Source organism: Talpa europaea (assembly GCF_964194135.1).
Source record: "Talpa europaea genome assembly, chromosome: 12".
Classification (NCBI taxonomy): Eukaryota; Metazoa; Chordata; class Mammalia; order Eulipotyphla; family Talpidae; genus Talpa; species Talpa europaea.
In genome coordinates, this window is record NC_140079.1 from 9,169,091 (window position 1) to 9,293,525 (window position 124,435).

At 52.7% G+C, this 124,435-nt stretch overlaps 9 protein-coding genes and 1 pseudogene across 21 annotated transcripts; 7 read left to right on the forward strand and 3 right to left on the reverse strand.

The window, feature by feature from the left end:
- Positions 1-7,287: 7,287 nt before the first annotated feature.
- CREB3L3 (cAMP responsive element binding protein 3 like 3) lies at positions 7,288-17,603 on the forward strand (the record flags this gene model as incomplete). The annotated part of the gene is made up of 10 exons (XM_084249228.1): positions 7,288-7,314; positions 7,824-7,952; positions 8,349-8,634; positions 9,442-9,554; positions 12,001-12,138; positions 12,950-13,056; positions 15,573-15,641; positions 16,745-16,829; positions 17,052-17,148; positions 17,275-17,603. 10 exons carry the CDS (start codon positions 7,288-7,290, stop codon positions 17,601-17,603), a joined length of 1,380 nt encoding a protein of 459 aa, XP_084105354.1.
- A 1,693-nt stretch (positions 17,604-19,296) lies between these two features.
- SIRT6 (sirtuin 6) lies at positions 19,297-29,133 on the reverse strand. Of its 3 annotated transcripts, XM_084251082.1 has the most exons (8): positions 28,898-29,133; positions 26,547-26,674; positions 23,969-24,151; positions 22,211-22,270; positions 20,709-20,804; positions 20,544-20,624; positions 19,776-19,899; positions 19,297-19,688 (listed from the first exon to the last, which is right to left on the reverse strand). In XM_084251082.1, the coding sequence occupies exons 1-8, from the start codon at positions 29,120-29,122 to the stop codon at positions 19,347-19,349; spliced, it is 1,239 nt and encodes a 412-aa protein (XP_084107208.1). In that variant the 5' UTR covers positions 29,123-29,133; the 3' UTR covers positions 19,297-19,346. The 3 variants fall into 3 exon arrangements, with proteins under 3 accessions (XP_084107208.1, XP_084107210.1, XP_084107209.1); XM_084251084.1 differs by lacking the exon at positions 23,969-24,151; XM_084251083.1 differs by lacking the exon at positions 20,544-20,624.
- Positions 29,134-32,644: 3,511 nt separating this feature from the next.
- Positions 32,645-53,401, forward strand: ANKRD24 (ankyrin repeat domain 24; the record flags this gene model as incomplete). Of its 7 annotated transcripts, none has more annotated exons than XM_084251080.1 (21): positions 32,645-32,686; positions 38,029-38,115; positions 38,224-38,354; positions 38,432-38,520; positions 39,679-39,743; positions 40,299-40,356; positions 41,945-42,015; positions 42,192-42,298; positions 42,493-42,680; positions 43,147-43,175; positions 43,806-43,886; positions 44,023-44,130; positions 45,308-45,352; positions 45,440-45,538; positions 46,374-46,446; positions 46,676-46,794; positions 46,923-48,473; positions 50,994-51,161; positions 52,581-52,706; positions 52,924-52,989; positions 53,187-53,401. In XM_084251080.1, the coding sequence occupies 21 exons, from the start codon at positions 32,651-32,653 to the stop codon at positions 53,262-53,264; spliced, it is 3,375 nt and encodes a 1,124-aa protein (XP_084107206.1). In that variant the 3' UTR covers positions 53,265-53,401. The 7 variants fall into 7 exon arrangements, with proteins under 7 accessions (XP_084107206.1, XP_084107202.1, XP_084107205.1 ...); XM_084251076.1 differs by having other exon boundaries at positions 32,651-32,686; positions 40,299-40,360; positions 41,898-42,015; XM_084251075.1 differs by lacking the exon at positions 32,645-32,686 and adding an exon at positions 37,222-37,260 and having other exon boundaries at positions 37,951-38,115.
- A 1,175-nt stretch (positions 53,402-54,576) lies between these two features.
- Positions 54,577-60,227, forward strand: EBI3 (Epstein-Barr virus induced 3; the record flags this gene model as incomplete). Of its 2 annotated transcripts, none has more annotated exons than XM_084251247.1 (5): positions 54,577-54,643; positions 55,270-55,396; positions 57,049-57,227; positions 58,903-59,060; positions 59,948-60,227. In XM_084251247.1, the coding sequence occupies 5 exons, from the start codon at positions 54,577-54,579 to the stop codon at positions 60,098-60,100; spliced, it is 684 nt and encodes a 227-aa protein (XP_084107373.1). In that variant the 3' UTR covers positions 60,101-60,227. The 2 variants fall into 2 exon arrangements, with proteins under 2 accessions (XP_084107373.1, XP_084107374.1); XM_084251248.1 differs by having other exon boundaries at positions 55,273-55,396.
- Positions 60,228-60,415: 188 nt separating this feature from the next.
- On the forward strand, positions 60,416-60,770 carry LOC311182588 (large ribosomal subunit protein eL34-like; annotated as a pseudogene). The gene has a single exon. The product of its transcript is annotated as a large ribosomal subunit protein eL34-like (transcript).
- Positions 60,771-62,913: 2,143 nt separating this feature from the next.
- Positions 62,914-77,163, forward strand: YJU2 (YJU2 splicing factor homolog; the record flags this gene model as incomplete). Its single annotated transcript, XM_084248814.1, has 8 exons — positions 62,914-62,937; positions 64,279-64,379; positions 65,933-66,077; positions 68,045-68,179; positions 70,424-70,605; positions 72,205-72,328; positions 75,851-75,995; positions 77,051-77,163. The coding sequence occupies 8 exons, from the start codon at positions 62,914-62,916 to the stop codon at positions 77,161-77,163; spliced, it is 969 nt and encodes a 322-aa protein (XP_084104940.1).
- A 7,558-nt stretch (positions 77,164-84,721) lies between these two features.
- Positions 84,722-90,767, forward strand: SHD (Src homology 2 domain containing transforming protein D; the record flags this gene model as incomplete). The annotated part of the gene is made up of 6 exons (XM_084250294.1): positions 84,722-85,018; positions 86,372-86,477; positions 86,556-86,744; positions 88,230-88,353; positions 89,471-89,590; positions 90,581-90,767. 6 exons carry the CDS (start codon positions 84,722-84,724, stop codon positions 90,765-90,767), a joined length of 1,023 nt encoding a protein of 340 aa, XP_084106420.1.
- A 1,133-nt stretch (positions 90,768-91,900) lies between these two features.
- Positions 91,901-98,836, reverse strand: TMIGD2 (transmembrane and immunoglobulin domain containing 2; the record flags this gene model as incomplete). Its single annotated transcript, XM_084248634.1, has 4 exons — positions 91,901-92,163; positions 92,470-92,613; positions 96,804-97,163; positions 98,806-98,836. The coding sequence occupies 4 exons, from the start codon at positions 98,834-98,836 to the stop codon at positions 91,901-91,903; spliced, it is 798 nt and encodes a 265-aa protein (XP_084104760.1).
- A 1,468-nt stretch (positions 98,837-100,304) lies between these two features.
- On the forward strand, positions 100,305-109,835 carry FSD1 (fibronectin type III and SPRY domain containing 1; the record flags this gene model as incomplete). 3 transcript variants are annotated; one of them, XM_084249051.1, is made up of 13 exons in its annotated part: positions 100,305-100,319; positions 101,179-101,274; positions 101,452-101,583; positions 102,285-102,386; positions 103,434-103,456; positions 103,655-103,776; positions 104,262-104,471; positions 106,239-106,337; positions 107,087-107,237; positions 107,592-107,671; positions 108,920-109,171; positions 109,545-109,633; positions 109,725-109,835. In XM_084249051.1, the coding sequence occupies 13 exons, from the start codon at positions 100,305-100,307 to the stop codon at positions 109,833-109,835; spliced, it is 1,482 nt and encodes a 493-aa protein (XP_084105177.1). The 3 variants fall into 3 exon arrangements, with proteins under 3 accessions (XP_084105177.1, XP_084105176.1, XP_084105178.1); XM_084249050.1 differs by lacking the exon at positions 103,434-103,456 and having other exon boundaries at positions 102,285-102,390; positions 103,630-103,776; XM_084249052.1 differs by lacking the exon at positions 106,239-106,337.
- A 462-nt stretch (positions 109,836-110,297) lies between these two features.
- STAP2 (signal transducing adaptor family member 2) lies at positions 110,298-117,859 on the reverse strand (the record flags this gene model as incomplete). The annotated part of the gene is given in 14 exon segments (XM_084248635.1): positions 110,298-110,386; positions 110,644-110,707; positions 110,751-110,771; positions 110,774-110,883; positions 110,977-111,150; positions 112,066-112,140; positions 112,266-112,368; positions 112,458-112,527; positions 113,120-113,254; positions 113,637-113,737; positions 114,534-114,590; positions 115,774-115,896; positions 116,033-116,104; positions 117,758-117,859. Coding segments are annotated over 14 exon segments (1,296 nt in total).
- Between the last annotated feature and the right edge of the window lie 6,576 nt (positions 117,860-124,435).

Here is a 124,435-nt window from a genome sequence, read left to right on the forward strand (position 1 = left end):
TTTATAAATTTATAGTTAGGAACATAAATTCATGTACCCAAGTTGTTCACATATACTTAAAACGTGTCCATTAGCTGAATCAAGCATCAACTTTTAAATTTAAATTACTAAAAGTGAAATAAGTTTTAAAATCCATTTCTTCGGTCACTTTATACTTCCATTGTTTCACAAACACATGTGCTTGTGACTTCATATTGGGCCGAATAGGTATAATCTATTAAACCTGTGGATTACAGAAAACTCTTTCTGAAAAGGTCCAGATAGCAAATATTTTTGGCTTTGTGAGCCATGGGGTCTTTGTTGCACTGCCTCAACTCTGCTGGTGTAGCATGAAAGGAGCCATAGGCATTACATAGAAAAATGAGTGTGTCTATGTGCCAATAAAACTTTATTTACAAAAATAAGCAGAGGGCCAGATTGGCCTGCAGGTTGTAGTTTATGGATCCGACACAAAATTACAATTGTATTTCTATATGTTTGTTTGTTTCTTATACAAACATTGATTGGGAGGCTACCATGTATCAGGTACTGGGATCCCATTCACAGTAGATCTTGTCAAGATCATTGTCCCTATTTTGCAGATAAATCCTGGCTCTCTGTAGGGTAAATGATTGTCAGGCTTTTCTGCCCTCCCACCATTAGGATTGATGATGGATCCCTGTGGTCCTGATGGCGGGCACCTGGAGTAGGGTGTGGGCATACGTAGGTGGGATTCAGCTGAGCTGAGAAGGGCTTGTAAGGGCAGTGTCGTGAAATGGAAGCACCAGAAAGAAAACAAGAGAGAGAAGAGAATGGAATCAGCAGGAAGTGAACCAAGAGAAAGAGTAGCAGTGAGGGGGGCAGCAGAGAAGCAGAGACAGCAGGGACCTCACGAGAGAATGCCAGAGAGCCCAGAAAGAGTGAAGATTCTCCAGGGGCTGGGAGGCCTGCCAGCCTCCCCACATCCCTCCACCCGCCCCGCACCCCTGCCTGCTGTGTACCTGACAAAATCCCAATAAAAGCCTGAAAAAGCCACTGAGGGCTCCAGGACTCTCCCTTCCCCGTCTTCTCAGATCATTGAAAACCTGCACTGAGCCCTTCCTGCCACTATAATCTCCCCACCCCACAGCCCTCCTCTAAGTACCTGGACCAATGTTGATTCAGGTAAGGAGCACAAGATATTTTTGTCGAATGAGATCATTAGTGAATATTCATATTCCCCAAAGCATATCTCTCTGCCTGGCACAGAATAGATATTTAATAATAATAAATATTTGTTGAATGAAAGCACCCCATGATTAAAAAAAAATAATGTGTCAGATGGTAAATGTCTATGAAGAGGCATAAAGCAGAACAGGGATGGAGATAGGCAGGGGGATATGGGGATTGCAATTAAAGTTGCACCTGTCTCCCCCAAATATACAGCACATTCCATCCAAGGTCTTGGGTGCAAATTTAAGCAGGGTGCCATAAAAACTCGATCTCCTTCCTCCTTGCCTCCCTTCCTCTTTCTCTCCTTTTATTTTTCCCATTTTAAAAGGACAAGTTTATTAGGCCCCAGGTGGGCAGGGAGCTGACTGCTTTGCAAAGGGAAAGGTTTGTGAAAAGAAACACCTGCTTGTTGCAGGTGGGCAGAGCTGCGGCTTCCTGTCCTTTCTTTTGTTCTCCTGACCTCCCTCTTTCCCTCCTTCCTCCCCTCCTTCCGTCCCATAATACACAGACACACGGTCCAGCAGCAGAATGCCTAATGACAATTCTATCAACTATAGATCCCGTGTAAATGAGGTGGGGATCCCCAGTAGGCTGTGCCATATTACCTGGTATTAGGCTGCATTAGGCTATACTATCTGGGCTCGCATGATTACACTCTATGGCAAAGACAAAGTCGTTTAAGAACTCAGTGGTTTTGTTTTTTTTTAAGATTTATTTATTCATTTATACAAGCACTGGGTACAGTCAGAAGTGCAGGAGGGTGAGAGAATTCACCAGAGCCAGAGCGGGGACCAGAACAGGCAGACTGACGAAGTACACTGCTGGGGGGAGCAGTGGACGCGGCAGGAGAGGTCTCTGCGCCATGTGGGACCCTTGCCGGGCGGCCAGGGATCGAACCGGCATTGCAGAAGCTGTGGGCAGCTTCTCAGCCCAGCGCTCAACCGCTACACCACCAGGGGAGGCCCTAAGAACTCAGTTTTCACAGTGTGTCTCGGAGTTTAGTGATGCAGGGCCATGCACTCACATAACCGCCACCAAAAATAAAACATGGTTGGGCCTTCCTGGTGGCATTGGGGTTAATTCTCAGCACTATCACAATCACCTCTGACCTGAGTTCAATCCCTGGCCAGGGAGCTGACCCACATATGGCACAGCAGACCTCTTCTGTCTTCCCGCTGCACCTCTCAGCGGTGTGTTTCAGTAAATCCGCCTGCTCTGCTCCCCACTCTGTCTCTGGTGAATCCTCTCACCCCCCACCTCTGGCCTGCACCCAGATTCTTCTATGCATAAATAAATAAATAAATCTTAAAAAAAAAAACATAGCATATTTTCACTATCTTAGAGAGTTCCTTCATGTCCCTTTTCACCCACTTGTCCATTCTATGCCAACCATTTTCTATCACCAAAGAAGACTTTCTCCTTTTCTCTGGGCTTCTATAAGGAATCATACACTGTATTCTTGTGACTGATTCCTTTTAGCACAATGTGTTTGAGATTCTGCAGTATATTGCATGCATTTGTAATTTATTCCTTTTAATGGGTGAGTAATGTTTCATTGTATGTTTATTCTGGTTTGTTACTCCATTCTCCTGCTGTTGGATGTTAGAGTTGTTGCCAGTTTGCAAACTCCTAGAGACATTCATGTGTAAGTCTTTCTGTGAACGTTTGCATTTCTCTTAAGTAAGTACCCAGAAGTGATATTGCTAAATCATATGTTAAAAGCATGTTTTCTTTTTCTTCTAGGTATTTTTTTTAAGATTTATTTTATTTTTATGCATACAAGAGTTGGGCTACAGGCCAGAGGTGTGTGGGGGCGGGGGCGGTGAGAGGATTCACCAGAGACAGAGCGGGGAACAGAACAGGCAGATTGATTGAAATACACTGCTGAGGGGAGCAGCGGGTGAGTCAGGAGAGGTCTGCTGCGCTATGTGGGCTGCTCCCTGGCAGGGGATCAAACTCGTGCTGCAGTGACTGCGGTTAGCTTCATAGGTTGTGTCTTAACCGCTTGCACCACCAGGTAGGCCCTCTTCTAGGTATTTTTTAAATTAAATTAATTTATTTTCTTATATCACCACAGTCCCTTGTGCTCTCCCCCCCTCACACCCACCCCAAAACACTAAATTTTATAAAAGTGTGCCCAGTTTCCCAAAATTTCCCAAAGTGAAATGGGTTGGACCATCTTGGTACCCACCAATAGTGGGTGAGTCCAGTTACCCCACATCTTATACCAACCTCTCATGTTATCTGTGATTTTTTGTTTTTAAATCATTCCAGTGAGGGATCTTCAGATGTTTTCATATGGCAGAGATGGTTCAGAATAAATCAAGTAAAAATTAAAAACAAAACTGAGTTGTGAACACAATTATGTTGGGCAAAGACTACAAATGCTATCTCCTCCAAGAGCTTTACAGAGTCCGGTAAAGGCTCTGATAAGTCCTGCAAAGCCATTGGTTAACACAGTGTTCCCTAATCTTGTGCGACTATAGCTTCCGTTGTGGGTTATATCTCACACTTAAACACATTGGTGGAATCTATTCCGAGTCTATTCTGAATAGGGCTCTTGGACCCAATTTCCAATGTGGTGTGTGAGTGTGGGGGAGGGTTTATGCATGCACTTAACAGTTCTCCAGACACAAATTGGCTACTAAAATTTGACTCCATTCAGCTCAATTCTGACACTTTTGACCCAGAGAAAGCCTCAGAGTCCACAGGCTAAGGGTTCAGTCTCCCCAGACTGCTCTGCATTGCAGGTGCCAGTCACCGCCTGTCACCTGGGCTTTTGACCAACTGGCTACAAATCAGAGATTCCCAGGATGCTCTCCTCAGGTTTGATTAATTTTCTAGAGCATCTCACAGAGCTCCAAAAACCCATTTACTCACCAAATCACCAACTTATCAACACAAAGGATACTATTTAGGAACAACCAATTGGAAGAGGCGCATAGAGCAAGGTATGGGGAAGGGACACAGAGCCTCACGCCCTCTCCACAGGCCTTCTCCCCCAACCTCTACGTGCTCACCCGCCCTGCTGCTCTCCGAAGTCCCCTCCTTTGGGGCTTATCCTAGCCAGAAGTCAGGAGGGTGAGACTAGAAGTCCCCTCCTTTTAATCACATGGTTTGTCTCCATCCTTAGGTGTTTCCCAGAGGTGTTCATTCACAGGAACACCTTTACCACTCTCAATGCTTAGGAAATTCCAAGGGTTTTTGGGAGTTGTGAGCCTGGAACTGTGAGTTAAGAACAAATATACATGCATTTTTTATAAATTACATCATTGCAGATTTCAGCTTAGCATCGCAGTGAAGTATGTAGTTGTGTTCCATAAATGAGATAGTATGTCAAGTCCTCCCAACCCTCAAATGCTTGTCTTCATCTTACTTGTTCACAAATACCTAAAATCTCTTCACTGGTGTGTACAAAAGGCTTTGAAAGCCCGTAATTCTAAAGCAAAAATTTTTAGGTACAAATATCCTTGGAGGGAGGGAGGGAGGCCAAGGGCTCTTGAGCTCCTTGAAGGTGGAATGAGTAATACCAGATCCTTTCTTCCGGCAGGTTTGATAAGAGGAGGAGAAAGAGTCCTAGCTTAAGGCCACTAGGGTTATGGAAAGTCATAAATGAGGGGGGGAGGAGGCAGACAGAGAGGTCCAGAAGTCAAACCTCACCTATTTTATATACCCACCGTGACTGCGCTGGAAAAGTGCCTTCACAGCAAAGGGTGAATAAATATTGTGACTGGGATCGCTAAAGCCAAGCCAAACCAAACACCTTAGAAATCCAACACAGAGGATTTAAAAGGAAAGAAGATCCAAGGCCAAGGTCAAGATCACAATCACAGCAACTGAGGAGACATTGCTGTAGCTTCCCCAGCACAGCCCTGGGGGCATTTGGGGCTGGGTTGCTCTCTGTGGAGGGCCCTTCTGGCCATAGTGGTGCTGGGTAGCATCTCTGGCCCCCACCCACTTGATCCCAGAACCCCTCACCCCCCAGTTGCAACAACCAGTCTCCAGGCATCATTTAGTGTCCCCTAGGAGCAACTGCTTTGCTATAAGTTATTATGGCACATAGTAGGCCCTCTTTAAATTTCCTTTTTTTTTTATAGGATGGTACTTGACTTTTTTTTTTTTTTAGAGACAGGTTTATTTATTTATTTGTTTGTTTGTTTGTTTGTTTTTTGTTTATACAAGCACTGGGTACAGTCAGAAGCGCAGGAGGGTAAGAGAATTCACCAGAGCCAGAGCGGGGAGCAGAGCAGGCAGAAGGACCGAAGTACACTGCTGAGGGAAGCAGCGGGTGGCAGGAGAGGTCTGCGCGCCATGTGGGACCCTCCTCCAGTGGCCGGGGAGCAGCCGGGGATCAAACCGGCGCTGCAGAGACCGCGGGCAGCTTCGCAACCCAGTGCTCAACCGCTGCGCCACCGGGGAGGCCCCCCTCTTTAAATTTCTGTTGCATGAATGAATCATGATAGGTCCATTGAGAAATAGACATCAGGGTGTGAATTTCATGAGAGCAAGGAGAGTGTGTTGTAGTTATGCTGAAAACCTGGTATCTAGGATCATGCCCAGAATACAAAAGGCATCCGTTCATTAGGCTCCTGGTAGCCTCCTGCTATATTTAATATAAAGCAGCTCCTTGCCACAGAACACATGGTCCCGCACTATCTCCCCTGCTTCCTTCCCTGCACTGACTACCTCCTCCCCCTCAATCACTTGGCTCCTGCTACAAGGATCTCTTTACTGTTCCTCAACATGCTGGCACGGCCCTGCCCCAGGACCTTTGCACATGCTGTTTCTTTTTCTTTCTTTTTTGTTTAAGATTTTAAAAATTTATTTATACAAGAAATGGGGTACAGGTCAGAGTCACAGGAGGGTGAGAGAATTCGCCAGAGACAGAGTGGGGAGCGGAACAGGCAGACGGACCAAAGACACTGTTGAGGGGAGCAGCAGGCGAGGCCGGAGAGGTCTGCCGCACCATGTGGGTTGCTCCCTGGCCAGTTGGGAATCAAACCCACACTGCCGAGGCTGCCGAGGACAGCTTCACAGCACAGTGCTCAACCCACTGTACCACCAGGGAAATCCCTGCACATGCTGTTTCTTCATTCTCCCTACGAGTGCCGCTTTCTCATCATTCTGAAAGGGGCCTTCTCCAGCACTTTGCCATGGTCACATTTAGTTTCTGAGTAGCACCTATTTACCCATTTACTCGTTTGTTTATGCATTTACAAACTAGTGTGTTCACAGACTGGTCCTGGTGTCTAACACAGCGCCTGGCACGTAGGAGACACTCATTACTAAGAGTTAACTGAGCATCTATTGTATAATAGTCGCCTTTTCTAGATACTGGGGACCTGTCAAAGAACAAAAGTGACTATCCTAGCCCCATGGTGCTCACATTTAGGGTAAGGACCAGAGGAATGAAGGAAAACAATAAACAAGTAGATACACAAATATCAAAAGTGAAGACAATGGGGGGGGGGTGGCAGGGAGGGGATTCCCGGCAGAGTCACAGCAAGTGCAAAGGCCCCGAGATAGGAACAAGTTGGGCTCAATAAACATTTTTTGAATAAATGAACGATAAAAGATTCTAGAACAAACTGATTTTGAGGATTCCATCATGGGGAACGGGAGGATGGCAGGATCTCGGGGTGGAGGGAGCCACTTCAGGGGGCTGGGCCTCTTGGTTTTGGCCTGTCTTAGGAATGAACAAGACCCAGGCTGGGGACCTGGACTCTGCTGGAACCCGACGTCCGTCCGGGGACTCAGCAGAGAAACAGTCCCCAAAAGTAGGGCAGAGGTCATGGCAGAGCTGAGGCACCCCAGACTTTGCCCTTTGCCCCTGTGGCTAGAAAAGCACAAAACATCAGATAACGGTCTTCCCGCCCCTCCCCCAGCCTGCCTGGCCGTCACTGGCCCTCACACCTGTCTGTCTCCCCAGCCCTCCAGTCAGCACCTGGGGCGGGCCTGGGAGCTCCCTGGGACTATTTCAGCATCTTTTGGGGGTGCTGACAGAACCACAGAGACGTTCCTGGAGCCTGGTGGTGGGGTGAGCCTGCGGTTTAGAGCAGACACAGAAAGTAGCTGAAGGCAGAGCTGCGTGGGCTCATGAATGGGGATTTGGCAGCTGGAAAGGTGAGTCCGCTCGGGTCCGTGGCGGGGGTCCATGGGGGGCGCTGGCCAGGAACCCGGCCCCAACTCCCCGAGTTGGAAGCAACCCCCACTCCCATTGTGCAGACGGGAAGACTGAGGCCCAGAGAGACTGTGTGATGACGCTGGACTTCCACTCCTGCTGTTCCCGTCTTTCTTCTCGGTTCCCCACCAGCCTCCCCACCTGCTGTCCCCCGGGCTGGGCCTTGGGCAGGGGCCTCTCTTGAATACATGGGAGGGCTGGTTAGCCTCTCAGGAATCCACCTGGCTGGTCGCCCCTACATGTGCATCTGTCTGGCACTTTGAAAGAAATTATTTCTCCTGCCGCAAGAGCCTGTGCCAGCCCTGAATCACGGTTTTGGAGGAGGTTCGGGAGGGGCAGCCTGAACCTGCCCTGGGGCTGAGCAGGGCTTGAACTTGAATGGAGACCCCAGGACAGATGGGTGGGAGGAAGAGCGGCCTGTGATTCTCATGTCTGCTCCCTCCCCTCCCAGATGGCTTCCTCCCTCTGTCCCGAGGGCCCCATGGACAGCCTGGAGCTGCTGGACCTTCTGTTCGACCGGCAGGATGGCATCCTGAGGCACGTGGAGCTGGGCGAGGACTGGGGCTGTGCTGAGGACCAGGTGAGGACCTGCCTGCCCCCCCCCTTGGCAGCTGCTCAGGCCCAGCCCCAAGAACATTCACTCTCGGTGCTTGATTTTAGCAAAACACAATTTTGTGTTGAACCTTTCAAGGACTCCAAGGGGTGGGCAGCTTCTGCGAGGTGGAGGAAGCCGGGGGAGGGTTGGTGACTTGCCTGGGGCCAAGCAGCCCTTTGGAGTCAAGTCCACACACAAACTCAGGGCTCTGCTGGGACACTGTTAGACGGTGCTCCCACGCCACGGGGCTGTGTCCACACCCTAGCAACTCCTTACAGAAAGGCCGGCAAGGCCCAGAGTGGAGCAGCGGCTTACTCATGGCCACACAGCAATCCTGAGCAAGACATAGACCCTAGCACACCCTCCCCCTCCACCCCGCAGGCCCTGCCAGGCCCAGACGCTGATGATTTCCTCGACTCCATTCTGGGCTCTGCAGACTCGCTGCCCAGCTCTCCCCGCTGGTCTCCCGCAGCCAGTGACAGTGGCATCTCTGAGGACCTGCCCTCTGACCCCCAGGACACCCCTCCACGCAGTGGACCGGCTGCCACCCCAGTTGATCACCATGCCTCAGAGCCTTGCCCCTCCTACAGTCCTGGGACCTCCTGCCCTGCCAGGACCCCTGGGCCAGGGGCCCAAGCGCTCGAGGCCTCCGTGGCCATAGATCTAGGTGAGTTCTGAGCCTCTGCGCCCTTCCTTTGCCTTGCCCCTGAGAGCGGTGCCGTCATGGGCCCACTTTCCAGATGCTGAAACTGAGTCCCCATCAGGTTTAATAGGATTTCATGAAGTCAGAGCTGGGATGCGCCCCTGGCAGGCTGACTCAGGCACCAGGCATCACGCTTCCCCTTATCTTTGTACCTCACCTGCCTGAGTGATACAAAGAAGTAGCCTCCTTGGGCCCCAGGGTGCCCCTCCTGTTCTGGAAACTGGCCTCACTCAAGAACACCCCCAGCAGGGTGTCCTTTGCCCCTTGAGACTTACAATGAGGCGTGAGCTCTTATGAGTCCCTTTGGAGAGTTGATAAAGCAGCTTAGAGATACCTGGGCACTTACTCAAGGTCACACAGCTCTACTCCTTTGGGATTAGAACTAAAGCCTGTTCTCACAAGGACTTTGCCTGTGGTGAAGCAGGCACCAGGTGAGGGGGAACCAGAGGTGAATTAGACCTGGGGCTTGCTTCTTCTCCAGGGGAAATAGGCCCTTTGGCTGCAAACATCTAACCTACAATGCTGGGCAATGATAGTTGGCAGTCGATCGCTTGACAATGCCCTGATAAATTTGGGTTCCCACCTTAGAGCAGAGTCATTAGCCAGGGATGCCCTTTCAATCCTGGCCTAAGGGTTCCAAGCTATGCCCCAAGTCCTAAGCATATTGGTGTCAATCCTGGGAGCCTTGCTGAAGGGGGTAGGCAGAAGCTGGGATCTCAGGGCATCCCACCCACCACTTTCCCTGTCTTCATCCCCATCTGCCCTGATCAGAAATGTGGAGACCAGGCCTGTACCCAGAGGAGCAAACCCAGCTACCAAACTCACCCCCAGGCTGCAACCTCACAGTGAAAGATCTCCTCCTCTCTGGCAGCTGCGGAGACCTGGTGAGCAGTGCCCCCCATACCGCGGTATCAGATCTGGGAGGGCCACAGGGGTTCGCAGAGCCCTAACCTCTCCATTTCAGACACTGGAAAATGGAGTCACAGATAGGGCCTTGGATCTGACCCTGGTCACACCCAGAAAAAGTCGGTGGCTTTCTGCCCTGTGTTCTCTGTCACTTCGACTTACGTGCTTTCTACTGTGGTATTAAAAAACAAAAACAAAAACAAAAAAAAACCGCTAAAACTTACTAAGCATCTACTATGGGTCAGGAACTCTTCAAAGTGCTTTAAATGTATCCATCAGCATCCCTGAAGATTGAGGCTCTTATTATCTTAATTTTATATACAAGGAAATAGACACGGAGAGGTTTAGTAATTTACCCTAAGCCACCAGCTGCTGCAGGTTGAATCCCTGGGCTGGCCTGCTGGCCCTGTTGTGCCCATTGCATATCAACTGAGGGCCATGGATTCTGCCAAGAGCTTCGCACACCCGTAAACCAGGCCGGACAATCCAATCAGTGCCTCCGTTTTGCAGATGAGAAAGGCCACCAAAGTCACACAGAGGTTAAGCCACCAAAGTCACACAGCAAGCAGGTGGTTCAGTTAGGATTTGAACTTCTGTTTGCCCAACACTGAAAGTCCTCCTGAAAATCTCTAGGTAAGAACCAGACTGCTGGGCCTCCCTGGTGGCGCAGTGGTTGAGCGCTGGGTTGCGAAGCTACCCGCTGCCTCTGCAGCGCCGGTTCGATCCCCGGCTGCTCCCCGGCCACCGAAGGAGGGTCCCACAGGGCGCGCAGACCTCTCCTGCCGCCCGCTGCTCCCCTCAGCAGTGTACCTCAGTCCTTCTGCCTGCTCTGCTCCCCGCTCTGGCTCTGGTGAATTCTCTCACCCTCCCGCACTTCTGACTGTACCCAGTGCATGTATAAACAAAACAAACAAACAAATAAATAAATAAAGCATGCCTCTATTAAAAAAAAAAAAAAGAGAGAGAGACATAAAAAAATAAATTAAAAAAAAAGAACCAGACTGCTCCTCTTGACTTGAGAGTCTTGCAGTGAGCACCCACTGTGTGCTCAACCTCTGGTGATCCTATAGTCAAGACAGGAAAGCTGACAGCTCCTGAAAGTGTGCCAGTGGGAGAAACAGGCAGGGAGGTGGGTAAGGGAGGTCCAGGAAGGCTTCTTGGAGGAGGTAGAACTTCAGCAGGCCTTGAAGGATAGAAAAGAAGGATTACGTTGGAAAAGCTAACTGGAGTTTGCAAAAGCATGTTTAATACCATTTAAAACCAAGCGTTAAAAATGAAATTTGCTCTTTGGGGCAACAACCTGGGGATGCAGGAGAGCTTATTTCCATTGTGTGAATGAATATACTTGGGCCCAGGCGGGACTGGCTCTGTGTCCCATTGGAAAGGGCAGAGGAGCACTCTTGGGCAAGCCACATGCAGCAGGATTCCAGCTCGCTATGGGAAACTGCCCTCAGCAGAGGTCCCAGCAAATGTCACGTGTATTCTCAGCAAGGATCCTCCATGGACAGGATTGAGAAAGGACTTGAATACTCTTTTTTTTTTTTTTTTTGTGGCACCCTCACTGGCAGCTGGGGAACGAACTGGTGCTGCAGCAGCTGCGGGCAGCCTCGCAGCCCAGCGCTCAACCGCTGTGCCACCGGGGAGGCCTGGGACTTGAACACTCTTTATGCAAGATTCTTTCATTTTTAAAAAATGCTTAGCTTTCATAATTTAAATTTAATTAAATATTTCGAATAAGCAAGTGCATTCAGACAATCCTAGGTCCAAAAGCACAATCAGATGTATTGGGAGAAATTCCCACTCTCCCCAGATCTCAGATACCCAGCTCCCCCCACAGATTCTAATGTTGCCTTCTGAAGAGCTTCCTTCTGATTTTTATAAGTTTAACATTAGAAAGTAGAACACCATACATAACACTGTTTTGTCCCCCCCTTTTAAAAAAAGTGTTGGTTTAGCACAGCAATTGCACCATACTATAGATGGAAGAGCCCATCCCTTTTCAGAGCTGTATACCACTCTATGCATGAATGGGTCGTGCCTTATTTAACCTGTTACCTATTTGTGGGATACTCTCATGCTTCCAATACTTTGCTGTTGTAGACAGCGTAGTTATGAGTGTTCAGAGCCTAGAACAGTGCCTGACATGTAGTGGATGCTCAGTAAGTCGCTGACAGATGATTATTTGTCAAACAAATGAAAAGCTTGTATGCACATCACTTTGCATGAGTGTGAGGGATCTGTGGAATCCCCAGAAGTGGAATCACTGGGTCAAGAGGCTTTGCACGGGTGCTTTTGAGCCTGAGTGCCAGTGAGGACTCTGCAGTGGATGGATTGATGGTTTCTTAAATTGAATGCCTCTTTGACTTCCCAGAGGCTGTCTGTTGTGTCTTTGCCCCCAATGCATTTTCCCTGGTTTTTCCTTAGCAGCCGCATCACCCCACAGCCCCTCACCTGTTGCGACCTGGGATCGGGCAGAGTCAGGAACTGGTGTTGACAGAGGATGAGAAGAAGCTGCTGGCCAAAGAAGGCATCATGCTGCCCACCCAGCTGCCCCTCACCAAGGCGAGTCAGTGGGACCCCTACCCCTGGATCTCACCCCCTTTCCTGTGCTACACACCCATGAGTCTCACCTTGAGGCCTGCCACACTAGAATGTTAGGATGTGTCAGCTACCAGACCCAGAAAAGTCATCCTAAAAGCCAACATGGTGGGCAGTGCTTGCCAACCAGGAACCAAGGATGGATTTGGGGCTGGCAAGACACGGTTTTGGCTCTGCGAGCTTCCTTCTGCCTTAGCTCCTGTAGGCCAGAGCTCATAAAATACGTGACCTGAAGTCCAGGTGTATCCTGCAGACCTGTTTGATTGTACCATACCACATTTCATAAATGTTTGAATTGGCAGCTGACATTTTCCCTACCTGGTGTTATCTAAGACTCTGTAACTGCGTAGCCTGCTCCCACACTCCCACACCTTCCACACAGGCAACGATCAGTAACTGAGTAGCTGGTGTGGGCTCCCAGCCCATTTCACCCAATATCAGTACCTGAGCGTGTCAGAAGAGTCCTGATCCCGGCTGGCCCAGGGAAAGGTGCTGGTCGCATAGACAGTGAGAAGGGGGTGCAATTGTACCAGCGCACAGTCTGGTCACCAGTTACTAGCTGGGACTGGAAGCTGGGAAGACCATCAGGACCCAGGATTCTCCTACAGAATTTAGGGAGGAGAGAAGAGCTGCTCTTCTAGTCATCAGGAAACTGTCCCCAAACCCTTGAGCCTGGGGTAACTCACTTGGGATGAGAATGGGAGGAAGTTCTTGGGTCTGGACCGCAGAGTGGATCCTCCAGACTGACTCAGCCTCTTCCCCATTTTACTCCCAGTATGAGGAGCGAGTGCTGAAAAAAATCCGCCGGAAAATCCGGAACAAACAGTCTGCCCAAGAGAGTCGGAAAAAGAAGAAGGAATATATTGATGGCCTAGAAACTCGGTAAGACTGGGGACCCTGGCCAACACACTGAGGGTGGAAACTGAGGCCCAGAAGGAGGAGTGTAAGGTGGCTGTGTTCAGGTTTATAGGGCCTGGTAAAATCAGAGTTGCTTTCCCTCGCTGGGAGAGACCGTGTTTCATGTGCATTGCGAGAATGGAGATAGGCCTGCAGTTGGCACAGAGCAAGGCTTTAGTGTCCTTTTATCCCTTGCACGATGTGGTGCCAAGAAAGCAGGAGGTATTATCCGTCTTGTTGAAGATAGAATACTTACTTCCCTGGTCTGAGCATCCCTGGTCCTCAGAGTGGTCATCCTTCCTTGGATTGGGGAGAACAGATGGCGCTCATTCTTGGAAGAACTTCCTCAACTTAAAAACTGTGCACCCCATTTCAGCCAGTTACCTCTTTTATCTCATTGAGGAAATGGGGGTGGGGATAGCTCCATTTTATTTTGTAACAGACGCATAAAGTGAGCTTGGGATGAGCTCCCTGCTTAAAACAAGAGTGACTTTACTGAACATTATAGGTCTATGTGACTTTTCTATTTCTTCCTGAGTCAGTGTTGGGATGTCATAGCTTCCAGGGAAGTCATCCATTTCAAATTTATTGACATCAAATTGTTCTTTTCTCTCTCTCTTTTTAAAAGATTTATTTATTTATGCACACAAGAGCTAGGGTTCAGGCCAGAGGTGTGTGTGGGGGGTGGTGAGAGGATTCACCAGAGACAGAGTGGGGAGCAGAACAGGCAGACTGACTGAAATACACTGCTGAGGGGAGCAGCAGGCAAGACAGAGAGGTCTGCTGCACCATGTGGTTATCTCCCTGGCCGGGGATTGAACTTGTGCTGTAGTGGCTGAAGATAGCTTCATGGCTTGCCTCTTAACCCCTTGTGCCATCAGGGAGGTCTGACATGAAATTGTTCTTAATTCTCCACTATTATTTCTAATCTCTGTGCTGTCTAGTTATTTAATAGCTCTTGCTTTCTCTCTTCTTTATCTTGACCAGTTTCACCAGTTTGTTTATTAATCTTTTCAGAGGATGAAGTACTGGTTTTTCCTCCCACCTGATTGTATTTTTGTTTTCTAGTTTTTTTTTTTTAAAGATTTATTTATTTATTTATACAAGCACTGGGTACAGTCAGAAGCACGGGAGGGTGAGAGGATTCACCAGAGCCAGAGCAGGGAGCAGAACAGGCAGACTGACGAAGTACACTGCTGAGGGGAGCAACGGGGAGACAGGAGAGGTCTGCGCGCCATGTGGGACCCTCGCCCAGCGGCTGGGGATCAAACCGGTGCTGCAGAGGCTGCAGGCAGCTTCGCAACCCAGCGCTCAACCTCTGCATCACCGGGGAGGCCCTGTTTTCTAGTTCTTTCAGCTAGAAAGATATTTATTACATCTGCTCTTGCTGCTTTATTTTTCAGGGAGATTCTTCTCTGCCTCGTCCTCCTCCTTCTCCCTACCTCCATCTTCCTTGTCTTTTTATTTTTTGCTAATTTGAAAATGTGTCTGCTCAGGTTGCTGAATATTGTTAAGACTATCCATTTACCTTTTAGCACTGCTTTAGCTTCATCTCACACATTTTGTTTTGTATTATTGTCATTGTCATGTAGTTTACATTTATAGAAGAGCCTTTCTGTGGTGGTGGTGGGGAGTCTGTTCTCCCCCCTGGTTGAGATATTCTTGATTTCTCTTCTGGAAAAGGAACCCTAGATTCTCATTTTCCTTCCAGGAGAACAAAGTATGTAATTGCATCTGCCGTCCAATATGGCAGGTCTATGGCAGGTCTAAGAGTCCTCAGGTCTCAAGATGGGGATTTATCCAAAAGTTCCCTATAAAACCTCTGCCCCCACATTTGCATGTCTCATGATCCACACACCTCTGCTTTGGGGGTGGAGATGTACCCAACTCATGCTCATCCTCATCCCCTGTTTTGAGTATTTCAACTCCGCATCTGAGTGATCTGGCCCAAAAAAATACATTCATGGATGGATGTGGATGGGAAATGTAGAATCCCCCAGCCTGGACCCCAGAACCCAGGAGGAAATGATCACCATGGTTTTATTCTTCACTGGCAATCTGCTAAGCCCCATGCCAACTTTATTTCATATAATTCTCCCTCTCACTCTATGAGCTAGTTAATTATCTCCATTTTACAGATGAGGGGGTTGAGTAAGAAAGTAAGGTCACAGGCAAGTTGAGGATTACAACTCAGGTCTCCTTGAATCCTGATCGCCCTGCTATGCCATATTCTGAAAGCAACACTGCCTGAATTTGGTCTTCCCCTCCCGACCCTGTGGGCTCAGAATTGAATGAAGCCACCCACATCAATGCAGAGTTGGGAATGAGGATCAGGCTTCTTGGGTCCGAATCCTGGCCATCACAGACTTGCCAAGTGACTGGCTGAGTGGCTTCCTTCTCTGGCCTGAGGTTCCTTGCCTGTAAAGTGGGACCTCACAGGGAGACATCACTTGGATGGTGACAGGCATGTTCTGAATTTCACTCTGGCATTGTCCCTGCAGAATGTCAGCCTGTACTGCTCAGAACCAGGAACTTCAGAGAAAGGTCTTACAGCTTGAGAAGCAGAACCTGTGAGTCTTGGTCTAACTGGGGCAGAGAAGGGGGGGTAGTTCCCAGAGTCTCTTTCAGGATGATGGACATGGGTGGGGACCACTTGTCTGATGGCAGGAGAGAGCAGTGGTTAAAGGCTCCATATAAAAATGAAGCAAGTGGCATGGAGGAGGGAATTTGTATTTGGGATCTTGAAGGATGTTTAAGAGTTCACTAGGGAAAAACTGCTCCCAGTGGAAGAAATGGTACATACAATGGCTAAAGGTTAGGGGCGCAGCATATTGGATAACTACAGGTGATTCTATCCAAGGGGTGTGTCATTTAATATTTGTTTAGCATCTACTCTGCACCAGGCATCATTCTTGGCACTATGACCACAACATGGAAGAAAACAGACACAGTCCCTCCACTTAAAGAACTCATGGTCCAGTAGGAGACATACTCAAGACAAAAATATACAAAAGATTATTCAAATAATGATAGCCACAGTAAAGTAAAGCAGAGTAAAGGTCCTGGGGGGGGCACCTATGAGACATGATGGATGAGAAAGAACCAGCTACAAAATGAGCTGGAGGAACACTGTCCTTGGCACAGAAGAAACAGCCAGTGCAAAGGTCCTGAGACAGCAATGCTTGTGTGTTGAAGGACAGGACAGCAAGGAGAACAATTTAGCTGGAGCAGAGTTATCCAAAGGGGAAGAAGAAGGTGCCAAGGGCAGGGGGGAATAGGGGCGGGACATGCAAGGACTTGTGGGCCACAGGGGAAACTTAGGTTTTTCACTCTAAAGGGATGAGAGCCTTGGGAGGGCTGGGAGAAGTGAATCTGCAATCGAAAGAACCCTTGGGCTGCTGCATGGAGCTTGAAACCTAGGGGGGCAGCAGGGGCTGGGCTGACCTCCAGGAGCCATGATGGTGACTGGATGTGGGAGAGGAGTGGCAAAGAAGTGGGTGGGGTGTTCTATGATTTATTGACTCAAAGAGAGAGGATCTGAGACTTTTGAGAGCAGCAGAGTCTTCAGAGGTGAAATTCAGACATCAACCAGGTTGGGGGGGTCCCTAGATATGAATGGGGAGCCAGATCCAGGTCCTGTATGGCTCAGCAAAGTCTGCTTGCTCCTTCCAAGGTCCCTCTTGGAGCAGTTGAAGAAGCTGCAGGCCATTGTGGTACAGTCCACCAACAAGTCGGCCCAAACGGGCACCTGCATAGCTGTAAGTCCTGGCCCCAATTCTGCTGGCCCCAATTGTCCATAAGGTGGTTCCCAGGCCTTGGCAGAAGGACTGCAGCGGGGAGGTGAGAGGAGTAGGAGCCCGGTCCTGAGCCCCAGCTCACGCCCCAGTCAGTCTTCTGGGTGTCAGTTTCCCTGCCCATGAGATGAGCAAGCTTGCAGGGGAGGGAGTGGGATGGGGTGACCCCACCCCCATCTCTGCCAGGTTCTGCTGCTCTCCTTCGCCCTCATCGTCCTCCCCTCCATCAGCCCCTTCACCCCCAACAAAGAGGAGAGCCCCGGAGATTTCGCACCTGTGCGAGGTAAGTGGGCTCCCACTTCAATCCCCTGGGACAAGCCCCCATACCGTGCCTCTGAGGCTGTGGGCTAGGGAAGAAGGGATACCAGCCCTTTACTCCAGCCCTCATGGCCTCCAAACCCTTGCTCAGTTTTCTCCAGAACTTTGCACAACGACGCTGCATCCCGTGTGGCCCCCGACATCACGCCAGGCTCCGAAGCTCCAGGACCCCAGCTCAAGACTGGCACACCCCAAGAAGACCCTCCAGGAAGCCCTGGGGCAGACTGGGAATCCCAAGACGTGCAAGCTATGGACAACTCGACAGAGGAACTGGACAACTCGACCCTGGCCCAGGGCAACATGATGGAGTTGGACTGGGCCTCCCTGCTGGACTGGGCCACCTTGCTGGACTGGGCCTTGCCTAAACCAGTATTCAGCCCAGGGCTTTTGGGTCTGGAGGCAGCAGGGGAGGAGTTGTGAGCACGACCCAGACATGCCCCAGGCCCCTCTGCCCAGGGCCACTTCAGTGCGCACTCAGTGGACAACAGGTGTGGGGACTGGAGGCAAGGTGGAGATGCAGTGGACACGCCAGGATGGCCATGCACAAATTCACAGATACTCTCCCGGGACCCAGACACCTGCAGAAACTGATGCTCAAAAGCAAGGCCACAATGCCTTAAGAAATACACTGACCCAGCCGGCGGAGACAGGCAGGTGCATGCAGACTGAGCCACAGACCCAAGCAAACACACTGGCACAGCATGCCTCACCAGCTCCCTGCCCGGGACGCCTCCCTGCCCAGTCGGTCGCACTGGGAAGAGGAAGCAGCTAAGGCCGCAGGGATCCTGGCTCCAGAGAATGAGCTGGGTTCTGAATTCGGGGTGGCCACGGCCCATGGCGATTCCCTTTTCTAAAACTGCTGTTAATCCTTAATAAAATATTGTTGACAGAACACAGCTGGCACAGAGGCATTGGGATGGGGCTGAAGTGGGGTCTAGGGGCTCCAGATCTCGAGTAGGGGCTAGGCCAGTCTGGGATAGGGGAGTGAGGTGGGGGGACCCCAGAACGCACTCTACCAGCCGCCTCTGGAGCTGTGGCCGGCGAGCGGCCAGGCGCACCTTCAGCACCTCGGAGAGCGGCGGTGCCGCTAAGGGCGCGCCCGGAGCGCGTGGTCTGAAAGCTCTGGGGGCGCTCCAGGATCTCTATAAGAGTGTTTTCAAAGGGGTCGGCGCAACCTTCCACCTTGCTTATTTTACCGATCGAGAAACTGAAGGGCCGGTAGCGAAATGACCAGCCCAAGGTCACAAGCGCGGAGGAATGAGCCGGGCCGAGCCAGCGCCATCTCCTCAACGAGTAGTTCTGCCCCTCTCTCTCCTCCCCACCCCCAGCCCCCACCGTGCGCAGGCCCTCAGGGAGCAGCAATCGCGCCTTAAAGATGTGTCCAGTCTCCTCGAGGAGCTCACAGGCTACTAGAGGAAGGCAAATATTTTTAAAAATCACACATACAAGTTTATAATTACAAACTAAGGGCTCAAGGACCTCCAGCTTCAGCATCACCCTCATTCACAACAGGCGGGGGTTGCACAGAAATTTCCACTGTGCTGGCCTCACGTTCCTGTCCTCAGGGCCCAGGATCTGGGTAGTGTAAATTAAACACAGACTCATATGCAAGTTCTTTTATTGCATTGAAGACTTTGTGAAGTCTGGAGGATGCCAGGTGGGCCCACCCAGTTCTCCTTCCAGCCCCAAAGGCAGTGAGTGCGGCCTCCATACTGTCCCAGCCTGAGTTTGTCCCCCAAAGAGTGATTCTGCCTCCTTCCCTTCCTTGAGGGGCTGTGAAGTGTCTTGGGGAGGCAGGAGTTGAGGAGTGTGAGAGCCCAAGGGGCAGAGGAGGGTAATATCCCCATTAGCCTGGAAACCAGGGCCCGGCAAGGCATATTTCCCCAGAGCATCCTGAGTCAGGGGCTGAGGCATGGGGCAGCGCAGGTGCCTGGGGTGTCAGCTCCAAGGTCATGGTCCAAGGTGTGGGGAGCAGTGGGTGCTCTTTCCCAGGTACCCACCAGAAGCCCTTAAAGCCAAAGAGAGATGCAAAGGCAAAACCGCCCCAGGACATGGAACTCTGAATTGTACCCCTCAAAGGGGAGAAACAAGTAACAAAGTGTTTGTTAGAAAACAAAACCGTGGTTTCTACAAAAAAGCTCCACCCTCCCCTGAGTCCCCTGGTCAGCTGGGAATCACCTCTGCCTTCACCCTTTTGGGGGGCCTGTGGGGGACAGGACTGTCCAGCTGCTCCCTTTTGGGGCTAGTAGGCCCTGACCCGTTGTGCTGCGTGCAAGGCTCGGCTTTGGGCTCCTGCTTGGGACTGGCGGGCGCAGGGCTGCTGGGATGGGCAGGTGCCTCCTCCTTGGGCTCCAGCTTGGGGGCAGGCGGGCGGGGCAGAGGCGGCAATGCCTTCTCCAGCACGCGGGGGCCATCCCACGCAGGAATCTCCAGGCCCAGGTGTTTCATGAGCCGGGTCATGACCTCGTCTACATAGCCGTGGATGCGCAGGTCTGCGTGGCGGTCCTACGGAAGACGGGAAGAGCTAGTGGAGGCCAGGGTCTTGTGGGGGTTCGGGACCGGGGAATGTCAGGGGCAGGCTCCCGCACATACGTGTTTGGTGGGCTGAAGGTTGACGATGACCAGGCGGCCTCCTCTGCGCTTGGTGGCCAATGGCAGGTTCCCGCTGGGCCGGATTTGCAGGGAGGTGCCCAAAGTGATTGACAGGTCTGCGTTCCTGGGGTCAGGAGAAGGGGTTACCCTGAGCCCCTCCTTGAAGGCCTCTGCAGCCTTCTCCTGCCCAAGAGGCTGATGGGGATGCTGACATCTCCCTCAACCCCATAGCCTCAGCCCCCCTCGGGTGCCAAGACACCAGCGCAGTGACCTGTGCTCATACTACACCCATCTCTGCTCTCAAAGGCCTATGCTTCCCAAGCCAGTCCCCAATGTCCCTGAATCCTGCCCTTGCCATTAGTCTTCTGCCTGAGCCACCGCCCTACCCTGTTGATATGGGCAGAAGCTTTGATAGCTGGGCTCCTTGAACCCCAGTTCAGTTATTTCTCATCTAAGTAACACTGGACGGAGAGGTCACCTTGCCAAAGCCTGTATTCTTGCCCATAAAATGGGCCAGAAGCAGCAGCCACCTCAGGCTATGGGAAGGCCTGGAGTATGTGAAAGCCAGGGTCAGGTGTGTGGGAAGGCTCAGGACATAAAAGCTGCCATGATCTGGGGGAAACAGGCCCAAAGAGGGTGCTGGACCCCTCCTCCAGAAAGTCTTCCCTGACTCTACCTCTGGGCTGGAGTCCCCTGCCTAGTGCTGGAGCTGGCTGTGTTTTCACTGTTCTCCCTCAGCCCCACCCTGGGCTCGTATGGGGATCAGACCTGCTGGCCTCATCTGCGAGAGTAAGGTCCCGATCAGGCAGGGCGTCTTCCCAATCCAGGATGGTGTCTCTCAGCTCCCCCCTGCCATGGTGAAGGTGGGGTGGAAGAGTCAGTGTGGACACACAGCAACCATCCCCCTGCAGGGAACTGGGAGGGGTCACTCACCTGCAGGCCCGCAGCCCTCTTGCTTTGGCCACTGTGCAGAGCCGGCCAGTGGCTTTGAGGCCCATGCTGCCCACGACGGTGTCCCGGACATACTGCCTGTGTGGGGGAAGAGACGGTGGGTCGGTGCGGTCATTCCACGGCCTGCCTCTTTAGCCCCAGATTTTCTCCCAGGGAGCAGGGAGGGAATGTGAGCATGAGGAAACAGCTGGCCTGGCTGCTTCACAATGTCAGCAGCATGGAAATAAGAGGTCAGAAAGTGTTGTAGATTGAGACAAAAGACATGACGATGGCATGCAAAGCATGACCCTGGGCCAGGAGAGCACCAGTGGCGGTGGGCGCACTGGGGATGGAATCACATTGCCCAACTTTAATGTCTGCACTTTGGCTGTGGGAGAGAACAGCGCGGCTCCTTGTAGTTTAGAGGCAGAGGGGGAGGCAGTCTGTCACTTTGCTTTCCAACAGGCAGGGAATACTAGTAACAGAGACAGAAGGAAAAACACACTGTGGCAAATTTGTCACAATTATCTAACCAGCCCGGGAGGGGACCAGCAAACCCTGGGGCCCGGGATTAAACCCAGCTTCTGTACAGAAAGTTGTGCTGGCACACCCGCTCCCAGGTGTGCTCCTGGCCAGACACGGGCAGAGCCAGCAGTCACGACGGTCATGCCTGCCCACGAAGCTGGGAATATCTATCTGGCCCTTGAGAGAAAAAGTCATTACTTCTTGGTTTAGGTGAACCATTGGAAAATTCTCGTGAGTTTTCTATAGGTTTGAAATTTTTCCCAAAAATTCTGGAGAAAAGTTTTTAAAGTGGGGGCCCCACGTGTGGTGTGATCGCAGAGCGTCCTCCTGCAGGGAGGTGTCCCCCAAGGAACCCACTCCTGTGAGGCTGCTTACCCAGCAGGGGGAGACAGCCACAGCCTACCTGCTCCAGGAGGGGCTCTGGTTCAGCTTCCCCAAAATGGGGTCACACTCTACAGCCAAAAAGGTATGTTGGGGTCCTAACTCCCAAGACCTCACAATGTGACCTATTTGGAAGCAGGCTCTTTGCAGATGTGATGAGTTCAGATGAGGTCATGCTGGGGAAGGATGACCCTTAATCCACATGGCCCTGGTGCCTATAAGAGGGGACACAGGGGCACATAACAATGGACAGAGAGGCAGGAGTGAGGTGTCTATGGCCACGGGTGTTGGAAGCCACCAGAAGGTGGAAGAGGCAGGGTAGGATTGTGGGTTTCAGAGCGAGCACTCCCTTCGTGCAACACCTTCCTTTCTAGATTCTGGCTTCCAGACTATCAGACGGCTGCTGTACATCACTGAGTTTGCTACAGCGGCCACCGGAAACAAATATACCACCACAGAAGGAAGACAACCCCCCCTTCCAAGTCTCATCCCATCCCGCAAGTCTCTGGGAATACCAGGTTCAACTCACAAGGCCCTTCTGCAGAGCCTAATCTGGGGAATGATGCCATAGGGGGCCCCCACTGCCACACGGCACTCACGTTTTACACTTGGCACATTCTTCTACAAACATGTTTCCGTGGAGCTCCGCCAGCTTGTCCCTGTGGAAGAAGAAGGAAGAGCCTTGGTAGGCAGTGGGATCCCCGAATCCCCAGGCTTCAGGTTGTCTCCTCCAGGAAACCCCCCAATCCCTTATCTGCAAGCCCCAAGGGCTCCCTTTCTCCAGCTCCTCCAGCTCTGACTCCACCATCCACAAGCTGTGCAACCCTGAGCAGATAGCCCAACATCTCTGAACCCCCGAGGCTGACCCCACCTTCACATGTGGGCAGTGTATTCACAAACTCCATCCACGAATGTGTGAGAACCTCCCAATGAGGTCAGCTCCAAAGGACAGAAAGTCTTGTTTCCAGTTTGCAAGGAGGACTTAGGCATTGGGTGGCCCTGACATATGGACTTTAGAGGCAGAAGAACATGGGATCAACTCCTAGCACTGTTGTTTTTCAGCTATGTGACCCTGGGCAGGTCACTTAACCTCCCTGTGCCTCAGCCTCAATCTATAAAATGGGACAATGTCCAACCCTAGACTTGTTTTGGGGGAACAACAACCAAGCCGGATGGCTCTGCTCCTTGGCTCCCTTCATGTCCCTGTTCCAATATGCAGCCTCTCAGACTTCCCAGTTCAAACTCCCCACTCACCTATCTCTCCCCAATAATCCCTCCCAGCTCCAAGAAGTCAAAAGGTTGCTTTGCCTCCCTTCCAATCTGCCTACACACCCCATGCCACCTCGTTATCCAGCTGTGTGTGGAAACAAACGTCCCTGGATTTCTTACCTCCAAGGCCATGGAAATGTATTAGCTATAAAGTGAGAGAACGTTTTCTTTCATTTCTAGAAATGTCTACACAGGTCATAAGAGTCAGGTCTGTAGCTGTCTGAGTGAATTCCTCTGACCAGAAAGGCCACAGCCCAGACCAGGGCCCCCATAAGCCCAGCGGTGGACACTGGAGTGCTGTTTTCTCAGGTATTTACGTTGAAAGGCATGAAGCTGCAGGACTTGGCAGCATCTCCAGGTTGTAAGAGCTACCTGACTCCGGGAGAAAATTCATTTCTATGGCAAAGGGCTAGCTAGAGTCAGGAGTCAGGCCTACTTCGGCAGGGCAGGGGACAGCTGCCTTTACAAACAGAGACAAGTCCTCTCCCTCACCCCTCCTCGCCTGTGGAGCGTCCGGCCACTCATATAAACCAGTGAATGTGCTGTTATCTCCCATGCCCAGGCAAGGCTCAGGCAAGGTGGGGTAAGGAAGGGCAGAACCCTTAATGCTAAGGACTCAGTCTCTCTACCCAGATGTCATGGTCACAGGCAGTATAAAAGTAATAAAGACAGATATTAAAACCCAACTGCAAATTCTAGATGCTGGCCACCACTCCCAGCCCTCAACCCCTGGCCAGGCCCCAGGGGAGGGAGCTTTTGTAGCCACTTCTGGCTGAGCTGCAATGCCAAGAGATGGACTAGGCTCAGATGGCGCCATGCACCAGAGAACAGAGATCTAGACAGTTCAGGGTGGGGATGCCCATGGTCCAGGAAAGGAGAGGCCAGTTCCGGAGAGGTGCCCAGGAGGTGCTGAAGGTGACAGCGTGGGTTTACGAAGGACTGAACGCTCTCCCTGGCTGCCTTGCTGAATCATCACATAAGCTTAAAGGAGGGGCTTCCATCAAGACCCATTTTACAGGTGAGGGAACCACGGCCTAGAGAAAGGGGAGGCCTGCCCACGGTCCAGCATGGTGAGAGTCACCTGTTACCTGGGGAAGCCGGAGCGCACGTGCAGCCCATCCACATTCTGGCTGACCAGGAAGCGGAGGAGGCCCACGCGCTCCAGCTGCACCAGCGCCATGTGGGTCTTCGTGGGCTGGGCGCTCTCAAATGTGGTGTCGAACTTGGGGGCCAGGCCCCGCTCCTCCATGGTCCAGACGCCATGAGGGCCCCTGAAGGTGGCAGGGACGGGAGAGAGAGTTTAGGAATTAGGCAATTAGTGCTAGGAGGCGTCAATGTCTAACACTCCTTCCAGCACCGCTGGGGCAGGAATCTTAGTTTAAAGCAAGCATTTTATTTTTATTTTTATTTTTTTTAACTAAAATGCTTGCTTTAAACTGAGATTCCTGCCCCAGTGATGCTGGAAGGAGTGTTAGACATTGACCCCAACAGATGTACCAGGGACAAGATAACCCGCAGGCTGGTAACAAACTGTGGGGGCTGAACATGATGGATACAGGAAAAATCAACTGCGATGGACTGATCTGATGGGGTGCTGGCTTATGACCAGTGGTCTTTGTCTGACTCATCATACAAAAAGCCAGCTAGAAATGAGATGGCAGAACAGTTTCTGCAGTGTGCTGGCCACCATCCCTGGCCCCCAACCACTGGCCAGGGGTTATACCTACTGTTCTCCCAGATCACTGTCCAGCAATCTGAAAAATAAAAGTGCCTATAGATTCAATTCCTGTCTCTGCCTATTGGCTTTCCATAGTGACAGGCAGCACCAGAATCTGGTCTATTTCCAGTATCATCAGGTGGCAGAAAAAACAGACAGAAAATCAGAGACAGAGAGAAAATCAGAGAGAGAGAAAGACAAAGAAAATTGGACACAGAAATAAAAGACAGAGAGAGACAGTAACAGTGACACAAAAAGAACTTAGGGGCCTCTCCGGTGGCGCAGCGGGTTGAGCGCAGCGCTGTGAGGATGTTCGCATCCTCTGCAGCGCAGGTTCAATTCCCGGTTGGCCAGGGAGACACGTGCATGGCATGGCAGACCTCTTCTGTCTCGCCCGCTGCTCCCCTCAGCAGTGTCTTTGGTTCATCTGCCTGTTCTGCTCCCTGCTCTGCTCTGGTGAATTCTCTTACCCTCCCGTGCCTCTGGCCTGTACCCCAGTTCTTGTATAGATAAAATAAATCTTTAAAAAAAAGAACTTAGGAGGGCCTCCCCAGTGGCACAGCGGTTAAGCGCTGGGTTGTGAAGCTGCCCGCGGCCTCTGCGGCGCCGGTTCAATCCCCGGCTGCTCCCCAGCCACAGGAGGAGGGTCCCACATGGCGCGCAGACCTCTCCTGCCGCCCGCTGCTCCCCTCAGCAGTGTACTTCGGTCCTTCTGCCTGCTCTGCTCCCCGCTCTGGCTCTGGTGAATTCTGTCACCCTCCCGCGCTTCTGACTGTACCCAGTGCATGTATAAACGAAACAAACAAACAAACAAACAAACAAACAAACAAACAAATAAATAAAAACATGCCTCTATAAAAAAAAAAAAAGAACTTAGGAGAGACAGAGACAAGCAGAAAGACAGAGAAGAGAGCAAAATGGGGGCAGGGAGGGAGAACACAGGAAGGAAAGGAAGAAGGAAGAATGTGGTACAGGAGGGCAAAAATGATTCAATTAACCAACACTTCACTGCTGCTGCTCTAAGCCTGGTATGGTGCTGGGTGAGAGCAGGGTCCTGCCCCGGCGGAATCCTTGATCGGGAGAGGACACAGGTGACACAGAACCCCCCAGCCCTGTGGGGCTAGAACAGAAAGAAGAACCTGGGGCTGAGGTGGCCTAGTGAGCTGCAAGGGCTATGTGGAGTGTGGGAAGGCTTTCTCGAGAAGGCTGAGCTGCCTCTTGAATTACGAAATGAAAGGGCACGGTGGCTCAGGTAGGAGTGGTAAACAAAGGCCTGGAGGCTAGCAACAGCCCCACAAGTTTGGGGAAATACAAGTGGTCTGTGGGCTATAGGGGGAGCAACAGGAGCTGAGATTGGGGAGATGACCCAGGATTGGCTGAGAAAGCACTTCAATTTCCCGCCAGAAATGCTTGGAACTCTTCTGCATGGCAATGGGAAGCCCTGGCAGATTATGGGGGTGCTGTGGAGGGGGGTCTGCACTCCTGCTGTGAGAGTCCAAGCTGGGCCCTGAGCAGCCATGGAGAGAACACATATGTGCCAGGCCTGCTCTGGAGCAGGGATGCAAACAGCACTGAGGGGGCCACCAGTTTGAGACCCCAGCAACGAGCCTCTGATCTAACACAGGTTGCCCAAAGCAGAGGGGAGCTTAGACATTATTTGGTCTCACACCCTCATTTACAGGTGAAGAAACTGAGGTCCAGAGTTAAGCCGTTTACCTAATAAAAAATATTTGTCAGTGAATGTGGAAGAAATAGCCCTTGATAATGATTCTCCCCATTTTCTATGGTAATAGTAGAACCCCAATATTCATTTAGCCATACACAGTGAGCCCAGTCAAAAGACTTTCCCAGCAGCCCTTGTAGCTAAGTCACGTGACCAGGTTCTAACCAATGGGGTATGCCAGGAATGTTGGGTTTGACCCTAAGAGACATTCCCAGTGCTCACAGACCTGAAGTCCGGAATGCCCGAGGCAGTACTGATGCCGGCACCAGTGTGGAACACCACGTTGGAGGACTGCCACACCAGTTGTGCCAGGTCCCACACCTTCCGCTCCAACTCCTCTGGGGGGTCGAAGATCTATGGGGAAATAGAGCAGAAGGGAGGGGTCAAAATGTGTCCCACAGTGGCAAGGCAACTAACCAGAGTGACCTGCCTCCGCCTTGCCCAGGGGTAGAGAAGGGACTGGAAAAAGCAGCTAGTGCCTCCTCTGCCTATAACCCTCCAGGGCTCCCACGCCCTTGAGGTAAAAGCCCAAGACCTCCCAGTGGCCAGCTTGGCCCTGCACAACCTGCTCCTAGTCCCCCCTCGTTCTGCTCCAGCCACGTGCTGTTCCTGCAACACGCCAGGTGTGGTCCTGCCTCACGGGCTTTGCCATGGCCATTCTAGCTCCCCACTTGACTCCCTTCCTCACCTCACTTTGGTCTTGGCTTAAAAGATATCTCACTTGCATACTCTTGGTGGCATTATTTACAATAGCTAAAACAAGGCAGCAACCCAAATGTCTACTGATGGATGAATGGAGAAACACAGTGTGGCCCGTGCATACACTGGAATATCATTCAGTCATAAAAAAGGACGAAAACTCTGACTCAGGCTACAGCATGGATGAACCTCAAAGACATGATATTCAGTGAAATAAGTCGGGCACAAAAGAACAAACACAATGTGATTCCAACTCACAGGAGGCCCCTAGAGAGTCAAATCCATACAGACAGGAAATAGATGGTGGGTGTCAGGGGCTGCTGGGGCATGGAGAGGTCATGTTTAACGGGGACAGAGTTTCTGTTTGGGAAGATGCGAAAGTTCTGGAGATGGATGGTGGGGATGGTTGCACAACATCATGAGTAGTTTTAAAACCATTGAACTTAAGATGGTAACTTTATATTATGCAGATTTTACCGTGATAAAAGAAAATTAAGAAAAAGTCAGTTCACTGATGCATCCTGGGTCGCCTTTGTTTCAATGCAGCTCCCAGATCTCCTTATTCCTCCGATTTTTCTCCCTAGCAATTACCGCCATCTGTCTTCTTATATTTATTTGCTATTTGCCTGTCTCCCTGCTAGAAGGAGGGAAATGTCTACTGTCTTTTTTCCTGCATGGCCCCAGAACCTGGAAAGTGCCTACCACAGTTTCTGGGGGCAGGAGAAATGTTTTTCAGGCAGGAGAATCCAATGGATCTTCAGGTGGGATTCACCCATCTGAGAGTTGATTAACAAGCCGTTGTGGGTTAGGGCAAGCCTCCCCCTGTAACTGAGGCAAATGATGTTAAATTGCCTTTAGACCCCAAAGCACAAAAGAAAAAAAAATCTGAACTTTTCTGAGACTAGCTTTTGCAGACACAGCAAAGCCTGGAGGATCACTGCCTAACCTTGAACTGAGCTCCAAAGTCAGGAGGAGTTGACAGACAAAAATGCAGAGGAGAAGGGCTACCCAGAAGGGAGGGATCCACAACAGAAATTCAAAACTCCAGTGATCTGAAGAAAAGTTTCCTTGTGTTTTTTCATGTCTGAACTCTCATGGAACTGGCCAAAGAACTTCAGCCAAGCCCACATTTCTTTGCCCCTAACACTCTCTTTAACCAATAAAATTTAACTCCTTTGTTCTCAACCCCCTTCCCTAAACCTATATGACCTCATACAACCTTGGTGGAGGAGGCAGATTAGTTTAATCTCCAGATTCCTTGCCAATCAATTCACAATAAAGCTTTTTTTTGCTCAAAATCCTACTGTCATAATAAGCAGGATGTCAGGTAGAGAGCCCATGCTCCTTAACACCCCCTGTGTACAGGAGTGAAGAGAAGTGACTACCCCTCCACTCCCCGCCCCAGGGTCTGAGGGTGTTCTTCTGACCCACACTGACATCCATCCAAGCCCCTCCCAGCTCAAAACCCCTCTCCATCCCCTTAGGGTTGTGCTAACTGCCCAGCTTGGCATTTGAGTCCTGTTATGGCTCTGAAAAGCTCTGATGCATCTGCTTTCCAAGTGTGTTTAATCCCACCTCCCCGCCTATGCCTCTGCAGTGCCTTCTGTTTGGAGCTACAAGCCCTGCTCCCTCCTCAGAACTTCAAGAATTCGGCCAGCAGGTCCTCGCCTCAGTCCCAGCAAGGCTGACCTGCAGCTGGGCGTGTCCGCGTCCTGGGGCGCGCAGGGGGCGTCACTTCCCGCCCCCTCCTCATTGGGAAGTCCCTCCCATTGTCTAGCCTCGGTGCCTCATGATATTCCCACAATGCCCCGCTGCAGCCGGGTGCCGCCGGCTCAGCATCCCAGAGGGACGGCCTCGGACACCCCCGGTCGCGCTCACCTCGGGAAGACCGCACTTGCCCTTATCGGCGTAAGGCGACAGCCCCGCTGCGTAATTCACCGACATCCTCGCCGCCCCAACGGGAACAATAAAGTTTCTCTTGTTGAGGCCGCTTCCGCCGGAAATGGGCGGCAATGGGAGGAAGGAGGAGCCGCCTTCCCCTCCCGCGCCTGGCTGCTCGCACGCAAATGCGCATGCGCCGCGTGCCGTCGCCGTGGACGCCATGTTAACTAATGGCAAGAGGAAGCGCCCTCCTTTCTATCCCTTAGCGCGGGGCGGGGCTGGAGGTGGGACAGAAAAGTGGCTGCCGGCTAACCCGGGCGGGGGGGCAGCCCAAATGCGAGTTCTCCAGTCACGTCTGAAATAAGGGGCAGGGCCTCCTTGGTGGCGCAAGGGGTTAAGCACCACACTATGAAGCTGTCCGCAGCCTCTGCAGCACGAGTTCGATCCCCGGCCGGCCAGGGAGAAACCCGCATGGCGCAGCAGACCTCTCCTGTCTCCCCGCTGCGCCCCTCAGCAGTGTACTTGGGTCAATCTGCCTGTTCTGTGCCCCACTCTGTCTCAGGTGAATCCTCTCCCCGTCACTCCTCCCCACACCTCTGGCCTACACCCCAGTTCTTCTATGCGCAAAAAAAAAAAAAATCTTAAAAAAAAAAGTGAGGGGCAGAAACAATCAGCACCCTCATTCTCTTTTTTTACAAATTAGTGATGACACTTCACCTCCACACCCCCAGCCTATACCCCGCACCCTATGAGGACAGAGCCAGAGAGAAGGTACCCAGGCTCCTGCTTCCAGTTCAAGGTTTTTTTTTCCGCTGAACATTTTGAGAAGCATGTAGTTACAACGCAGAGTACCTGTGGTGCGTGTGTGCGTATCCGGGGTGGGGTAATTTGGAGCCTGAGTGGGGAGGGTCTAGAACTCCACTCTAAATTATTTGAACTTTTTTAAAATTTATTTTTATTTTTAAGATTTACTTATTTATGCACACAAGAACTCAGGTACAGGCCAGAGTTGTGGGGGGTGAGAGGATTCACCAGAGAGAGAGTGGGGAGCAAAACAGGCAGATTGACCAAAGCACACTGCTGAGGGGAGCAGCAGGAGAGACAGGAGTGGTCTGCTGCGCCATGTGGGTTGCTCCCTGGCCAGGGATGGAGCTTGTGTTGCAGTGGCTGCAGATAGCTTCATAGGTTGCATCTTAACTCCTTGTGCCACCAGGGAGGCCCCTATTTGAACTTTTTTTAAAGATTTATTTATTTATATAAGAACTGGGGTACAGGCCAGAAGCGCGGGAGGGCAAGAGGATTCACCAGAGACAGAGCGGGGAGCAGAATAGGCAGGCGGACCAAAAACACTGCTGAGGGGAGCAGCAGGCGATACAGGAGAGGTCTGCTGCTCCATGTGGGCCTCTCCCTGGCCGGCTGGGAACTGAACCAACGCTGCAGAGGCTACGGACAGCTTCACAGCACTGCACTCAACCCGCTGAGCCACCAGGGAGGCCCTTATTTGAACATTTTTCAGGTGGATGCTAATTTCTTATAAGCAAAACACATCCAGACTGCACCAAGAAGCTAGAGAAACTCTCAAGGTCATGGGACTGGTTACCCTGAGAACTCATCGAGAAAACACGTGTTGCGCACCTACTATGTGCTAGAAAGATAACTGGAGAACACAGGTGTCACAGTGTGGCTGGTGATGGACACAAACGGGTGATGGGGCAATGGTGATTGGAGTGCAACGAGGGATGCAGAAAGCACCAGGCTGTGAGAATGTTCAGAGGAGGCACCTGACCCCACCTGGGGACATCAGGGAAGGCTTCCTGCAGAAGAGGGTATCATTGCAGCAAAGATCTGAAGAGTAAGTAGGAGTGAAATGGGGAGAATGAGCTTGTTGAACGTGACAGAGGGTACAGAAAGAGTGTTCTGGAGGGAACAGCAAGTGCCACTCTCTCGGGAGCAAAGTGGCTCATTTTAGAAACTGAAATGTGTCCAGTGATGATAGAGAACTATGTCTTCCCACCTGAGAGCCAGTTGGCCAACAGGCAGCCCGACAGCCAGCCTGTCTCCTCCCTCTACTCATCCCCAGCCCCCTGGGGCTGCATCTGCCTAGAGCTGCTCAGAGCTGCTCAGGTGTCGTAACTGAGCTGGCTGAGCGGTCTGTGGCCCAACTGGGAGCTGTAACTGGAGCCAGCAGTGGGCACAGTGGCCTGGGGCTGGAGTCACTGGAACCGTTGGAGGTAGGAGAGGAAGGCGGTGAGGGAGGCCTGGGATGGAGGCTCCCCTTAGGACCTAAGTCTCCTTGCCCCTGAGCCCTGACATGTGGGGAAAAGGAGGGGCCAGTGTGGGTGCCCGCCATGCTAAGGAGCTACCCAGGCACCCTGCCACACACACACACTCGCTCATGCATGCACTTCCCACTTCCCAGCCTTTGGCCCTTTTTTCCTGCAGCTACCCTCCGTATCTTGTCTAGCCATCAGACTCTGCGTATGTATCATCACTTCTTCTAGAAACAGCTCCCAGGATGAGGGCACTGTCCCCTCCCCCAAGCCCACTGATTCCCTCTTGCCCAGGCAACCTGTGGGCTCCTCTCTTGGGTGTCTCTTGTTACGCCTGCTCTGGGTGTGATTGATACAGGTTTAACGAAAAGTGGGGTGGGTGGTAAGTGAAGGGTACACTGATTGGTGGAGCTGTGGATGGATGGATGGTAGATGGGTGGGTGTGTGGGTGTTGGATGGGTGGGTTTGTGGATAGATGGGCAGGTAGATGAATAGGTGGATGGATGGGTGGGCAGGTGGATGGGTGATGGGTGGATGGTGGGAAAAGCATGATGGGAGGGTACATGAGGATCAGTGAGAAGATGAGTTAGGTGGGCAAGTTGGTAGGTGTGAGCCGGTGGTGGATGGACAAGTGCTTGGGCAGGGTGGCGGATGCACAGGTAAGCAAATGGATGGGTAGACAGGTGGGAAGATGACTTGGGGAAATCATGGGCAGGTGGATGGGTGAAGGGCATAACTTCACAGAAATCTCACTCAGACATAGGAAGAAATTCCTAACCACACAGCTGGCAAAACACCCCCTTGAATTATCCCCTGCCTGATCTCCATAGCCACTCAGAACGTGATAGAGGACACAGTGGACAGACATGTGTACACCATGCTTGTGATTGCATGTGTGCAACAGCTTGCAGGCATCACCCCAGACCTCCATTTGCTCCCTGCTGTCACACATGCAGAACCTGGAGTAGGGGATCTTCATGCAAGGATGTCCTCCATTCATTCAAGAAACATGCCTTTGTGTTAAATGTCCTCAACTCTGGGCTTGGCCACCAAGGAGCCCCTAACTGTCCAGGAGGACAGAAGCAGCCATACTTCCTTCTGTGGAACCAGGGCTTAATCTACCTGGGTAACAGGAAATACCAATAAGGCACACTTATTGAGCACCTACTGTTTGCCAGGCCCTATGCTAGAAACCTCACTGAAAATTGATGATGAGTTGGTAAAGAGGGGATTATCTCCCTGATTTTAGGGATGAGGGAAGTGCAATTCAGAGAGGGCAAGTGACTTGCCAAAGGACACACAGCAGTTAGGAGATGCGGTAGGTCTGTGTCCTGCGCTAGGGGCTGGCATGGCCCAGGGAGGAGGAAGTGGTCCATTTGGGGAGAAGAAGGTAGTGACTCTCAGCCCACAGGACTGATGTTTCTCACTCCCTTCTGTTCTCCAGGTTACCTGGGGAGAGCAGAAACTCCAGACACTGGCCATGAAAACTCTCCGGGCACGATTCAAGAAGACAGAGGTGAGTCTGAGCCACTGAGATGCCAGAGGCCGTCCAACATTAGGTCCCTTTCCCCCGGGCACTGGCTGAAGATCCACTGGCTGTTGGACCATTGTCCTTCTCCCCGTGTCAGATTCTTTTGGCAGCTTCATTATGAACCTGCTTAAAACTCTTCCATGGCTCCCCAGGAAGAGCACCCATAGGTTCAAATCTGTGCCCTGAAGCCTCTGTCCACCTTCCCTTCCTTTGCTCTCTAACTGCCCCCTGACCCCTCACTGCTTCCTGTTCAAGCTTTCCAGCCCCTTAGCCTCTGGCCAGGCTGCTCCCTCTACCTGGAACGCCCTGTCCGGGCATTAAAGCCCATCAAGCCCTCTGCATCCTTTCCAGTTTGGCTCCCACACAGCAAATCTCTGGCATCAGCTGCCGAGACCACTTGCTTTTCTGAGAACTTACTTTCTCGGAGGCCTTCATGTGTTGCTTTTGAGTTTTTATTCAGCAAATATTTGTATCAGGTGCTGTTCTAGGCACACAGGAAACAGCAATGAATAGGACAGACATACCCCTATACTCACAGCGTGGACAGCAAAGTAAGGAATGTGGACACCAATAAGATAAATACTTGAAAAGGCAAATTTTGTGCCATGGAGATGAATAAGGCAAAAGAATTGGACTACCCTTGGCAGTGGCAATGGTTGCAATTTTTAAGTAGGTTATTAAGAAAGGGCTCGCCAAGCTGATAATAGTGCAGAGACCAGAAGGGAAAGAGGGGGTCATGTGTACTTTTGCAGGAGTTGCCTTCCAGGTAGAGGGATCAGCTAGTACAAAGGCCCTGAGGTGAGATTGTTAGGGGGAAAAAGGACGGGTTGCTCTATAACAAGATCAAGCTGGCTTCCCTTGCAGCCTCATCTCACACTCTGAACACCCAGAGAGCAATGTTTTGTCTTCCCCACTCCCTCCAGGCACCCCAAGTCCTTGCCAATGTGCAGGCCAGTCCAGGGCACAGATTGTGAGAACCGAAGTAAAGATTCACATTCAGTGTGGGGCGGCCAGCCTTCCTGAGTGCCCCTTTGTGACTGGCCTCCACTTAACAGTCCAAGGAATCCGGGGTTCTGAGAGGTTAACTGACTTCTCCCGGTCACAAAATGAAGTGGCAGTGCCTGTGATTCAAACCCATGCATGCTGACTTCAGAGCCCTTGGTCTCTCCACCACACAATACAGCCTTTCCATGCACAGACAAGACCCAGAGCAATCACAGGGGGCTGCCTGAAGGAGGCAGCACTGGAGTGAAGCCTGGGAGAAAAGGGAAAATTCAGACAAGTGAAGGCACACAGGTTGGGGTGGGGACCAGTGTGGGCAAATTTTTGGAGGCTGACAGGTTGATTCAGGGCCCTAATGGAAGATGAGCAGGTGCTAGGAGTCACTGAAAATCAAAAAGAGGGACGGTGCAACAAGCCTCATTTTAAAGGCAGGCAGCTCCGACTTCAAATCCTTCCTCTGCCCCTACTAGCTGGGTGACTGGGTCTGTTACCACCCAGTTGTCACCTCTGTCAGTCTTTCCAATGTCTTTATTTTTAGTATTTATTCATTTAAACCACCCTTTTCACTTTATTAATACTTCAAATTTCATTTTTAGAAATTTAGTGTTGTCGAGTTTGTATTTATTTCATCTTGTTTTTGTTTTTATTTATTTGTTTTCAAACACTATAGGGAGCTGACCCTGTGTTTTGCAGATGTCAGTTCATTTAAGCCTCCTGTGATATGGGGTTGAACTTTCAGTTACACCCCCACTTTATAGCTGAGGAAAGGAGGCCCAGAGTATTGAAGGGGTTTGCTCTAGCTCTCACAGCTGGGAAATGAGACACCTGCCTTCCTTAGGGCTGTGTCATTAAGAAGAACACAGGGGAGTGCAATGATTGGAGGGGGGAGGGGGGAGGGGGGAGGGAGGGGACCAAGATGGGGGGGGTAGGGAGGGAGGGAGACTGTTCCTATTTCCCCCCCAAGAATTCCCAAGAAGTCAGTTGTTAAATTTCAAAAGCAGAATGACGTTGAAAGCAAATCCATCCAAAAGTGTGTGCAGCTACAAAATAAAAATAAGACACCTAATTTGGGACAAGGGTGTATTTAGTAAGTACATGGCAGACAGTCAAGGTCAAGGGGGGTGAGAGGCGGCAGGTGTGAGGGCCTGGGGCCTGGGGCGTATCAGGTGTCTGGGTGGGCTGAGGCAGTGTTTGCTTCCAACGGGGAGGAGCCCAGGGTGGCAGTGGCAGCAGATGAGAGGCCTCGGGGTGGGGGTGGAGGGAAGCATGCCCTCCACCCTCCCTCGCTTCCCCTGTGCTCCCCATGCCAGCTCACTGTGCCCCCCCACCCTCCTGGCTCCAATTTCTCAGACGGCAGCTGGAGTCGGGTTCAGGCTTTTGTTCAGTTCCCCCAAGGGAAGAAAGCACACCCCATGACCGCAGAGGTCCACTCATTGTCTCTTTGGACCTTTTATTCCCCTATCAGCACACACAGTCCAGCCCCCTGCCCTGCCGCCAGCCTGTCCCGCCGGCTCCTTCCTATTCTTCAATGCCAGCCTTTCCTTCCAGCCCCCTGTCAGGATACTTGTTCTGAGCCTTCTTGGGTTCTCCCTGGCCTCAGTTTTTCATCCATAAGATAGAAGTTAACTGGTGCCCTGGGCCTAGGCTCTGGATTTCCTGCCTTTATTTCAGGTTTTATAAAAGCCTCATGGGTAAGAGATTGGGGTTCTTTTAGATTCATAGACTCCCAGTGCTTTAATACTTCCTGGGATCTCTCTCCTATTTCTATTCTCGAGTCACTGCTATGTCTTACATTCATTCAACACATATGACTGAGGTCCTACTGTGTGCCAGGCTTACTGGCAATCCTGACTTTAGGGACCCACACTCGGAAGGGCCATGTTTGATTTAATGCTCTGTTCTTACTGTCTTGACATCTTTAATAATTTTAACCAGGGCCCCCACATTTTCTTTTTGCACTGGGCCCTAGGGTCTCTAACTGGTTCCGCTGCAGATAGATAAGGCAGTGACCGAGACCGAAGTCCCTGCAAGTAGGGAGACATTAAAGGGGAGAAACCAAGAGGAGACAGAATATTTTCAAACAGGTACATAGTAGGATCTCAGGTGTTGATATGAATGAAGAAGGAAAAACAAGTCCTAGTTAGGGGCTAGAGAGTGACCAGGGGTGGCCAGAGAAGACCCAAAGAGGTGTCTACCAGTGCAGACAGCAGTAATGGAATCAGCCATGTGGACCATTTGGGAGGAGCAGGTGCTCCTGTAGAGGTCACACCAAAGGCAAAGCCTGGAGGTGGGACCAGGCAGCTTGACCAGGCAGGAGGCTGCTGTGGCAGGATGGGTCGGCCCAGTGGGAAGGAGGAGGAGAGTATGAGCTCAGAGATGATAGTGGGACCACTTTGAGCAGGGGTGGGCAAGTTTTTTCTCTAAGGGCCAGACAGTAAATGTTTGTGCTTTGTAGGCCAATTGGTCTCGACTTCACCATTGCGGCTGGTCGTCACTGAGCTCTAGTGCCAGGCACCAGGAGGACAAATGGACTGAAATGATTTAAATTTGTGTAGCTCAGAGCTTGGCCTTGGGAGTGGTTCATTAACTCAGCAAACATTCACCAACTCCCACACTCTTGCCCAGAGGTGACAGGCCCTGGGCCTGGGCGGCCTCAGCCAGGCTGTCCTCTCAAGGGACTCCCAGTCTGAGGTACACAGACCCACCATCCCCTTAAGCCACTCTGTGAGTGATTTAACTGAGCACTTACTATGTCGTTCGAGCCCTGAGTTCAGTATGAGATATGCATGTGGATCCAGCTATGTCTTTCTTGGATAGGTGAACCGCAGCTTAGTAACAACACACTTGCTGTGTGCACCTGCTTACTGCACACTTGCTGTGTGCCAGGCACTGCTTCGCTGCCAGTTATCTCCCTCAGGCCTCCTAGTAACCCTCTGCAGTAGGTACAGTTTGTTATGAAACCCATTTCCTGGAGGAGGAAAGTGAAATGCACATCAGGTAAGTATCTAGGCTGAGTCCCCTAAATACCGAGGACAGAGGAGGCGGTACAGGGGGTGGGCAGGAGTTCCAATTCAGGTTTTTGGAACTGCACAGTCCCACTGGCGGATGAGTGAATAAATGAATGAATGAATGATTGCATGAGTGAGCTACAGCCTGGGTGGCAGGGTGGGCAGTGGAGGGCTCTGTGTATCCAGGGCCCAGGCCCACTCACCCAGGATCCCTCCTGGCCAGATCCACAGAGCGTTGGAGATAGACCCAGCAGGCACCTGGAGGTGGGGGTGTGCTCTTGGCCTCCTCCCAGCGGCAAGTCAGGTCTGGCCAGGGCGGCGCCCCTCCTCCAGGTCCAGGTCCCCATCGGGCACATCCCTCACCCCGTGGGGGAGGGGCCGCGGGGGAGCAGGTGGGGCGCTCCCTGGAGGGGGCGGCGCCGGCGGGGCAGGACCACTTGGTGGCCAGGCTGCCGAGCTCCGGCAGCGCCTGCCCCTCCCTGGGCCCCTCCGGCCGGTGCCCTGGACGCCATGAAGCAGCTGTGCCTGTGCGCCGCCACCTCCTTCGCGGTAGGGCCGGGGGAGGGGGCGCGGGCGGGTGGGCTGGCCCTGCCTCTCCACTCCCGGTGAGAACCAATCCCCCAACCCTGGAAGGAGGCGCTGGGAGGGAGGTGGTGAGGGGGCGGGGTGGGAAACAGAGGTTGCGGGAATGGCTGGGACATTTGGGGAGACAGTTTTGCGAACAGAACAGATGACATTTAGAATTTAGAGGGCATTTGGGGGGACACATTTTATATGGGATCGCTTGGGGGAGATTGTATGTTAAGAATACAGTTTCAGAGACCATTTTGCGGGGTTTAGGGGGAAGACATTTTTGAGACCGATGATGAGGGTCATTTGGGGCTATGATTTTGGAGGACATTCAGGAATTTGGGGGAGACAGTTTGGGATGCAATATAGGCTAAGATTTTGGGTGAAGAACACTGAGGACATTTGGGGGACAACTGGTTTTTTCAGCATAAGGATAAATGGCAGGGAACGGTTCTGAGGGACACTTAAGGAACCCTCTGAAGGTGTCCTGTGGGAAGACTCTGGAAGGTTGTGGAGAAGGACACGGGGCAGCGTGAGTGTCTGGGAGGGCGGGGTTGTCGGGAAGGTGGCTGCTCAGTAAGGGCACGTCCTGGGACAACTTTTGGGAAGGAGGCACTGGGACTGATTGGGGAATGGTTTCGAGGGACATTGCTGGCAGTGGGGCCGCAGACCTGGAGACAGATGCTGGGGGGGCGCAGGCTTGGGGGAAGCTGCCAGAACCCCACCCAGGACCACCTCCCACTGCAGCTGCGGCTCAGCCCCACTGACCTAGGCTCCTGCCCACCCTGCGGCCCCTGCCCCATCCCGAAGCCTGCAGCCAGAGGCAGGCGCCAGGCAAGTGCCCAGGGGTGGGTGGATGGAGAGAGCCCAGAGCCCCTGCTGGGGGAGTGGGGAGGGGGCAGTGGCCACCTGGGCCCACGCTCCTCTGGGTGTGCCCTGCAGAGCCAGGACTGGGGCAAAAGCGATGAGCGGCTGCTGCAGGCTGTGGAGAACAACGACTCGGCACGGGTGGCCGCCCTCATCTCTCGCAAGGGCCTGGTGCCAACGAAGCTGGACCCCGAGGGCAAGTCTGCGTGAGTGCCCACCCCCTGGGGGTGTGATGGCTGAGTGGTGGCCACTCTGTGGCTGACCCCTGATCTCTGACCTCCAGGTTCCACCTGGCAGCCATGAGGGGTGCAGCCAGCTGTCTGGAGGTCATGCTGGCACATGGCACCAACGTCATGAGCACAGATGGGGCAGGTAGTACCCGTGGGACCCTGGGGAGGGAGGACGGGCTAAGACCAGGTGCCCAACCAGACGGTCCAGCCACTCCCTGATTCATAAACTGGGTATCCTGCTTATCAAAGGGGTTCTGTTCAGTGCCCCCGGGGAGGCACTGGGGCATGTCAGGCTGCAGTGCTCAAGGACAGAGACCATGGCTGGCACCAAGCAAGGTGAGTTAATTTGTGGGTGGGAGTAACTGGAAGAAGTTGGCGCAAAGGAGTATCTGATCTTGAAAAGTATCTGATCTTGAGAAGTATATACAGACATGAGAGTAACAAGTAGAGTTTGGGGGAGTAACTGAGGTACAGGAGTAGCTGGGATTTAGAAGTAGCTGAAGCTCTGGGAGTAGCTAGGATAAAGGAGAATCTGGGTGTGTGACTTAACTAGGGACCTGAGGAAATAAATGAGAATTCATGGCCAAAGGGAATAGTCAGAGCTCAGGGGGTAACTAGACATGGGATGACATAGCTTTAGGGCAATAAGCATAGTGCGCAGGGTGGATGCAGTAGTCGGAGGTTCTAGACAGGAATACAGCTGGAACATGGAATAGCAAGGGTATGTGGATTAGCAGGAATACATAAAACAACTGAGGATTCTGAAGGGTAACACTGGAGCTTTGGTGTATAGTCATGCATCACTTGGTGTTTTGCTCAGTGGCGTATATGGCAGTGCATGTATGGACAGTGTATATGATGGGGAGTCCCAGGAGGCTCTACCCTCTGACCTAGGTGTGGAGTCTGCTGTATCCTCTAGTTTGTGCAGTTATACTCTATGACACTTGCACAATGACAAAATCACCTGCTGATGATTTTCTCAAAATGTATTCCTGTTGTTACGTGACACATGACTATAATTGAGCATGTAGAGTAGCTGGGGACAGAGGAGTAGCTGGAGCCGTAGGACTTGAGGGGAGGGTACGTGTGAGGGTAGCTGAGATGAAATTGTCTGTGACACAGATCAGATGGAGAGTCTTTGACCACAGGGAGCAGCACAGTTTTGAAACTCTCTGGACCTTGGGGACTTGCTACAACAGATGCAGGGAAACAAACTCATCACAAATAGTTGACACAGGTCTGGGGAGCAGCCAGAAGCTCCTGGAGTATCTAGAGCCCTAGAAAAATCTCTTCCTTTCAGGTTACAATGCCCTCCACTTGGCCGCCAAGTATGGACACCCAGAGTGCTTGAAGCAACTGCTACAGGTCATTCTCTTGTCTCAGATACTCCTTGAAGCCTAGATAATCCCACCCTTTAACCTCAATACTCCTTTGCTTTGGCTACTCCTGAGTTCCAGCAATTTCCTGAACTCTCAGGTACTCCCTAAATCCTAGATATTCCATGATCCCTTTTACTTCTGAGCCCCAACTACTCCCTGGACAGCCAGATACTCCCCTGACTGTCCAGGTCCTTTCCACAGCCAAGATATATTCCTGTTATCAGATATTTCCTGGGCCCCAGCTTCTCCCCAAATCCCAACTTTCATAGTCAAAGCCATTCTCAGAGCTTACATGTATTCCTCAAACTCCCAGATGCTCCTCGGTTCCCAGCTAGTCCTTCTTTCTTAACAACTTTCACTAAAGCAAAGACAGTTGCTCAGAGTGCTGGTAAGGAGATGGGCTCCATAGAGCAGGTGGTCAGGGTTTGGGGTGAGGCAAGGAACCTGAAATACAGCAGACCCCAAGGAGGGGGCAGTCCTAGAGAAATCAGGCAATGAAGGCTGATGGCACTGCTCCAATGATCTGCCCCTCTGTCCGCAGGCCTCCTGTTTGGTGGACATTGTGGACAGCAGCGGGTGGACAGCCCTGCACCATGCAGGTGGGTGCAGCCCAACCTTGCCCTGCCCACCATGGGCCAGGGAGTGTGAGGCTTGGAGGTTCTTCTGCCAGGGGGCCTTCTCCACGTGAAAACAATGCAGGGGGTAGGGGTGTCATTTCCTTAGAGGAACCCCTAGGAAACCTCAGGAAGGTCAGAGCTCCCAGCAGCTTCAGAATCTACTGCAAACGCCTTCCCTTAGGGAAGAAAAGGGACCCACGCACTTGAGCTAGAAGCCAGTCCAGCCTCTGTCCACTGGCCTGTGAATTTGGAGAATGACCTTCACTATGATTCAAGAAATGTTTGTCCTTTGGGGAACACAGGATAAATTTGGGTTGGCTTTGAGGTTTTTGTTGGTTTAAAATTTTCCTGCAGGGCCTCCCCTGGTGGCGCAGCGGTTGAGCGCTGGGCTGCGAGGCTGCCCGTAGCCTCTGCAGCGCTGGTTCATTCCCTGGCCACTGGCGAGGGTCCCACTAAATAAATAAATACATACATACATACATAAAATTTTCCTGCAGTTGGAGTGTGCTGTCACCTAGTGGCGGTGATGCCTTTGGTCAAACTAAGCGCATTGATTTTTTTTTTTTTTTTTACTCAGTATTTATTGAGCATCTGCTATGTTGAGCATTGGGATTACAGCAGCAAACAAAATCTCATTTCCCCTTGGGCGCACAGCAGGTATCCACATGGGGTCTGTAGATTTCTCTAGCAATACCTTGCACAAAGTCCTTTCCCTCTGGGCTGTGGACATACATGCCACACCATCCCCCACTTCCTTCATTTTACCAAACTGTTTCCCACCCCTGGACCCTCGCATGTGCCATAACCTCCGCATCCCCCTCTTACCTTCAGAGCTCAGAACTCAGATCAAACCTTGAGAAGCTTTCCCAGCCTCAGCTGACATCTGCTTCTTCCAGTAAATATTAACACTTTCTGTGTGAGAGTTTGGCACATAGTAGGTACACAATAAATAATGAAAATCAGTTAAAAGTTCCATCTTAAAAGGGAAGCATGATGAGATGTGAAAAGAGCTTGGGACTAGGAGTTAGCAGACCTGGGTCTCAACTGTGGTTGTTTCTGACTCTACGGGGTCATCATAGGCCTGGCTGGACCTCAGTTACTTCATCTGTGCACTGGGAGTCATAACTGTTACTGATTTTCCAGGGGAGGTGGGAATTTCTTATGAAATAAAGAATAAGAATCAGGGCCTCCCCGGTGGCGCAGCGGTTGAGCGCTGGGTTGCGAAGCTGCCCGCGGCCTCTGTGGCGCCGGTTCAATCCCCGGCTGCTCCCCGGCCACAGGAGGAGGGTCCCACATGGCGCGCAGACCTCTCCTGCCGCCCGCTGCTCCCCTCAGCAGTGTACTTCGGACCTTCTGCCTGCTCTGCCTCCCGCTCTGGCTCTGGTGAATTCTCTCACCCTCCCGCGCTTCTGACTGTACCCAGTGCATGTATAAACAAACAAAACAAACAAACAAATAAATAAAAACATGCCTCTATTAAAAAAAAAAAGAATAAGAATCACACTCAGGCAGAAGGCCCCCAGAAAATGCCTAAGCCCTCCCCCCCGACCCTCTGCTACTCTTTTTCCAGCGGCCGGTGGCTGCATCTCCTGCTCAGAAATCCTCTGCTCCTTCAAGGCACATCTAAATCCTCGAGATCGCGTGAGTCTCTGGGATCTCTTTGGGAAAGACACTGTACGCTGCCACCAAGGGGCAACATTCCAGGCACTCTTTTAAAAGTGTGGAAAGGTTTGGAGTGGAGCTCAGGGGAAGTCATGAAGGTTTCCTCAACTTCTCATGCCTTGTCTCATCCCTTTTCCGAACCTCTCCCACCCCAGTCGGGTACAACACCCCTTATCATAGCAGCTCAGATGTGTCACACAGATCTGTGCCGCCTTCTCCTGCAGCAGGGGGCTGCTGCAAATGACCAGGACTTGCAGGGCAGGTGAGTATTTTTCCTCTAGCCGGTCCATGGTGTGCTGTGACCTTGGGCAAGTCTCTTATGGGGTTGGGGGGAGGGCGGGGCGGGGGTGGGAAGGGATCTAGTTGGTCTTCTTCCCCCACCCCAGTCCCGGGTGTTGAGGAGGGCGTGGGGTTTGAGGATGTCCTCACCACCTCAGTAGCCCCCTCTCCTGGTAGGACGGCCCTGATGCTGGCCTGCGAGAGGGCCAGTCCGGAAACAGTAGAGGTGCTGCTGCAGGGCGGGGCCCAGCCGGGCATCACCGATGCACTGGGCCAGGATGCTGCTCACTATGGTGCCCTAGCTGGGGACAAACTCATCCTACACCTCCTACAGGAGGCGGCCCAGCGCCCCTCACCACCCAGCGGTATGCAAGTCCCACTTCAAGCATTTTCAAGCACCCCTACCTCCTTCTAGGCAGTTTCTTGTCACCCCTTTTTCTCTCTACTGTGGATGCTTTCCAGGTGTCACTATCTGTTGCATTATAGGAGGTTTCATGGCTTCCCTGACCCTATTCAGGACAGTTTCAAGGAGCTCAAGAGCTTTTAGGGGTCCACTCTGCTTCCTTAGGTCACTCTGCTTCAGATCTTTGCCTTTCCCTAAGAAGTGGCACCATCCTGGAGATGCCACTGTCCTCTCCTTTGGAGAGTTTCGACTACCCTTTATCATCATTCTGCTGAAGCGATTGATTCCTCCTTTAAAATTCCTGATTCTCTGGGAGTTGGGAGTTCCCCCCAAAGATCCCTAGGTATCTAATGCCCTTCCTATCACTGAAAATGAGTCCCTAGGACAGAGACCCTGACCCTGCTTCCTTCTCTCTTCTGCCCTCCTAGAGGATGACTCAGGCGAGGCATCATCTCAGGTATGAATCTCTAAGCAGTGAAAGAGCCCCTTTCCCTGTGCACCGACCACCTTACCCGTGCCCCAAGCTTGGTGGGAAGAGAAGGAAGAAATGGACTTGTGCCCCAGGATTATGAATTGGGAGAATCTGTTTGGGAAGAATGGTACCTTCAGGGTATGCTGTCACCAAGTGGCAGCAGCATCCACAACATAATTCCCAGAACTGGGTGAGAACACTAGGGGATATGGGGCCTGGAGTTGTGTGTGTGTGTGGGGGGGGGTGCGGTAGAGAGGTTGCAGTTGCTGAGGGCTGGTTTAGTCAGAGGAAGCAGATTTGGCCTCTTCTCTTTCCCAGTTCCACAGGGAAAAGAAACTTACAGATAATCTGGTTTAGCTGAGGGAAGTACCAAGGCATGGAGAGGGATAGAGAGTAAAGAATAAGATCTGGAATGCTCAGGGAATGTGGCCTCATGCCCTTATATGCAGGCACAATTGAAGACCAGAGAGAGGCAGAGACTTGCTCAGAATCACACAGAAAGCGAGGGCAGAGTTGGGGTTGGTGACTGATAGTAGGCTGCCTGGGTTGTCTGATGGTGGTTTATTTGGGTGGGAGGTGGGTGTGTCCCCCAGTGTCCCCTTCACCCCTCCCCAGAACTCTGTGTCCAGTCATGAAAAGCGAGGAGGTCCCAAGAAGCGGAAGGCACCTCAGCCCCCTGCCAGCACCCCTATGCCGGTGAGAGATGCCCTAGCCATAGGGGGAGTAGTGGGAGGCTCCCAGGCAGAAGGGGGAGGAACCTCTGGTGAAGGCATCAGAGGGGACAATCCATAGACCTCATCTAAAGGCGGGGGTCCCCGGGTGGGGAGAACAGGATGATCGAGATGCCTATGAGGAGATTGTGCGGCTGCGACAAGAGAAGGGCCGCCTGCTGCAGAAGATCCGGGGTCTGGAGCAGCACCAGCAACGAAGGAAGCAGGAGGTGAGGGGCAGGAGAGACAAAGGCCTGGGACTAAGCCTGGGGCAGGATGCACTTCTAGGGAAAGGACGCCCCCACCTCTCCAGACTTTCTTCTCCCTCTCTCTGCCTCGCTCTGCTCCAGTCACACAGGTCTCCTTGCTGCAGCACAGCAGGCATGGTCCTGCCCCAGGACCTTTGCGCAGACTGTGCCTCTGTCTGGAATGCTCTCCTTTCAGATGTCCCTGTGGCAACTTCCTGCACTTCCTTTAGATCTTTGCTCAAAAGATCCCTTGTGAAAGACCCCTCCTTTGCCCATCTTATTTAAAACTGTAACATCTTCCTCCATACTCACTTCCCAGCTCTCTTTATTTTTATTCAAAATGCTTATTGCTATTGGACATAGCATTTTTTTAATTCCTATTCACCCATTGGACTGTAGGCACACAAGGACGGCCATGGCTCACAGTAGATGCCTGATAATTATAAGATAAACAAATAGTTGAGTGAATGAATGAATGAAGTAGTGGCATAAAATAGGCAATCAGTAAAAATGTTTGGGTAGGGGCTCTCTGGTGGCACAAGGGGTTAAGTATCAGCACAATAAAGCTATCCACAGCCACTGCAGCATGAGTTCGATCCCCGGCCAGGGAGCTACCCACATGGTACAGCAGACTTCTGCTGTCTTGCCTGCTGCTCCCCTCAGCAGTGTATTTCAGTGGATCCATCTATTCTGCTCCCCACTCTGTCTCCGGTGAATCCTCTCACCCTGCCCCCCCCACCTCTGGCCTATACCCCAGTTTTTGGATGCATAAATAAAATGCATCTTTATAAAACAATGGGCAGAATGGTACCTGGCACACAGTAGGCACTCAACAAATAGTAATGAAGTATGATATCTGCACACAGTAGGTGCTCAGTAGTAAATGCTTAGTAACATATGAGCAGATAGAACAGTGACTGGCATATAGTAGGTGCTCAATTACTTAGCAATGATTGGGTGAGCAGATCAGTGCCTGGCAAAGAGTAGGTGCTTTGTAATTTCCTGTGGAGCGAGTAAGGGCACAGCGATGCTGGGTGTGCACCTGTGAACGCTACGGAGGGCTGCTAAGCCCAAGTTAAGCAGAGGAGACGTTCCCCCCCCCCCCCCGCCAACTCGCGCACCCAGCCCAGAAACAAGCCCTTTCTCCTCTTCTTATCAGCTGCCAGAGGCAGAGGCCAGCTCCCTCCACAGCCTGGAGAGACAGGTAGGTGGAAGGTGGGGGAAGTGGGAACCCAACTCTCCATTGTTCCCTCCTGGAGGCCAGCTGAGCCTTGTGTTGCCCTCCTCCCAGGTGCAAGAGCTGCAGCAGCTGCTGGCAGAGAAGCAGGAGGAGAAGGAGAGTCTGGGGCGAGAGGTGGAAAGTTTGCAGAGCCGACTCTCTCTGATGGAGGTGGGTGTGCACTGCGAGGAAGTGGGGTACAAGGCTGTGCCTGTGTCATGATGACCATGGTAATACACATGCTTACACACATGCAGACACACACAACAGCAAACATGCCATCATACAGGCAACACATACACATAATGCATTTTTTTTTTGTGGGACCCTCGCCGGTGGCCGGGGATTGAACTGGTGCTGCAGAGGCTGCGGGCAGCCTCGCAACCCAGTGCTCAACCACTGCACCACCAGGGGAGGCCCAACACACACACGTAATGGACACTTCTCAAAACGTACTGTAATACATGTACACGCGGATGGACAACCACGCTCATGTACCTGTAGTCTTATCTGCACATGCAGCAGGTAAATGCCCCTAACCACGCAGCAAACACATCTGTGAATGCAGAATTACACATACACGAACATCACATACACGGGAGAGGCCGCAGTGGTGTGCACACGCTCATCATGCAACCACAGATGCAAGGCCACATAAATATGCACATGTGGTACACACATGCCTGCAGACACTCTGGGTGCCATGTAACCTCGACACTGAAGGCCCAGTGTGAGGGTGCACCCCACCATCTCGGAGCTCTATGCACCCACACTGCATGTGTGACCCACGTGGTTGGGGTCGTGGTTACGCACCGGGGAAGCTGGGAAGCTCCTGGCACATAGTAGGTGCTTAATAAATCCCTGTGGGCCAAGAAAGCCATTCCATTGCCTGTGGGGAGTCAAAAAGACATTCGAACACTTCCATTCACTCCAGATTCTTGGGTGGGGGGGAGCAAAGGGGGGAGGGGTGGGGCCAGGACCCTGAACAGAACCCTGGCCCTCACAGAATGAGCGGGAGAACACCAGCTATGATGTAGCCACCCTGCAGGACGAGGAGGGTGAGCTGCCCGACTTTCCAGGTGAGCCCCACCCACTGCCCTGCCCTCATCCCTCCCCAACCCCCCACCCTCCTTGTCTCAGGGGCCCTGGGAGCTGGGGACTTGACCCACACATATGGACATTGTTGGGGGGGGTTGGCCCATCTTCCCAAGCCTGCCTGTCCTGGGGGCCCTGACTCATGGCTCTAGATCCCCAGTGCTCGTCCCCTGCAGCCTGGGACCCCAAAGACTGACTCTGTATCCCTGCTAGGGGCAGAGGCACTGCACTCCAAGCGACTAAGCCCATCATCCCAGGACCTCTTGGCCTTGCTGCGGGAGCAGGTGGCCACATTGACCAGACAGAACCAGGAACTTATGGAGAAGGTCCAGGTGGGGAAACTGAGGCCCAAAGAGTAGGGCGGGGCAGATCTGAGCATCCCAGTGCTTGTGTGGGAACATTGCTGAGTGTGTGGGCAGGGGAGGTGCATGGCCACCCTTTTGTCCCCCTACCTTCCCAGATCCTAGAGAACTTCGAGAAGGATGAGATGGAGGCAGATGGCTTGGCTGAGGTCATACCTCTGGCCCTTTATGACTCCCTCCGGGCTGAATTTGACCAGCTGCGCAGGGAGCACACAGAGGCCCTGCGGGCACTGGAGCAACAGGAAGCACAGGAGACCCCCAGAGAAGAGGAGACAGCCCTCGGGGAGCACAGTGGCACAGGAGCAAAGACCACCAGAAATGGGACAATGGAAACAGAGCTTGAAGGCACCTCAGCTCCAGAAACCAAAGTTAATGGAGTGGAGACTACCGAAGAGGAGGCCGCAGGGGTGAAAACAACAGAACCTGGGACTTTAGAAGCAGCATCCACAGGGGCTGAGCCCACAGAAACAAAGTCCATGGATGCCGAGTCCACGGAAGCAGAGGGTATTGGAGCTGAGGCCTTGGAAACAAAAGTCAGTGGGGCTGAGGTCACAGAAATGAGAGCCCTCGATCCAGACAGAGGACACCCAGATGCAGAGGCCACGGGAGCAGAGGCCACACACATGAAGGCAGAGGAGCCAGATATGAAGGCCCCTGGAGTGGGCGCTGTGGAAACAGAGCTCACGCGCACAGAGACCGTGAACGTGGAACCCAAGGACACAAAGGCCGTGAGAGAGGAGGCCACAGCCCCTGGCTTCCCCGCTGACCCTGCCCTACACCCTGGTGCAGCCGAGGCCTCGGAAAAGTTGCAGGCAGAACTTGAGACCAGGATCCGTGCCTTGGAGGAGGCGCTCCGGCAGCGGGAGCGGGAGGCAGCTGCTGAGCTGGAAGCAGCCCGTGGCCAGTGCGAGGCTGCGGAGGCCGAGGCTGGCCGGCTGCGGGAGCAAGTGCGCGAGGCCGAGGGCATTGGGGTCAGCAGGGCTTGCGGTGGTGACACAGTCCAACTTCGGGCGGCCCTGGAGCAGGCCCGGGAGGACCTTCGAGCGAGGGACTCCCGCCTCCGAGAGCTGGAGGCCACCTCTGCCTGGCTGGATGAAGCCCGGGCTGGCCGGCTGCTGGCAGAGGAGGAGGCCCGGGGCCTGCGGGCAGAGCTGGCCCAACAGGAAGAGGTAAGGCTGGAGCAGAGCCGGGAGCTGGAGGTTCTACGGGCGCAGCTGGCCGCTGCCATGGCTACAGGGGAACAGCACCGGGTGGCAGCTGCCGAGCTGGGCCAAGCCCGGGATGCAGCTGAGGCCCGAGCGGCTGAGCTGGCCATAGCCTGTGAGGAGGCTCGAAGGGGCCTGGCAGAGCTGCGGGAGGTCTCTGAGGCCCTCCGCCAGTCAACAGTGCCGGCTGCTGAGCACCACCAGCTGCAGGAGGAGGCCCTTGAGCTGCGGGGCCGGGCAGCCAGCCTGGAGCAGGAAGTGGTAGCCACAGGCAAGGAGGCCGCCCGGCTGCGGGCAGAGCTGGAGCGGGAACGTGTGGGCAGCGTGGCCCGCTTGGAGCATGACCGCATCGTCAAAGCACTGCAGGCCGATGTGGCCCGACTAGAGGGGCAGCTGGAGGAGCTGGGACGGCGCCACGAGAAGACCAGCGCTGAGGTCTTTCAGGTGAGAATGACTGGACTCCCACCCAGCACACCCACTTGGTCTGTTTGAACCCTGAAAACATGGGATGTTTTGACCCCATCTTTTTTTTTTTTTTAATGTTAAGTGCTTTTTTGTGATCTGTTCATAAAACCTTTGCATAACTCAAGGTTATAGAGGTAGTTTTTTATGTTTTATTTTTTATTTTAAAGATTTATTTATGCATACAAGAACTAGGGTACAGGCAAGAGGTATAGGGGGTGAGAGGATTCACCAGAGACAGAGTGGGGAACAGAACAGGTTGATCCACTGAAATACACTGCTGAGGGAAGCAGCGGGCGAGACAGGAGAGGTCTGCCGCGCCATATAGGTCAGCTTCCTGGACGGGGACCATGGAATCAAACTCATGCTGCAGTGGCTGGCGATAGCTTGACAATGCTGTCTTTAACTCCTGCGCCACCAGGGAGGCCCCATCTTTTATGTTTTTTTTGGTTGTTGTTAAAGATTTATTTATTTATGCATACAAGAGCTGGGGTACAGGCCAGAGATGTGGGGGGGGACAATTCACCAGAGACAGAGTAGGGAACAAAACAGGCAGACTGATTGAAATACACTGCTGAGGGGAGCAGCAGGCAAGGCAGGAGAGGTCCGCTGCACCATGTGGGTTTCTCTCTGGCCGGCCAGGGTTCGAACTTGTGCTACAGAGGCTGCGGATTGCTTCATAGTACGGTGCTTAACCGCTTGCGCCACCAGGAGGCCCCCATCTTTTATGTTTTAAAGCAATAAAACTTATTGCTTTAGTTTCATATTCACCTCTATGCATCATCTCCAATGTGGCTGTATGGTGTGAGGTAGGATCATTTTTGTAAGTAGTACTTGGACCTTTTGCCTGATGTTTTTTACTAATGTCCATTTTCTCTGGTGGTCAAAATGACCCTGTGGTTTTTTCCAACTGGCTGTCTTGACCTTGGCGTTTAATCTTGTGATCATTTTTGACACTTTAATTCACTCTGCAGGAGAGCATTATGCACAGGGAGTTTTGATCTAATTATTTTAACCTTACCGATTTTGATGCTGAGTTTTCTTTGCTTTTTTAAAGCTCAAGGGATATTTTTTGGTCCCTTATGATGGAACTTTTGACTCCTATCTCTTGTCTTAGGAAAATAACAACAAAAACTGGCAGCTGTTTCAGCAAATCTGAATAAAAAACTATGTTCACAGTCATCAGGAAGGCATTTTCCTCTCAGCTTCTGTTTACTCACCTGTATAATGGAAATAATACCCTGCCTAATCCTGTCATGAAAATTAAATGCTTTAAATGACAGAGCACAGTGACAGTACAATCCATAAATGACAGCCAGATTGTTCTTTTTCCCAAGAACATGTTATTTTAAGTCAGTTAAATCCTAGATCTATTTCCTACAGTTCACAACCTGAGTATGCCCATCTTCATATTTATTTTCTAAATTTTACTTTCCTTGTGATCCTGTCTTTTGGGGATCAATTTTACAAGTTTGATCTTATTCATTGGTTTAGGTTTTTTTTATTATTATTGTTAATGTGTAGTCAATCTGCACTACACATCAGAACATCTAATTATTGTCCATTTTCCCCCTGGAGCTATTTTTTCTGTAAGGACCAATGTATCCTGTCCTTTTGCCCTCCCTGATAAAATTTTTCAAATCTAATGCAGTCTTGATATTTTTGTGAAAATGTAGCCATCAGCTTTTGGACATCTGTTTGCTTTTTATCCAGTTTTTCTGTTTTCCCTACATTTTGTTAGAAATCTACAAACCTTCACACCATTAGCAGATAAAAGAAATCCCTGATGATAATGGTGATACTGTTTTTTCTAATTTATTTATTTATTTATTTATTTTGCATGTAAGAACAGGAGTATAGGCCACAGGTGTGGGGGGTGGTGAGAGGATTCACCAGAGACAGAGTGGGGAGCAGAACAGGCAATTTACTGAAATACACTGCTAAAGGGAACAGCAGGTGAGATAAGAGAGGTCTGCTGTGCCATGCCTGGGTCAGCTCCCTGGCCGGGGCTCGAACTCAGGCCATGGCTATGATAGTGCTGAGATTTAACTCCTAGGCCACCAGTGAGGCCCCTATAATGGCAATAATGTTAATGATAGTAAGTAACAGCAGCAATAATGTCACCAACTCAAATGTAGTACTTCCTGTGTACCAAGCATCATAGGACCAAGCACTATTCCAAAGCATTTTCAAGTATTTACTCATTTTACCCTCACAAGCACCCTGTGAGTTGGGGGCTGCTATTACCCTCATTATTATAAGAGGAGACACTGAGGTTAAGTCACTTGTCTAAGGCAACACAGCTGGTGGGCCAGAGGTGCTTGGCAGGGGTAGAATGTTTATAGTGCCCAGGGGAATCCAGAATTTCCCTGAGTCACACTCCTCAAGTCAAAACAAGCTTGAACATCCTTTGGCCAAGATAGAAGAGTCAGAGGAACTCTATGTTCCAGACATTTTTGGGGTCCAAATGTCTTTAGGATCACACATGGGCTTGGGCCACAGGTGCAGCGGGAGGCACTGTTCATGAAGAGTGAGAGGCACGCGGCTGAGGCCCAGCTGGCCACGGCAGAGCAGCAGCTTCGGGGACTGCGTACCGAGGCAGAGCGGGCACGCCAGGCCCAGAGCCGTGCACAGGAGGCCCTGGACAGGGCCAAGGAGAAAGACAAGAAGGTGTGTTCCTCTTTTTCTATGCTCAGTCAGGCGGCCCCTATTCAACGGAGGTTGGGGTGACCCTAAGAATGGCCCAGCTGAAAGAGTACTGGGGAACCGGCCCACTTTCCAAATGGTTGTCTGAGGTACAGAGAGGCGAAGCCATGTACCCAAGGACAGACAGCCTGCTCTGGTCCAGCCAGGATTCAAACCCAGATTTCCAAGTTCTGTCCTTAAATAATACAAATGACGGTAGCAGCAGACTATGCATCTTGAGTGGGTGTTTTTCACATAGTATTATTTTTAATCATCTTACAACGCTATGAGCCACACAGCATTTATATCCCCACTTTCCAGATTAGCAAACTTAGGCTCCAGGAGGCCAAGTGAGTCACCCAGCATATCACTGGACAGTGGGTGTAACCCACCAATCCCCAGGGGAGTCCCCTAGCTCACTGTATGATGTTGGACAAGTCACTTCATGTCTCGGAATCTCAGTTTCCAACTCTAAAATAAAAATAAAAATAAAAATAATAAAAATAAAAATAAAACTGTGGTAGGGATTATGGTTTATTTGTAGCAGAATTATTTTCTGTTGCTGCTAACATTTGGGGCCAGGTCATTCATTCTCTGTGGGGAGTCGATCCCTCCCTCTCAATGCCAGGCACACACCCAGTCATGACAGCCACAGATGTCTCCAGACATGACCCTTGGGGAAGGAGCAGATTCCTTTTTAGTAGAGAACCTCTGTTCTGTAGTTTAATAAAGCCCAGCATTTGCTGAATGCCTGCTCTAGGCCAGGCCCAGCTTCAACATGACTCTGTTTAGAGTTCTGGTAACCTACAAAGGTCAGAGCCATAATTCTTATTTTACAAACAACCCTAGAACACTGAGCCTTAGATGGGTTCATTTAACCCAAATCTCCAATGGTCAAAGGGTAGGGAGGGATTCAAACCCAGGGCTGTCTGACCCCAGCCCCACCAGGCCAGGCTGCTTCTACCCTCTTATTCCATCAGCCTCCACTTTCCAGAGAATGCCAGAGAGGATGTGACAGCATTGGCCACTTTTACTGTAAAGGGCTAGATGGGCCATATTTTTGGCTCTTGGGGCAGATGTTACTCAACTCTGCCCTTGCGTCAGGAAAGCACCCATGGATGACATGTAAACGAGTGGGCGTGGCGAGGAAGCAAGTACGTTTTAGGCATGCACACAGAAATGTGATTTTGACGTAACTGTCACATGTCACCAAATATTGTTCTTCTTTGACTCCTTTCCCCCCACCCAATTAAGAACATGGCAGCCATTTTTAGCTCACGGACCAGACTTGGCCCACAGACCAGGTGCTGCCTCCACGGGAATGCCTTGCAAGCCTCTCTGAGGAGGCCGCCATCCCCCATTCCTGGCCTTGGTGACCACTGACACCCGTCCTCTCCACCCCAGATCACAGAACTATCTAAGGAAGTCTTTAGCCTTAAAGAGGCCCTGAAGGACCAGCCAGCAGCCCCAGCCCCCCCGGAAGTGGATGCCCTCCGTGGCCAAGTGAAGGCTCTGCAGGAGCAGCTGGAGGTACAACCCCTGCCAGGCTCGGGGCAGGGTGCCAGGAGATGGGCTGGTGGCAGGCATGGCTGGGAAACAGCTCAGTATTTTAGCACATTGTGCGTGACAGCAAAATAGGAGCTCAGGGTGCGAGGGGGACGTTTTGACGTGTCTGGGGGTGGAGGAATTTCCTGTTTTTTTTTTTTTGTTGTTGTTGTTTTCTGAGCACCCCTCCCCCACCCCACAGGAGGCTGCCAGGGACCACAGTGCAGTGGTGGCCTTGTATCGGAGCCACCTCCTCTATGCCATCCAGGTGAGTCACCCCTCCCAACCACCTCTCTGCCCCAGCACGGTCCCCGCCTGGCTTTGGGAACACTACTGCTGGTCTCTGGGTCTCACTCTCCCCATCTGAATGGTGGGGGGCTGGTCATGGGTGAGGGTCATGGCTTCCAGGGTTGGGGAGTGGAATGGAGAAGTTTGGGCAGGAGCGTCCAGGCTTTCTTAACCCAGGGTCAGATGGATGAAGACGTGCAGCGGATTCTGAGCCAGATCTTACAGATGCAAAGACTTCAGGCTCAGGGGCGCTGAACACAGAGCACTGATGTCCTCCTTGGCTCCACCCTCGCTCCTCCCGCCCCACACTGGGGTGTCCAGCAAGCACTCTGACTGTCCACTTGCAGCCTGGGCCCCTTCCTGACTCTCTAGCTGTCTCCACCGGGGATCCCCACTGGTCTATCTAGACCCCACCCTGACCCCGACCCCTATCTCCCCCACTGGAGAACCCAAGTCCCCTACCCCACAGGTTCCACTCCAGGAATAAAAGCTCACAGTGCACAGGACCAAAGCAAGCGTGTGGCATGATTGCTGGGCTCCCACTGCAAGGAAGGAGGTGGCCAGAGCAGGAATTAAGAATTAGGGTGATTGCCAAAATCTCATTCCCTAAAACACAATTTAAAAAGTCAAAACAGACTCTAAAAAATTCACAATGAATAAATTATGTCAGGACAGGATGCGACTTCACGACCCGGCTGGATGGGAGAGTCCCAGCTCTGCCTCCCAGCCTCTGAAACCCCCCGAGGGATTCCTGGCTCTTTCCTTGGGAGGGGAAGGATGGGGAGTCAGTAGGTGCTGCTAACCCCCTCCCCCATGAATGTGGCCTGTCCCCAGGTTTCCTTGAGCTTCCAGAGCAGAAATCACATGGGGGGTGGGGAGTGTGCCTGTCCACTGAGGGGCTGGCAATCCAGGTCTTGTGTTTGCTTCGGGGTCTCTGGTCTGGGTGCAAAGCACAGCCAGCAACAGTGGGGCTGCCTCTATGGTCTTAGAGCAAAGGGCTCTTGCCATGTAGGTGCCTGGGCCCCTCTGCACCCTGGTCTTTATCTCTCTCTCTCTGTCTCTGTCTCTGTTTCTCTGTGTGTGTGTCTTTTGTTTCTGCCTATTTCTCATGGTCTCCCATCTCTGTTTCTCTCTTGTCTCTGTATCTCTGTCTCTGTTTTCCTATCTCTGTATCTGTTTCCATTTCCCTTACCTTTTATCTGTCTCTTTCTCCCCTCCCTGTCCCACTGTCTTCCTTATGTCACCCCTCCGGGGTTTCCCCCTCGCTGTAGCCCGGAAGGAAGGACTGGATGACAGGCCATGCTGGGAAAGGCCTCAGCTTCTCCCTTTTTTGGCTGCCTCTCTCCGCCCCCCTTGGGACCTTCCATACCACGTACCCAGGGGAGGGCCTGGCGGGCTGGAGACACTCAGTCATTGCTAGACTCTCTGTGGCCCCACAGACCAACTGAACCAGATCCAGGGAAGGGGAAGTGGGGGGCCTTAGCAGAGAGCTGGGCGGAACTTGAGTCCCTGCCTGGCCGAGGCGGCTTTGCTGCCTTGGCTCCTGAAAGCAGAGCTCGCCAGAGCCATGGCCCCAGGACTGCTTCTGGCCCTCACCCTCTGGGCCAGCTCCTTGCCCTGCGGTGGGCGAGAAGGTACGTGGGACCGCTGGGGCTTGAGGGGCGTGGGCAGAGGGACACTACCAGGGGACTAGACTTTGTCTGCCATAGAACATTTCGGGTGGGGTGGGAGCGCACTCTCACACTGCCCGCTGGTGGGAGGTGGTCACCATCCCATTGTGCAGATGGGGAAACTGAGACACAGAGAGGATAAGTCCCACCTCAAAGTGACACAGGGAGAGGCAGCTGCCACCTGGAGAGGTTGAGAGATTCGATTTGTGCACGTTAATTTCTTGTGCTTCAAAACAAAACTGGCAGAAAGAGCAAATACAGCAAAGTGTCCTTCCACCAGGATTTCCCACTACCAGGTCTCCTCTGTGACTTCTTAAACCTCAGTTTCCCCATCTGGAAAATGGTCTACTAAAATGGGCTCTTAAAGAGTTAACTATTAAGTCCTTGACTTATAGGGAGGGACAGATGATTCGGTGCCTTCCACTCATGTATTTGTTCATTTCACAGACTTCTGTTGAGCACGTACTGTGTGCCTGGCACTGACTGGCGGGGAGGTGGTGGGGGTAACTGAGCACTCTGTAGGGCTTTGCAATCCCAGGAAAAGTCAGAAGTTCACATTCATGGTCCTCCCTCTCCCTCGGGGGCCCTAGCAGCTCCCACCCAGCCCAGGGTGCGGTGCAGGGCCTCTAGGTACCCGATCGCCGTAGACTGCTCCTGGACCCTGCCACCCGCACCTCCCAATTCCACCAGACCCACGTCCTTCATTGCCACGTACAGGTCAGACAACCTGGAAGGGCTTCCTGGGGATTCTATAACTGAGCTTGACAGCCCTAGATCAGGACCCCTGGAGATTCAGCCAAGCCCCAAATTCAGAACTCTGGAGAGGGTTGTCCAACAGAGGGGCTGCCAGCCACTGGTATCATTCAGAATTGCCTAGAACCCATGTTCAAACATTTTTAAATAGGTGAAATTCATTTTAGTATTTTACTAAAACATTTAAATATTCCAATATTTCTCATTAACATGAAACCATGTTGATATATTTATGTATTTTAAGTTTATCATTAATAATATTTATATAATTGAATACTTAAAGTATTTCAACATGCAGTCAACATTTTAAAAATTAATGAGGTGGGCCTCCCCGGTGGTGCAGCGGTTGAGCGCTGGGTTGCGAAGCTGCCCACGGCCTCTGCGGCGCCGGTTCGATCCCCGGCTGCTCCCCGGCCACCAGAGGAGGGTCCCACATGGCGCGCAGACCTCTCCTGCCGCCCGCTGCTCCCCTCAGCAGTGTACTTCGGTCCTTCTGCCTGCTCTGCTCCCTGCTCTGGCTCTGGTGAATCCTCTCACCTTCCCGCGCTTCTGACTATACCATACCCAGTGCTTGTATAAACAAAACGAACAAACAAACAAATAAATAAATAAAACATGCCTCTATTAAAAAAAATAAATAAATAAAAATTAATGAGGTATTATGCCTTTTTTTTATACTGTCTTTTTTTTTTAAAAGATTTGTTTATTTATGCATATAAGAACTGGGGTGTAAGTCAGAGGTACGGGAGGGTGGAGGATTCACCAGAGAGAGTGGGGAGCAGAACAGGCAGATCCACTGAAACACACTGCTGAGGGGAGCGGTGGGCAAGCCAGGAGAGGTCTGCTGCGCTATGTGGGTTGCTCCCTGGCCATCCAAGGACTGCACTCATGCTGCAGGGCTAGTGATAGCTTGATAGCTCTGTCTTTGACCCCTGCGCCACCTGGGAGGCCCCTCTTTTCATACTGTCTTTAAGATTCCATGTGTTTTTCATGAATATAATACATTTCAATTCAAATGCTAAATTTTCATCAGAAATGCTTGAGCTCTGACTCAGTTTCATGAAATTTATGCTTGGAAAAGGAAATTCACCCACTGAGTTGTTCCAAACAATGTTTCCAGATTTTCTGAAGACTGAAGCTTTACATTTAGTTAGATTAAAACCATTTAAAAATCTCGGTCATGCTGGCCACATGCTGGGGGCTGAATAGCCAGCCACCTCTGGTTCCAAAAAACTGCAGAGTATTTTGAATGCTGTGGAAAGTTCCATGGATGGTGCTGATCTGGAGGTCTCTGAAATCTTGGGGTCTCAGAAATTGAGAAAATCAAATCTTATTTCAGATTCCAAAGTCTGTGATTCCAGACCTTGGAATGTTGGAACTCTAAGGCTGGAATGTCGATGCTCTGGAAGTCTTTAGAATCTGGAACCCTAACACCTCCTGTGGTGGTTGCCCCCACATCATCCAGGACTCTATGATATTGTGGTGGGCGGCTCCCCCAGGGTCACACAGCTGACAGCTAGTGACAGACCATGGGCAGGACCCCTTTCTGCTGCTTCTTGCCTGCTGTCCCCACTCGGGGTCCAGGGCCCTCATAGTTACTTACACTCTGTGTCCAGGCTTGGTGTGGCTGCCCACGGGGAGAGCCAGCCCTGCCTCCAGCCCACACCAGAGGCCACCAGCTGCACCATCCCAGATGTCCAGATGTTTTCCATGGTGCCCTACGTGCTCAACATCACAGCCATCCACCCCTGGGGTGTCAGCAGCAGCTTTGTGTCCATTGTCCCAGAGCATATCAGTGAGTGGGGCAGTGGCAGGGGTGTGGAGGGTGCATAGCTTGCTTCTGTTCCTCCCCTCCTACTATCTCCTTTCTGTCCATCCATCATGGATCCTGTTGGCTCCACCCTTACAGTCAACAAGAACCCACCTACTTCTTCCCCTTCCTGAGTCTGACAGGGCCTGGCCATTATCATTACCCACTTGGACCAGCACACTCACCCTCACCCTTGTCCCAGGCTCCTGTTCTCACCCCCATAGTCCTCCTCAAAACAGCCACTTGAGTCAGGGCCCACCCCTCTGCCCACATCCCTTCAGGGCTTCCCCCTCCACAGGGGTCAAAGCCCAAGTCCTCACCTTGGCCTTTGAGGCCCTGTACAACCTCCTCTGTCCCCTCCTTCTTCTTCCCCCCCTCTCTCCTCCTCACTTGCTCTACTCCAGCCACATGGGCCTCCTTGATGTTCCTCCAATATTCCAGTAGTGTTTCTGCCCCAGGATCTTTGCATGTGCTTTGCCCTTCACTTGGAATTCCCCCAGGTCTCCACATGGTTCATCCCTCAGGATCTTCAGACCTCTACTCAAATGTCACCTCTTTTTTTTTTTTAAAGATTTATTTATGTATACATACAAGAATTTGGGTACAGGCCAGAGGTGTGGGGGTGAGAGGATTCACCAGAGACAGAGTGGGGAACAGAATAGGCAGACTGACTGAAATACACTGCTGAGGGGAGCAGCAGGTGAGTCAGGAGAGATCTGCTGTGCCATGTGGGTAGCTCCCTGGCCAGGGATCAAACTCATGCTGCAGTGGCTGTGGATAGCTTCATAACCCCTTGCACCACCAGGAAGGCCCTTCGATGTCACCTCTTCAGTGAGACTACCCCTGAGCATATTACTAAAAACTGCAAACTATTGTATATTGCTGGTGGAGAGTAAAAATAGTCTGGCTATGCCACAAAGAGTTCAACATATATTTCCATATAATCCATCAATTTTAGCTCTAATAGACTTAAGAGAAATAAAAACTTACACAAAAATTTGTGTACAACAAATGTCCATAAAGCATGATTCACAGTAGTTAAATGGTTGGATGATTTGTTGGTTGGTTGATTGATTGGTTGGATGATTGGTTGGTTGGTTGTTTGGTTGGATGATTGGTTGGATGGATGATTGGTTGGTTGATTGGTTTGGATGGTTGGTTGGTTGGTTGATTACACTGGATGATTGGTTGATTGGTTGGATGGTTGATTGGATGGATGGATGGTTGGTTGGTTGGATGGTTGATGGGATTGATGGATGGATGGTTGGTTGGTTGGTTTGATGGTTGCTTGGTTGGTTGGATGGATGGATGATTGGATGGTTGGTTGGATGGATGATTGGTTGGTTGGTTGGTTGGTTGGATGGATGATTGGTTAGTTGATTGGATGGATGGATGGATGGATGGATGATTGGTTGTTTGGATGGATGATTGGTTGTTTGGATGGATGATTGGTTGTTTGGATGGATGATTGGTTGGTTGGTTGGATGGATGGAGGATTGGTTGGATGATTGGTTGGATGGTTGGTTGGTTGGGTGGGTGGGTGGATGGATGGAGGGTTGGTTGGATGATTGGTTGGATGGTTGGTTGGTTGGGTGGGGGGGTGGGTGGATGAATGATTGGATCTGCTGTGCCCTGACTCTACCTTCTGCTTGTCCATCAGTCAAGCCAGACCCTCCGGTAGGTGTGTACCTGAGGCCCCTCCCTGGGCAGCGGCTGTGGGTACAATGGGAACCCCCCCAGTCCTGGCCCTTCCCAGAGGTCTTCTCACTCAAGTACCGGATCCGCTACAAGCGTCATGGAGCTACCCGATACCGCCAGGTGAGGAGAAGGAAGGGACCAGGGAAAGTCCTGGGTAGAGGGAAGGGCAGGTGCAAAGGTGTTTGGGGCCTCCTACATAAGTTAGGTAGGCCAGCAGTTCTGCTTCCAAGTATCTACACAAAAGGATTGGAAACAGGGACTCAAGCACATCCTTGTCCATGAATATTCATAGCTGTGCTATTCACAGCAGCCAGAAGGTAGAGGCAACCCAGCTATCCACCCACTGGGTGAATGGACACATGGCATGTTCCATTTGTACAACAGAATGTATACGTGGCTATGAAGAGGTTTGAGCCTCTGGCACATGCTATAATGAGGCTGAACCTTGACCATATGAAACTCAGGGAGAGAAGCCAGATGTACACAGTCACACTTGGTGTGAGTCCACTGATGAAAAATGTCCAGTACAGGCAAGAGGGGATTAGTGGGTGCCAGTGTTTAGGGAGGAGGCTCCAGTGTTTGGAATACTTTGGAGCTAGATAGATGTCATATCTGCAAAACATTGTGAATGAACTAAATGCTGCTGAATTGTCCACCTTAGAATGGTTAATTTTATGCCATGTGGATTTCACCGTGATTAAAAGAGTTGGGGTAGAGGGGGCTTCTTGGGGACCCAGGTCCTGATGAGTGAGGGCTCCCGCTGCTGCTGAGGCATCCCTAGGAAGGATTCTTGAGAGCTGGTATTGGGGCCGTGCCCAGAAGTCTGGACAAGTTAGGAGCAAGAAGGCCAAAGATGTGGAGGGAACAGCTGCGCTGCTTAGGAAGGGCAGCTGGGGCTCAGTCGCAGCAGCTGGAGCAGGAAGACTGAGGTTCAGGGCATGCAGTTCTGTGCACTAGGCTCCTCCCAGCCTCTGCCTTCACACTGACCTGGCCCTCTGTGTTCTCAGGTGGGGCCCATTGAAGCCACATCCTTCACCCTCAAGGCTGTGAGGCCCCAAGCCAGGTACTGCATCCAGGTGGCTGCTCAAGACCTCACCAACTATGGGGAATCCAGCGACTGGAGTCTCCCTGCCGCTACCTCGGTGACCCTGGGCAAGTAGTGGTTTCCCAGCTACCTACAAGGTGGGTCCGTGGCCTCCACCAGCCTCTCCCTCATCGTCATCATCGTCATCGTCACCCCCTCAAAGGATGGTACCCAGCTGGCCTGGGTCTGCTGCTGCCAAGTTGCATATCAATCCTGGAACAGTGACTCTTTGAACTGTAGTTTCTCAGTCTGTGAAATGGGGGTGTGCTTCCTCCTTTGACCACAGTGTGGTGCTTTGTAACTGGATGTGAGATACTTTTTTATCATTTAATTAGAAAAGGACGATTGTTCCCTTTTCCTCTTCTGGGGTTGGTGTCTAGAGGTATTCAGAATGGTCCAGTGTTTCACATACCGGTCTGGGCTACCCCACAACACAGTCTCTAGCAGAACTAAGCTGTCCCCAACCCCTGGTGAGCATTGTTTACCTTTATACCAGGAAGGTAGGGAAAGCACCAAAATCTGCACGTGATATGTGCCCAGGCTGACTTTGAGGGGTTCCTGTGTGGGACTTGAAGTTCTTAGGAGGCATCAAAATGAAAAAATACATCAGCTGGGACTGTGGTGGCTCCATGTATGCTAAATGTGTCCATGACAGGGACAGGATCAAACGGGCTTTTCTTATAGAGGAGCAGAAAATCATTATGAAAGTGTTGAAGGCACAAGCACAGAGTCAGAAAGCTAAATAAAAAAAGGAAGCTTTTTTTTTTTAAAGATTTATTTATTCATGCATACAAGAGCTGGGGTATAGGCCAGAGATGCCGGGGGAGGGGTGTTTGTGTGAGAGGATTCACCAGAAACAGAGTGGGGAACAGAACAGGCAGACTGACTGAAGTACACTGCTGAGGGGAGCAGTGGGTGAGACAGGAGAGGTCTGCTGTGCCATGTGGGTTGCTCCCTGGTGGGCTGGAGATCGAACTCGTGCTGCAGAGGCTGCGGATTGCTTCATAGTGCAGTGCTTAACCCCTGTGCCACCAGGGAGGCCCCAAAAGTGAAGCTTTTTTAAGTAACCCCCCCACAAATCAAGGCACACACACAAAAAGCAAAGGATCATTATCATTGGTATCAGGACTCCTCCCTTCCATCAACAGATAAAACCCAAGAGGACTCTAAGGGGAGAGCAGGGCAGGCCACACACACAGTGAGGCCCCACTCCCATGGATGGGGTCGGGGCTGGACCAGAGGAAGAGACCCAGGCTGAGGAGTCAGAATGGGGCTGTTGGGGGGTCCTGCCTTGGATGGGACAGTGGAATCCATTCAGTCCAGCAGTTTGGTTCACCCACCTTCTGATGGCTGCCCAGATGTGAGCCCCACTGTGGGTGGACACAAATGGAACAAGAGTTTGTCTAGGAAAGATTGCTCTGAGAAAGGGGCAAAGCAGGCAGGCCCCGAAGGTCAGAGAAACTCTAAGTGGATTTCAGATCTCTGTTCAAAGGTAACCTCCTCTGAGAAGCCTTCCCTACCTCATCTATGACAGGCAAAATAATGTGCCCCCTCCACCCCAAAGATACCTACAGCCTAATCCCCAGAACCTATGAAGATGGTACATTACATGCAAAGGGGACTTTGCGGGTGTGATTAAGAATCTTGAAGATCCTTCATTTAAAGATTCAGGAGCGTTCATCTAGTGAACACTAGGTGGGTTATCCTAGGTTATCAGGTGGCCACAATATAATCACAAGAGTCCTTACTAGAGGGAGACAGGAAGGTTAGAGGGAGAGGTGGAAGGTGAAGTGACAATGTTAGCAGAAGTCAGAGTGATGCTGGGGTGTGAGCCAAGGAATGTGGCACCTCCAGAGGCAGGAAAAGCAAAGGAAATGAATTTTCCCCTGGGGTCTCCAGATGGAACCAGCCTCAAGAACTACAAAATAATAAAAGTGTGTTAAGACATCTAGTCTGTGGTAATTAGCTATAGCAGAAGTAGGAAACTTGTATACCATTTAAAGCTTTCCAGTGTCACCCAATTTTGTCTTCAGATATTTTACCAGGCCTGAGAAGGGCCCTTTTTGTGTGTTTATTGTCCATCTGTCCCACCAGACACAGTGATCCCCAGAAAGGCAGGAATCTTATGTGTTTCTACCTGATATGTCCCTAGTGACTGAACACATATCTGTCACAGAACAAACAGGTTGAAGAAGAAATGAGGTGGCCAGGCAATGGGGGAACATTTGAGAGCTAGAGGGTGTGTAAGGGGGAGGTGGGTTTGGAGCCTCGTCGTTGTGTCAAACTGTTATAGAGCAACCCCGATATTAAACGGGTTCCTGGCTGTGGGTCCTCGCGCGCTTTGGGACATCCTTTTCCCCCTAACAAAACTTCAGGTGGGGGCTTCCAAGACGCTCCTTTGTAGCGACCCGTGCAGCCCGTGGGACCTGCCATCAACCCCACGTGAATGCTAAGAGCACAGGAACGGCGGGTGGGTTCCCAGAGCCTAGCACACAGGCTAAGCACTCGGCACAGCGCTTTATTTGTTGAATAAATGAATGAATAACAGGGAAAGTCGCGACCAGCAGCCACCTCGTACTGCTACAAAATGTTAAGGCATCGCTGCCGACCTCTAGGGGCGCAGCACCTCCTCGGAACTCCTAGAAACCCAGACGGTTCCCGGAACCTTTGTTGCTCACCACCGAGGTTACAACTCCGGAAGGAAGATAGTAGCATTCGGACCTTGACAGGCGGGATTAGAGCCAATGAAACAGGCAAGACACGCAGCTGCAACCAATAATAGAGGCCGACGGAAGTCACGTAGCGGAAGTGGAAGGGACGGCCGGGGAATTCGGTCAACCCCGAACCTAATCAGTTCTCTCGGGCTTGCGAGAAGAGTAGGAGGTAAAGATGTCGGAACGAAAAGTTTTAAACGTAAGTGTTCTGCGGCTAGGGATTTCTGCCCGGGGCGGGACATCTCGGAGCTCCGGCCGAGGCGGGGTTCCCGTGAGCTACGGACACCTTTTCCTTCTCGACCGGCCTTCCGTTTGGGGCGGGGCCTCCCAAACTCCTCCCAATCACCCTCCGTTGGGGGCGGGACCTTCCTTACGCCAGCCCACATTCAGCTTGCTGGGCGCGGGGCTCGGGCTAGTTACTCACCTTCCCGGAAGGGTTTTCCGAAGAAATTATTTGGTTATTTCCCTTGGGGCGGGCCTTCCTAAAAATACTGGTAGTTCCCCTCTCCCCCCGCCCCAAAGCAGCGACTTCTGGGACGTGTCTGTTAATCCCCGCCCTGCCTGGGGTCGCCAGTCAATACTGTTACTTACTTACAGGACTTGCACTTTCTTAAGCTCTGGTTCTCTGCTCATGGGGAACCGTAACAAGGGCTTCACCGTCTCCTCCCCTCCTTGGAAGGGAAAACCTGCCTGTCCTGGGGGAGGAGGGGGGAGGGACCCACTCGGGGCGCAGGGACCCACTCGGAAGGCAGAATTATGCTTCTGGGAAGGAGAGCTCTGAAATTCTGAGGCCCAGCCCCTCTCACCCCAGGAGGGTGTGTGCCCCTAGAAAGGAACTGACCTCTCGGTCCTGTAAGTGGAGAATATGAAGACCAGGATTCCAAGGTCTTGCCAGGAGCCCGGGGTTCAGAGGTGGAGTTGATGACATTCTCTGCTCAGCGCCCTCATCCTTTAAACATCTGTATTAGGAATCCAGCCCCAGTCTCCTTACATTTCAGTGCAGTGTGCTGGACTTCATGTCTGTGAAACCTCTTCCATCTTGAGGCGCCACCTGGGAGGCATCTACAGGTGTACCTCAGTCCGTTGCAATGAAGGAAATTACATGAATTTGTTGGTTTTCCAGTGATTATTAAAAGTTATGTTTACGCTATATTGTAGTCTGTTAAGTATGCAATAGCATTAAGACTAAAAAGGTACACCTCTTAATTAAACATGATACAGAGACAAAGGGAGCACATCTTTTGGAAAAATGGGGCCGATTGACTTGCTAGGCTCAGGGTTGCCAGAAACCTTCAGTTGTGAAAGCATAATATCTGCAAAGTGCAGCAAAATGAGGTATATCTGTATTTCCATATTTCTGTGTGGTTCTGTGTGCAAGGCGCTGTGCTAAATGCCATGCTCTCAAATCCTTATGGGTGGGTGGGTGGTATCTGTTCTTCAGATGAGGAAACAGTCTTTGAGAGGATAAGTAATAGCCAGAGCGGAGGAATCCAACCTATGTCTCAACACAGTTCCCCTAACATTCCTTTCTTCCCCACAGAAATATTACCCTCCCGACTTTGACCCATCGAAAATCCCCAAACTCAAACTCCCCAAAGACCGGCAGTACGTGGTACGATTGATGGCCCCTTTCAACATGAGGTGAGCATGATCCCCCCCCACCCCTGCCAGCCCAGTCAGGGCAGACAGACCCAGTGTCTGTGTCGGTAGAGAATGATGTCTCATCACCACTGGTCAGCCCAGGTCACTGTTTTTGGTGCACATGTTGACCCAGTGAACCAGTGACCACAGACCTTGCTTCCCTCCTCGTTCAGGATTAATCTTCCTGCCCTCTCAGAGTTCCCAGTGGTGCTGCTTGGGGGTCTTAATTATGTGACGTTTAACACTGGGGACATGTTCTGAGAAAGGCACTATTAGGTGATGTCATTGTTGTGCAGACATCATAGCGTGTAAGGACACTAGCCCCTTGGTGGCACAGCCTGTTGGGACCACTGTCACATGTACAGCCTGTACCCAAGCAAACACTGTTATTCAGCACATGGCTGTATTTGAAACCAGATACACCTGGTAGTAAAAAATACCTTTATTCAGTGACATTCACTACATAGCTACATATTGTTACCTGTTTATTTTCACTCTCTCCTGTATGCCTTAAATTTTTTCATTCAGTAGTCTTTAATTGGGCACCTGCTATTTGCCAGGGCCAAGTGTGTAGTAGGATTGTGGAGAGCAAGGTTGACAAAGTCCCTGACTCCAGGAGTTGACAGTATGATAAGTGGAGATAATACACAATAATCATGCAGTCCTGGGCCTCCCCAGTGGTGTAGCGGGTTGAGCGCAGTGCTGTGAAGCTGTCCACAGCTTCTGCAGCAGGAGTTTGATTCCCAGCCGGCCAGGGAGATACCTGCATAGCACGGCAGACCTCTCCTGTCTCGCCTGCTGCTCCCCTCAGCCGTGTATTTCAGTCAGTCTGCCTATTTTGTTCCCCGCTCTGTCTCTGGTGGATCCTCTCACCCTCCTGCACCTCTGGCCTGTACCCCAGTTCTTGTATAAATAAATAAAAAATCTTTAAAAAAAAATCATGCAGTCCTTCCAGGTGTACTTGGAACAAGTAAATTGGGCAGCGCATAGATGAACTGGGTTGGTGGCAGGGAAGGAGGATGTGGTCAGGGAAATGACACAACAGATGCCAGTGGTTCTGAAGGTCTGAAGGGTGAAGAGTGACATGGGCTATGAGAACTGCAACAGCAGAAGTTCAGAGGTAGGACCAAACTGGGGGTGTTTGCAGGGTAGCCAGGAGGCTGGTGTGCTGGGCCTGGGGAGCACAGGGACTGAGCAGGAGAGCCAGGGGAAGGGTGACAAGAGCTCTGCCTTGCTCCATGTGATCTCTCTGACTTTCCTCTTGGTAGATTCATCCCTTCTGGAGGCCAGATGCCCCAGGAGCACCAGGCTGCCTTCTAGGAGTGTGACCGACCTGTCTCACCTAGTCCGGATGCTTCCCACACTCCAGTTAGATGTTAGAAGAGCATATCAGGTTGGGGAAGTCCATGCACGTGCTGGAACAGGCAGCCCTCGGGTAGGGAGCGCCCCATCTCTGGAGGTGTGCACGTAGCCATGTGCCAGACTGCCAGAGCATCCTACCAGTATGAACCAGAGCGCCAAGATGACTTGAGTCCTTTTGTCCTTCCCCACAGGTGCAAGACGTGTGGAGAATACATCTACAAGGGCAAGAAGTTCAATGCGCGCAAAGAGACTGTGCAGAACGAGGCCTACCTGGGTCTGCCCATCTTCCGCTTCTACATTAAGTGCACACGCTGCCTGGCTGAGATCACCTTCAAGGTAGGTGGAGCCAGGCTGGTTCTTCCTCCCCAGCCCCCATTCATGCTGGGAGGTCCTCGGGGCTCCCCACAGCTCCCCACCCTTATCTTCATGCTGCAGGGAAATCCCATTTCACCTTATTTCCAAGAAACAGACAGAGATTAGGGGGAGATGTTCACGGCAGCATAGAAGTCAGTGTGTCACATAACATTCAGGTCAGTGAGGGCGCATGGTCAGTGGGGTCCCGTAGGCCCCCCTACATGGCTTAGGTGTATAGTAGGCTCTTCATCTGGGTTTGCATCATTACATGCATCCTCAGAACGCATCTCGATGCTAAGCAGCTCATGACTGTATCTATAAAGGAAGAAAGTGGAAGCAACCTAGATGTATAGAAGATTTGCTGAACAAATGATATACTATACCATGGAATATTACATAATCAATAAAAGTCATGTTTGTGCCTTTAATTGTCACCTCAAGGGATGATACTAAGGATTTAGGGAAAGGATGAGGAGAATTTAAAATTTTCTCTTCACATGCTTCTGTAGTGTTTTGAGTATTTTTTTGCCATAAACTTTTTTCCTTTGGTTAAAAAATACAGTTTGAACAATACAAATAGAAAGTACATTTTAAAATTATATACTTTGGCTACTTTTTTAACAGTAGCTTTATTTAGATATATTTCACATACAATAAAATTCACCCTTCAGAGGGTAAAGTTTAATGGCGTTAGTACATTTGCAGGATACTATACTACCACCTCTAATTCCAGAATATTCTCCTCAACCCCCCATTTGCTTCCTCTAAGCCCTGACATCCACTAATCCCCTCCCTGTTTCTGTGGCTGTGCCTGTCCTGGACGTTTCTCCTCAGTGGACTCACACTCCATGGCCTTGTGTGTCTGCTTCTCTCCCTGAGCATCGTGTGTTCAGGGTCCCTCCGTGGTTGCGAGTGTCAGAGCTGCCCCCCTTGTCATGGCCAAGTGATATTCCACAGTATCAATATGCCACGTTGTATTTATCTGCTCATTAACTGATGAACATTCGGGCTATTTGCAGAAAATGCTTATTTTAAAGACTAGGGGAACTATGGCAAAATTTTATAAAATGGCCTTCCTAGTGAAGAATTTCAGGTGATTAAATAACTAGGGTTTCCTCAATAGGTTTATGTGAATGTTGTGAAAACAGAATTCAAACCAGCAGTGCAGGATTAACACTGCACCCTCTCTGTCCATCAGCCCTGAAGCATAGGAAACAAAAACTTGTAATAGTTTCTTATGTGATTTTCAAAAAGCATGTTCTGCATACACATACACACCAGTTCACTCTTCCTCCTTTCCTTTTTAACAAAAACTTATTTAGTAATACGTTTAGATTTACAGAAAAATTGCGGACATGGCATAGGAGGTCCTTCCTGCCCCCAACCACAACCCTTTCTGTGAACATCATACTTTTTCTCAGTGCATCTGTCACAATGAGAAGTCCACATTGGAAGCTTCCAGATGTGATGCAGATCTAGTTTTTCTGCAGATGTCATTTTTCTATTCTGGGGACTAACCCATGATACCATTTTCTATTTCATTATTCCATTTTATCAATACATCTAAACGCATGCTCTATGCATATTCGATATATAACTTATAATTAAGGAAGTAACATGAAGTAAATACAAGGCCTGCATACATACAAGGCAAAAAGCCAACATATGCAAAAGTCTGGAGACTTACTTGCAAACATGGTGGAGGGTAGAAGGTGAGGGGTTACAAGGAGGTAAGTAGAGAAGCCTCTGTAGTCCATACCACAGAGTTGAGTGTTTTTGCAAAAGGGGAGCAGGAAGACTAGAAAGAACCACACTAGCTAAAGCAGTAAGATAAGAAAAAGAAAAGGTATTCGAGGGAGTGAAACATTGAGAGAGAGTGTGTCACAGATTGCAGAAGCCGTCAATAACCAGGGACATAGGAGTTGACATCTGTCCATCCTTCCTTCCAGACAGACCCTGAAAACACAGACTACACCATGGAGCACGGAGCCACACGAAACTTCCAGGCTGAGAAGCTTTTGGAGGAGGAGGAGAAGAGGGTGCAGAAGGAGCGGGAGGATGAGGAGTTGAACAACCCCATGAAGGTGAGCCAGGCGCCCCCGTGTGTGTGTGTCGGGCACATGCATGTGTGTGTGAGGGTGCTGGCAGTGTTGGTGCCCCTTTCCACCTCAGGTCTGTGGGCAGGGGTGAATCAACGGGTGATCAGCAGAACTCTAAGGTATTCCCAGGACCCCTGCCTCCAGGCCCCCCACCCTGCGTAGCCCTAGGAGCTGTGTGTATAAGGATGTGGGACCTGCGATCAGGCTGTTAGAGTAGGTCTCGGCACAGTTGGTCTCACGAAAGGGAGATTACCCTGATGGGCCTGCCCTGTCACTTGAACCCCTTTATCTGGGTCTAAAGTTGGAGACAGGGCATCAGAGATGTGAAGGAGCTGCACAGCACAGTGGCCCACATGCCAGGGAGCAGTGGGCAGCCCCCGGGAGCAGAAAATGGCCCCCAGTCAACAGCCAGCAAGAAAAGGGAGATCTCAGTCCCACAGGCACCAGGAACCTAAATGAGCTCAGAAGAAGATCCTGGTTCTACATGAGACCATAGCCCCTTGATTTCAGCCTGGTGAGTGCTATCCAGCCATGCTGTACCAGACGCTTGACCCACATAAACTCCAAGACAGTGAATCCATACTGCCACTGAGCTGGTGACAAACTGTTAGGCTGCAAGAGAATACTGGGAAGCAGGAAGTTGGACTTCCGGTCACAAGGTGCTTCCTGCAGTCATCTTCCCCAGTTTTCTAAGAAGCTTTCCATGACCAGTAGGGATTAGACTAAATTAGGCCAGTAGGTGTTAAGACTAGGAATATAGATGGAAAAGTTCACTTGAACATTTCCTGGCTACGTGACCTTGAGCAAGGCACTGGGCCTCTCTGTGGAGCATGTTCATCTATAACTGGGTCGGATAACTGTACCCTCCTCATATAATTGTGGTAAGGATTAAATGTTTTAGGACTCAGCCCTTAGTAATCCATAAATGTTAATACTAACATTGTATTCCTTAAATTCATTTTCACCTTCAATTGGGCAATTTTGTTATTTTTCTCAGAAACGATAGGATGTCTGTGTTCCCCCCACCACCACCCCCGTCTCCACCCACTCCCATGGTCATCTGTTTCTGGATCCTCTCACCTCTGCCAATTGTGTTTTCTAAGCAAAGCATGCCGGATCTGGTCCAACTGTTTCAGCCACCACCCAGGCCAGCAGGGAGAGAAATAGGTCTCCAAGGGGGTTTGCTCTGTGCTGTCCATGTGCTCCTCTAGTTACTGCTGCACCCGCCAACAAGGGGCCATGACTCTGGTGTTAGTGAGCTGTTGCTGCATAACAGTTACCCAAAGCTTTGCAGCTTCAACCATTTATTATCATCATTTCTGAGAGTCAGGAATCCCACCTGGACAACTTAGATGGATTGCCTTGACTTGGGGTCTCTCACAAGACTGCAGTCAAGCTGTGGGCTGGGTCTTGTCTCCTCTGAAGGATCAACTGGGACCAGAAGAACCAATACCAGGTGGCTCCCTCATATGGCTATTGATGGGAGGCCTCAGCTCCTCTCCACCTGGCCCCTCCGCAGCAATGCAAGAGCTTCCTCACAACATGGCAGCCAACAGATCACTCCCCGAGTCGAGTGAGCCCAGAGAGAGTAAGGCAGAAGCCACTGTGCCTATTAATGACCTGCTCTTAGCAGTGACAGTGTCATTCCTCATTCTCTTCAGCAGCAAGTCACTAAGCCTGTCCGTCCTCAAGAAGAGGGGATTTAGATTCCACTTCCTAAAGGGAGCAGCATCAAAGAATTTTTGAACGTATTTTCAAATCACTGTGACTTCCACTTTCCAGAAGATTGAAACAAGATTCCACAGTCAGGAAGCAGCCATGTCAGGATTCATGCCAAACTCTGCCTGGCTCCATGTCTCTGAGACCTGGGGTGGTCAGGATCCCCTCTTTGCACCTTGGTTTCCTTTTCTGTAAAATCGGGGTTGTTGCATAGGCCAAATGAGATTGTATGTTTTAATGTCTTAGCCTGAGGCCTGGCACAGAATAGTTGTTTGTCTATTTTAAATCCACTTGGCTGTTTTTACTCAGAGGAGTCAGGATCCACCTGGCCACCTGGCTCTAAAACTGACCAGTCGTGTGGCCTCAGGCAGTCATTTCCCTTCCCCAGACTTCAGTGTTCTGATCTGCGAAATGGATCAGCGGTGGGACTGGACAGGAGGGGATGTCAGGTGGGGAATGTCACAGAGTGAAAGCCCAGCACACTCAGCCCCATGTCATCCTGCCTTCCAGGTGCTGGAGAATCGAACCAAGGACTCCAAGCTAGAGATGGAGGTTCTGGAGAACCTTCAGGAGCTCAAGGACCTGAACCAGCGGCAGGCCCATGTGGACTTTGAGGCCATGCTGCGGCAGCATCGCCTGTCAGAGGAGGAGCGGCAGAAGCAGGAGCAGGAGGAGGACGAGAGGGAGACAGCGTGAGTTGGGTCCTCTGGGGCAGCGGGGCTGAGCTGCCGTGCCGGTGTCGCCTTCTTAGGGTCACCTGCCCTCTCCCATCTCACTTCCCTCCCCCCGTCTCACTTTCTCTGTCATGGCACCTGTGTTGGAGTTCCCACGACTACCCCCAGGTTCAACAGTTGGCAAGGAGGACCCAGAGGTTTTGGTGGGTAGTCATCGTCACAGCTGTGGCTCCTGGAGCAGGAAGATGGAGCGCAAAGAGAGCAGAGGGAAAAGGCACATGGGATGCATTTGGGGAGGTCAGGGGGAAATATCTCACAGGACAAGTTTAATTCCCCACAAATGAGAGGTGCTGGCATGTATGAAGTGTGGTCCCCAAGAGCTCTTGAAGATCCAGCTCCCAGGATGCTCACCAGGATGGTCACGGGTGCCCCTGCCTGGCTTACACCGAGATCCCAAACTGCAGGAGGACAGCCATGACCATGTGCACAGTCCTTTTAGGGCCAGAGAATTCTTATCAGGGGGTCCTGGGGACCCTCCCAAAAGTCAGATTCCAGCCAAGGGGCACCTTGCAAACCAGCGTCTCCAAAGATGCAGCCTCAGGCCTGCTATGTTCATGCTTTTCTAAGGCTGCCTGTCACTTTCTGGAACATTCTCTCTGTCTTTTTTAAAAATTTTTATTTATTTTATTTATTTTTAAATTTTGATTTATTTTGGGCCTCCCTGGTGGCGCAGGGGGTTAAGCACTGCACTATGAAGCAATCTGCAGCATCTGCAGCACGAGTTTGATCCCTAGCTGACCAGGGAGAAACCCACATGGTGCAGCAGACCTCTCCTGTCTCACCTGCTGCTCCCCTCAGCAGTGTGTTTCAGTCAGTCTGCCTGTTCTGTTCCCTGCTCTGCCTCTGGTGAATCCTCTCACACACACACCCTCATCTCTGGCCTGTGTCCCAGCTCTTGTATGCATAAAGAACTAAATCTTTAAAAAAAAAAAAAAAAAAGAAGCTGGAAAAAAAATTTTTTATTTATTTTGCATGGCAGAACTGGAGTGTAGGCCAGAGGAGCGGCGGGCGAGAGGATTCACCAGAGACAGAGTGGAGAGCAGAACAAGTGAATCTACTGAAATACACTTGCTGATTCACCCCTCTCCTGCTTTATAGGAACCTTTCCCTGTTTTAGGAACCTTTTCTTTTGCATCCCTGGGACCTACAACATGATCAAACATAGGTGATCAATTCACCCCTACTCAGTTGACAGACCATTGATACTGAGTGCAACAAGGGGAATCTCTGTTTGCTGAATGCATTCTGGGTGCCTGTGCTATTTGAGATTGGCATGATCATCATCATGGTTTTGGGGACTGAAGTTCAGGGAGGTCCAAGCAGGGCCCCACCAAAGTCACCCAACTAGGGCTCAAATCCAGACAGGCTGGTCCTGCATCCAGGTACTTAACTACTCACTGCCCTCAGGAGATAAAGAACAATTTTCCAAAAAAAAAGAATTTTCATGCCTCCCATCCTCCACCCATTGAGGTCAGGAAAAGGCTTCTGAACCAAGACCCCTAGCCTTAGAGGGGATCCTGGGCACTGATCCCCAACCCCACATTTCACCCATTTCAGGGCCTTGGTGGAAGAAACTAGGAAACGGAGGCTGCTGGAAGACTCTGATTCAGAGGAGGATGCTCCTGCTCCTGCCCCACCCCACTCAGTCCTGCGGCCCAACCCCACTGCTATCCTGGATGAGGTGAGTGGGGCCGCTCACATTTCGTGTGTTCTCAAGTTAAGCAGGGGCAGAGTAAGCTCAGGCCAGGCTTCATTCTTCCTTAAAGAGCCAGACAGTCTGCAAGACTGTGTATACAGCTTGACTGTCATCACAGCACAAAAGCAGCTACAGATCCTATGTAAGTGAGTGGACATGGCCTTGTGCCAATAAAACTTTGTTCTCAAAAGCAGCAAGCCACTAAGTCAGCCCATCCTCAATAAGAGGATTTAGACTCCAGTTAGGTGGGCCTAACTGGTCTGTAGTTTGACAACCCTGCTTCAGCTGCTGAAACAAAGAAATGTAAGAACACAGACTCTCATTTCTCAGTCACATGACAGTCCTGGGGTGACAGCCTGGGACTCCCTGAAGTTCTGCTCCATGTAGTCATTCAGAGATCTAGCTGCTTACGCTGTCTGCTCCTAGAGCATTGATTCCTGCTCCATGATCACAACTAACTTAGACTGTGCTGGGTTCCACCTGGGCAAGTCAGAGGGTGTGTGTAGGAGCACCTGCCAGTGCCCTGAGGCCCAGATGCCTATGTCCCTTCCTCATCCCATTGACTAGGCTCAGTCACATGACTACACTTAGCTGCAAGGGACACTGGGAGCTACATATGCTAACTGGCCCACTGGCAGGAAGGAGAGGAGCGTGTGTGTGTTTGGGGATGGGGGGCGGTGACTAGCATTTTCCATCATAGTGTCTTATCCAAGGTGGTCAAGGCCACTCTGGTCTGTTAAAGAAGGAAGTAAAAGTGGGAAAATGGATATAACACAGACACCCCAGAAACGTTTTACTTCAAAACATGTTAGTTAATCTGTGTTAGTTAAATGCAAGTCCAGCCACTGTACAAGACCCACACTCACAGTGGTCTCAGATGTTCCTTTTCTCTGAAATAATGGTTGCGCCCACAACCCCCAAAACAGGAAAGGAACCCAGGCACCTTCCTTCTCATTGTTCTGCCATCACAAGGATGAGGCCCTCATTGCATAGCATCCAACTGCTGCTTCTGCATCTGCATTCCACCCACTGGGAAGGTTCAGGGGAAGGGCCTATTAGGGATACTCTGCCGGTGGCTGAGCACATGCTTCTGCTCATATCCCATTGGTCAGAACTGAATCATGTGACCACATCCCTCTACAAAGGAGCCTGGGAAATGCAGTCTTTCATAGAGGCCGTGCTGTTCCAGGGGAGAATTCTAACCATTAGAAGTGAGCGCGGGCTTGCAGGTTGTAAACTGCCACCTGTTCGTTTCTGGATATTGAGTCAAACTTTTGCTTTTGGAGGATAAGGTCATACTTTGTTTTATTGTATTTCACTTTATTAACACTTTATAGTTACTGCAGTTTTTACAAATTGAAGGTTTGTGGCAAACCTGCGTCCAGCCAAGTCTGTTGACATCATTTTTCCAACAGCACGTGCTCACTTTGCATCTCTGTGTCAAGTTTTTTAGCAGTTATTTTCAGATATAATACCATCGCACACTTTGTAAACTCCAGTGTAGTGTAAACACAACTTTCACATGCTCTGGGAAACCAAAGAATTTGTGTGACTTGCTTTATTGAGGTACTTGCTTTATTGTGGTGGTTTGGAACCAAACCCACAGTGTCTGTGAGGTGTGCCTGCATGTGCCCTAATAGTCTCTTGCATAAACCACACCCAGAATTCATTGTTTAAAAGTTCCTCTTTTTATTTTTTCTTTTAAGTGGAAGCCATTTTGAAAGCAATCTGACTTTTTATGATTCTCCCCCCAGCTTTTTATAGTTGTCCTGTGTATGTATAACTTGATGGTAGCATTTTTGTTTTGCTTTACAAACTATGCCTTTATCAAGACATTTCAAACCTTCCTCGTAACTCTTACAGAAGTATATCTTTTCACACCTCCCTTTCCCTGATTTAATTCGGTGGTAATGAGTACAGCTAGCATAAGCAGGTTTGGAAGCAAATACACAAGGCTCTTAGTGCTCGGCCTGCCCTGGGAGGCTGCGATCCTATTTGACACAAGGACATGAGTTACCTTGTGTGTCAGTTCAGTGGCGCAGGATGAGAAAACCTTGACTTGCTTTCTTGATCTCTCCGTCATCCCCTCAACCCACCCCCCAACCCTCTGTCTTGCTCACCACTCACTGAACCCCTTGTGCGGCACCATGACCACTGTGTCCTCCTCATCCCCCACATTCACTGCTCCACTGCCTTAGCCTCTCGGATGTGCCAACCTCATTCCCACCTCCAGGCCTTTGCTCACTGTTCTGCCCCCCAGCACCTCCTTGAGTGTCTGTTAATGCCTCTTCCTAGTTCTGGACCAAAGTCACCTCATTAATGAGACCTGGCCTGATGGCCTTATCAGAAGTCACTGTCCCTGCCCCCACCCTGACTTCCTTCTGTTGACTACTTATCAAAATGGACGTTGTCATTATCACAAGCAGGACCTTGAATCACGTTTTGTTCAACATCATTTTATTATAAAGTCAATGAGGAATAAACAGACTGGGCCGACACTGAACACAGCGATGTCATTGTACATCTCACTTAAGGTCACAGCTTCCGAGTACCTGTCACTGATGTTAAGTGAGCGCTTTGGAACTTGCTTGTCCCCCCGCTCCTCCCACAGTGGTCAGCTCCTGAGGGCAGCACGCTGCCTGTCTTCTCCCCCTGCACCGCCAGCCCTCAGCTCGGGCAGCGCTGAGGAGTTTCTTAGTTCAGTAGTTTCCAGTTTCTCTGTGAACATCAAGCAGATGAAAGGGATTCCTTGCGCAGACCTCTCCTGCCGCCCGCTGCTCCCCTCAGCAGTGTACTTCGGTCCTTCTGCCTGCTCTGCTCCCTGCTCTGGCTCTGGTGAATTCTCTCACCCTCCCGTGCTTCTGACTGTACCCAGTCCTTGTATAAATAAATAAATAAATAAATAATAATAAAATCTTTAAAAAAAAAAAAAAAGGCGAGAGGAGGGGCTGCATCCCATTCTGCCTCCTCTCAACTAGTTCCCAGAGCACATCCTCCATATTCCCTCAGCCTCTCACACAAGCTGAGCGATACTGCCTTGTACCAAGAACTGTTTTTGACAAGAACAAGACTGGGACTCACAGTTGGGGAGGCAGTTCCTAGGATGTAGGGGGAACATGCTGCAGTTCTCACCTGAGCTTGACCTGTGGGAAGAAGCCCCCCTGCTGCAGGAGAGGTCTGAACCAGGTGTTGAAGGGTGGTAGGCATTTACTAAGTGAGCAAGAGGAAAATAGGAGGTTCCATGTGGTGGGTAAAGGTGTGGAGGTAAGAAGCTGCACTTTATATGTCGGATGTGTATGATGGAAAATGTGTAGAGGACTCGAGTACCAAGCTTAGGGCGATGGAGGTGGGGTGGGAGGCGCAGAGTTTTGAGCAGGGGGGAGATTAGGTCAGCACCGCAGCGGGAGAATGGGTGGTCAAGGTCCCAGTTTAACAGGGACTAGGAACATGAAGCCAGAGGGGTGGTGGGATCTGCGACCACTCTCCTGTTACCTCATCACCCTGCAGACCCCAAAGGCCAAGAGGAAGGTGGAGAGTTGGGAGCGGAGTGTCGGCACCCTTGGCAGCAGGCCCCAACTGTTGGGCCTGGTCGTGGTGAAGAAAACAGCTCTGCATGGCAACACCCAGCAGAGCCAGGCAGCACCCACCCCAGGTGAGTTCCCAGGGTTCCCTGAAGCTGGGTGCAGTACCGCAGGTGGATGCTGGGTGGCAGCAGTGCCTCAGCTTTGTTTGTTTTTATTTATTTATTTATTTATTTATTTATTTATTTATTTATTTATGCATACAAGCACTGGGGTTAAGGCCAGAGGTGGGGGTTGTGTGTGAGAGGATTCACCAGAGACAGAGTGGGGAGCAGAATAGGCAGGTTGACCGAAGTACACTGCTGAGGGGAGCAGTGGACGAGACCGGAGAGGTCTGCTGCACCCTGTGGGTCAGCTCCCAGGCTAGGGCTCGAACTCATGCCACCACAGTGGCTGTTCATAGCTTGATAGCATTGAGACTTAACCCCTGCACCACCAGGGAGGCCTGACCTCTGCTATTTTGTTGCTGAGTAGCAGATTGAGGGGGATGGGGGGAACGTTGAGGGACTGACAACACCTACCAACCCAGGTGCAGACCCCTCACTCCTCTACATATTTGCTCTGTGGCTGTGGTCAGGGACTTCACCCTGGGCCTACCTTTCCGCCCTGTAAGAACCCACCAGTTAAGCTTCTTGTGTTGACTCCTGAGAGGTGCCTTGTGAGGATCTGCTGTAACCCTGGCCTGCAGTGCGCCTGTTGCACTCGTGAGCCATTGTGACCAGAACAGTTATCACCCTTTTTGTCAGATGAGTCCCAGGCCCAGAGTGCAAAGCCACTTACCCATAGTCATACAGGGGTGCGGTGGGTGGAGCTGGGAGCTTCCCCTCTTAACCACTGTGGTGTTTGGTTTGGTTTCCTTTCGACTTGAAATGGCTTACATTTGGTAGAAATGGGTTGGGTTCCCATAGGTCAGCTTCCATAGGGGTGTTGCTGGGTCAGATGGGCTGTGTGTTTAAGCCTGTGATAGATCCCACCAGGTTCCCTCCAGAAAGACAGGGCTGTCCTGAGCCCTGAGCAAGTAGGGGTGTGCAGCCCCGTTCCCCTGTGTTCGGCTATTATAGGGCCATCAGTGGCAGGCAGGCTGCAGGGTTGAGGTGTGGTGGGCTAACTCTTGCCTTCCTCCTAGGCTCCACGAAGAATGATAAGGTGGCAGACCCTGTTCCCCAGACACCTGGCACCTCCTCCCTAAGCCAGCTGGGTGCATATTCAGACAGTGAAGACAGTAGTGGCAGCAACTGAGCCTCGCCCTCCCCAGGGACTTTGTTTGGGGCAAGGGCCACTTGTGGGGCTCCAGCTGGTGGTTGGGATTCGAGGCCTGGTACAATCAGAGCCACCAAGGACAAATGAAGACTTCAGCCACAGGACTCAGTTTCTCTCCTGTCCCCTCGGGAACCTTGGGGTCCCCGGCTCATGGTGCCCCTCATCTGGCATCATATTCAGGGCTGGGACATCCCTGGAGCAGCTCTGAGCTTGCACAGGCTCGGTCCCCTTCAAGCCTCAGATGTTGCTGTGTCTTGGGCACGTGGAAGAGCCACCCACCAGGTGGGCGCCAGCCTCAACCCTGTGGACCCAGTAGAGGCTCTGCCAGTATCTGAGGAGGGAGCCACAGATTTGTGGCCCTCAGGAACTGTCATATATGCCTGTCATTAGTACGTTTAGTTTGGGGATGCGTCCTTGCACAGCAGTAAAGAGCTCATAGTCACATGACCAATAAATCTGACCCCAGCGCTCATGCTCTCAGGGTTTTCAGATGTCAGCTCTGTTACAGTTGTGTCGCTTAATGGTGGGAACTTGTTCTGAGGAACCAGTGGTCGGGCGATTTCCTTATGGTGTGGTGCCATAGAGTATAATGACACCTGGACTAGGGGGTCCAGCTAGGTGTGACCTCGCGTGCGTCGTCCCTTGTTGCCTACTCGGCAGGTAAGAGATGTGTGATTGTGTGATCCTCTCCAGCTCCGGTATTTTCTAGTTGAAGGCTTTGTGCCCCTTCCAGACTCCACAACCCGCCCATCTCTTCTTTCCCGTTGCGCCAGTGAGTGTTGCCAGCCTCAGCCCTTCTCACATACACGCGCTTCCGTTTGGCATTAGATACCCAGGTTTTGTATTTTTCACTGTCAGAGTTTAGGAGGTGAAAACCTCCTATTTTGGGGATCTGCTTTCTGCGATGATTCCTCTACTTGGGTACCACAGATGAAGAGGCCAACTGGGAACCTGAGAGGGCTTAGACAGATGTGGGGGGCCTCCCACCCTACTCTTTGACCAAGAGGAGAGGACTTCGGGTCCTGACTTGGTAGCCTGACAACAGTGGGCCCAAGTCAGCTCCTACTGCCAGCTGGTGAGGTTGACACCAGGCGCATAGCTCTTCCTGATACAAATTTGACATCGGATTTGTGGCTCAAAACAGGCACAGCAGAAATATTTACACCATGGAAATTGGCAAATACTACAAGTCATTCTCCCCTGCCAAAATGCCAGTTGTTAAACTGTTCACAGCACAGCATAGCTGATTTTCGCAAACTCAGTATCAGGCATTATGCCTGTAATAAGGCCCATTTAGAAACAGTTAGTTAAGATAAATCATCGGCTTAAGCTATGAAAAGAGATCGAGGAGCTTGGGCCCCTCTGTTCCACTTTGGTTGGTTCTTTCAGAATGTTTCCTGATCTTTCCCTGTACTTTTTGCCACATGATGCACCATCTGTTGCTTTTACTGACTTAATGTTATCCCAACTTCATTCTAAAACATGAGTGAGAAAACAGGTCCGTAGGTCAAACCTGCTCCCTAGCCCGTGTTTGTAAATAAAGTTTTATGGCACACCAACATGCTCACAGCTTCCACTCTACAGTGGCAGAGTTGAGTGGCTAGAATGGAGACTATGCCCTGACAGTCAATGCATTTATAGAGGAAGTTTGCTGGCCCCTATCTAAGATACCAAATTCTGCTCCCCACAGGTTCCAGAGGGAAGGTAGCCAAGACATCTTCCCAGTTTCTGGGCTCACCCTGTCCCTGCAGCTTTGCTGGCTGAGGTCATGGGAAGGCAGGTGCCAAGCTCTCTTTTCTCCATGTGACATGGTGGCTGCAGTAAAGGCAGCATCCATTGAATTTGCAGTAATGACAGCCGAGCTTTATGCAGCAGTCACCATTAGCAAGCTCATTTACATTCCCCGGTGCACATTTATTAATCCATTTGCTCACTGCAAAGATATTAATTAAGCACCTATTATATGCCCAGCACCGCTTTAGCCATAGCTGTATCAGTGAAAAAAGACATGTGATTGTTGGGAGATGGGGTGTGGGTAAGGGAGGAAACATTAATATAATGGTAAAATAGAAGCAAATGAAGCAAATGAGGTGGGTAAGACAGTCCTGAGGTTGTGTTAAGCAGGCTTGTTGATACCCTTGACTCCCTGAATGCTCTGCCTCACGGTCTCAGACTGGGGTCTCAGCTGCAGGCCCAGCTGGGGCAGGATTCTCTCCCAAGCTCTCTGTCATGTTATGGACAGAATCCTAGGTTAAAGCTGCCCTCAGTTCCTGGTCTACACGGAGCTCCCCAACAGCTGACTTCTAAGGAGAAGCTGCTAGAAATGGCTTCCTGTCATCATTGTCATGTTCTGCTGGTTGGAAACAAGCCACATATTTAAGGGGAGAGATTCCACATGGGTGTGACCACAGGAGGTTGGGGTTAATGGGGTCACCTGAGGGTCTACCTGCTAGATCCTCTTTGGCAGTGAGCTTTGCAAGGGGGGTGTCACATTGTTAGTGTGTCCACAATAGCTAAGACTATCCAGCACTCAGCAGGGCTCCGTGAATGTTAGTGGCCCTAGTGGGTGTCTCCCCACTACCTACAGCTGAGATTGCAGCCCAGGGGCCCCCTGGTTCTGCCTGCCCTCCGCCACAGGCCCCCCTCTTCCACTGGAATGATCTCTTGAATTCTTGTTGCCCCAGAGACCTTTATGCTTTCTTCTCCCTCCCTCCCCCAGTCCTGGAAGGCCCATTCTCTTGTTGGGGTTCCTAGGGCTGAGCCAGCAGAGGCAGAGTCACACACATTGGGGTCTTCCATGTGCTAATCCTCTGCCACCTCCCCAACATCGCTGCCTCAGATTCTACCCCTCCCAGCCCCCCCCCCCTCCACTGGATACCCTCCCCTCTGCTCTCTGGAGCCTGCCCTTCCCCCATCGTGGCAGACAGTCCTGGTCCCCACGAGCTCCATAGTGGTCTCTGAGAGCTGTCAGGCCTCATCCAGAATCTCTTCCATCAGTTCCCCTGGAGGCTGCCCGACTGCCTGAGCACATTAGAGAGACTTGGGGGGTAGCCCCCCCCCCCCACTAGCGCCTGCCTGGGCCTGGGCTTCACAAAGGAGACACTGGGGCTTCCTAGGCTTTTATCAAGGGCCTCCCTGTGCTGTCTGAGCTCTCTCCCTGCCCCCGCCCTGGGGCACATGCTCCATTACTGCCACATTTTACAGATGTGGGGAGCTCCTTGACTGAGGGTTCAGAGCAAGTGATGGACAAGACCTGGCTTTGAAAAAAGACTTTCAGTCACCACAGTCCAATGCAGCTTCTGCAGACCAGAGGCCTCCAGGGGCTGAGACATGCCTTCCCCATCAGGTTGGGGGCTCATGATGACAGGGCTACACCTCCACCATCAGATTAGGCATGCTTGAAGTCTGGACCATGCCCCCCACATTGTCCTGGGACCCCTGAAGGCTGACTCACGTCTCCGCCATCAGACTGTGAGCCTGGAAGTCAGGGCCGTATCTCCGCCATCAGACTGGGAGCTCCTGCGAGCAAGCATATGTTTCCTCCACCTGGCTGGTACTTTGAAGGCACATCACGCCTCCCCCATCAGATTGGGCTTCCTGGGCTCAAGTCTTCATCAGATGGGAAGGCCCTCAAGTCAAAAGCCTGCCTACCCCACCAGTCTGGAGCCTAGTAAGTAGCTGACCCTATCTCCTCACACTGGGGACTTCTGAGGGCCAGACCATGTCTCTTCCTTCAGACTGTAAATTAGGAAAGGCAGCTTCTAGGAGCTTCCAAGTGCAGAGATTATCTATCCTAATGACTAGGTATTCCTAAGGCCCAAGTCTCCTTCTCCAGATTAGGAGTTTTTTTTTTTTAAGATTGATTTATTTACGCATACAAGAACTGGGGTGTAGGCCAGAGGTGTGGGTGAGAGGATTCACCAGAGACAGAGTGGGGAACAAAACAGGCAGATCTACTGAAACACACTGCTGAGGGGAGCAGCAGATAAGTCAGGAGAGGTCTGCTATGCCATGTGGGTCACCTCCTTGGCTGGCTGGGGTGGCTTCATAGTGTTGCTGGCATCTTAACCCCGTGCCACCAGGGAGGCCCCAGATTAGGACATTTTAGACCCCACCATGGGCCTTCCCAGCTGGTCCCTCTCCTCCTATTCTGGAGCCTTGGAACCCATCCACCCTCCAGTGTTGGGGACCCAGGGGGGCTGCTCCCTGAAGCAAGGATGAGGGGACTGCAGGCACAGTCCCTAGGCAGGAACCATCTTCCCTGAGATCCCCTACACACTAAGCATATATTGAGCACCTACTGTATACCATGTTATAGGTCATCACTCAGCCATGAAAAGGGGGGCAGCTCTGACACTCACTACCACAGGGAGGGACCTTGAACATGTGATGCTCAGGGAGAGAAGCCACATGGTGTGTGCCCACTGATGTGAAATGTCCAGAACAGACACAGCCACAGACAGAGAGTGGGTTTGTGGTGCCAGGGGCTGGAGACTTGAGGAGAATAGGAAGTGACTGTTAATTGGGTACAGGTTTCTTTTTGGGGTAATGGAATGTTTTGTGATTCATGGCAATAGTTACACAATCTTGTGAACATACTAAAAAGCATTAGAATGTCCACTTTCAGTATACATTACCTCTTTAAAAAAGAATGCACCTCAGGGTCCTCCCTGGTGGCGCAAGGGGTTAAGCATCAGCACTATGAAGCAATCCGCAACTAGGGCGCTGACCCACATGGCGCAGCAGACCTCTCCTGGCTTGCCGCTGCTCCCCTCGGCAGTGTATGTCATTCAACCTGGCATCTCAGTACACTGTCAGCAGAGGTGAGCTGTGAGTCTCCTATTTTACAGATGGGAAGAGCCCAGGTCATTACTCAAGTTTAGGGGGCTGAGGCCCCAGAAAAAGCTTCACCAGAAAGGAGCCCTGGAAAACCCCACTCGTTTTGGGGGGGGGAGTCCCCTCAGCCCAGCACCCCCAGCCCGCTCCACCTCCTCACCTTTGTTCTGCAGCCATCAGCCATAGGTCAGAAAGCCAGAACCCAGGGGTGACGTGGCTATTTGAGATCACCCTTTGAGGCATTGGACCCCAAGCCTAGCTCTTCTCACCCACCATCTCTGGCTCCTCCACGCGCCCCCCTCCTCCACTGGGGTGGGGTAGGGAGGACAAACCCCAGAGAAGGAGAAGCCAGCTCAAAAGCGCAGGGAAGTCAAATGCCGTTTGATTCTGCCTCGGGGCCCCTGATTGCTATTCCTGACACACACTGTAATTAGAAGGCCCCTTTCAAATATTTATACCTCAGACGCCGCATATTTATCTGACAGAGAGAGGCCTTGGATTTGATGAGATCTGTCATCAGCTCATCGCTGAGCAGGGAATTGCCTGGCGTCTGACAGAAAACAGGACAATTACCCACCTTGCTCCCTGGCAGACCCCAGGGGTGCTGCCTGGTCTCCAGTTGCCAACCGGAGAGAGGGAGAGGGCGGGGTGGGAGCTGTGCGAATGCGCTAAGGTGGGGAGGACCCAGCTCAACAGGTTCGTGTAGGGCAACGCAGATGGAAGCCCCTGCTTTGCCTTGCCAGCTCTGGTCCTCAGTTTCCCCACCTGGAAAGGGAGCTGACAGCATGAAAGACTCTGGGGGGTTTTGGGCGCCACCCCAAGCCGGGCCACCTCCTGGCATCCAGGCAGAAATAATCTGTCAGGTGGCTGTGAGCAAGTCCCTCCCCATTCTGTGCCTCAGTTTCCCCACCAGTAGAATGACAAGGGTGGGTGATCGCTCACTCCTGCCCACACTTCCTCAGGCGCTGCTGTTCCCGTTAGAAACCGGGGTCCCCACGACAGAATTAGCTCTGATTTCTGTCGGGTCCTTCCTCCCCTCTAAGCCACAAGCACCTGCCTACCCTGGGCAGGGAGAAGGGAATCTGGGGTCCCAGCCTTCCTGACCACCCCCTCTTACTCCAGCCATAAGGGGGAACTGAACAAGCTCCCTATGGGGAAAGAAAAAAATGTGCTTTTGCTGGAATTCGTAGCCCCTTTTTCTTCTCTCACCCCCCCAAACCTAGTAGTGTCTTGGCCCCTCCCCCACAGCTGCCACGGCCAAGAGACAGGCAGGACAGGCGACCCCTCTCCGTTCTGACCCCCCCAGCCACAAAAGGACAGATGCTGCGGCCCCGCAGTCGCTGATAGCATCTCCCCTGCCCGCCAGCTGCCCCAACCCCCAAGCTCCGCACAGCGACGGCCCCCCGGGGGAGGACAGAGAAGGGCCCTCTTGGGGGAGGAGCGGCCACGTCCCTGCCCCTCCCCTTGACCTCTGGAGCCATCTCCGCACCCCCAAACTCCGGCCGGCTTTGCGGTCGGGTGCCCGTTCCGTTTCCATCAACAGTGGTCAGTGGCCACTCGCCCCCCTGCTGGGCAGCCGCTGCCCGCCTGGCGGTCAAGTCCGGCTCCCCCCGCGTCGGTCCCCGCTCCCCGGCGGGGTCCCCCTCCCGGTCCTCTCCCTCCCGACCCCCGGCAAGGTCAACCGGTGCCGGCTCCCTCGCCCGCGTCCGCTCGCTCCCGCCGCCTGGGTCCTCCGGGCGGGTGTCCAGCGGCCGCGGCCCCCCACCCGGCCCCCCGGCGGCGGCTCCCCCCCGCCAGCAGCTGCAGGTCCCCGTCACCTGGAGGGGCGCGCGGGGCGCGGGAGGGCGGGGGCCGCGGGGGGAGGCGGGGAAGGCTCAGCGCGTTGCCGGGGACGCGGCCGCGGCCGGTGGGTGCTGGGGCGCCGCCGGGGCGCCCCCCACCCCCAAAGTGCCTCCTCCCGGGCGCGCGCGGCCGCCGGCGGGTAAAGTCTCTCCGCGGGCGTGAGGGGATTGGAGGAGGTTTTATTTCCCTTTGTGCCGGTGGCTGGGGCCGGCTCGCGGCGGCCCGGCCGGGGCAGCGGGATTGGGGCGCCCCCCGCGCGGAGAAGGGGGCAACAAAGGACGCGCCGGGCCGAGGTTCCCGTCCCCGCGACCCAACTTTGCGCCCGGCGCCCGCGCCCGGGGTGAACCCGCCCGCTGCGCCGAGAACCCGGGCGTCCGGGCTGGGCCAGAGCCGGGGCGTCCCCCGCGGCGCGCTCCCCGAGCCCCCAGCCCAAGGGGGGTCCCGGAGCTGCCCGGGGGCGGCGGCGGGTCGAGTCGCGCGGGGACAGCGCCGCCCGCGAAAACTCCGCGCGCTCTGCGGACGCCCCTCGCCCGGGCCGGGCCGCCCCGCCGCCCGCACCCCCGCACCCCCGACCCCCCGCGCCTCCTCCCGCCTCCGCCCTTCCGGAGCCCGGCCGAGGGGGGCTCCTGCCCCTCCTCCCCTATTCCTCCTTCCTCGGCCCCTCTTCTCTCCCGGAGCCAGCCCCGCGGCTCACCTGAGCTCTCTCCTCCCACCGCGCCCGCCCCTCCCTCCCCGCCCCCCTGGCCTGCTCCTGCCTCCACCTCCTCCTCCCGGGGTACTCCGCCAGGGAAGGGCACCTGGAAGGGGGCATGTGGGGCCGCCTCTGACAGTGGCTAGGTTTGAGGTGACGCGCGCCCAGATGGCCAAGTGGCTCCGAGACTATCTGACCTTTGGCGGGCGGAGGCCCCCTCCGCAGCCCCCCACCCCGGACTACTCGGAGAGCGACATCCTGAGAGCCTACCGGGAGCAGAAGGATCTGGACTTCGAGGACCCCTACGAGGATGCGGTCAGCCGCCTGGAGCAGGACCCTGCGGGCCCCGCGGACTCCAAGGGCCCTGGAGAGGCCAAGTACGACTCTCCTAAGCATCGGCTCATCAAGGTGGAGGCAGCTGACATGGCCCGAGCCAAGGTCTTGCTGGGCAGCCCTGGGGAAGAGGTGCGTGGCTATTATCACGGGACATGGGGTGGCCCCGGGATGCGGGGTGGCGAGGGCAAGGCTGGAGCCTTGGATTTCGGGTGCTTGTTTTATGTGTGTCCCCAGGGGTGAGCCAGGGCACCAGCCAGACACTCCCCAGTTCTGCTTGGCGAGTTTAATGTCTGTCTCTTTGCAATGCACTAGGCTGGCCGCTCCCCATACCTCTCGGATGGCCTCTGCCTTGTGGCCCAGATCCCCCACTCTTGACCCCTCTCCCCAGCTTCCCTTCTTCCTAGCAGCTGGTGAGTCTTTCTATAAGAAATCTGAACACATCTCTCCCCTACCAGGCCCTCAGACATCCCCACCACTGTTCCTTGCCCTTTCTGCTTTAAACATCCCCATTTTACAGAAGTGGAACCTGAGGCTCACAGAAGAAAAGCAACCAGCCCAAGGCCACAGGCTTTGGCTCATTAGAATTTGAACTAAAGATGTGCATGCTCTTCTCAGTATCTTTCCTAGAAGATCAGGGAGTGAACCCCAGGTCCCTAGTCCAGGCAGAGAAGAATTTGCGGTGATGAGACTGTAGGTCAGTGATTGAGATCACAGAGAAAGGTAGGAAGATGCAGGACTCAAGGGTGCAGACAAGCGGGGATCAAAATACGACCTACATGGGGCCTCCCTGGTGGCACGAGGGGTTAAGACGCAACTCTATGAAGCTATCAGCAGCCACTGCAGCATGAATTCCATCCCTGGCCAGGGAGCTACCCACATGGCGCAGCAGACCTCTCCTGACTCACCCACTGCTCCCCTCAGCAGTGTGTTTCAGTCAGTCTGCCTGTTCTGCTCCCCACTCTGTCTCTGGTGAATCCTCTCACCCCCCCCACACACACACCTCTGGCCTGTACCTCAGCTCTTGTATGCATAAATAAATAAATCTTAAAAAAAATATGACCTACTTGCTTATGTACTGTGTGACCCTAAGCAAGTCACTTACCCTCTCTGTGCCTTGGTTGCCTCATCTATAAAAAGGGAATTACGCACTTACTGAGTGTTCGTATCACAATGAAATATTTATACAACATTTAGCATTTAGAATAGTGCTGGAACCTGATCATTATGAAGACGGAAGGAGGGGCCTGGGTCAGGGAGAATCAGAAGGACGTGGAGGGAGAGACAAAGGGAAGGTGGTGTCTGTTCAGCAAGCACTTGTGGGTGGTAGAGAACACCCCCAACCCAAACCCCCAAGTCCCCAAATAGAACTGCTTGAAAGTTATGTGTGGAAAGGCCTAGAGAAGGCAGGCCGAGGGTGTTCCATCGCTCAGAGCTAGGCATGGCCCTTGAGTCCCTGTCCCCTTCCCTTCCTTCTCTCTCCAGTTGGAAGTGGACACTGAGTACTCGGACCCCTTTGATGCTCAGCCTTGTGCACCACCTGCAGATGACAGCTACATGGAGCCCTATGATGCCCAGCGGGTCATGAGTGGTGAGTGGACAGTTCTTGAGGGAAGGGGCTATGGCCCCAGATGGGAATGACAGTTGACCAGTGTTCTTGGCCTCTCAGAACTGCCATGCAGGGTTGTGCAGCTGTATGACACTCCCTATGAGGAGCAGGGCCAAGGGCCAGCAGAGGAAGCTCCTTCAGGGCAGAGGCCTCGGCAGAGTCGGCTGCCCCGGGAGGATGAACGCCCAGCAGATGAATATGATCAGCCCTGGGAGTGGAAGAAAGATCACATCTCCAAGGCATTTGCAGGTGCTTCCCCAGTACAGGTCCTCACCTCTGAATGCCCACATCCCCCAGTCACCTGCCATGTTGGCAGTTTGTTAATTCTCTCTAAAGTGTGAATGACTGATGGTTAGAAATTTCCCAGGAGAATCTGTATCTTCCTTGGAAACCGAAACACTGTTTAGAGTGCAATGAAACCTGCTCATCCTGTAAGTTTAGTGCAGGGATAGGCTTTGGTGTCTGCTAAACCTGGGATTGTGTCACTTATCTGAGCAAGTCATTGAGTTTCTCTGAGTCTCATTTCCCTTACCTGTAAAATGGGAATCTTCAGAGTACTTACCCCACAGGATGCTTGTAAATTGAGTAGTACAATGTGCTCAATTATACATAATTTCTATTTTTTTTAAGATTTATTTATTTATTTATACAAGCACTGGGTATAGTCAGAAGCACGGGAGGGTGAGAGGATTCACCAGAGCCAGAGCGGGTAACAGAACAGGCAGACTGACAAAACACACTGCTGAGGAGAGCAGCGGGCGAGGCAGGAGAGGTCTGCCGGGCCATGTGGGACCCTCGCCGGTGGCCGGGGATCAAGCCGGTGCTGCAGAGGCCGCGGGCAGCTTTGCAGCCCAGCAGTCAACCGCTGCGCCACCAGGGGAGGCCCAATTTCTTTTTTTTAAAAAAGATTTATTTATTTATGCATACAAGAACTGGGGTGTAGGCCAGAGGTACGGGGGTAGGGTAAGAGGATTCACCAGAGGCAGAGTGGGGAACAGAACAGGCAGACTGACTGAAATACGCTGCTGAGGGGAGCAGTGGGCGAGACAGGTGAGGTCTGCTGCGCCATGTGGGTTGCTCCCTGACTGGCCAGGGATTGAACTTGTGGAGGCCCCATACATAATTTCTTAGTAAATTTTCTTGGGTAGCATTTCACAGTAACTGTCATTCGGTGGCGTTAGGGTCAATTCCTGAATCAGAAAGCTTGGACAGGTCTCTGAAACTCAGTTCCCTCTTATGTAAAAGCCATAAGGTCAGCTTCAAGAGGACCTCCCCTGGTGGCGCAGAGGTGAAAGACCCACATGGTACAGCAGACCTCTCCTGTGTCTCCCTCAGCAGTGTATTTCAGTGGATCCGCCTCCTCCACTCCCCACTCTCTCTGGTGAATCCTCTCATTCCCCATACTTCTGGCCTACGCCCCAATTCTTATATGCAAGAATAAATAAATCTTAAAAAAAAAAAAGCCATAGGGTCAGCTTCAAGAAATAAAACACCTTGGACCAAGAAGAGTTGCATGGGCTCACCTTTGCCCTAGAATTTGTATGACTGAGAGGGAAATTGGGGCTTCATGCCTCAGTCTACCCATCTTGCCACCACTCCTGTCCTCTGATTGAGTCATCACTCATGGAGCTGCCCAGCCCTTGCAAGCCACCTGATTTGTTCATGGCTACACCCCCTTTTTCTGAAGGTCTCAGGTAGGTTGCACTTAACCCTCCTCTCATCCCGGCCCTCTAGTGCAGTTTGACAGTCCCGACTGGGAAAGGACCTCAGGCGCAGCCAGGGAGCTCCGGCGACACCCGCCCAGAAGCCCCCAGCCTGCTGAGCGCGTGGACCCCGCGCTGCCCCTGGAGAAACAGCCGTGAGTGTGGAAGCGGAACTGGGGACAGCCCACCTGAGCCCCTCTGGGTCACTTCCCAGCTACAGATTCCTCGGGTTGGGGAGGGGGTGCAGAAGGGGCAAGTGGAACTTTGATTCATTCATTTTTTCAACTAATCGCTGAGCGCCTGCGCGCTGCGGGCCGGACACCTAGGTAGGGGCGAAGCAGAATCAGATGCAGGCTCCCGATTCTGGGTTCAAATTCCTGCTCTGCGCCCCTGGCTGTGTAGCTTTGGACAAGTGACTTAAGTTCTCTGAGTCTCCAGCTCAAAATATTAAAAAGGGGGATTTCCTCCCTTTAGCTGGGTGGGGAGAGCAGAGACAGAAATTGTTCTCACACCCACAAGATTTTTTTTTTTTTTTTTTTGTGGGACCCTCGCTGGCGGCCGGGGAATGAACCGGCGCTGCAGCAGCTGCAGGCAGCCTCCCAGCCCAGCGCTCAACCGCTGCGCCACCAGGGGAGGCCCTGCACAAGATCTTGAGGCGCACAAGCTGGCAGGGTCTGGGTCTGCTCCCTGTCCCTCAGTGAGCCCCCAGAGCCCAGCCTCCTGGGGACCAGGGTGTGTTTATCACCGCCCCAAACCTCTTAGATGGCCTGTACAGAACTGGCTCATTAGCGTGGAAACCCAGCGTGAGACGCTGTTTTCTTTTCAATACAAACAACCGCCAGGCCTCTGGCGCTCTGTGTTTGACACCTTGCGCACGGCCGGCCGCTGAGCCTCCCTTTGATCACGTTATGAAATAGTGAATAAAGCATGGTCCAGGTGAGTGGGGAGACAGGATGCGGTGAATCTCATGAAAGGGATTGAGGTTGGGGGATTAGGGAGGGAGGTCAGGGCACTTGAGGGGGGCTGTGAAAGTTGAGGTGTAGGTGTTGATTTGGAGGGAGAGGCTCCCCCTTGACTTTCCAGGGTAACCATGTCTGCCAGACCTCCAGGCCCCTCTTGAGAAGCCCAAGGCAACTTTTCCTGCTTGTTTCCTCTGTGCTGGTTGTGCTGGCATGCGACCGCGGGGTTTGTGCTGGCATGCGATGCGACCTCGGGCGACCCTGATGTGTTGGAAGGTGGACTCCCCTCCTGAGACCCCTGCCCCCCGCCCAGGTGGTTCCATGGGCCCCTCAGCCGTGCCGATGCCGAGAACATCTTGTCACTCTGCAAGGAAGGCAGCTACCTGGTGAGGCTCAGCGAGACCAGCCCCCAGGACTGTTCCCTGTCCCTCAGGTGAGACCCCAGCCCCCTGGAGAGACAGAGGGTCACAGGTCTGCAGGTGACATGCTTCACAGTTCATTCTGTGGGCGCACGGGTGTGGCTGCAGCAGCCAGCGGGTGGGGTTGCTGGGGTCAGAGCGAGGCTTGCAGGCTTGATAGGCAGGACTTTAGACCAGTGGGCGGGGCTCCTAGGGCGGCCTGGGCTGGCCTGGTTCCAGCATGAGCTGGCTCCCTGCACCTGAGGTCGGCCAGAAAATGGAGTGGAAGCTGTGCAGTAAACCTGGGCCTGAGTAAGAGGGTGAACTAAACGTCCACAGTTGCCCTGACTCCCCTCGTCCGAAACTGAGCTATTTGTGTCTGTCTGGAGCCAGAATCTCGGCGTGGCCCTGTATGCATTTGAGTCTTCTCTGCCTCAGGTTCTAAGTGTGTCTGATCATAAAACATTCTTGAGATTCTGTTAGCATCTGAGTGTGAGACTACGCAAAGGAGGAGGAAGAGGAAGAGGACTTGAAGTTGGAGGCAGATTCAAATCCTGCCTCTGCCACTTGCCAGCCTCAGTTTTCTCTTTGTAATATGAGGCTGTCGCTTCTCGGCCTTTGGGCTAAGATCAGGCGTAACATGAGGCTGATAGTAGCGTACTGGCCAGATGGAAACAAACACAGGCAAGCCGAGAATAGGACCCAGGACACAGGAAGTGCTTCCTTCCTATTAATGATGATGCTAAAATGGTTCCCCACCCGAAATGGAAAGAAAAGAAAAAGACCCCAGATTGAGGGTTCACTAGTGGAGAGCCCAGGATGGGGCGCACAGGGGTTGGGAGTGTTCTGGAGGAGGGACCGGGTGGGACCTCAGCCCTCTGGGGAGACGGAAGACCCCTACCCGGGTGGAACAATCCACCGGTTGGCCCCAAACGTGGCTCCTGGGGGCCATGAGGGGTTGGCCTGAGGGCTGGAGAGTGTGGGTAGTTCCGGGCCGCTTGAGACCCTCTGGTCCCTTCCCTCAGGAGCAGCCAGGGATTTCTGCATCTGAAGTTCACCCGGACTCGAGAAAACCATTTGGTGCTAGGCCAGCACAGTGGCCCCTTCGCCAGCGTGCCCGAGCTGGTCCTCCACTACAGCTCACGCCCGCTGCCCGTGCAGGGCGCCGAGCACCTGGCCCTGCTCTACCCAGTGACCACCCAGATGCCCTGACCAGGAGACTCAGCTCCCTGTCCTGTTGCCCTGTGTGCTGACAGCCCAGTAAACGCTGGAGGTCTTTCCAGTCCTGCGAGAGGCTTGGGTGGAAAGACTTCCTCCCCCTGCCGGGTCCCGGTCGCCATCAGCGCCGCCTTCTCCGACTCTCTCTGCGCTCCCCAATCATGTCTCGAAGCCCACTGCTGGCCAGGAAATAAATAACTTACCGTGTATTTCAAATGTCTTTTCTGGGAGGTAGGTTCCTACGCCAAAGGAAGAAAGGAGACAGATTCTTGGAGAGGGAAGGGTGTCGTGGTCCCCAACAGCTCATTTTGGGGTAGAGCTGAGGTTGGTGCCTGAATTGCACCCACAATTCAGGGAACAAACCTCAGGGCTGGAGACAACAGGGAGAGGGAGGCAGATAAGGCGGGCAGAGAAGAACCAGGAGGCAGTGGACACAGGCAGAAACAAAGATGGAGAAACTGAGGGGGCAGGCTCTTAGGCCCACCCCGCCCCCACGCGCTCCTCTGCCCCATCTGGGCAGGCATCTGAGGCCTGATGCGAGGAAAGGACATCTGTCCCCATGGAAACAGAGGTGGGGGAGGGGAGCCTAGCCCAGCTGGTGTCACTTCAAGGTGACAGTCAGGCAAGAGACCCTGAGGACTGATAAATGCCAGGGGGCCTGGGTCTCCCTCCTGGCTCCTCCCCACCAACCTCCCAGCCCGCCTGGGTGGGCCATACCAGCTGGGGAAGGGATGCTTCCCGCTTGAGGCACTGTTTGGAGGATTGGGGCATCACTTCCCCGCTCACTAGACATGCAAGGACAACAGGGGGGGCTGGTGAATGTCACAGCTCACCACAGTGGACCTCTCCAGCGACCCCTGGAGGCTCTGGACCCCCCAGATGAACCCTCAAATCTCTTTAGCACCCCCAAATCACCACAAAGTCTGACTTTGCTTTTTTCATGAGCTTTTATTGACTGTACTGGGAGCAGGGGCAGGTCCAGGGACTGGGTGAGGACAGTGACCTCGGGGTGAGTGGCTGATCCCCCTGGAATAAGTTACATTTTCACGTGCCCACTGGGAGAGCCTCACTGGATCTCCGGGGATTCCAATTCCTCTTTCCACTTAAAGGAACCTTCTTGCCTCTGGCTACCCATAGGGCCCTGGGTCGGGGGAGATTCTGCCTGCAGGGATGGGGGGTCTGGGCCTGGGCCTGGGGCTGGGGCATGGGCTGGGGGCTGGAGTGCGATTCTGCGGGGGGCTAGGAGGCCGGGGGAAAGAGGTGGAATAGAAGCTCTCAGCCTTCTGGTCCTCCCTGGGGATGTCCAGCTGCTTCCTCCCCTCTGCAGCCCCCACCTCGGTCTTCCGGGCCCGACGCGGCTGGCGAGGCACGTTGCTGTAGAGGGGGTTCTCTGGGAGGGGAGGGGTGAGCAGAACAAGTGGGATAGTCACTTGAGAGCCTGACCTTTCCAGCCCCCCTCTGAGGGCTTTGTCTCTGCTTCTGAAAACGTGATTTAGGGGCCAGTCTTCTCCATCTATTCTCCTGTGTCCTGCCCGCCCCGCACCCCCTCCTTCCTGAGGGGCAGGTATCGGGTGAGGGACGCGTCCCACCCGCGTCACCCGACTGCAGATCCCGCCTCCGCCGCAAGGGGGCGCGCTCGCCAGCGGCCAGGGCGCCCGCGGGGACCCCCCCTCTGTGTGGCTGCGGGGGTGGTTACCTGCCTCCCGGTGCCCGCGGCGGCGGATCCAGATCCCCGCGCCCAGCGCGATCGCTGTCAGGACCACCAACACGCACCCCGCCAGCAGCGCGGGGTGCATTCCTGGAGGAGGTGCTGAAGTGGACGTTTTGACTGTGATTAGGTCTGGAAGAGAGACACTAGGGCAGGTTCACCTGGGAAACTGGAGGTTTGGTTCGGGTGCAGGAGCTGGCCATCTGCAGAGAATCTATGTTTGGGGGCAGGGGGTTACTCACCTTCGGGTCCCAAGCTCCTGCATCCTCCAGGGTGAGGGTTCCCCCTCCCATGAGGGAACTCAGGGTCTCCGCCCCCACCACACACTGAGTTTGGGTAGGTGTTCCCTCTGAACCTGCTTCCTTTTCTGAAAAGTGAGCTTTTTATTTTGCTGGGCTTTTGTGAACTCCCATCTGTATTTTTTTCATCATGAGCTCCAGCATCCTCAGCATGAGGCCTACTGTAGGGTAAAGAAAATGTCAGGCTTTTCTGCCCTCCCGCCATCAGGATAGATGATGGATCCCTGCGGTCCTGAATGCATGCCTGATGGCGGGCACCTGGAGTGGGGTGTGGGCAGAGGTAGATGGGATTCACTTGGGCTAAGACTGGGCTTTTAAGGGCGGCGTCATGGGGACGCCAGTAGCAGCAGCAGAAGCTGAAGAGAAGCCAAGATCACGGGAGAGCCCAGATAGAGTGAGGATTTGCTGGGGGCTGGGAGGCCTGCCAGCCTCCCAGTACCCCCAGCACCCCTGCCTGCCACGTACCCGCTGAACCCCAATAAAAACCTGCAAAAAACCACTGAGGACTCTGACTGCTCCTTTACCCGGTCTGCATGGGATCAGAAAACCTGCACTGTGTCCATTGCTGCCTTTACACCTACCGTCCCTGTCATGAGCCCAACACCCGCATAATAGGTGCCATCACCCCCATCACGAACCCTATCCTCCCACCAGGAGCCCCATCCTGACTCCACCCCACCCCCCATATAAGCTCTATCATCCTGGCACAGGATCCATCATCCTCATGGCTCCTATTTCCTCTGCCTCTACTCTGTGCCAAGCCTATTTTGCATACAAGGAAACTAAGGACCTGAGAGCATGAGTACTTTCTGGGGGGGGGGGGTGTCACACACCCAGGCACCAGCTGGACCCTGCTCTGAACAAAGGCATTGCTAACCTCAGTTTCCCGCTCCTTCCCTGATAAAAGGGGAAATATGCTTACGTTGGCTTGAACACTTGAATCTTGCCAAATCAGCTCCATAGACTTAATAGGAACCATTTATGTTTATCAGGGCCACACTATGTCCCAGACTGTAATAAACGCTTTATGTATAATCACTTAAAATTCACCTAACAGCGCAGAAAGCACCGTTAGCTGCATTTTGATAGCTAGGAAAACCAGCTCAGAGGGGTCGATTTACTTGCCCGAGGTCACACAGCAAGTGAATGGCTGAGTGGGGATGTTGTTCCAGGTCCCTATAATTGACACGAACCCCAGACAAAGGTTCCTTCTGCTGTGAATAAATGGGGCTCAGCGGCCCCAACCCCTTCATCTTGCAGACTCAAAAGCTGGCTGCTGTCTGGGTTGGGGGTGGGTTGGCGAATGGCTGTTGGGAGGAGCAGATGCCAGCTGTTTGGCTCTGGAACCGAGCCCGCCCCCTCTCTCGCAGCTGCCAACTAAGCACAGCCTAGTGCCAGGCTACCCCGCCTCTGCTAATTGGTAATCGGCACCCTTGTCACGAATGGGGAGGGGAGCAGGCAGGACAGTCACAACACCCCACCCCAGAGGCAGGCCGTGGGCGGGTCCCCCCAGCTGGGGAGGGGAGGCCCGGGCTTGGGGAGGGGAACCCGTGCAGTTCTCCATTCTTCCCGATAGGGGGCAGGTGTGTGCCGGAGGCCCTCGGGAGCCACCGGAAGAACTGGAGCCTGGTCTCCTGGGTCGCAGGACTTGGGGTGTCCTGCACGGGTTGGGGGCGCGTGAGCTGGCTCTTGAGCAAGCCGGCTGCCGGGATGCCCGGCTCGCGTGTATCTCTGGCCAAGCCTTGGTTCTTTGCTGTCTCACCTGTGAAAGGAGACAGCTGATCTGGAGGTTCCTTCCGGCTTTGCGAGGCAGTGGCTTTCGATTCTGGATTCTAGAATTCTCTACCTTAACATGCGCTCAGATGGCAAAATTCTAAGAGTGGTATTTGAAGTGCTTGAGAGACTGCAGTTCTAAGGTTCTAGAATCATCCATTCCTCTAGTTCAGTGTTTCTCAACTTTTTTCCATTTTCAACTACCTGAGTTTAAAAAATATTAATTTGTTCTCACAAAATTTTAATACCACAGATAACACTAATATATTGTAAAGTTGATTATATTTATATTTGTTTAATTTTATACTTTTTATTTAATTTTATTTTATTTCTTGTGGGACCTTCGCCTGCGGCTGGGGAATGAACCGGCGCTGCAGAGGCTGCCCGCAGCCTCGCAGCCCAGGGCTCAACTGCTGCTCCACCAGGGGAGGCCCAATTTTATACTTTTTAAAAAAGATTTATTTATGCATACAAGAACTGGGGTACAGGCCAGAGGTGTGGGGGGATGAGAGGATTCACCAGAGACAGAGTGGGGAGCAGAACAGGCAGACTGACTGAAATACACTGCTGAGGGGAGCAGCGGGCGATTCAGGAGAGGTCTGCTGCCCCATGTGGGTAGCCCCCTAGCAGGGGATCGAACTCATGCAGCAGTGGCTGTGGCCAGCTTCCTAGTTTGTGTCTTAACCCCTTGCACCACCAGGGAGGCCCTAATTTTATGCTTTCTATATAAAAAAGAGTAAGATTTTCTTCGCTCACCAAAGCCCAGTTGTTGCCTTCTTAGGCGTAGTGCATGCTGTAATTCTTGGAGGCGAGCATCCTATGTCCCTGGGATTCTAGAACTGCAAGAGTCCATTCTTTGGGTTGAGGTGGTGGTATTAGGAGGAAAGCCTTTGGGAGGTGGTTAGGTCATGTGGGCAGGATTATCCCTCAGGTTGGGATTAGTGGTTTAAAAAGGGACCCCAGAGAGACGCTGCCCCTTCTACCATGTGAGGACACAAGGAGAAGATGGCCTTCTGTGAACCAGGAAGGAGGCCCCCACCAAGTCTGCCGGCCCCTTGATCTTGAACTTCCCAGCCTCCAAAACGGTAAGAAATATTTTTCCATTGTTTATAACCTACCTGGTTATAGTGTTGCTGTAGCCTGAATGGACTAAGACATTGATTGAGCTCTTCAACTAGGATATGCACTTTTCTTGTCTGTAGGAGGTATTTTAGTAACACATTTAAAAGACACTGGAGGTCCTCCCTGGTGGCCTAGGGGTTAAATCTCATGCTGTTACTACCACAGCCCAGGGGCCTGAGTTTGATCCCCTGGCAGGGAGCTGCCCACAGGGTGCTGCAGACCTCTCCTGTCTTGCCTGCTGCTCCCCTCAGCAGTGGATTTCAGTAGATCTGCCTGTTCTGCTCCCCACTCTGTGTCTAGTGAATCCTCTCATCCCCTGCACCTCTGGCCTACAACCCATTTCTTCTATGCAAAAATAAATAAAAATTAAATTAAAAATAAAAGACACTGGAATTGTGTTTAACCAAAACTCCGGAAGTATATGCATTCGAGAGTCTTTATGATTGTGATATTCTGGAACAGGGCTCAGCAAACTACCGCTCTCGGGTCAAATGCAGCCCGCTGCCTGCTTTTTAAAATAAAGTTTCCTTGGCACCCAGGCCTGTTCTTGCAGGCACTGTCTATGGTGGCTTGCATGCTGCAGTGCAGAATGACAGAGTTGCAGCAGAGAGACCTTCAGGTCCTTTACAGAAATAGCTTACCAAGCCTCCGCCTTGAATTATAAATGTCTGTATCTGTGGTTCTGCGATTCTAGAATTTGATGTGCTCGCGTTTCTAGGGTTTTTGTTCTTAAAAATCGGATTTGGGGCCTCCCCGGTGGCGCAGCGGTTGAGCACTGGGCTGCGAAGCTGCCCGCAGCCTCTGCAGCGCCGGTTCGATCCCCGGCTGCTCTCCGGCCACCTGGCGAGGGTCCCACATGGCGCGCAGACCTCTCCTGCCGCCCGCTGCTCCCCTCAGCAGTGTACTTCGTTAGTCTGCCTGTTCTGTTCCCCGCTCTGGCTCTGGTGAATCCTCTCACCCTCCCGCGATTCTGACTGTACCCAGTGCTTGCATAAATAAATAAATAAATCTTAAAAAAAAAATGGATTTGAAGAATTTAACGTAGGTTTCTAGGAGTTTGAGATTCTAGAGTCTTAAGATTCTGGAAGGTTCTAACTCCCCAGCTTCTCTCCTCATTTGCTCTCATACCTGTCTCCACCCGGAGCTCCATGCCACGGCCCTTGGCCTCCTCTAAAAGGGGTATCTCCAAGGTCGCCCTGCACACGTAATGCCCGCTGTCATTGACGTTCACGTGCTCCAACCGCAGGGTGAGTTTGTCAGGCAGCTGCCAGGAGAACTGTCCCCGGAGCCCACAGATCTGCTCTGTGCTGTTATGGGTGATGAGTGACTGGCACAAGGTAACATTGTCCTTGGTCCACGTAGCACGGATCTTCTCCCAAGCCTCGGTGTGGGTCACATGGCAGGTCAGGGTCACCTGGCTGCCTGGCGTTACCACTAGCAGCTTGGGTCCTTGCTGCTGCACATTCAGGCCTGTGGCTCCTTGCAGGTCTAGGGGACAGAGGCAGGTGAGGAATTTCTCAGAATGCCCATGTGTGTGACTTACTCTCCTAGCACGCCTGCATTGCTGAGGGACTTGGCTTGCCTGAGTCTTTGCAAGGTGACTTCTCGCTGAAGCTCAATACCCTGATCTGGGACGTGGGTCTAACTCTCTGCACTCCACGACATGTCCAGCTCTCCACCATACACATATCACGCTGTATATACCAGGCCCTGTTCTAGCCACTATGGACCCAGACACAGATGTGAGTAAAATAGGAAAAAACTCTGCTGAAACTGACAGCCTGGGAAGAGAGACATCCACAGGAAGTCGTGAAATGAGAATCGCCACGGAGGAAAGGAACGGAGAGTGGCAATAGAAGAAATGATGAATGAGGAAGAATCTACTTATCCAGAGTGGTCAGGGAAGCCTTCTCGAAGGAAGTGACATCTGAGCAAGGATTTGAATGATAAGTAGTAACCAGTCGTGGGAAGGAACAGCATTCTAAGCTGAGGGAATAGCTCATGCAAAGACCCTGAGGCAGGACCAAACCTGGCTTATTGGAGGAACAAAGAGGAGGCCTATAGAAGTATCCAGGAGAGCAGAGGAGGGAGAATCAGAAAGGTCAGCAAGGGGCGGCTTGTACAAGCCTTGTCGGCCACACGGATGGGTGTCGTGGGCGTGGGGAAAGGAGGGCATTTGCTACTTATCTGCGTGTGATGGGAAACCAGGGAGGAAACATGGGCCGATTGAGGTGGGTTTTTTTCCTTACATCGTCATTCATTTTTGTGCAGTAATTCGTTTCTCCCCTCAGACATAGTCCCCACAGTTCTCCTGCCACCTTGTCACCTGGGAACCATCACCATAGTCCCTTGTGCTCTTCCCTGCCCTGTCTAGACCCTTCATCCTAACTGCCGTGGTGAGAACCCACTTTAAAGTGGGGGTGGGGGTGTGTCAGGAGGTGAGATTCTAGTTGAGCAGTAGTGGGGACCGGGCCAAGGAGAGAGGTGGTCAGACTACCCGTGGAGGGGGCCCCAGGAGACCTGCACGAAGCCTGGAATTGGTGGGCGGGACAGAGGGACGGTGGTATTTTCCCAAGGTCTGAACCCGAGGGACTGTGTGCCTGGGTGGTGGCTTGTGATCCAGATGGGGGACAATGCGAGGTTGAGTAGAAAGAGTTTGCTTTTGGCCAAAAGAAGTCTGAAATGCCTGGTGGATCCCTCAGAGGAAACGGGTTTGCATGAAATTCCTGTCATTGGAGATGCAATTGCAGCTGATGCTAGAGGAAGCGTGTTCCAAACAGAGGGAACAGCAGGAGCAAAGGCCCAGAGGTGGACTCAAACTTGGTATATTACAAAAAGAGAAAAGAAAGGAAAGCCAGCTGGCCAAACACAGGGAGAGAGGAAATTTAGAGGAGGCAGAGACGAGAGAGGCCAGAGGAATCGGGCCACAAAAGACTGGTGTACAAGTCATGGTTTGAATTTCATCCTGTGGAATAAAATGCCGTTTGAACCTCCTGAGGTTCTGCATTTCAAAGGACTGGTCCTATTTAGCAAAGCGGAAAACTCACGTTTAGAGGGGCTCTAGCGGGAGGGGCCGGCAGCTGGGGTGACGGACAAAAAGAGAGGCACGGGGGAAGGTCCAGGTACTCACCCCAAAACTGCGCCAGGAGCACCAGCACCATGCCCGGAGACCCCATCCCTGACCCTATAGGCCCCCCTCTCCCAATTGGCGCACCTTCCTCCTTCCCCCCCTCCCCATTCGACAGACTTCCTGCCCCCACCACAACTCCGCCCCCACCACAGAGGCAGAAGTGACAGGGGGGTGAGACACACCAGGCGGAAGACATCTTGTGGCCAGTGTTGCTTGGGCCTCCACCTCCTCCACCTTGTGCCTCAGTTTCCCCAAAGTTGTGTTGTTTTAAATCTGAAAGGTAGTTTGCATGTGTGGGTGGGGGTAATGTATCCCAGTAAGTAAACTCTTTCTGGAAAATTCTACACAAACACCCCTAGGCTAGGAGGACACCATGGAAAGACAGGTGACACAGGTGAGGGAGGGTCACAGCAGCTGAAGTCTGAGGGGCGGACTGAACAGGAGAATCCCAGCCTCAGTTATTTCATCCAAAAATGTCTTCCTTTGAGTTTCAGAGACAGATGTGAGGGTTTCCCTGACCCCCACAGAGAGAAGTTTGGGGGTTCAGTTGAGGGGGGTTGTAGTATCTGGAGTCTTCGAGGGGGTTCACCATCTCCAGCACTGTGTCTGTCATCCCGAGGCAGGAGGGGGAGGACTCCTGTCTCACACCTCCGACCACAGCATGACCTCCTTTCTCACTCAGATAGAAGGAGGCCTGGTCCTTCGCGGAACTGCTCTGTTCAACCACGGGAGGCCTGTGTGGTGGTGCTCTGCCCACATAACCCCAACACACATACACTTGCCTGCTAGTCCTTCCGCCTCCTTTGGACTTTCTGAAGGCCCACATTTCCCCCCACCCTCTGCCAAGTGGCAACGAAGGAAATACTGAATCGATTCAGCACCAGAAAAGACAGAGCTGGACACACACATCCCTAGCAACGTGAATACTAGTCTGGCAGGCTTCTAGAGATATCTGAGCTTGGGGCTTTGTGAGATGTATAGGGGTTCGATTGGGATGCGAGGAGGGAAAGAAGCCATTGGAGGCTGAACATTAGCTTGGGCAAAGGTCTTGGTTTTTCAGGTGCCAGGTATTGGGGGTGGGGTATGGTGGGATAGAATTCCAGTTTGAATAACCGCCTAGGCGAACAAGCCGGGGCACTATGGCACCCAGAGAACTGGAGATGGGTTCAAGGTTAGGACTGGGGTTCTAAAGCCCAGGTAATTAGTCTGTCAGCTTCAGGCTCTCTCTCTCCAGCTCAGACATCACAACCTGATAGTTCCCAGACTCTGGGGTCACAGCGGGTGGCGACTCCGGGGCGGGACTACATTTCCCGGCATGCCGCGGCCGGCGCGCCTGCGCGCTGGGGCCAGTGATGGAGCGCTGACCGGGGGCGCCGGGGCCCCTGCGGCGGCAGCTGAGGCTCGTGGGCCATTGGCTCCCGGCGTTGGCAAGGGCAGCTCTGGGACGGGGAGACCTCGCGCGCCCGCGGGCCTGGTCGGGGACCACCTGGGCTGCAGCCATGGAGGACCAGAGGGTACGACAGGCGCGGGCGGGGCGGGGTCCTTGGGGGGCGGGCGCGGGAACGGGACCAGGGGGTGCCGCAGCGCCCTTGCTGCCCCCCGCCGGCTGCTCTGGGCGAGGCCCCACCGGCCCCATGTGGCCTCCCCCTTTCTGGACGCAGCCCCCACTTGCCCCGCGCCGACCTTCTCATCGGGGCCTGAATCCTGGCGCATCCCTTCCACGCTTCCCACCCTCGCCAGCCCCACCCCGCGCCTGCATCCACACTGCGGACCAGGTGTCTGGAGCCCCCAGTCCCCGAGGACGAGGACGCCCCACCTCAGCACAAGTGACCCCACCGACCCTGCGCCCCCAGGGTCTGCATGGGTCCGCATCCCCTTCCCCAGACAGTCCTCTCCTGCTTACCTGGGCTCTCTGGCACCCGCTTTCCTCTGGTTCCCCTTTTCTCTTTGCTAATGATCCCTTTCCCCAAGGCATCCCCTTCCCCAGATTAGCTCATTTTCTGCAGACATTTTCCTCTGGGGTTTGCTCTCTCCAAGCTAGCTAGCCCCTCACCGCAGCCTGTGCCCCACCCTCAGGGTGCCAGTACCTGGAGGCCGACTGAGCTCTAGGCCAGGGTGTGTCACTTCTGGAGAGGCTCGCTCTGAACCTGTTTCCTGCCCTATAAAATGGGCTTCTCGATATCCCAGGTGAGGGGATTCAGGGCCAGAGCTTCCCCCAGGATCTACCTTGCAGCAGGTGCCCAAGCTCTTTGGCACAGTGGCCCTTACACCTCCTCTCTGAATCTCTGAGTGGCAGAGTGGGGAGTCCCAGGGGAATCCTTGCCAGGCTAAGGGGCGTACCTGCCATGTGTGCCTTGCTTCCCGTGGGGACAGGAGGCTCTTCGGAAGATCATCACCACCCTGGCTGTGAAGAATGAAGAGATTCAGAGCTTTATCTACTCCCTCAAGCAGATGCTGTTGAATGTGGAGGTGAGCAAGACACCCCCTCCACCACCCCAAAGAGGGAGGTGGGAAGTCTTGGCCAGGTGAGTGGAAGGGAGGGAGTGGGCAACCATAGGAGCTAACCTGCTGCAGTTCATGCCCGTGGAGTAGTGTGCCTGCCTGGACCCAGTGCTGGCCATTCTCACCCTGCTACATCTCCTCAAGGCAAACTCGGCCAAGGTGCAGGAGGACCTGGAGTCAGAGTTCCAGTCCCTTTTTTCGCTCCTGGAGGAGCTGAAGGAGGGCATGCTCATGAAGATAAAGCAGGACCGTGCCAGTCGCACCTACGAGCTGCAGGTGTGTGTCTGGGGGGCTCTCCTGGATACCTGTCCAGATGCTGTCCCCCCACTGTGACCCTCAGAATCCATACAGCCCTGCTTGTCTTGGCTTCTCCCTTCAAACCTACTCCTTCTCAGAGATGCCCCCAAGTGACTCTCTAGTGCCCAGAGCCAGGTACCCTGATAGTGTAGACCTCACCTTCCCTTTTCTTTGTTCTCTTCCCTGCCCCCTTGCTGATTCATCAGTACCCCACCCACCGGATCTCCCTCATAATCCTCTCTTCTCCATTACCACTGCCCCACCCCTACATCTGGCTGCCCTCCCCCTCCTCCTCACCCAGAATCTCCAACTTCTCAGTCCTTTCCTCTGGTCCCCAAGGTCTGATAGCATCATCCCTGTTCCAACACTTCCCATGGCTCCCATAGACTCTGACTTCAACCTTCCCAGCAACTTCCTAACATCCTAGATTCCCATCCCTGGGGATGTGGCACCCGAGGGCTCAGGTGTGAACTTAACCGTGTGAGTTTTTAAGGACAGGACCTCCAGGTGGTTCTGATACACTCTCAGGAGCAAGACCCTACCATCCTCCAGCCTCCTCCTCCTCCCACATGGAGTCTGAGAAAGTCATGGTCCTGGGTCCTGAAGCTAGTGGGGAGCCCTGGGAGGGTTTAATGCTGTGGGATGAGGTGTCCACTCCTTTGGTGCCATGCCACCCACAGAACCAGTTGGCGGCCTGCACACGCGCCCTGGAGAGTTCAGAAGAGCTGCTCGAGACAGCCAACCAGACTCTGCAGGCCACAGAAAGTGAGGACTTTCCTCAGGTGGGTGCCTTGGAAGCAGTAGTAATTTTTTAGCATAAATATATCCAATGCAATATTTAATATAAGTTTATCTCAAAGATTACATGGACATACTTTTTTTTTTTAAATATTTTATTTATTTATTTATACAAGCACTGGGTACAGTCAGAGGCGCGGGAGGGTGAGAGGAGAGAATTCACCAGAGCCAGAGCGGGGAGCAGAGCAGGCAGAAGGACCGAAGTACACTGCTGAGGGGAGCAGCGGGCGGCAGGAGAGGTCTGCACGCCATGTGGGACCCTCCTCCGGTGGCCGGGGAGCAGCCGGGGATCGAACCGATGCTGCAGAGGCCTCAGGCAGCCTCGCAACCCAGCGCTTAACTGCTGCGCCATTGGGGAGGCCCTACATGGACATACTTTTACTTAAAAAAAAATATTCATTGATCTGAAATTCAAATTTAGCAATAAATAATTTTTTAGTATAAATATACTCCATGCATATGTTTAGGTTAGGACATACTTAAACTAAATAATCATTTATTGTCAACCTAGTATGCAAATGCAACAATAAATAATTTGTGTAAATATATTCCATGCAACTATTTAGTGTAAGTATATCCCAAATCTTTGATGGGATATACTTATGCTAAGGATTCTTTATTATTTATCTGAAACTCAAATTTAACAATGAATAGTTTTCTAGTATAAGTATATCCCATGGAAATGTTTAGTATAAGTGTATCCCAAATCTTGGATGCAACATATTTATGCTAAAAATATATGTATTGCTCATCTGAAGTACAAATTTAACTGGACATCCTGTATTTGGGGGAGGGGACGGGTGGAAATCTGCTGATGGTATGTACCGGGCACTGGTAGTGGGATGTTGGAGTGGGGAGATGGAATGGGGCTTGGAATCTGTCTTTGTCAAGGGATACGAAACTCTAGGGTTCCTGCTACAATGCTGGGGTACTTTGACAAATGGTGACCACACTGGGCCTCAGTCTCTCTGCACAGTGCCTTTCTGATTCAGTTGCGACTACTCTGAATTTTATTCTGTTCCGCTTTCTAGGCTGCCAAGCAAATCAAAGATGGGTAAGATGCTGGGATCTGGCACCCACCCTATTGCCCCGCCTCTGGTGTAAAGGTGGGGACACCCAGGTGAGGGCCCCTTGACCCAGAGCAGTGGACTAGAACAAGAGGGAGGGGACCCCACACAGACCCCGGAGGACCAGGCTTAAGCCCCCCTCCCCCATGCCTGCCAGCAGACTGCCTCCACCTCCTTCCTTGCAGAGTGACGATGGCCCCTGCCTTCCGCCTGTCGTTGAAAGCTAAGGTCAGTGACAACATGAGTCACCTCATGGTGGACTTTGCGCAGGAGCGGCGGATGCTGCAATCTCTCAAGTTCCTTCCAGGTGAGAGTGGAACTCACCAGAGGGCCAGGATTTGGGGGGAGTGGCTCCAAAGTTTGGGGTGGCCTGAGAGAGCCCCAGGGATGGAGCCCCAAGGATGGCCAGCTCTTGTGGTGCCTGGAGGAGGAGGCCACACCCCCCAGGTGGAGCTCTGAGGATTCCCAACCCACACTCCCCTCCCCCAAGCCAGCCCACACCAAGTGGTAAGGAACTCTGAAAAAGTTCTGCCTCTAAAGGTGGATGCCAAGAAGGCCAGCCCCTTGTTGGTGGAGGCTTGAACACTCTGTCTTATGCCCCCACCCCTTGGAAGAACCCTGAGGAGGATCCATCACTAGATCCTGCAAAAGCTGGGCCCCTAAATGTGGGCTCTAAGGAGGCCAGTCCGGAGGCCCTCCCCAAGGACACCTGACCTGTGGGCAAGCCTCCAGCTGAACCCCAACCCCAAGTTCTCAGGACCCTGACTCTCCTCTCTGCTTGATTCTGGGCAGTGCCCAGCGCCCCGGTGATTGACCTGGCCGAGTCCTTGGTGGCAGACAACTGCGTGACCCTGGTGTGGCGCATGCCGGACGAGGACAGCAAGATTGACCACTACGTGCTGGAGTACCGACGCACCAACTTTGAGGGCCCGCCCCGCCTCAAGGAGGAACACCCTTGGATGGTCATCGAGGGCATCCGGCAGACAGAGTACACACTGACAGGTGAGGTCGCCCCTGCCGACTGCCTGGCAGCTCAGCCCCTCAGGGCACCCACTTTCCCTATGAGCTTGGGGCCATAGACAATCCCCAGAGCTCACAGGGTGTGAGAGAGCATGGCTGGGCTCATCACGAGTTGCAAAATATAATAATGAGGACAGTGTTGATGACGACCACGGGCTCTTTTGTAGAGGGCTCCCTGTGTGCTAAGCACTTTACCTGCATGTAATGCGCATGCTTGTCGTCACCATTTTGCAAACCAGGCACGGGAGAGGTGACACCCTCCACCCACCTCCCATCTCTGCTACTCAGCATTCATTCGTTCATTCATTCGTTTGTTCATTCATACATTCATTCTCATTTGTCATGTGCCCACAGTATACCAGGCACTGTCCTTCATGAGCAAAGGGAACAAAAAGCCTGTCCCCTCGTGGGGCTGGCATTCCAGGCCAACCTCCCAGGGCTTGGAGGGTCTTTGGCAGTTACAGGAAAGCAAAAAGCCTGGGGAATCCACATAGCTGGTAGGGGAGGACCTGAAGGAGGGCAAAATCGGGGATCCCTAATGAGTTTAAAAAGGCATCCTGAACCAGAGGACACCCTGGGGGCGGGGAGAGCCTTGCTGACAAGATAACTATTACTAGAGCTCTTGGGCTGTAATTAGCCTGTTCCTTATCTGTAATTAGCCTACATGGTTAATGAGCATGCTAATTGCAGCAAAGAAAAGCCACCAGCCTGCTAGTGGGCCTGAGTAGCAATTGGTTTATCCTTTGCCTGGCAAACAAAATAAACACACCCCATTTTTTTCAATCTTTTTTTTAATTGCAATAAAATACACATAACATTTACTAACTTAACCATTTCTAAGTATACGGTTCAGTGATGTTAAATATGTTCATAATGTTGTGCAATTGTCCCCATCGTCTGTCTCCAGAGCCCTTTTCATCTTCTCAACTGACTTTGTCCCCTGGATGCACTAAGTTCTTGTGCCCTCCCCCAAGCCCCTGGCACCCACCAGTCTCCAGGGATTTGACTCCTAGGGACCTTATATCGGTGGGCCCGTATAGCGTGTGTCTTTTGTGCCTGACTTCTTTTACTAAGCACAATATACTCAAGGTCATCCATGGTTTGGAAGATTGCCAAATGTATCAGCCAAAGTTCCAGGGCAGATGCTGATTAGCTGGTCTGGGTCATGTGCCTATATCTGAGCCAATCACTGTGCCTGGGTCATAAAGCATCTAGTTTTACCAGTTAGGGTTGGGGGGCAGAACAAAATAATCCGTAGTCCTGCAGGTGAGTGTAGACCAAGAATGGTTTTTCAGGAATAAGATGTCTTTGGTGGGCCTCCCTGGTGGTGCAGGGGGTTGAGCGCAGCGCTGTGAAGCTGTCCACAGCCTCTGCAGCATGAGTTTGATCCCTGGCCAGCCAGGGAGCTACCCACATGGTACGGCAGACCTCTCCTATCTCGCCCACTGCTCCCCTCAGCAGAGTATTTCAGTCAGCCTGCCTGTTCTGTTCCCCACTCTGTCTCTGGTGAATCCTCTCACCCCCCCAGCAACTCTGGCCTGTACCCTAGTTCTTATATGTATAAACAAATAAATCTTTTTAAAAAATGATCCCACAAGCTGTTGAAAGAACTAAAATTTCTTTATATATATAAAAAAAAGGTGTCGTTGGCCAGGTGCTCCTTAGAATGAGGGGTGGTGGGATTACTGTGTGGCTCTAACTTGTTGCTCAGAGTGTGCACATTGTTGAGATCCCTCTGTTCCCTCCCAGGTCTCAAGTTTGACATGAGATACATGAATTTCCGGGTGAAGGCCTGCAACAAAGCAGTTTCAGGCGAATTCTCCGAGCCGGTGACCCTAGAGACACCAGGTGACTGGCTCCCACACCCACTCTGGCTGTGACTCCATAACCCCTTCTCCCATACCCCCCAATCCCCAGCTTGGAACCAGTGTGTAAAAAAAAATCCTGTAATCAGGGTTCTGTGACTCTTTTTGCCTTGGCTTCTAGGAAGCTCAGAGCTCAGTTCACACTATTCTTTAGCTTGAGTGTCTGGTATAAATCTGTTTTTGTCCTTTGCTTTTGCAGTTGATCCCAATGTACCTAGTTTTATGCTCTCTAGATAGCTTTATACTCTCTAGATAGCTTTATACTCTCTTACTCAATTCCAGAAAATAGGAAGTACTCTGTAGAGCTGGAGATGAGGTGTCAGTGACAGTTTTGCGTGTCCTAGGAGACCCTCCTGCAGTCTAGCCTAACTCTGTCTTGCTGGAGCCCTCCCCTTTCCTGGACTTAATCCCTAGTGGAAGCACAGGGGAGCGTGAACGGTTTGAGAATATTTCCAGGCCTGGGAGACCTGTAGGCAGCAAGTCCTCGGCCTTCACACATGCTCTGCCCCCGCCACTGTTCCCCGTCTTGCCTCTCTCAGTGCCTCTGCCTGTCTCCTTGTGTCTCTGCCTCTGAGCTTTCGTCCCTGTCTGTCTCACTCTCTGCGTCTCTGTTTCTTTGCCTCTTCCTGTTCTCTGTCCCTGTTTCGGTCTGTCTTGGTCACTGTCTGTCTCTGTCTCTATATCCCTCTGGGTTTCCCCATCTCTGTGACTCCCGCATCTGCCCGGCCCTAGCATTCATATTCCGCCTGGATGCGTCCACATCCCACCAGAACCTGCGGGTGGATGAGCTCTCTGTGGAGTGGGACGCCATGGGCGGGAAGGTGCAAGATATCAAGAAAGATAACAAAGGGCGGACAGCGTCTCCTGTCAACTCCCCGGCAAGGTAACCTGCCCTTTCCCCCCCAGGTCCTTAGGCTGGGCGTGAACACATAATGGAGCCCAGTATAGTCAAGGTGGGGTGCAAGGTGGGAAACAGGACTGGAGGAACCCACAGAGAAAATGAAGGGAGAAGTGACATTGAACTTCCTTTTAATGGTCTAATAAGAATTTTCCATTTAAAGAAAAAAAAGAATTTTCCAGATGAGGAAGGACACAGGCCAGGTCCGACATGACGGGCCCAGTTTATGGAAAGTACCAGCTACCAAGGTGGCTGGGGGGAGGGGAGGGGGCCAGGGAAGTCCTCCAGTGGGGAGGTCAGGCCTGACCTGTCTTCTCCTTCCCGCCCTGCCGCCCCCAGAGGCACTCCATCACCCAAGCGGATGCCCTCAGGTCGCGGCGGACGGGACCGCTTCACAGCTGAGTCCTACACGGTGCTGGGTAAGGAGGGGGAACTGGGAAGAGAGAGGGACCCCAGGCAGGGCCCTGATGGTGCAGGCGGGCGAGCACGCCTTCTGCTGGGGACACCGAGAGAGCCACAAGTAGAATGTCTCCAGAGATGGTGCAACAGCACGTGGTACTGTGGCGATGGGACAGGACTTGGGCCTGGTGAATTACTGAGGTGACCCAGAGCTTAGAGGGCTAAGGAAAGAGGCCCTGGACTGGGAGTGGTTAGGTTGGAGCTCAAGGGGGATTTCTTGGCATCGTGGAGTAGCTGGTATTTGGGGAATAGCTGAAATTTGGGGAGTAGCTGAGAAAAAAGTTACTTATGGTTGGGGGGTTTGTGGGGGAGCAGAAGGCAGGCAGAGGTTTGGGGCAGTGGCTTAGGGTGTGTGTGTAAGCCAGAGAGAGTAGCTGGTGTTGGACAAGTCGAGAGAAGAACTAGAATTGCAGGAGGGTTAGCACTGCAGGAGTGGTTGGATCCTGTGAAGGAAAAGCTGGAGTTCATGAAGAAATTGGAGTTTAAAGAATCACTACTGTCCAGAAAAGGGCTGGAAAAAAAGACCAGGGTATGAGGAAATCCATGTGGATGGTAGGACCTGGGAGAGAAGGGGAAGTTGGGAGTAGCTGGGTTCTGAAAATAAGCTAAGCTTGAGGAGAACTTAAGATTCTTAGAGGACTTGGGTTTTCTGGAAAGCTTCTAGGATTGGTGAGAGTTGGGTTTGCCGAGGAAAGATCTGAAGGTATAGTAAAGAGGGTGTCTGCAGGGTGGCCAGGATTTGTGAGGAAGACATCTAACTGCGGGGAAGGAGACTAGGCAGTTTGTGGTTGGGGGACTAGCTGAGTCAGAGAGGAGCGAAATGTGTATGGGACTTAGTCCTTTATCTGGGGAGGAGCAGAGATACCAGGTGGAGCTGAGCTGTGATCTGGGTCTGTCAGGAGCAGAGGTTTGGGGCTTGTCTAGTCTGGGAAGAATTGAGGACTGAGAAGTATCTCAGTGAGAAACTGGAAGACATTTCTTAGGGCCCAGATGTATCTTGAAAAATTATCTCAGGCCCGTAGACACCGAGAGGCCTAGTAGATGCTTGGGGAGTGTCTGGAGGAGTTGTTGCAGCCTGGGGAATACCTGGAAGGAATCGCTGGTCTCGTGGAGTATCTAGTTTGGGGACCACCAGGGTGGCTGCCCCTTTGCGGAAGAGCATCGGGGGCTGGTTCTATCCGGTCCCTACTGCCCACCCCGCCCCACAGGGGACACGCTGATTGATGGCGGGGAACATTACTGGGAGGTGCGCTACGAGCCTGACAGCAAGGCGTTCGGCGTTGGGGTGGCCTACCGCAGTCTGGGGCGCTTCGAGCAGCTGGGCAAGACAGCAGCTTCCTGGTGTCTGCATGTCAACAACTGGCTGCAGGTCAGCTTCACCGCCAAGCATTCCAACAAGGCTAAGGTGCTGGACGCCCCCGTGCCTGACTGCCTGGGCGTGCACTGCGACTTTCACCAAGGTAACCCCAAGCCCCAGCTGGCATTCCAGCCATCTCTGCCACCCGGTCTCTGTGCTGCAAGCCCCTCTTCTTTTTTTCTTTTTAAAGAATTATTCCTTTATTGTAAGAGTTTAATTTATTTATGCATACAAGAACTTAGAGGCCAGAGGTGTCGGGGGTGAGAGGATTCACCAGAGACAGAGTGGGGAGCAGAACAGGCAGACTGACTGAAATACACTGCTGAGGGGAGCAGCGGGGAGACAGGAGAGGTCTGCTGCGCCATGTGTTTAGCTTCCTGGCCGGGGACCGAACTCAGGCCGTCGTGGTGGTGGCACTGATGGAAGCCCCGCACATCCCTCTTACTATCCCCTGGTCAATCTGCCTTCTGCCCCAGGTCTTTTGTCCTTCTACAATGCCCGCACAAAACAGCTGCTGCACACCTTTAAGGCCAAGTTTACACAGCCACTGCTGCCTGCTTTTACGGTAAGACCCCACTCCATGGCCCGGGGTGGGGTGGTGGTGGGACTGGGGCTGGCTTTGGTGCTGAGTCTCCCTGCTCCCCTTCTGTCCCCAGGTGTGGTGTGGCAGCTTCCAGGTGACAACAGGCCTGCAGGTCCCCAGTTCTGTGCGCTGTCTTCAGAAGCGGGGCAGTGCCACCAGCAGCTCCAACACTAGCCTCACCTAGACACTGGACTGCCCACCCAGCAGGGCTGGTTTGGGAGCCGCCACCAGGCATTGGCTGTTTTAGCCTGACACCCTCTTCTCACTGCTTGGAGCCTTAATTCCTGATGGGTGGTCACCAGCAGGAAGCGGGCACCTGGGTGGGTCCTCCTCCCCACCTTGCCTCCTAATAAAGGTCAAACACTGGCCAGGCTTCATTGCTGGTTCTTTGGGACATGGTGTGTCCCGGCGTTCTGTGGATCTCCACTTTCCCGGCTGTAAAATGGGCTTTTCTTGCAGGGTCAGGTGGCAGGCCGGCGGAGCTGAGGACCATTGGAAGTGCAGGGGACCAGCTATAGGCAGGCATCCAACAGACCCCTTAACAACCTCAGCCCTGAAGCCAAGCCAAATGTGTAGGTCTTGGGGTCACTTGAGCTTTAATTCTGAAGGATCCGTCTTGACTGCCAAACTGTACCCCGAGACTGGCTCATTGGTCCCCAGCATGTCCAGACAAGTGTTCCAGTGCCCGCCTCCTCTGTAGCTTCTCTTCCAGCTCTGCTGTCACATCTGCCAGCCCTGGGGGTGGGTACACAAGGCTTCAGTTGTACCAGGATCCCCAGTCCATGTTGTCCCTCCCCAACATCCACCAGAATTGGCTACAGACGTTGCAAGGCCCATTACTAAATGAAAATGTGTTTGAAAGGCACAAGGCATATCAAAATGGACAAAGCAGAGCATTAGCCAAAGCTCTAGCACCTTCTGAACACAGCCCCTTGGAGTGTGGAGACTTGTGCAACCGCACACCCCCTGGATGGTCCCCACAGACCCCTTACTTGTTGTGGGCAAGAAAGCCTGTGGTGAGCTGACGGCCTGCTTCCGGGCCTGGTCACCTCTGGGCTCTGGAGGAGAAAAGAGATGAAGGCTGGGGCCGGCCCTTCACTGGATGAGGCAGGGAGGGACTGGGGAGGAGGGACCCCTACCTGGCTTGGGCACAATGGGTGGCTTTGGAAGCTTTGCCTGAGCCTTTGCCAATTTCTTGGGTTTCGTGATGACCAGTTGACTCAAGGAAAGTACTGCATGGACAAAGGTGTGGTGGGTCACATCCAGATGTTAACCTGCTCCCCCCACCCCCATATCTCAGCCGCTCCCACCAGTTTCCTACTCACCATCTCCATTCTCATAGTTGACATCTGGGGCATCTCCAATGGGGATCACATAGTTGTCATCCTCATCCTGGCTCAGTAGCGGGGGCAGGGGAGGTAAAGGTGGCAGGTTGTCCTGGCCTGTCACAGTGGCTGCAGGAAGCAGCTGCCTGGGACCAGCTGCAGGGGGTGGAGGGCCTGTTGGGAAATTGGTGACCATCAGGGCTGTGGGGGCATGCTGTGGGGACATCTCAGGGTGAGCCTTGTGCCTATGTCCCTAAGCATGTGTGTCTGCACAAGTGCCTGTTGCTAAGTCTGTGTTTATGTGCCTGTGTGGCATAAACATGTGCAATGGATGAATCTGCATACATGGATTCTATGTAAATATGTGCATACATGCATGACACTGCATGGAGGCTAAGGTACATGCTTGGGTCGGTATTAGTGCCTATGTCTATAAATGTCTGCATTCGTGTCTATCATGTGGCTTAAAATATGTATATATGTGTGCGAAACAGGCCTGGAATGGTGTGGGTCATGTATTCATGCATGTGTCTATTGAGATTTCCATATATGAGCTCTGGCTACACAAGTGGTGATACAGTTCATGCATGTCCAGACAAGTGCTCCATGTATGCCTACATGCACCTGGGCCCTAGGATGTGCCAGCCCAGGCAGGATCATACAGCTCACCTCTCAGACCTTCCCAGCCTCCTGCTCTCCTGTTCTCCCACCATTCACCCTGTTTTCTCATCTCTGAGTAGTTCTTGCTCCAGGTATCCCCACAAAGCTCATCTCTATCTACTAAATTCCTTTGAGACCTTCAGTAAACATCTCTTCCTCCAGGAAGCCTTTCTTCAACTCTGTCACCTCTTCTCATCAATCCTAAGCATCTCCCCAGGTAGGACTCCCTAGGACTGGGAGTGTTGGAGTCAAGCTCCGTCGCCCCTCTCCATGATCACCAAGCCCTCCAGAGCAGGGCCTGGATAACTTCTGAGTCCTTGAAACTCTGGGTACAAGATAGGGTACGAGCAGCGGGGAGGGGGATGTGGCTACATGTCCTAGGTCTCCCCCAACTCTTGCCCAGTGGCGGCTGTAGGGAAGGGGCATCACCTGGGTTAGGGGTCGCAGGGACAACGGGTGCCACCCACACACTTTCGCCATTCTCTTTATTCGCCTCCACATAGCCTGGAACAGAGAGGGTGGGCTGGAGACGGTGCAGCCGCCAGGGACTGACCCGGAGGCGACTCTGTAGGGAGCAGGTCCAAGAGAGGCACCAACAGAGCTCCTTAAATTCTGGAGGCAGCACCTACCTAGCACCTTCTCATAGTCCTCGTCCAACAGGAAGGGCACCAGCGCCCTTTTGGTGTTCCACACGAAATAGTTGACCACTGCATCCAGTGAGGGGCAGGAGAACTGTGGGTGAGTGGGGATCCATCAGGGTTGGTGGGGACGGGACATGGAACCTGCCACGGTGCTCCCGGGGGCCCCGGCCCAACGCTCACCGGCTCCTCCACGTCAATCACATAATTGGGGCCCTCGAGCTTCACCTTGTAGTGCCGGACCACCGGCGCCCTGCGGGCAGGGGGCGAGTGGGTGGCCTGATTCAGGTAGGAAAAGGCCCGGCGCTGGTCCCCGCTCCACCCCCACGGAGTCCAATCTCCAGCTCCCTTGCAGACCACTGCGGGTTCTGGCAAGACTGAGGGAGTTTCTCTGACCCCAGGAAGCCCCCAGATCTGCCCACACTCCACCTTCGAGGTGGTCCCGGCCCCTGACCCTGAGGATTTGGTGTCTGACGTGGTTCTGCCTCCAGAGCCTGCTTTGGCCACAGGGGAGGGGGCGGCGTGCTGTGGCTCCATCCACAGGTCGTGATTCCGCCCCAAGGGCTAATTCGGACCCCGGAATTTGGCCCCAGGTGTCTAACTCGGACCGGACGGGCTGTCCCCAAGCCCAGGGTCTGATCCGCCTGTAGCGCCCGGCCCCGCCCCCGAGCCCGGCCCCGCCCACAAGGGGTTGGGCATCGAACGCTCCGCCTCGGGGCGGGGCCAGCTTCAGAAGACCACGCCCCCTGGGCGCCGGGCCCGGGCAAAGCCCCGCCCCGCCCCGGCGGGCCCCGCCCCCATCTGTGGCCACGCCCCCGCGCCCGGCTCCCGGCGCCCCCGCGCACCCGTTGAGCATCTGGCGCGTGGTGACCGAGACGCCGCCCGCGCCGTCCCCGCAGGGCCGCAGCAGCAGGTTCCCGCACTCGGGGTAGCGCTCCAGGAGCAGCTGTGCCTCCAGGCGGCTCACCTTCAGGAAGCACCTGGCGGGCAGTCACCTGGTCGGGGCGGGCCCCGCCCCCGAGACCCAGCCGCGTTCCCCCCGGGCCCACCCACCCCGAAGATCCCGACGCGCCCCAGACCCAGGCTCCGCCTCCAGAAGGCGTAGCCCGGTCGCCCGCACACCCCTGCCCCGGAGGCCCCGCCCGGCCGCCCGGGCCCCCAGGCCACGCCCTGGAAAACCTGCCCTGTTTCCCCGGCACCCAGGCCCACCCCTGGACACCTAAGCCCCGCCCGAACACCCACTCGGGCTCCCCGCAAGAGGCCTCGTCCCCGCCCAAGCCGGGACTGAGCCTAGTGCTCAGCCTGAAGCGGGAAACTCCACTCACATCCCCACCCGGGGCCCCGGGGTGCGGCGGGTCTTACGGGGGCATCTCCAGGGCACGTCGAGCCTCCTCTTTGGACAGGACCTCGGCCATCATGTACAGGTGTCCAGGCAGCAGTGTCAGGTGGGACGGCACGCGGAGCTGAGGGGCGATCCGGGCGTCAGGGAAGGGGGTGGCTGTGCCCGCGACACAGAGGGGCCAGCTGAGGCCAGAGCGCGGGGAGCCAGGATGGAAAATCGGGTCTGGGGTTCCTGCCTGACAGCTCAGGGCAAAGAAGGCTTCGCGAGGGTGGGAGAGACTCCGGTGATGGGGCGCTGGGCAGAGTACATGTTAGATATAGGGCCTCAAAAGCTACAGACTGCGCAGCCAGGCAGGTCCCCAACTCAATGGGGTGGGGGTGCTCAGACAGGGATCAAATGAGTAAAATATAAATCAGGAATGTAGACTAAAATTTCTGATTTTTTCCTTATGGCAGCAACTGTCATATATATATATATATATATATATATATATATGATTTATTTATTTATGCATACAAGAACTGGGGTGAAAGCCAGAGGTGTGGAGGGTGAGAGGATTCACCAGAGAGAGTGGGGAGCAGAACAGGCAGACCGATTGAAATACACTGCTGAGGGGAGCAGCGGGTGAGACAGAAGAGGTCTGCTGTGCCATGTGGGTAGCCCCCTGGCCAGGTGGGGATCGAACTCGTGCTGCAGTCACTACAGGTAGCTTCAGAGTGTTGCGACTTAGCCCTTTGCTCCACCAGGGAGGCCCCAACTTTCATCTTTTTAACACTTGAGTTGTTAAAGCATGTTTATGTGCTACATTTGCCTTATAAGCCTAAAGATTCATTTGGGAAGTGAAGGATAGAAAGAAAAAGGAGGATTTCTGAGGACAGCCAGTGGGAGAGAGGCGGGCAGTGGGCGACCACTCTTACCTCGACCACCGTCAGTATGAAGCCTTTCCACATCTCGCGAGACTCCAGACTTTCAACCTAGGGAGAGAAAGGGGGGGGCAATGTCGCCAATGAATGAGGAATAATAAATAGTCTCTGCTTCCGAGGGCCATTTTTTTTTTTATTTTATTTTATTTTTAGTAGAGGCATGTTTATTTATTTATTTATTTGTTGGTTTGTTTTGCTTGTTTATACATGCACTGGGTACAGTCAGAAGCACGGGAGGGTGAGAGAATTCACCAGAGCCAGAGCAGGGAGCAGAGCAGGCAGAAGGACTGAAGTACACTGCTGAGGGGAGCAGCGGGCGGCAGGAGAGGTCTGCGCGCCATGTGGGACCCTCCTCCTGTGGCTGGGGAGCAGCCGGGGATCGAACCGGCGCCGCAGAGGCCGCGGGCAGCTTCGCAACCCAGCGCTCAACCGCTGCGCCACCGGGGAGGCCCCCGAGGGCCATTTTGAAGGTGAAGTGAATTAGGACAGCTTAATTTAGGATGTCTGGTATAAGTTCTCAGTGGATGGGCTGCCGTGCTTTGATGCCATCACACTGACATGGCCCTGTCGCATCCCCTGGTCTCTCATCTCACTCCCTCCCTCTCTCCAGCCGTGCAGCATCCTCGCAGCTCCTCCAACATGTCAGGTCTGGTCTGCCCCAGGGCCTTTGCATGGGCTGTTTCCTCTTCCTGGACACCTGTATATGATTCCTTGATTCACAGATATCTAATCTGCTGTCTCTCTCCCCTCCTCCGGGTCCTCAATAAGTCCTTTCCTGATAGTATTGAACATTGTAACTTTGATGGTCCCTTTCCCTAGCACCTGTCTCCTGAAGGTCTCGGCCATCTGGACACTCTATATGTCACACGTTTGTGCTGTTTATTATGCAACTCCTCTACCAGATTGCAAACTCCATAAAGGCAGGGATTTTTAATTGTCTTGTTTATTGCTGTGCAACTAGAAGAGTGGTGTCTGGCACACAGTGGGTGCGCCATAGTGTTAGCTGAATAAGTGAGTAATGGCAGTGATGATCCTTGTGAGTCCATTCCGGGCTCTTTACACATGTTTTCCTTTGTTTCACTTGAGGAAACTGAGGCCCAGAGAGGGTAAGTGACTTGCCCCATCTCACCAGCCCAGTGGACTGGAGTAGACACTGTGACTCCATTCTAGTGCGTGTGGATGGTGGGCGCAAAGGGGGGAGAGGGTGTCCCTCCAGTCCCACCAAGGAACTTACCTTGAACTTGACCTCCTGGTTCCAGAGGATGACGCTGAAATGGATGCCAGAGTCTTGGGGGTTCCCCCAGGGAGCCTCATCTGTGAGCTTCACGAATGTGCTTAGGTCTAACTTTTCCACGTGCTGGGGGCACAGAAGCAGGGGTCTGAGCGTCAGACTCCTGGATCATCTGACTTAGCCACTCAGCCCCTACCCTCGCCTCAGTCCCTTGGATCAAGAGTCCTGGGTCCAACCCTTGAGTCCGAGTTTCCATCCTTACCTGGAAGTCCCGATTGCTGTGGTAGAAGTAGAGGGTGAGCCCCTGGAGACCTGCCCAGAACTTCTTGTAATCCTAAAGACCAGAGGCGGGGGAAGGGGGAGGTGAGGAGGCACGGCTGGCGGCACGACTCCTGCCTCAGGACCTTTGCATTGGCCCTTCTCTCTGCCTGGACCCCCCTCATGAGGGGGACTCCTCCCCCTCATCTTCACATAGTCACTTTCATTAGCTGCTTTTTGGTTTTTGAGCAAATGTTGTCTTCTAAGGCCCTCCCTTCCTGGGTATCTCCCTCCCTTCCTCCATCCATTCACCCACCCCCACCCCCACACACCCACCCATTTGAGGGTCACAGATACATCCATAGACATCTACGTCCACTTAGTTAACATTTCCTGAGGTGCTGTCATGTACCAGGTACTGTTCTAGACACCAGGGATAGCGCAGGCGGTGATTAAACCCAGGATAGTCAGACATGCTTCATCACACACCAGTCATGGGCTATTGCACAAGTTATTTAATTCCCTGTGCCTCAGTTTCCCCACTCTAAAATGGCAATAACGATGGGGCTTGCTTCGAAGGCCCCCATGAGACTCAGGTGAGTCAACCCATATAAAGTGGGTTGGTGCAAGGGGTTAAGCACCGCACTATGAAGCAATCACCAGCCTTTGCAGCACAAGTTCGATCCCCAGCCGGCCAGAGAGAAACCCACACGGTGAAGCAGACCGCTCCTGTCTTGCCCGCTGCTCCCCTCAGCAGTGGATTTTGGTCAATCTGCCTGTTCTGTTCCCCACTCTGTCTCTAGTGAATCCTCTCAACCACCGCACCGCTGGCCTGTACCCCAGCTCTTGTATGCATGGATAGATAAATCTTTAAAAAAAAAAAAAGTGGAGGGCTTGCCCTGAGGCACTGCCACCCCCAGGTAAGAGCCACCCATCTTCTGTCACTATGAACACAGCTCATTCTACCTATTCTGTAGCAGAGAAAACGGAGGCACATAGCTGGAGAGATGCTTGCATACTCGGGAGTCAGGGGGACAGGGAGCAGCACGTGAACCTGGGGCTCACACTCTGGCCTCCATGTGGTTCTAAACCTCTGAATCTGCCTTTAAATGCTTTCTAGGCTGGGGAGGTTTGGGGAGCATGGAGGCAGAGGGAAAGGAGGGACCCGAAAGGCAAAGGCAGGTGAATATGGGCCATGGGGAGGGAGGGACTTAGGGAGAACTAAGGGAGAAGTAAGGGACTGGGACTTGATTCTGAGCAAGACAAATGCACACGCATGCGCGCGCAGGAGCGCGCGCACACACACACACACACACACACACATACACGTGGTGGTCTCCCGACCAGTATCCACCTGCTAAATGTCGTGACCTTGACCCCTGCAGCTAAAGTTCACAGTTAGCTGGGGGGGCTAGGACAGAGGAGACATGGGAGTCAGAAGGCTCCCCAACCCCTGGAGGAACTCCCTAACCCTGTTTGTATCTGAGAGAGAGGGACCAAGACAGAAGGACTGAAACCAAGAGACAGATGGGGAGCCAGGCAGGGCAGGCAGAGACATGGAGAAAGATCAAGTCAGAGCCGGAGAGAGACTGACAGACAGTTGACAGAGCCCTCCCCGGACCCCCGAACTCACCCCTTGCCCCTTGAGCAGGTGAAGAGATCAAGGCTCAGAGAGGTGCCACACCTGCCCGTGGGTGCCCAGCAGGCCAGGCTCCCTGTCCCGACTTACCCGGTCTCGGGGTCCCTTCTTCTCCAGGAAGCTCTCGTGGTAGTGTGAGGGCTGAGCGCTCTTGGGCTTGGGCACCCGGGGTGGGTTCAGGACTGTGGCCATGGCAGGCCGAGGCTTCCTCCAGCCGGTCCCTCCAGTGGGCGCCCAGGCCGGGTCAGGAAGCAGAGAAACTGGTTCTAGGGGAATTTCCTCTCTTCAGTCTCTGCCTCTGTCAGCTCTGAGCTCCCTCCCTGCCAGCTCGGGCGAGGCTGGGCAGGTCCAAGGATCCTGGGGAAATCCCAGCCTCCCCGTCTGCTGCAGAGGTCAAGGCAGGCTCTCTGGAGGGAAGGAAGGAGGAAGGGAATGGAGGAGGAAGGGCTGGGCAGAGACCGGGGCCCGGGCGCCCCAGGAGCAGGGACCTACTCAGCAATGGAAGTGAGGAAGCCCGAGTGGCCAGGACTGAAATGTCCCATTAGCCCACCTGGGTATTAGCATAACCGTGCCATTCTCCAGGGCGGGATCCTGCTGGGATTTTTTTTTTTTTTTTATAGAGGCATGCTTTATTTATTTAGTTTGTTTGTTTGTTTGATACATGCACTGGGTACAGTCAGAAGCGCGGGAGGGTGAGAGAATTCACCAGAGCCAGAGCGGGGAGCAGAACAGGCAGAAGGACCGAAGCACACTGCTGAGGGGAGCAGCGGGCGGCAGGAGAGGTCTGCGCACCATGTGGGACCCTCCTCCGGTGGCCGGGGAGCAGCCGGGGATCGAACCGGCGCCGCAGAGCCCGCGGGCAGCTTCGCAACCCAGCGCTCAACCACTGCGCCACCGGAGAGGCCCCCTGCTGGGATTTTGAGAGGACTCACAGTCAGCCTGTTTACCAACCGAGGGAGATTTGCCATCTTGACTGCTGAATCTTCCAGTCCATGAGCATGATCTCTCTCTTCACTTCTGTAACTCTCCTTTGATTTCATTTATCAGTGTTGTGAGTCTTATACCTGTTTTGCAGATTTCAATCTACCCCCTCCCCCCACCGTTGGAGCAGTAATAAAGGACATTTTATCTATTTTTTAAAAGATTTATTTATTGATGCATACAAGAGCTGGGGTACAGGCCAGAGGTGTGGGGGGTGAGAGGATTCACCAGAGGCAGAGTGGGGAACAGAACAGGCAGACTGACTGAAACACACTGCGGAGGGGAGCAGCGGGTGCAACAGGAGAGGTCTGCTGCGCCATGTGGGTTGCTCCCTCGCCGGCCTGGGCTCAAACTCGTGCTGCAGAGGCTGCGGACTGCCTCATAGTGCGATGCTCAACCCCTTGCGCCACCAGGGAGGCCCAGGGACATTATATTTTTAACACCAGCTTTCACATATCTATTGCTCGTATACAGACAGGTAAGTGATTTTGCCTGCTGACCTACAACCTTGCAGAGCTGCCTCGTTTCCTCCATTCGGGGGCACACTGGGTAGGGTGTAGGGCTTTGTCTGTGCAGGCCATCGTGGTGTTTGCATGCAGGGCTGTCTTATTTCTTGGTTGCTCATCTACACACCTTTTCTCTTTTTGCAGTATTGTGCTGACCAGAACTTCCAGTTCCGTGCTGGGTAAGATGGTGACAGCATGATGCCCGCACGCCAGTCGCCATTCCCTTGGCCAATGAAAGGAAACAGAGTTTGAGAAGGAAAGTAGTTTAATTTGTCTCAGATTGAGGAGGCAGCAGAATCTGCCTGAAAGGCCGCTGTCCTGCCTTTGGCAGAGGCCAGGGTATGTATCCAGGGTGCCAAAGGGGCCGAGGGGGAGGGGGCAGGGAGCAGCGTGTCCATCTTGGCAACACAGGCATCTGGAGGCTGTGGCTGAGACAGCCTGCCTCCGCCATCACCTGTGGCCAGCAGCCCTGATGTTATCTTCGTGGCGAAGATCTTTTTCCTTGGACTGTAAAAAAGCAAGGCGGGGGGGGGGGGGGTGCCTCTCTGGTGGTGCAGCGGGTTGAGCGCAGCACTGTGAAGCTGTCCACAGCCTCTGCAGCGCGGGTTTGATTTCCGGCCGGCCAGGGAGCTGACCCACATGGCGCAGCAGACCTCTCCTGTCTCCCCGCTGCTCCCCTCAGCAGTGTTTTCGGTCTGTCTGCCTCTTCTGCTCCCTGCTCTGTCTCTGGTGAATCCTCTCACCCTCCTGTGCCTCCAGCCTGTACCCCAGCTATTGTATAAATAAAAAAATAAATCTTTAAAAAAAGGAAGAGCAGGAGGTATTAATCCTAGAGGGAAAGGAAAAGGAAGTAGGAGAGCTTCTAGGTGGGACAGAGAGACAGACACTTTTTCACTGCATTCGGAGGACCTCCCTGCCCGGGCCCTTGGGGAAGCTGCTTCTCCATTCATGCCGTGCTACTGAGCGTCCCTGCATATTCTTTGCCCAGTTGGCGTGGCATTCCCCTTGTCCTAGTTTGCCAAGAGTTGGGTTTTTTAATTTTTTTTTACATTTGTTGTTCATTTTTAAAAATATTTTTACATCATTGTTCAATTTTTTTTAAATATTTATTTTTATTTATGCATACAAGAGCTGGGGACAGACCAGAGATGCGGGGGTGAGAGAATTCACCAGAGACAGAGCAGGGAACAGAACAGGCAGACTGACTGAAACACACTGCTGAAGGGAGCAGCGGGCGAGGCAGGAGAGGTCTGCTACGCCACGTGGGTATCTCCCCGGCCGGGGATGGAACTCGTGCTGCGGTGGCAGGCGATAGGTTCACAGTGCTGAGACTTAACTCCTTGTGCCACCAGGGCAGCCCATCGTTGTTCATTTTTGTACAATATTTGATTTCTCCCCCCAGATGCAGTCGCCATAGTTCTCCATTCTCCCAGGGACCCAGAACCATATCCCCCTGTGCTCCTCCCTCCTGTTTGGACCCTCCTCCTTCCTTCCCCTGCGGTTTGCCTCAGATCTGTGGTCAGCTTGCCATTTGCCTTTTCTTGTCCGTTAGCTTGTTCTCTGTATTTTGCATATAAGTAAGGCCATTCAGTATGTATCTCTCTCCCTCTGACTTATTTCAATTAGCATCATCCCTTCCAGCTCCATCCATGTTGCTACAAATTTGCCAGTAATTTAAAAAATATATTTATTTATTTATTTATGCTTCCAAGAGCTGGGGCACAGGCCAGAGATGCGGAGGGTGAGAGGATTCACCAGAGACAGAGTGGGGAGCAGAACAGGCAGATCCTCTGAAATGCACTGCTGAGGGGAGCAGCGGGGAGAGAGGAGAGGTCTGCTCGCCATGTGGGTCGCTCCCTGGCCAGCCGGGAATCGAACTTGTCCTGCAGAGGCTGCCGATAGCTTCACAGCGCTGTGCTTAACCCCTTGCGCCACCAGGGAGGCCCTTGCCAATTTTTATCATGAGTGTGTATTGAATTTTGCCAAATGCTTTCTCGGCATCAATTGATATGATCACGGGATGTTTATACTTTCAGCCCATGTGTTTTCTATGACCGTCATGACCAATTATCACAAATTTAGCAGCTTAACACCGCACACGTGTACTGTCTTACAGGCCTGCAGCTCAGTGGTGCTACGTGGATGTCGCGAAGCTAAAATCAAGGTGCGGACAGGGCTGGGTTCCTCTCCGGAGGCTCAGAGGCTGATCTACGTCCTTGCCTTTTCCAGCTTCTAGGGGCTTCCACATCCCTTGGCTCATGGTCTCCTTTATCTATAAAACCGCCACATCCCATCTCAGAAATTCTCCCATCTTCACCTCTTCCTGAATCTCTTTTCCACTTTCAAGGACCCTTGTGATAACACTAGACTCCCCCACCCCAATCCAGGACCATTTCCCTATTTTAAAAAAGTCAGCTGGTTAGCAACTTTGATTCTGTCACCTTAAATCCCCTTTGCCACATAACCTACCATCTTCACAGGTTTGGGAGGTTAGGACAAGGGTATCTTTTATTTTATGTAATTTTTTTTTTTTTTAATAGAGGCATGCTTTATTTATTTATTTATTTGTTTGTTTGTTTGTTTTGTTTATACATGCACTGGGTACAGTCAGAAGCGCGGGAGGGTGAGAGAATTCACCAGAGCCAGAGCGGGGAGCAGAGCAGGCAGAAGGACCCAAGTACACTGCTGAGGGGAGCAGCGGGCGGCAGGAGAGGTCTGCGCGCCATGTGGGACCCTCCTCAGGTGGCCGGGGAGCAGCCGGGGATCGAACCAGCGCCGCAGAGGCTGCGGGCAGCTTCGCAACCCAGCACTCAACCACTGCGCCACCGGGGAGGCCCCCAATTTTTTTTTTTTTTTTAAGGGGGAAGGAGGGGGAAAGGCTTTTCACTTTTTTTTTTAAAGATTTATTTATTTATTTATACAAGCACTGGGTACAGTCAGAAGCGCGGGAGGGTGAGAGAATTCACCAGAGCCAGAGCGGGGAGCAGAGCAGGCAGAAGGACCAAAGTACACTGCTGAGGGGAGCAGCGGGCGGCAGGAGAGGTCTGTGCGCCATGTGGGACCCTCGCCCCGCGGCTGGGGATCGAACTGGCGCTGCAAAGGCTGTGGGCAGCTTCGCAACCCAGCACTCAAGCGCTGCGCCACCAGGGAGGCCCTATTTTATATAATTCTTACATCATTTTCATTTTTACACAATGTGTGCATTTTCATTTTGGTTCTATTCCCCATAGAATCCCCACCCCCCAGGACAAGGGTATCTTTAGGGGACCATTATTCTGTCTAGCACAGAAAATGGTGGACAACGTTGGCTTTTGAACACTGCACCAGCCTTGCATGCCTGCAGTAAACTCTAGTCATTCTGTATTATTATATATCACTGAATTCTATTTCCCAATATTTAGTGAACTACTTTGGCATCTAGATTCCTCAGGGGATGGTCTGTAGCTCTCTTCATGCTGTCCTTGTCTGGTTTTGGTCTCGGGCTGATGCTAGCTGCATGGAATGAATTGGAGGATTTCTTCCCCTTCAGTTTTCTGGTAGAGATTATTTAGAAGTGCGGTTCATTCTTTGAAGCTTTGGTAGAATTTTCTATCTGGGTCTGGCGGTTTCTTTTTCTGGTGTTTTTGACTTACAAATTCAATTTCCTTAATAGTTACAGTGTTAGTCAGCTTGGACTTTATACTCATCACAAAGAGTCACCTGTGGAATCTGCTCAAAGGCAATATAACTCAGGGCCATTTCTTCTGCTGAACTAATCATTGATAACAGCGCCTGCCATAAAGCGCTGCATGAATGCTTACGGTCAGCCTAGTTAGATTTAGTTTTATTTATCAAGACAACAGGAAGCCATTGAGGGTTTTTTGTTTGTTCATTTTATTTATTTATTTTTTAAAGATTTATTAATTTATGCATACGAGAACTGGGGTGTAGGCCAGAGGTGGGGGTTGTGTGTGTGAGAGGATTCACCAGAGACAGAGTGGGGAGCAGAACAGGCAGATCCACTGAAATACACTGCTGAGGGGAGCAGCGGGAGAGGCAGGAGAGGTCTGCTGCGCCATGTGGGTCACCTCCTTGGCCAGTGATCAAAGTGCTGCAGTGGCTGCTGGTAGCTTCATGGTGCTGTGCTTAACTCCTTGCACCACCAGGGAGGCCCCTGTTTTCACATTTCAAAAGGCAGTTTTATTAGGAGAAAGAGGAAACACCTGTAGGTGGGCAGTCAGCAGCTGTTGCTGCTTTGCCACTGAAGGTTTAAGAGTAGGGAGGGGAGTGGTCTGGCTGCATTATAAAAAAGATCTCCTGGGTCCGGGATAGAAGATGGGGGTGTGTGGGAGGCCTGAGGCCCAAGAAGGCGACCAGATCCCGTGCCAGCAGGCACAGGGCAGGTTCACTGTCGAGTCAGGCAAACAGGTAAGAGAGTCTGGAACCCTCGGTGGATTTTTACAGGACTTTTAATGTTCTCAGGGCACCAGGTACACAGGCACGCCGGGCTGGGAGGCAGCCAGGCAACCAGCCCCTACTAATCTTTGCTCTCTTTCTCTGGCCTCTGGCGTTTTCACCTCCTGGTCTCACCTCACAGTGGTGCTCCCTATGGTCCTCTCTCAGGGACGCCGCCCTCTTACCCTTGGGCCCTTGTACAGGACACACGCACACACCGGTGCTCCCTGGGCTCTGGTGTCCGCAGCCACAGGCGCGCTGGCCCCGCACTCATGCCGCTTTGCCAGGCGGCCACGCTGGCAGTGGGAGGATGGGGAAAAGCCTTTTTTTTTTTGATTGATTGATTTATACAAGCACTGGGTACAATCAGAAGCGCGGGAGGGTGAGAGAATTCACCAGAGCCAGAGCAGGGAGCAGAGCAGGCAGAAGGACCGAAGTACACTGCTGAGGGGAGCAGCGGGCGGCAGGAGAGGTCTGCGCGCCATGTGGGACCCTCCCGGTGGCCGGGGAGCAGCCGGGGATCGAACCGGCGCCGCAGAGGCCGCGGGCAGCTTCGCAACCCAGCGCTCAACCGCTGCGCCACGGGGGAGGCCCGAAAAGCCTGATTTTTAACTTCATTTACCCTACACCACGGATCAGGTGAGAGAGGCGGGAGGCCCAACTCAGGGTTTTGGAAGAGTCCGAGAGAAACTGGGCAAGGGTGTAGAATAAACCGGGGGCGCTTTGGGTCCTGAGTCTAGGGGTCTGGGGCATGCCCAGTTGGTGGATGGACCTGTGGTGGGGGACGCGGGTGCCTCGGGGAGGCCAACAGGTGGTAGCCTCGATAGAATCACTGGTCCCCTGGGTG

Coding starts and splice junctions, on each gene's coding strand:
- SIRT6 (XM_084251082.1), bottom strand. CDS start 29,122: ATGGCGTCCACGGCGACGGCACGCGGCGCATGCGCATTTGCGTGCGAG. Junction 24,152..26,546: donor TCGGGCATTCCGGACTTCAG/GTCTGTGAGCAC, acceptor TGCCACCTTCAG/GGGCCCTCATGGCGTCTGGA. Junction 19,900..20,543: donor CTCGCAGATGAGGCCAGCAG/GTCTGATCCCCA, acceptor TCCTGACCCCAG/GAACGCAGACCTGTCAATCA.